The 134,003-nt window shown below is 33.1% G+C and overlaps 1 protein-coding gene across 1 annotated transcript; it reads left to right on the top strand.

Moving 5' to 3' along the window:
* Positions 1–76,075: 76,075 nt before the first annotated feature.
* LOC128204601 (E3 ubiquitin-protein ligase rnf213-alpha-like) lies at positions 76,076–133,117 on the top strand. The gene is made up of 56 exons (XM_052906005.1): positions 76,076–76,152; positions 76,626–76,816; positions 76,991–77,280; positions 81,419–81,645; positions 82,169–82,382; positions 84,261–84,319; positions 85,687–85,882; positions 88,270–88,359; positions 89,127–89,234; positions 89,634–89,832; positions 92,805–92,924; positions 93,221–93,503; positions 93,684–93,954; positions 94,924–95,071; positions 96,255–96,472; positions 96,647–96,796; positions 97,502–97,669; positions 98,499–98,745; positions 99,047–99,277; positions 100,080–100,224; positions 100,789–100,931; positions 102,438–102,512; positions 102,918–103,024; positions 105,981–106,125; positions 106,260–106,452; positions 106,752–106,995; positions 107,959–108,030; positions 108,899–109,004; positions 110,764–110,914; positions 111,037–111,205; positions 111,414–111,514; positions 112,064–112,261; positions 112,787–112,909; positions 113,152–113,272; positions 113,739–113,977; positions 114,524–114,629; positions 114,784–114,894; positions 115,380–115,472; positions 115,895–116,056; positions 116,353–116,519; positions 116,758–116,980; positions 118,445–118,615; positions 120,394–120,456; positions 121,919–122,028; positions 122,326–122,469; positions 122,735–122,897; positions 123,238–123,314; positions 123,615–123,756; positions 124,491–124,684; positions 125,222–125,398; positions 127,527–127,644; positions 127,987–128,160; positions 130,140–130,282; positions 131,619–131,832; positions 131,928–132,094; positions 133,039–133,117. The coding sequence occupies exons 1-56, from the start codon at positions 76,076–76,078 to the stop codon at positions 133,115–133,117; spliced, it is 8,817 nt and encodes a 2,938-aa protein (XP_052761965.1).
* The last annotated feature ends 886 nt before the right edge of the window (positions 133,118–134,003 follow it).

Below are 134,003 nucleotides of genomic sequence, written 5' to 3'. Positions count from 1 at the left end.
TCGTAATCAACTGTCAGTGTGCACTTTTAGTGTTTACTTATTTTAAACGTATATTCATGAAAAAACCGAGTTTCCAACTATTAATCGACAATGTAGAAATTCCATTATTGACCTATGAATAGCGGGAAAATACCTTCTGGTTCTAAAAATAGCAACATCCGGATATGTGTGGTGTTCTAAAAATAAAACAACTCGGGGGCAATCGTAATACAATTTTACTAATGTCACCTTCAACACATTAAAAAATAAAGTTAGGTGAACATTTAATCCAATATCGATCAAATTAAAGAAAACAGCTTACCTCATTGTTTATTAATGCAGTAAACATAACAAAACAACATAAAACATAATTATTCCCATTCACATAATTACCGGTCCACACATTTTACATTTCATTCGGAACTCCTCCGAATATTTACATTTCCGGCACATGATATTACAGTTAACCAATCGGAAAACGTAAACGAAGCGGGAACAGTTATTAAACTTATTTGTCGTTCTTCAAATATAATGTTTTGAAGATAAATTGAAGACCACAAATAGCATTTTTAACACCCATGCAATCGCCATCCATTTGCATTTTTTAATCATAATAAAATAACAGTAAAATCCAACTGTCAATCAACTTAAAAATCGCTCCTACCACTAACTAAAATAAATTCCCATTCCCATGCTATTCCCCGGACCTGTGAGGGCTGTGGTTACTATTGACTGGTACATCAGCATAAGTTTATAGGATCCAGTCTTGATATCTCTTAAGCCGAGAACATATAATCAGAAGAATATCAATAATTGACTAAAAGTGATCCAATTGGGGTAAAACTATCATTTTCCATACATTGAAATGGAACCAGTTTTGCTAAATCAAAAATATACCAGTAGTCATATTACATAAGCCAATTGATTTAAAGGAATCCAATTTTGGTTAATTGCTTGAAAGAACACGACAATTACAAGATCCATTTGTTATGACACAAACATGCCATATCCCTCTGTCGGGGAATTTTTTATCAATCCCGTGGTCCCCGGATTTATATAATTATTCACAATAAATATCCATGAGATGAAATATTTTTAATGCAAGCGAATCATTGACATATACTTATTTAAGTGTCTCATAGAAAAATATATGCTTTGAAATATACATTTCACTTCAGTTTTCATGATTCAGTTTTGGTTAATATAATTTTCAGGTAAAAATATATAGTACTGACATACTGACAAACAACTTGATATAAGAGGTTTGAAATTTATATATTGTAATTGCAGGAGCGGGTCGTGTCCTTTTGTAATGGCTGTACATTGTTTATTCATGTCACATTATATATAATTTATCAAATTTAAACAGGTATTGGGATTAATATTGTTCAATAGCTGTGGATTGGATGCTTTACACAACCAAACAAATGTGTGAGGACTTTTAAGGTTGAAGAACTTCCAAGCGGCAGTTTTAACAGTTTCTGCTTATATTGGAAGTTTGATGTTTGAAAAAACTGTTATGATATATATATTAATGAAGTGGAATTAATTGTTGATTGCTTTTGCTAAATTAATTGAGTTAAAACCACATTATTGTGTACAAATAGGAACAAGATACTTGTGTAATAATATGTGTATTATAAATTGAATTCCGGTACTTTTACATCTACAAATAACTTGATGTATAAGAGGTTTGGAATTTAAACAGGATTACTGATTGCGGACGGCAGTTTTTACAGTTTCTGCTTAGATCAGGAGTTAGAAGATGAAAAAACTGATATGTACCAATGAAGTCAAAGCTGTTGTTGATTGCTTTTGCTAATTGAGTTAAAAAAAACTTTTTGAGTATACAAATAGGAACATAAAACGTGTGTTATATGTATTATAAATTGAAATGTTGTACTTTTGTTGACAAACAACTTGATTGTTATAAAAGATTTCAAATTTGCATAGTGATTTAGTGACTTAGTGATTATGGATGGCAGTTTTAATAGTTTCTGCTTATATTTGGAGTTGATAGTTTGAAAAAACTTTTCTGTATCAATGAAGTGGAAGTTGTTAATTATAACTTTTGCTAATTGAGTTAAACCCCATTATTGAGTACAAATAGGAACATAATAGTAATACTTGTGTTATGTGTTTTATAAATTGAATTGTGGTACTTATACTGAAAAACAACTTGATATATAAGAGATTTGGAAGTTACATAGTGATTACTGATTGCGGACTGCAGTTTTTATAGTTTTTGCTGATAATGGGAAGATTAAAAAAACTGTTACATATCAATGAAGTGGAAGTTGTTGATTAATAACTTGATTTGGGGTACTTATACTGACAGACAACTTGATGGTTCTAAGAGGTTAGGAATTAACATAGTGATTTTGTGACTTAGTGATTACGGACTGAAGTTTTAATAGTTTCTGCTGATATTGGGAGTTGATAGTTTGAAAAAACTATTCTGTATCAAAGAAGTAACTGTTGAAGTTGTTGATGAATAAATTGATTTGTGGTAGTTTACTAACAAACAACTTGATGTATAAGAGGTTTGGCATTTATATAGGATTACTGATTGGGGACAGCAGTTTTTATAGTTTCTGCTGATTTGGGGAGTTGAGGTTTGAAAAAACTTTTCTGTATCAATGAAGTGGCAGTTGTTGATTGCTTTTGCTAATTGAGTTAAAAAAAACTTTTTGAGTATACAAATAGGAACATAAAACGTGTGTTATATGTATTATAAATTGAAATGTGGTACTTTTGTTGACAAACAACTTGATTTTTATAAAAGATTTCAAATTAACATAGTGATTTAGTGACTTAGTGATTATGGATGGCAGTTTTAATAGTTTCTGCTTATATTGGGAGTTTATAGTTTGAAAAAACTGTTCTGTATCAATGAAGTGGAAGTTGTTAATTATAACTTTTGCTAATTGAGTTAAACCCCATTATTGAGTACAAATAGGAACATAATAGTAATACTTGTGTTATGTGTTTTATAAATTGAATTGTGGTACTTATACTGAAAAACAACTTGATATATAAGAGATTTGGAAGTTACATAGTGATTACTGATTGCGGACGGCAGTTTTTATAGTTTCTGCTGATAATGGGAAGATTAAAAAAACTGTTACATATCAATGAAGTGGAAGTTGTTGATTAATAACTTGATTTGGGGTACTTAAACTGACAGACAACTTGATGGTTATTAGAGGTTAGGAATTAACATAGTGATTTTGTGACTTAGTGATTATGGACGCAAGTTTTAATAGTTTCTGCTGATATTGGGAGTTGATAGTTTGAAAAAACTATTCTGTATCAATGAAGTAACTGTTGAAGTTGTTGATGAATAAATTGATTTGTGGTACTTATACTGACAAACAACTTGATGTATAAGAGGTTTGGAATTTAAATAGGATAACTGATTGCGAACGGCAGTTTTTATAGTTTCTGCTGATATTGGGAGTTGGAGGTTTGAAAAAAAAACTGTTCTGTATAAAGAAAGTTGAAGTTGTTGATTTCTTTTGCTAATTGAGTTAAAAAAAACTTTTGAATACAAATAGGAACATAATACTTGTTTTATGTGTCTTATAAATGGAATTGTGGTTCTTATGCTGACAAACAACTTGATTTTTATGAAAGATTTGGAATTAACCAAATGATTTAGTGACTAAGTGATTATGGACGGCAGTTTTAATAGTTTCTGCCTATATTGCAAGTTGGAGATTTGAAAAAACTGTTCTGTATCAATGAAGAGGACGTTGTTGATCAATAAATTGATTTTTGGTACTTATACTGACAAACAACTTGATGTATAAGAGGTTTGGAATTTACAAAGTGATTCAGTGATTGCAGACCACAGTTTTAATAGTTTCTGCTTGTATTGTAAAAATGTATTGTTATGTTTATAGAGTGTGCTTTGGCCCGGGTTTTGTTGTTTAGTGTTGTTCACTTTTAACCATGTATTGTTATGTTTACAGAATGTGCCTTGGCCAGGTTTTTGTTGTTTAGTGTAGTTCACTTTTAACCATGAATTGTTATGTTTATAGAATGTGTGTTGTTCACTTTTACCCATGTATTGTTATGTTTACAGAAAATGCCTGGGCCAGAGTTTTGTTACTTAGTGTTGTTCACTTTTAACCATGTAATGTTATGTTTACAGAATGTGCCTGGGCCAGAATTTTGTTGCTTAGTATTGTTCACTTTTAACCATGTATTGTTATGTTTACAGAATGTGCCTGGGCCAGAATTTTGTTGCTTAGTGTTGTTCACTTTTAACCATGTATTGTTATTTTTACAGAATGTGCCTGGCCAAGGCTTTTGTTGTTAGTGTTGTTCACTTTTAACCATGTAGTGTTATGTTTATAGAATGTGCCTGGGCTTGGTTTTTGTCGTTTAGTTTTGTTCACTTTTAACCATGTATTGTTATGTTTACAGAATGTGCCGTCCCCGGGATTTTATGGTTTAGTGTTGTTCACTTTTAACCATGTATTGTACTTTTAACCATGTATTGTTATGTTTACAGATTGTGCCCTCGCTGGGATTTTTGTGCCCTTGTCGGGATTTTATTGTTTAGTGCTGTTTACTTTAAACCATGCATTGTTATGTTTACAGAATGTGCCCTTGCCGGGATTTTATTGTTTAGTGTTGTTCACTTTTAACCATGTATTGTTATGTTTACAGATTGTGCCCTTGCCTGGATTTTATTTTTAAGTTTTGTTCACTTTTAACAATGTATTGTTATGTTTACAGTATGTGCCCTCGCCGGGATTATATTTTTAAGTGTTGTTCACTTTTAACCATGTATTGTTTTGTTTACAGAATTGCCCTTGCCGGGATTTTATTGTTTTGTGTTGTTTATTTTTAACCATGTATTGTTTTGTTCACAGTATGTGCCCTGGCTGGGATTTTATTGTTAAGTGTTGTTCACTTTTAATCATGTATTGTTATGTTTACAGAATGTACCCTGGCCGGGATTTTATAGTTTAGTGTTGTTCACTTTTAACCTTGTATTGTTATGTTTACAGTATGTGCCCTCGCCGGGATTTTAATGTTTAGTGTTGTTTACTTTTAACCATATATTGTTCACTTTTTAACCTTGTATTGTTATGTTTACAGTATGTGCCCTCGCAGGGATTTTATTGTTTAGTGTTGTTCACTTTAAACCATGTATTGTTATGTTTACAGATTGTGCCCTTGTCGGGATTTTACTTTTAAGTGTTGTTCACTTTTAATCATGTATTGTTGTGTTTTTTTACAGAATGTGCCCTTGCCGGGATTTTATTTTTTAGTGTTGTTTACTTTTAACCGTGTATTTTTTGTTTACAGTATGTGCCCTGGCCGGGATTTTATTGTTAAGTGTTGTTCACCTTAAACCTTGTATTGTTACGTTTACAGTATGTGCCCTGGCCGGGATTTTATTGTTTAGTGTTCTTCACTTTTAACCTTATATTTTTATGTTTATAGTATGTATGTGCCCTCGCCTAGATTTTATTGTTAAGTTTTGTTTACTTTTAACCATATATTGTTCACTTTTTAACCTTGTATTGTTATGTTTACAGTAGTGTTTACTTTTAACCATGTATTGTTTTGTTAACAGAATGTGCCGTGGCCGGGATTTTATTTTTTAGTGTTGTTTACTTTTAACCATGTATTGTTATGTTTACAGAATGTGCCCTTGCCGGGATTTTATTGTTTAGTGTTGTTCACTTTTAACCTTGTATTGTTATGTTTACAGTATGTGCCCTTGCCGGGATTTTATTTTTAAGTGTTGTTCACTTTTAACCTTGTATTGTTATGTTTACAGTATGTGCCCTGGCTGGGATTTTATTGTTTAGTGTTGTTCACTTTTAACCATGTATTGTTTTGTTGACAGTATGTGCATTCGCTGGGATTTTATTGTTTAGTGTTGTTCACTTGTAATCATGTATTGTTTTGTTTACAGTATGTGCCCATTCTGGGGTTTTATTTTTTAGTATTGTTCACTTTTAACCATGTATTGTTTTGTTTACAGTATGTGCCCTTGCCAGGATTTTATTTTTAAGTGTTGTTTACTTTTAACCATGTATTGTTTTGTTTACAGTATGTGCCCTCGCTGGGATTTTATTGTTTAGTGTTGTTCACTTTTAATCCTGTATTGTTTTGTTTGCAGTTTGTGCCCTTGCTGGGATTTTATTTTTAAGTGTTGTTTACTTTTTACCATGTATTGTTTTGTTTACAGTATGTGCCCTGGCCGGGATTTTATTGTTTAGTGTTGTTCACTTTTAATCCTGTATTGTTTTGTTTGCAGTTTGTGCCCTTGCTGGGATTTTATTTTTAAGTGTTGTTTACTTTTTACCATGTATTGTTTTGTTTACAGTATGTGCCCTGGCCGGGATTTTATTGTTTAGTGTTGTTCACTTTTAATCATGTATTGTTATGTTTACAGAATGTGCCCTGGCCGGGATTTTATTGTTTAGTGTTGTTCACTTTTAATCATGTATTGTTATGTTTACAATATGTGCCCTTGCTGGGATTTTATTGTTTAGTGTTGTTCACATTTAACCATGTATTGTTTTGTTTACAGTATGTGCCCTTGCCGGGATTTTATTGTTTAGTGTTGTTTACTTTTAATCATGTATTTTTATGTTTACAGAATGTGTCCTGGCCGGGATTTTATGGTTTAGTATTGTTCACTTTTAGCCATGTATTTTACTTTTAATCATGTATTGTTATGTTTACAGTATGTGCCCTCGCCATGATTTTATTGTTTAGTGTTGTTTACTTTTAACCATATATTGTTATGTTTACAGTATGTGCCCTGGCCGGGACTTTATTGTTAAGTGTTGTTTACTTTTAAGCATGTATTATTTTGTTAATAGTATGCGCCCTTGCCGGGATTTTATTTTTAAGTGTTGTTTACTTTAACCATGTATTGTTATGTTTACAGAATGTGCCCTTGCCGGGTTTTTATTGTTTAGTGTTGTTTACTTTAAACCATGTATTGTTATGTTTACAGATTGTGCCCTTGTCGGGATTTTACTTTTAAGTGTTGTTCACTTTTAACCATGTATTGTTGTGTTTTTTTACAGAATGTGCCCTTGCCGGGATTTTATTTTTTAGTGTTGTTTACTTTTAACCGTGTATTTTTTTGTTTACAGTATGTGCCCTGGCCGGGATTTTATTGTTAAGTGTTGTTCACCTTAAACCTTGTATTGTTACGTTTACAGTATGTGCCCTGGCCGGGATTTTATTGTATAGTGTTCTTCACTTTTAACCTTGTATTTTTATGTTTATAGTATGTGCCCTCGCCTAGATTTTATTGTTAAGTTTTGTTTACTTTTAACCATATATTGTTCACTTTTTAACCTTGTATTGTTATGTTTACAGTATTGTTTACTTTTAACCATGTATTGTTATGTTAACAGAATGTGCCCTTGCCGGGATTTTATTGTTTAGTGTTGTTTACTTTTAATCATGTATTGTTATGTTTACAGAATATGTCCTGGCCGGGATTTTATGGTTTAGTATTGTTCACTTTTAGCCATGTATTTTACTTTTAATCATGTATTGTTATGTTTACAGTATGTGCCCTCGCCATGATTTTATTGTTTAGTGTTGTTTACTTTTAACCATATATTGTTATGTTTACAGTATGTGCCCTGGCCGGGACTTTATTGTTAAGTGTTGTTTACTTTTAAGCATGTATTATTTTGTTTATAGTATTCGCCCTTGCCGGGATTATATTTTTAAGTGTTGTTCACTTTTAACCTTGTATTGTTATGTTTACAGTATGTGCCCTGGCCGGGATTTTATTGTTTAGAGTTGTTCACTTTTAACCTTGTATTGTTATGTTTACAGTATGTGCCCTGGCCGGGATTTTATTGTTTAGTGTTGTATGTGCCCTGGCTGGGATTTTATTGTTTAGTGTTGTTCACTTTTAACCATGTATTGTTATGTTTACAGAATGTGCCCTCGCCGGGATTTTATTGTTTAGTGTTGTTCACTTTTAACCTTGTATTGTTATGTTTACAGTATGTGCCCTCGCTGGGATTTTATTGTTTAGTGTTGTTTACTTTTAACCTTGTATTGTTATGTTTACGGTATTTGCCCTGGCTGGGATTTTATTGTTTAGTGTTGTTGACTTTTAACTATGTATTGTTATGTTTACAGAATGTGCCCTGGCCGGGATTTTATTGTTTAGTGTTGTTCACTTTTAACCATGTATTGTTTTGTTTACAGTATGTGCCCTCGCCGAGATTTTATCGTTTACTGTTGTTCACTTTTAACCATGTATTGTTATGTTTACAGTATGTGCCCTTGCTGGGTTTTTATCGTTTAGTGTTGTTTACTTTTAACCATGTATTTTTATGTTCACAGAATGTGCCCTGGCCGTGATTTTATTTTTAAGTGTTCTTTACTTTTAACCATATATTGTACTTTTAACCATGTATTGTTATGTTTACAGTCTGTGCCCTCGCTGGGATTTTATTGTTTAGTGTTGTTCACTTTTAACCATATATTGTTTTTATTTACAGTGAGTGCCCAGGCCGGGATTTTATTGTTTAGTGGTGTTCACTTTTAATCATGTATTGTTATGTTTACAGAATGTGCTCTGGCTGGGATTTTATAGTTTAGTGTTGTTCACTTTTAACTTTGTATTGTGATGTTTACGGTATGTGCCATGGCGGGATTTTGTTGTTTAGTGTTGTTTACTTTTAATCATGTATTGTTATGTTTACAGTATGTGCCCTCGCCGGGATTTTATTGTTAAGTGTTGTTCACTTTTAACCTTATATTGTTATGTTTACAGAATGTGCACTCGCCCGGATTTTATTATTTAGTGTTGTTTACTTTTAATCATGTATTGTTATGTTTACAGTATGTGCCCTCGCCGGGTTTTTATTGATTAGTGTTGTTCACTTTTAGCCATGTATTGTTATGTTTACAGAATGTGCCCTCGCCGGGATTTTATTGATTAGTGTTGTTTACTTTTAACCTTGTATTGTTATGTTTACAGAATGTGCCCTAGCCGGGATTTTATTGTTTAGTGTTGTTCACTTTTAACCATGTATTGTTATGTTTACAGAATTGCCCTTGCCGGTATTTTATTGTTTGGTGTTGTTTATTTTTAACCATGTATTCTTTTGTTCACAGTATGTGCCCTGGCTGGGATTTTATTGTTAAGTGTTGTTCACTTTTAATCATGAATTGTTATGTTTACAGAATGTACCCTGGCCGGGATTTTATAGTTTAGTGTTGTTCACTTTTAACCTTGTATTGTTATGTTTACAGTATGTGCCCTCGCCGGGATTTTAATGTTTAGTGTTGTTTACTTTTAACCATATATTGTTCACTTTTTAACCTTGTATTGTTATGTTTACAGTATGTGCCCTCGCAGGGATTTTATTGTTTAGTGTTGTTCACTTTAAACCATGTATTGTTATGTTTACAGATTGTGCCCTTGTCGGGATTTTACTTTTAAGTGTTGTTCACTTTTAACCATGTATTGTTTTTCTTTTTAAGAATGTGACCTTGCCGGGATTTTATTTTTTAGTGTTGTTTACTTTTAACCTTGTATTTTTTTGTTTACAGTATGTGCCCTGGCCGGGATTTTATTGTTTAGTGTTCTTCACTTTTAACCTTGTATTTTTATGTTGATAGTATGTGCCCTCAAATAGATTTTATTGTTAAGTTTTGTTTACTTTTAACCATATATTGTTCACTTTTTAACCTTGTATTGTTATGTTTACAGTATTGTTTACTTTTAACCATGTATTGTTTTGTTTACAGAATGTGCCGTGGCCGGGATTTTATTTTTTAGTGTTGTTTACTTTTAACCATGTATTGTTATGTTAACAGAATGTGCCCTTGCCGGGATTTTATTGTTTAGTGTTGTTCACTTTAACCTTGTATTGTTATGTTTACAGAATGTGCCCTTGCCGGGATTTTATTGTTTAGTGTTGTTCACTTTTAACCATGTATTGTTATGTTTACAGTATGTGCCCTGGCTGGGATTTTATTGTTTAGTGTTGTTTACTTTTAACCATGTATTGTTATGTTTACAGAATGTGCCCTGACTGGGATTTTATTGTTTAGTGTTGTTCACTTTTAACCATGTATTGTTATGTTTACAGAATGTGCCCTTGCCGGTATTTTATTGTTTTGTGTTGTTTATTTTTAACCATGTATTTTTTTGTTCATAGTATGTGCCCTGGCTGGGATTTTATTGTTAAGTGTTGTTCACATTTAATCATGTATTGTTATGTTTACAGAATGTACCCTGGCCGGGATTTTATTGTTTAGTGTTGTTCACTTTTAACCTTGTATTGTTATGTTTACAGTATGTGCCCTGGCTGGGATTTTATTGTTTAGTGTTGTTCACTTTTAACCATGTATTGTTATGTTTACAGAATGTGCCTTCGCCGGGATTTTATTGATTAATGTTGTTCACTTTTTACCTTCTATTGTTATGTTTACAGTATGTGCCCTGGCTGGGATTTTATTGTTTAGTGTTGTTTACTTTTAACCTTGTATTGTTATGTTTACGGTATGTGCCCTGGCTGGGATTTTATTGTTTAGTGTTGTTTACTTTTAACCATGTATTGTTATGTTTACTCTATGTGCCCTCTCCTGGATTTTATTGTTTAGTGTTGTTCACTTTTAACTATGTATTGTTATGTTTACAGTATGTGCCCTCGCCGGGATTTTATTGATTAGTGTTGTTTACTTTTAGCCATGTATTGTTATGTTTACAGAATGTGCCCTGGCCGGTATTTTATTTATTATTGTTGTTTACTTTTAGCCATGTATTGTTATGTTTACAGAATGTGCCCTAGCCGGGATTTTATTGTTTAGTGTTGTTCACTTTTAACCTTGTATTGTTATGTATACAGTATGTGTCTTTGCAGGGATTTTATTGTTAAGTGTTGTTTACTTTTAACCATGTATTGTTTTGTTTACAGAATGTGCCCTCGCCGGGATTTTATTGTTTATTGTTGTTCACTTTTAAGCTTGTATTGTTATGTTTACAGTATGTGCCCTGACTGGGATTTTATTGTTTAGTGTTGTTCACTTTTAACCTTGTAATATTATGTTTACAGTACGTGCCTTTTCTAGGATTTTATTGTTTAGTTTTGTTCTCTTTTAACCTTGTACTGTTATGGCTACAGTATGTTCCCTCGCCGGGATTTTATTGTTTAGTGTTGTTCACTTTTAACTTTGTAATGTTATGTTTACAGTATGTGCCCTCACTGGGATTTTATTGTTAAGTGTTGTTTACTTTTAACCTTGTATTGTTATGTTTACAGTATGTGCCCTCACTGGGATTTTATTGTTTAATGTTGTTCACTTTTCACCTTGTATTGTTATGTTTACAGTATGTGCCCTTGCCGGTATTTTATTGTTTTGTGTTGTTTATTTTTAACCATGTATTTTTTTGTTCATAGTATGTGCCCTGGCTGGGATTTTATTGTTAAGTGTTGTTCACATTTAATCATGTATTGTTATGTTTACAGAATGTACCCTGGCCGGGATTTTATAGTTTAGTGTTGTTCACTTTTAACCTTGTATTGTTATGTTTACAGTATGTGCCCTGGCTGGGATTTTATTGTTTAGTGTTGTTCACTTTTAACCATGTATTGTTATGTTTACAGAATGTGCCCTCGCCGGGATTTTATTGATTAATGTTGTTCACTTTTTACCTTCTATTGTTATGTTTACAGTATGTGCCCTGGCTGGGATTTTATTGTTTAGTGTTGTTTACTTTTAACCTTGTATTGTTATGTTTACAGTATGTGCCCTGGCTGGGATTTTATTGTTTAGTGTTGTTTACTTTTAACCATGTATTGTTATGTTTACTGTATGTGCCCTCTCCTGGATTTTATTGTTTAGTGTTGTTCACTTTTAACTATGTATTGTTATGTTTACAGTATGTGCCCTCGCCGGGATTTTATTGATTAGTGTTGTTCACTTTTAGCCATGTATTGTTATGTTTACAGAATGTGCCCTGGCCGGTATTTTATTTATTATTGTTGTTTACTTTTAGCCATGTATTGTTATGTTTACAGAATGTGCCCTAGCCGGGATTTTATTGTTTAGTGTTGTTCACTTTTAACCTTGTATTGTTATGTATACAGTATGTGTCTTTGCAGGGATTTTATTGTTAAGTGTTGTTTACTTTTAACCATGTATTGTTTTGTTTACAGAATGTGCCCTCGCCGGGATTTTATTGTTTATTGTTGTTCACTTTTAAGCTTGTATTGTTATGTTTACAGTATGTGCCCTGACTGGGATTTTATTGTTTAGTGTTGTTCACTTTTAACCTTGTAATATTATGTTTACAGTACGTGCCTTTTCTAGGATTTTATTGTTTAGTTTTGTTCTCTTTTAACCTTGTACTGTTATGGCTACAGTATGTTCCCTCGCCGGGATTTTATTGTTTAGTGTTGTTCACTTTTAACTTTGTAATGTTATGTTTACAGTATGTGCCCTCACTGGGATTTTATTGTTAAGTGTTGTTTACTTTTAACCTTGTATTGTTATGTTTACAGTATGTGCCCTCACTGGGATTTTATTGTTTAATGTTGTTCACTTTTCACCTTGTATTGTTATGTTTACAGTATGTGCCCTTGCCGGGATTTTATAGTTTATTGTTGTTCACTTTTAACCTTGTATTGTTATGTTTACAGTATGTGTCCTTTCTGGGATTTTATTATTTAATGTTGTTTACTTTTAACCATGTATTGTTATGTATACAGTATGTGCCCTTGCCTGGATTTTATAGTTAAGTGTTGTTGACTTTTAACCTTGTATTGTTATGTTTACAGTATGTGCCCTCGCTGGGATTTTATTGTTTAGTTTTATTCTCTTTTAGCCATGTATTATTATGTTAACAGAATGTTTCCTCGCCGGGATTTTATTGTTTTGTGTTGTTCTCTTTTAACCATATATTGTTATGTTAACAGAATGTGCCCTGGCCGGGATTTTATTTTTAAGTGTTGTTTACTTTTAACCATGAATTGTTATATTAACAGAATGTGCCCTGGCCGGGATTTTATTGTTAAGTGTTGTTCACTTTTACCATGTATGGTTATGTTTACAGTATGTGCTCTCGCCTGGATTTTATTGTTTAGTGTTGTTCACTTTTAACCATGTATTGTTTTGTTTACAGAATGTGCCCTTGCTGGGATTTTATTGTTTACTGTTGTTCACTTTTAACCATGTATTGTTATTTTTACAGAATATGCCCATCCTCGATTTTATTGTTTTGTGTTGTTCACTTTTAACCATGTATTCTTATGTTTACAGTATGTGCCCTGTCAGGGATTTTATTGTTTAATGTTGTTCACTTTTAACCATCAATTGTTATGTTTGCAGAATGTTCCTGGGCGGGAGTATTGTTATTTTGTGTTGTTCACTTTTAACCATGTTTTGTTATGTTTACTGAATGTACCTGGGCAGAGGTTTTGCTGCTTATTTTTGTTCGCTTAACCATGTCTTGTTTTTGCTAACATAATATGTTAATGGTTGTGTTTTTGTTTACATAATATGCTTGGGTTATTATGTATACAAAAACACAGCCTTTTGTTTTCTAACTGTTGTTTATTTATAATCATGTCTTGTTGGTGGTGGGTGTTGCTTATGGTTGTGTTTTTGTTTACATAATTTGCTTGGGTTATTATGTAAATAAGAACACAGCCTTTTGTTTTCTAACTGTTGTTTATTTATAATCATGTCTTGTTAGTGGCGGGTGTTGTTTACTTTTGACCATGTATTGTTTTGTTTACAGTATATGTTACCGGGATTTTATTGTTTAGTGTTGTTCACTTTTAATCATGTATTGTTATGTTTACAGAATGTGCCCTCTCCGGGATTTTATTGTTTAGTGTTGTTCACTTTTAACCTTGTATTGTTATGTTTACAGTATGTGCCCTTGCCGGGATTTTATTGTTTAGTGTTGTTCTATTTTAACCATGCATTGTTTTGTTTACAGATTGTGCCCTTGCTGGGATTTTATTGTTTATTGTTGTTTACTTTTAACCATGTATTGTTATTTTTACAGAATGTGCCCATGCAGGGATTTTATTTTGTTAAGTGTTGTTCACTTTTAACCATGTATTGTTATGTTCACAGTATGTGCCCCGGCTGGGATTTTATTGGTTAGTGTTGTTCACTTTTAACCATGTACTGTTATGTTTGCAGAATGTTCCTGGGCGGTCGTATTGTTATTTTGTGTTGTTCACTTATAACATGTTTTGTTATGTTTACAGAATATACCTGGGCAGAGGTTTTGCTGCTTATTTTTGTTCACTTTACCATGTCTTGTTTTTGTTAACATAATATGTTAATGGTTGCGTTTTTGTTTACAAAATATGCTTGGGTTATTATGTAAACAAGAACACAGCCTTTTGTTTTCTAACTATTGTTTATTTATAATCATGTCTTGTTGGTGGCGGGTGTTGTTTATGGTTGTGTTTTTGTTTACGTAATTTGCTTTGGTTATTATGTAAACAAGAACACAGCCTTTTGTTTTCTAATTGTTGTTTATTTATAGTCATGTCTTGTTGGTGGCTGGTATTGTTTATGGTTGTGTTTTTGTTTACGTAATTTGCTTGGGTTATTATGTAAACAAGAACACAGCCTTTTGTTTCCTAACTGTTGTTTATTTATAATCATGTCTTGTTAGTGGCGGTTGTTGTTTATGGTTGTGTTTTTGTTTACATAATTTGCTTGGGTTATTATGTAAACAAGAACACAGCCTTTTATTTTCTAACTGTTGTTTATTTATAATCATGTCTTGTTAGTAGCGGGTGTTGTTTACTTTTAACCATGTATTGTTTTGTTTACAGTATATGTTTTCGGGATTTTATTGTTTAGTGTTGTTCACTTTTAATCATGTATTGTTATGTTTACAGAATGTGCCCTGGCCGGGATTTTATAGTTTAGTGTTGTTGAATTTTAACCTTGTATTGTTATGTTTACAGTATGTGCCCTTGCCGGGATTTTATTGTTTAGTGTTGTTCACTTTAACTATGTATTGTTTTGTTTACAGTTTGTGCCCTCGCCAGGATTTTATTGTTTACTGTTGTTCACTTTTAACCATGTATTGTTATGTTTACAGAATGTGCCCTCGCCGGGATTTTATAGTTAAGTGTTGTTCACTTTTAACCTTGTATTGTTATGTTTACAGAATGTGCCCTTGCCGGGATTTTATTGTTTAGTGTTGTTCACTTTAACTATGTATTGTTTTGTTAACAGTTTGTGCCCTCGCCAGGATTTTATTGTTAACTGTTGTTCAATTTTAACCATGTATTGTTATGTTTACAGAATGTGCCCTGGCCGGGATTTTATTGTTTAGTGTTGTTCACTTTTAACCTTGTATTGTTATGTTTACAGTATGTGCCCTCGCCAGGATTTTATTTTTTAGTGTTGTTCACTTTTAACCATGTATTGTTTTGTTTACTGTATGTGCCATGGCGGGATTTTATTGTTTAGTGTTGTTCACTTTTAATCATGTATTGTTATGTTTACAGAATGTGCCCTGGCCGGGATTTTATAGTTTAGTGTTGTTGACTTTTAACCTTGTATTGTTATGTTTACAGTATGTGCCCTTGCCGGGATTTTATTGTTTAGTGTTGTTCACTTTAACTATGTATTGTTTTGTTAACAGTTTGTGCCCTCGCCAGGATTTTATTGTTAACTGTTGTTCAATTTTAACCATGTATTGTTATGTTTACAGATTGTTCCCTGGCCGGGATTTTATTGTTTAGTGTTGTTCACTTTTTACCATGTATTGTTATGTTTACAGTTTGTGCTCTCGCCAGAATTTTATTGATTAGTGTTGTTCACTTTTAACTTTGTATTGTTATGTTTACAGAATGTGCCGTTGGGATTTTATTTTTAAGTGTTGTTTACTTTTAACCATGTATTGTTTGTTTTACAGTATGTGCCCTCGCCTGGATTTTATTGTTTAGTTTTGTTCTCTTTTAACCATGTATTATTATGTTAACAGAATGTTTCCTCGCCGGGATTTTATTGTTTAGTGTTGTTCTCTTTTAACCATATATTGTTATGTTTACAGAATGTGCCCTGGCCGGGATTTTATTTTTAAGTTTTGTTTACTTTTAACAATGAATTGTTATATTAACAGAATGTGCCATGGCCGGGATTTTATTGTTAAGTGTTGGTCACTTTTACAATGTATGGCTATGTTTACAGTATGTGCTCTCGCCTGGATTTTATTGTTTAGTGTTGTTCACTTTTAACCATGTATTGTTTTGTTTACAGAATGTGCCCTTGCTGGGATTTTATTGTTTAGTGTTGTTCACTTTTAACCATGTATTGTTATTTTTACAGAATGTGCCCATGCAGGGATTTTATGGTTTAGTGTTGTTCGCTTTTAACCATGTATTGTTATTTTTACAGAATGTGCCCATGCAGGGATTTTATTTTGTTGAGTGTTGTTCACTTTTAACCATGTATTGTTATGTTCACAGTATGTGCCCCGGCTGGGATTTTATTGGTTAGTGTTGTTCACTTTTAACCATGTACTGTTATGTTTGCAGAATGTTCCTGGGCGGTCGTATTGTTATTTTGTGTTGTTCACTTATAACATGTTTTGTTATGTTTACAGAATATACCTGGGCAGAGGTTTTGCTGCTTATTTTTGTTCACTTTACCATGTCTTGTTTTTGTTAACATAATATGTTAATGGTTGCGTTTTTGTTTACAAAATATGCTTGGGTTATTATGTAAACAAGAACACAGCCTTTTGTTTTCTAACTATTGTTTATTTATAATCATGTCTTGTTGGTGGCGGGTGTTGTTTATGGTTTTGTTTTTGTTTACGTAATTTGCTTGGGTTATTATGTAAACAAGAACACAGCCTTTTGTTTTCTAATTGTTGTTTATTTATAATCATGTCTTGTTGGTGGCTGGTATTGTTTATGGTTGTGTTTTTGTTTACGTAATTTGCTTGGGTAATTATGTAAACAAGAACACAGCCTTTTGTTTCCTAACTGTTGTTTATTTATAATCATGTCTTGTTGGTGGCGGGTGTTGTTTATGGTTGTGTTTTTGTTTACATAATTTGCTTGGGTTATTATGTAAACAAGAACACAGCCTTTTGTTTTCTAACTGTTGTTTATTTATAATCATGTCTTGTTAGTAGCGGGTGTTGTTTACTTTTAACCATGTATTGTTTTGTTTACAGTATATGTTTTCGGGATTTTATTCTTTAGTGTTGTTCACTTTTAATCATGTATTGTTATGTTTACAGAATGTGCCCTGGCCGGGATTTTATAGTTTAGTGTTGTTCACTTTTAACCTTGTATTGTTATGTTTACAGATTGTGCCCTTGCCGGGATTTTATTGTTTAGTGTTGTTCACTTTAACCATGTATTGTTTTGTTTACAGTTTGTGCCCTCGCCAGGACTTTATTGTTTATTGTTGTTCACTTTTAACCATGTATTGTTATGTTTACAGAATGTGCCCTTGCCGGGATTTTATAGTTTAGTGTTGTTCTCTTTTAACCTTGTATTGTTATGTTTACAGTATGTGCCCTTGCCGGGATTTTATTGTTTAGTGTTGTTCACTTTAACTATGTATTGTTTTGTTAACAGTATGAGCCCTCGCCAGGATTTTATTGTTAAGTGTTGTTCAATTTTAACCATGTATTGTTATGTTTACAGAATGTGCCCTGGCCGGGATTTTATTGTTTAGTGTTGTTCACTTTTAACCTTGTATTGTTATGTTTACAGTATGTGCCCTCGCCAGGATTTTATTGTTTAGTGTTGTTCACTTTTAACCATGTATTGTTTTGTTTACTGTATGTGCCATGGCGGGATTTTGTTGTTTAGTGTTGTTCACTTTTAATCATGTATTGTTATGTTTACAGAATGTGCCCTGGCCGGGATTTTATTGTTTAGTGTTGTTCACTTTTAACCTTGTATTGTTATGTTTACAGTATGTGCCCTTGCCGGGATTTTATTGTTTAGTGTTGTTCACTTTAACTATGTATTGTTTTGTTAACAGTTTGTGCCCTCGCCAGGATTTTATTGTTAACTGTTGTTCAATTTTAACCATGTATTGTTATGTTTACAGAATGTTCCCTGGCCGGGATTTTATTGTTTAGTGTTGTTCACTTTTAACCTTGTATTGTTATGTTTACAGTATGTGCTTTCGCCAGAATTTTATTGTTTAGTGTTGTTCACTTTTAACTTTGTATTGTTATGTTTACAGAATGTGCCGTTGGGATTTTATTTTTAAGTGTTGTTTACTTTTAACCATGTATTGTTTGTTTTACAGTATGTGCCCTCGCCTGGATTTTATTGTTTAGTTTTGTTCTCTTTTAACCATGTATTATTATGTTAACAGAATGTTTCCTCGCCGGGATTTTATTGTTTAGTGTTGTTCTCTTTTAACCATATATTGTTATGTTTACGGAATGTGCCCTGGCCGGAAATTTATTTTTAAGTTTTGTTTACTTTTAACAATGAATTGTTATATTAACAGAATGTGCCATGGCCGGGATTTTATTGTTAAGTGTTGTTCACTTTTACAATGTATGGCTATGTTTACAGTATGTGCTCTCGCCTGGATTTTATTGTTTAGTGTTGTTCACTTTTAACCATGTATTGTTTTGTTTACAGAATGTGCCCTTGCTGGGATTTTATTGTTTACTGTTGTTTACTTTTAATCATGTATTGTTATTTTTACAGAATGTGCCCATGCAAGGATTTTATTGTTTAGTGTTGTTCACTTTTAACCATGTATTGTTATGTTTACAGTATGTGCCCTGGCCGGGATTTTATTGTTTAGTGTTGTTCACTTTTAACCATGTATTGTTTTGTTTGCAAAATGTTCCTGGGCGGGAGTATTGTTATTTTGTATTGTTCACTTTTAACCATGTTTTGTTATGTTTACAGAATGTACCTGGGCAGAGGTTTTGCTGCTTATTTTTGTTTACTTTACAATGTCTTGTTTTTGTTAACATAATATGCTAATGGATGTGTTTTTGTTTACATAATATTCTTGGGTTATTATGTAAACAAGAACATAGCTTTTTGTTTTCTAACTATTGTTTATTTATAATCATGTCTTGTTGGTGGCGGGTGTTGTTTATGGTTTTGTTTTTGTTTACGTAATTTGCTTGGGTTAATATGTTAACAAGAACACAGCCTTTTGTTTTCTAACTGTTGTTTATTTATAATCATGTCTTGTTAGTGGCGGGTATTGTTTATGGTTTTGTTTTTGTTTACATAATTTGCTTGGGTTATTATGTAAACAAGAACACAGCCTTTTGTTTTCTAACTGTTGTTTATTTATAATCATGTCTCGTTAGTGGCGGGTGTTGTTTACTTTTAACCATGTATTGTTTTGTTTACAGTATATGTTTCCGGGATTTTATTGTTTAGTGTTGTTCACTTTTAATCATGTATTATTATGTTTACAGTATGTGCCCTGGCCGGGATTTTATAGTTTAGTGTTGTTGACTTTTAACCTTGTATTGTTATGTTTACAGTATGTGCCCTTGCCGGGATTTTATTGTTTAGTGTTGTTCACTTTTAACCATGAATTGTTTTGTTCACAATATGTGCCCTCGCCAGGATTTTATTGTTTACTGTTGTTCACTTTTAACCATGTATTGTTATGTTTACAGAATGTGCCCTCGCCGGGATTTTATAGTTAAGTGTTGTTCACTTTTAATCTTGTATTGTTATGTTTACAGTATGTGCCCTCGCTTGGATTTTATTGTTTAGTTTTGTTCTCTTTTAACCATGTATTATTATGTTTACAGAATGTGCCCTCGCCGGGATTTTATTGTTTAGTGTTGTTCACTTTTAACCTTGTATTGTTATGTTTACAGTATGTGCCCTGGCTGGGATTTTATTGTTTAGTGTTGTTCACTTTTAACTTTGTATTATTATGTTTACAGTACGTGCCTTGGCTGGGATTTTATTGTTTAGTGTTGTTCTCTTTTAACCATGTATTGTTATGTTTACAGTATGTGCCCTCGCCGGGATTTTATTATTTAGTGTTGTTCACTTTTATTCTTGTATTGTTATGTTTACAGTATGTGCCCTCACTGGGATTTTATTGTTTAGTGTTGTTCACTTTTAACCTTGTATTGTAATGTTTACAGTATGTGCCCTGGCCGGATTTTATTTTTTAGTGTTGTTTACTTTTAACCATGTATTGTTATGTTTACAGAATGTAACCTGCTCGGGATTTTATAGTTTAGTGTTGTTCACTTTTAACCTTGTATTGTTATGTTTACAGTATGTGCCCTTTCTGGGATTTTATTATTTAGTGTTGTTTTCTTTTAACAATTTATTGTTATGTTTACAGAATGTGCCCTTGCCATGAGTTTATTGTTTAGTGTTGTTCACTTTTAACCATATATTGTTATGTTTACAGTATGTGCCCTGGCCGGGATTTAATTTTTAGTGTTGTTCACTTTTAACCATGTATTATTTTGTTTAATGTATGTGCCCTGGCCGGATTTTATTGTTTAGTGTTGTTCACTTTTAATCATGTATTGTTATGTTTACAGAATGTGCCCTCGCCGGGATTTTATTGTTTAGTGTTGTTCTCTTTTAACCATGTATTGTTATGTTTACAGAATGTGCCCTGGCCGGGATTTTATTGTTTAGTGTTGTTTACTTTTAACCATGTATTGTTATGTTTACAGAATGTACCCTGGCCGGGATTTTATAGTTTAGTGTTGTTCACTTTTAACCTTGTATTGTTATGTTTACAGTGTGTGCCCTTTCTGGGATTTTATTATTTAGTGTTGTTTTCTTTTAACAATTTATTGTTATGTTTACAGAATGTGCCCTTGCCATGAGTTTATTGTTTAGTGTTGTTCACTTTTAACCATATATTGTTATGTTTACAGTATGTGCCCTGGCCGGGATTTTATTTTTAGTGTTGTTTACTTTTAACCATGTATTGTTTTGTTTAATGTATGTGCCCTCGCCGGAATTTTATTGTTTAGTGTTGTTCACTTTTAACCATGTATTGTTATGTTTACAGAATGTGCCCTCGCCGGGATTTTATTGTTTAGTGTTGTTCACTTTTAACCATGTATTGTTATGTTTACAGAATGTGCCCTGGCCGGGATTTTATTTTTATGTGTTGTTTACTTTTAACCATGAATTGTTATTTTAACAGAATGTGCCCTGGCCGGGATTTTATTGTTAAGTGTTGTTCACTTTTAACCTTGTATTGTTATGTTTACAGTATGTGCCCTGGCCGGATTTTATTGTTTAGTGTTGTTCACTTTTAACCATGTATTGTTTTGTTTGCAAAATGTTCCTGGGCGGGAGTATTGTTATTTTGTATTGTTCATTTTAACCCTGTTTTGTTATGTTTACAGAATGTACCTTGGCAGAGGTTTTGCTGCTTATTTTTGTTTGCTTTACCATGTCTTGTTTTTGTTAACATAATATGTTAATGGTTGTGTTTTTGTTTACATAATATGCTTGGGTTATTATGTAAACAAGAACACAGCCTTTTGTTTTCTAACTGTTGTTTATTTATAATCATGTCTTGTTGGTGGCGGGTGTTGTTTATGGTTGTGTTTTTGTTTACATAATATGCTTGGGTTATTATGTAAACAAGAACACAGCCTTTTGTTTTCTAACTGTTGTTTATTTATAATCATGTCTTGTTAGTGGCGGGTGTTGTTTATGGTTGTGTTTTTGTTTACATAATTTGCTTGGGTTATTATGTAAACATGAACACAGCCTTTTGTTTTCTAACTGTTGTTTATTTATAATCATGTCTTGTTGGTGGCGGGTGTTGTTTATGGTTGTGTTTTTGTTTACATAATATGCTTGGGTTATTATGTAAACAAGAACACAACCTTTTGTTTTCTAACTGTTGTTTATTTATAATCATGTCTTGTTGGTGGCGGGTGTTGTTTATGGTTGTGTTTTTGTTTACATAATATGCTTGGGTTATTATGTAAACAAGAACACAACCTTTTGTTTTCTAACTGTTGTTTATTTATAATCATGTCTTGTTAGTGGCGGGTGTTGTTTATGGTTGTGTTTTTGTTTACATAATTTGCTTGGGTTATTATGTAAACATGAACACAGCCTTTTGTTTTCTAACTGTTGTTTATTTATAATCATGTCTTGTTAGTGGCGGGTGTTGTTTATGGTTGTGTTTTTGTTTACATAATATGCTTGGGTTATTATATAAACAAGAACACAGCCTTTTGTTTTCTTACTGTTGTTTATTTATAATCATGTCCTGTTGGTGGCGGGTGTTGTTTATGGTTGTGTTTTTGTTTACATAATTTGCTTGGGTTATTATGTAAACAGGAACACAGCCTTTTGTTTTCTAACTGTTGTTTATTTATAATCATGTCTTGTTGGTGGCGGGTATTGTTTATGGTTGTGTTTTTGTTTACATAATTTGCTTGGGTTATTATGTAAACAGGAACACAGCCTTTTGTTTTCTAACTGTTGTTTATTTATAATCATGTCTTGTTGGTGGCGGGTGTTTTATTTATGATCGTTTTTTTTTCCATACTTTGCAGAGCTTGTGGTGCAGCCTTTTAAATATGGATCGGAAATATGGTGTGTGTTTCAACTTGTGAGAGTTTTGTAAAGAGGTTCCTGTTGTGTCCTCTTTGTACAATTGCATAGGCTCTCAAACTTTAACTTTAGGCAGGACTTGTTCAGTCTTTACTATTAAGCTCAGTATATCACTGACAGGTATTTAGATTTCAACCTTTGGTCAAACATTTCAGAAAAGTCTTAAATGTTATTGTAATGTTTAACTTTTATGTGCACCTCCATTTCATGAATTTCAGAAAAGTCAACACTGCCTGAATCTGCGGGATGCAAGTCCAGATAACCCATCTTAAGGGTCCAGGCCATAGGCTGATGCAGAGGAAACATAGATAACTGGTACATCTGATGGTAGCTTTGATTGTTACAAATGTAAGTAGCCAAAATGTTTAAAGTCTCATGCCAGAGAGTCTTTAGCCATTCCCTTTTCCACCAAGCTTTTCTGTTGTTTGTTTTGAAGAAAGCTCAGGTTGGTTAAAGATCTATTTGGTGACATCACTGTAGTGAAAGACTTTAGAAACAAGATTGTCTACAGATTTCCACAGAATTGAGTTGCTCTTAGAACCCCCCCCCCCCCAAAAAAAAAATGTAAAAAAAAACAAAACTTTTTTCGTTTGACTGGTAGCCTTCTGTTGTTTCTTTAGTGTTGACACACCAATTTGATCCGAATTTGAAACCAGGAGAGCCCTCAAAAGGGCCTTGTGATCAAAATGGAATAAATTGAAAGACATTACATTCCCAATAGTTTGTTTATTCTTTGCATTGCACTCTTTATGACAAATATTGAAGTTTGTAAACAGTTGTTCATATATCCTATTTCCTTGTGCAGATATTGGATATGGGATGGAAGCGGACATTGTAGAGGTGTTGTTGCGTCGATGGCGGCCTGTAATTATTGAGGACATCCTCGTGAAAGTGTTCCAGGTACATATATGAAGAAAGGCAGATATCAATGTGAATATAGAAAACAAGCATTAAAGTACAATTTTTATAATCTGATTTTTTTTTATTTTATCACTTTTCACAAATTCTATAATCATTTAACTTTTGGAATTTACTGTTGAAGGAGCGGGAAGACCCAGAAGTGGACAATGTTATCTGAGAGGTGGGACCAGGCTGATGGACATTAGCTTTTCCATCTATGGAAAAGTAGGTTAATGAAGATACTAACATAATAATTTATAATATTTCCATAACACCTTTGCTTAAGATTTTTACCAAAAGTATTTACCCAAATTGATGGAAATCTCTAGTTGTCCAGCATGTGAATTACAAGTATTTGGGGGACATGGCACTGTTCAGTAAATATGTTCCATTGCATTGAAGATTATACCACCAGGACTCACCATATCAATCGCACAAATGTTTTTCGCACAGCAATACAACCGGCTGTGCAGGGGCAACATTAACATGAATCATCACGCCACAGGCTTGTAAAACTAGGAGGGAAACGATGGAGGAGCGGGATGTGGACCAGCTTATCCGAGGGAAGGAACAAGCCGGATGGACCACTCACCTAGTGAGATATGATTTTTAGGTCTGTAATAGCACCTCTTTGAAAATACATCATATGTGGCAATGCCTGATGATGATGCTGCTGATGATGATGCTGATGCCGATGATGATGATGATGATGATGATGATGAAAATGATGGTCTACCATTTTCTGTAGTATGTTTTATGTCTGACCTCGACCGTTGCCTTTAAAGACTGATTCTTTTTAAGAATATCATAATGCATCATCAGTTGCCTGTGAATATGGAATATGTAAATTTTTAATGTATTATTCATTTTTAAATTCCACACACTCCATTACAGTTTGGGACTTGACCCAGCAGTTCTTTTTCCCCCATCATGCCCAGCAGACTGGTCCAACATTTTTCAAGCTCAAAAGAAATGTGCTGCCTGGAAATTGGCTGCCTTTTGGAGTATGTGCATAAAGCTCAGGTACATTGTAGATCTTAAAAACTGAGTTCATGTATTATACAACTGTGTAAATAGACATGTTTTTTTCAACTTTTCATTTACTTTGAGTCAATTTTTTACTTTCTTCCTGTTGTTCCTAAATTGAGATGAAATACATGTGCGCAGTGCAGTTCAAAAGATTTATGTCGTAATGTTAACATACTTTTAAACATTTTATTCACTGTATAGTACCATAGGTCAATGTCATTATCTTAATGTAGTAACATTTTAATAACTTTGTTCTTATTTACATGCGCATGTATCTGTTGTAGGACTACATATGCGGATTGAGATATCTAGGATAGCCATTAGGAGCTCCTTGGCCATTTTTCATCGAAAACAATCTCAGATGTTCATGGACGGTTTACAAGGTTAGATATCTTTACATTTAACTATCCTGCAATAAGATCACACAGTAATTTAAATTTTCAATTAAGCAGTTAAATTTTATGATGTTTCTTACGGGAATCATAATTCTTAATGTAATATTTTTATGCACTTATTTAATCAATTTAAACGTAGATGTACAAAATACACATTAAAACACTACAATCCATTTAAACTATTATGTAATTTGTTTACAAACTTCTTCTACAGATGAATGGCAAACATCAAGGTTATTTTCAATTGAAAATGGCCGAGAAGTTCCAAATGCAATGATAGCAGGAAATACAAAGTTCCACCTGGATATTCACTGGGTCACTGCATTCCATAGTAGGTTAATAGTAATATTTACTGAATAATTCCCTAAATGACTTTAGCTTAAGATTTTGGAAAGTATTAACTTTTGTTTTAGCCTTGGTGTTATTGTTATTAGTGTCATGTAGAAAACTAACCTTGGCCATAACTTAAATACTGTTGAAATTATTTGAACACTATTTTGTTGACATGTTGCCAGAGGAATTACGTAGATGTGTAGCAAGAATCGTAATTGTGTTTTAAGTAATTTTTGTGTTAGTTTAATTCTTGAAATGAACAAAATAAGCAAACCCTCCTATGACTTCAGATGGAAAATCAAATGCTGAGATGATACAAGAAGTGGCTGTGATTGTGACCAGCTCATCAAGGTGTGGCCATAACATTCTCCAACTTGTAGCTGATGCCTGAAAACCAGTCGAGCTCTTCCATCGGAAACACTACCTACAACTGTTCTTCAAGCCCTTGAAAAACATCTCGAAGTAACACCATTTTGTACTTGAAGGTATGATAACATAAATGACATGATATGTCATATCACCATTTCTTTAAGCATACATTTATAAGATGATTTCATATTAGATTTTAATTTCCCAAGAAAGTTTCAAGTGACTGTACACCAGATTGGCACCAAAAAAGCTTTTTTCGGTAACAAATCTCAGGACAATTATTATTTAATAAAATGTTTACTCTTTAGTATCATAATTGTAAAAAAAATAGCAAAATGTAAATAAAAAAACCAAGTCTTGAGACCGGGTTCAAAACCGATGTCGCCAAAATTGCAGTCCAGCCTCGTAACCACTTGGGAAACGAAGGCTTACCCTAAACAGATGGAATATTTAAGCTATCGGTATATACCTAACTTGGTAATGTCACGTAATAACATTGACTAGCCAATCACGTTTAAGGAATAAATTATAATAGGTAGACATACCTAGTAATCTTTTTTAATGGAAAAATACAAAAAAACTACGAAAAATAAATTATTTGTAAACTATAAGGTACTTCAGTTATTAAGTTTCAATGTATTGTACAAAAAGATACCAAGTTTTTCGCTATTTCATCATACGGACCCTTTAAATGAAAATACTCTGTTTAACATCATTTTATTATAACTAGTTAAGTCATTCTCCACCTGGTCAAAAATACTTGCATGATAATTGTTTTATTACCGGTACCTGATTCAGTATATAAATACAAATAAGTAATATTTTGCTGTTTTACATAAAAATGATCACTTGTCTTGAATTGGACTCTTCCTAAATCAACAGTATGAACCATTTTTCTCTCGCACTAAGACGTCATTTGACCTTCCAAATCTTATTTCAAAACAGCATCTCATTTATGTTTAACACTTTTTAATAAGATTTTGATCAGCTTGTAAAACAGTTAATATCTGCTTTTTTTTGATAAACTTTTTACGAAGTATTAAGACTTACCGATATTTCATGGTAGTTTGGTGTTGGGGAAGACATTCAGCCTATCGGCTTTAGGCAACAGTTCAGATGTCATCCACTTCACCTCGGAACAATAGTTTTGACAGTTACCCAAATAAACGTGAAATTACTGTAAACTGAACACTAGTTTTTGTTATTCTTCTGTGGGTATTTTTTCGGTTTTAAATATGTTTTATCAATCAATGATTTCAGCAGATGGACCCAGATTAGTGCAGTGCAGAGAGATTGCTGAATCAGATGCTGTGGAATACAACTAATGCTTCATTGCTGAAAATTGGAGGAGTTGTCTTCCCTGAACTCCCATGTGAAATCTGCACCAAGGGCGTGGACTTTGATAACAGTGATATTTACGTGAGAAGATAAGGAAATACTTCAGAATTGACATTAATAGAGACAAATTAGCTTACCCTAGACCATCTCACCCAAAGCAGTGAACTCACTATAACCTTTTCTTCTTACAATTTGTTTAATATATCTGTCATACAACTGATGTATGGTAGGGTGAAATATGTTTTCAACTATAATATGTGTTCTCTATTGAAGGTTGTCTAATGTAATCAACAATTGACATTCGTTGTATTATTCGCCTGTGATTTTTTACATATTTCCCTTGATAGCTTTACTTTAAAGATGCTCTCTTACTTCCAAATAAGATGTACCACAATTAATACAAATGTTTTTATATACCATACAGGAAAAATACATGTCTAAAACAATAGTTATTATGAAGGAATACACAGTTAAATTTTAAGGAAACGTGCAGAAAACACGCTTTATACATTATGAGTGGATAGTAGATCACAATCTTTTAGCCTTCACCAGTAATTAGGAATTTTTGCTTTTTCAGCTATTAAAGGGACTGTACACCAGATTGGCACCAAAAAAAGTTTTTTTTCTGTACGAATCTCAGGACAATTATTTAATAGAATGTGTTACGCTTATTGATATCACAATTTAAAAAAAGTACCAAAATGTAAAAAATAAATGTGTCGGAGACCGGGTTCGAACCCACGTGTCCAAATTTGCAGTCCAGTGTTGTATCCACTGTGCTACGAAGGCTAACTCCAAACGAGTGGTATATTTAAGCTATATACCTCACTTGGTAATATCACGTGATAACATTGACTTTCATAGCCAATCACGCACAAGGAATGAATTCTACCTGGTAGACGTAGCCAGTAATCTTTTTTAGTGGAAAAAAAGAAATAACTGCTAAACTTAAATAATTTATGAACGATGTGGTACTTCAGTTAGTAAGTTTCAATGCATTGTACACATTAATACCAAGTTTATGACAGTTTTCAACAACTTTCTTTTTTTCTTGCAAATTGATCATCTGGTGCACAGTTGCTTTAATACATGGGTATAATAATGTTGTCAGTAATTATTATTTTCCATTAATGCATTTTGTAGTATAAAGTACTTAAAATTTACATAATTATTATGATATTCATGTGTATGAATAGAATTTTAATAAGAGTGTATTTTTAAAGTAATTTCTGTTAACTTTTTATGTCTGTCTGAATCATCAATTTAAAATCCAATGTTTGATCAGGTTTATAAGAATGCTGAACTGCAATGTCAAAACAAAACATGTAGTATATATTTAAATGTGTATTTAGTTTTGTCATGGTAATATTTCAGTTTGTTTTCGTTATCAAAATTATTATTTACTATAATTTTGTATCTTAGTAAAATAGGTACGTAACAAAAGAACACAGTTTATTATAAGCTTTCCTGTAGTTGATAGAGATTTATCAGTGAAATAAAATTACCATCTTTATCATTTAATTAATATGATTTTCTTTTGTCTTTAAAATGGTTGAAATTTGAGAACTGACTAATTCGGAAAGGTGTTAAGTGTATTGTTATTTTACTAAGTTTGGTAAAAAAATAAATATTGTGTATAATGAGTATAGCTACAAAATGCATAGTTACCAGAATAAACCTGTTAATTGTATTACAATTTCTGATTATTTTGAATGTAGTTTTTTGTACAACAATGGTCCACTCCTGACATAATTGAACACATGTATGTTATTGAAGCGTTTTATGTCATGTGAGGTATGGTCAATCGAGGGGAAAGGCGGGAATATGCACAGGTTTTAATTATATTGGTCATTTCTATGCTTGACTGAAGCGGTTAACTTGATTTTATTCAAATTTGAGTCGTTTAATATAGGCATAAAGATGTTTTATCATTTAATGTTATTATTCTAATCGGAAAATTGTTTAGTTAATTGGGAACATTTATATGATCATGTAAATCATTAATTAGATTTTTTTTATTTAGGTCATGAAATTGAAATGTTTCAAAAAGTATTGATGAATACTGAAGGAAATATGTATACATTTTGATCTCATGAATTTTGAAGCATTATGGTATTCTGAGGTACAGTTTTCCAGAGTTATTTTACAAACAGTTGAAGTTTTGATCTCTGGTTTTTACCCTGTCTTGGAATATCATAATTTATACAACATTGTATTATTTGAACATTGTATATAGATGTTGTATGGTAAAAATTTTCTGTAAATATGTATATTGTAATTTATAGTCTGCTCGAGAAAATAAAATTGACTGCAAGTCTTATGCTCAAAGCAACAAAAGTGTTTGTGTATTGTTGTGTTAAGACATAACCATAACAATATAAGTATTATTACACATGCTCTTACCTTTTAGAAGGTATTTCTGAAATGGCTGCCTATACTTTCGTAACTTGAGGGATTTTTTAATGCCTATTCTTTTGTAATTTGAGTGTTCTTTAAATGCCATTACCTTTGTCTTTTGAGTAGATTTTAGTGGCTATACTCGAGAAATCTGAGTAGTTTTTAATGCCTAGCTAGTCCCAATGTCTTGAAACTTCTTAAGCATAAAAGACTTGAGTAGACTTATTTCAGTTAGCCAAAATGCATACCTCAATTGGATTTTGATACATGAAAAATGGTTTATTGTAATTGACAATTCCTATATAAAGTATAACGAGGTAACTATAATGCAAATTATTGAAAAACAAAAAGAGTGAGCTTAAGATAGTCCTGCTGTAAGGGACTAAATAAGAAGTTTCGAGAAATTGGGGCGATCATGTTTGTAATTCATTTTTTTAATGCCTTTATTTTTGTTGATTAGTTTTTTAAAAACCTCTAGTTTGATCCCTAATGTGTTGCATATTGTACTGTAATTTATTGTCGTTGCCAAGGTAACATTTTTAATACAATGAAAGTATTGCAATGGTAACATTGTTAATATCAATGAAAGTATTATCATGATATTTCCCCCTTTAGATTATGTTATTTTATGTATGATATAATTATTTAACTACAAAATATATAAAGACATGAAAAAACACGTTTTCTTGGATTATTATCTCTAAAATTCACCACATATGTATAACAAACTTTACATTATTTGTCACAAAGATTGTGCCATTATCGTGCCTTCCATCAGCAAGGTTTCCATGTCCAAAACATTTGGCCAAATCTGGACTCTATCGTGTAAGGCGTAATGATTCATGTTGTCGGCAGGTTTATCTAATGGACTAGAGTAGTGTACAAAAACTCATGTTTCGGAAAACTCCAGGTTTTATGATAAGGTATGATGATCTTGGCCTTCGTATGTTTGCATCTTCGTTCTCGCCTCCATCCATCCATAATTACCCAGCACATATGTTGTGCACTCAAGATAACATGCCATTTTAGTAAGCAGAATAAATGAAAACGTATTGACGCTAAAAAAGAGGTGTTACACAAATTCAAACTGACATGTGAAGTGACAGCAGCTGTTTTTGGGACAATTTTTAAGATGACAACTCTTGAAAAATAACAGCATTGTTTATGTTAGTTTATCAAGGTCAGTTTTGAGGTCTGTCTGCACCCGCTGGCTGCATTATGGCTTGACCCTACTTTGATGCCATAACGACTTAAATGGTTTTTAAATGCCATATGTTACATGAAATAGAAGTGACAACTATTTGCAGTCAAATCCAGTCATTGGAAGTCTAGAAGAAACAGAGTGAGATACGAGAGATCAGAGTGCAATATCCTTAATCTTTGCAGAAACATCTTGGTTCTTTACTATGCTCGTTGTAAAGCACCAATTCACTTGATAAAACTTTCCTTGGTTGAACCAAAATGCAGAGCGCTAGGAAAGGTAGCTACTGCTACCATATTTTGACCTCTTGCGGTTCTATATGGCCAGGGTTTCAGCCCCTGACCTTCCACACCCAAAGCGAACACTACCAATGAGCTATCTGGGCAGTAAAAATAACAGAGCTTAAGTGGTGTTAAAGTATTATAATTATACATGCAATTGCAAAACCCATTCATTAATAGCTAAAATAGCATTGTGAGTCATTTCAGTTTCTTTGGACCATGATGCACAGACAATGGTAACACTCAGCCATTTCCGCCAATCCTCAATTCTGTTTTATACTGGCTGAGGTGCTTCGATTGAGTGCGCAGCCAGAATGTTGTCCTGGTTAGAACTACCCTGATTCTGTAATGTGCACCAATGTATAGCACTGTTATAGGGGACCACCATTTAACGTTCCTCCTGGAGGATGACAAGTGTGTATAAGCATTGTGCAGTGAGATGAACCTTGGACTACTGGATTGACAGTCAAGTGTGTTACCACTTAGACCACAGATCCACCACCCCACGGGTGCTCGTCACATGGCCTGGATAAAGTAATTTAATATTTTTGTTATTTTTAAATTATTCCACAATTTTTCATGAAAGAAAATAAGTATATTTTACTTATATTCTTTCATTAAAAGTTGTGAAATAATTTTAAAAAGAAATAAAAAAAAATCATGAACAATTGTGCAATATTTTTTTCAAATGAAATATATTCACCATCTCGACCCCCCCCCCCCCCAAAAAAAAAAAAAATAATAAAAAAAAATAAAATATATATATATATATATATATATATATATATATATATATATATATATATATATATATATATATATTTAAAAATAAAATATTGAAATATTAAAAAAAAAATGTATTACTGAATCCATACAATGTGACGAGCACCTGTGCTCCCAATATACTGAGCAGTCCAAACTCCCGGCTTTTTACTTGGCTTGACGTCACAATCAAGATCATTAGATGCTTGTAATGCGCCTATGCGATACAGACTGAGAAACTGAGGGTTATAACGAAGTATAATAACAGCGATTAATACGGACTAATTATCATTCCAGGTTTGTTATAATTTATTTATTTTTATTAGATTTGTCATTTTAATGAGTTTATATTACATTATTGTGATATTATTTGAATGTCATGAGCTATAAATCGCTTGACTGTTTACCTGGACAGTTAGTTCTGGTGGGTGGTGTAGATGGTTCAGAAAAGACTGCGGTTACTATTCTTATTGGAGTATTATTAACAACAAATAATTATCATCTATTCTTAAACATTTGTTTTGAAAATTAACACAAATAATATATTAGCAAAAATTTGGCATATAGTGGTGTTTAGACTGTCTATAAACACATGATCACTAAATGTCTTTTGTTAAACTGAACAGTTCTGTTACCTTTGTATATAAGTGGACCAGAAAAGCAAACTTTTGACAAGTTGAAGCATTTCAGTTTGGCTCTATGTTACTTTTTTATATAAAACACTAAGCCGATGAAGTGGAAAAACCTTATTTTGCTAAGAAAAAAATCTTAAAAGAGTAGGCATGCCATTTTTTTGTGGTCTGTTCTATAGACACTATTTAAAGCCACAAGGAAAACTTTACTTTGTCAAATTATTCCAATGCATAAGGAAATAATGGCTCTTCAAAGGTTTGCGGCTTACCATTTGAGGGAAATGGCTGTTTCTGCTTTTGTATGAAAATACCACAGGTGCTAATACTCTCATCCATTTAGTTTTTGTGTCGCCTGAAAAGACGACATATAGGGGTTACTTTTGTCGGCGGCGGCGGCGTCGGTGGCCGCGGCGGTGGCGGCGGCGGTGGCGGCGGCGTCCGCGTCCCATTTTCGCTTGTCCGGGGTATATCTCCTAAACTATTAGTGGTATCAACTTGAAATTTCATATGTAGATAGATCTAATTGAGGGCAAGTGCAGTGCACAAGAACTGTTGCTCTTGCTTCAATATTTTTAGAGTTATTGCCTTTTGTTATTTTTCATGCTTAAAGTTTTGTCCGGGGCATATCTTGTACAACATAAGAGTTATCAACTTGAAACTTCATATGTAGATAGATCTCATGGAGGGCAAGTGCAGTGCACTATAACAGTAACTCTTGCTGCCATATTTTTAGAGTTATTGCCCTTTGTTACTTTTCATGATTAAAGTTTTGTCCGGGGCATATCCTGAAGAATATAAGAGGTATCAACTTGAAACTTCATAGCTAGATAGATCTCACTGAGGGCAAGTGCAGTGCACAAGAACCGTAACTCTTGCTTTCTTAGTTTTAAAGTTATTTCCCTTTGTTAATTTTCATGCTTAAAGTTTTGTCCGGGGCATATCTTGACATATATAAGAGGTATCAACTTGAAACTTCATAGCTAGATAGATCTTATTGAGGGCAAGTGCAGTGCACAAGAACCGTAACTCTTGTTTTCTTAGTTTTAAAGTTATTGCCCTTTGTTAATTTTCATGCTTAAAGTTTTGTCCGTGGCATATCTTGAAGAATATAAGAGGTATCAACTTGAAACTTCATAGCTAGATAGATCTCATTGAGGGCAAGTGCAGTGCACAAGAGCCGTAACTCTTGCTTTCTTTGTTTTAAAGTTATTGCCCTTTGTTAATTTTCATGCTTAAAGTTTTGTCCGGGGCATATCTTGAAGAATATAAGAGGTATCAACTTGAAACTTCATAGCTAGATAGATCTTATTGAGGGCAAGTGCAGTGCACAAGAACCGTAACTCTTGCTGCCATATTTTTAGAGTTATTGCCCTTTGTTAATTTTTTTGCTTAAAGTTTTGTCCGGGGCATATCTTGAAGAATATAAGATAGCTAGATAGATCTCATTGAGGGCAAGTGCAGTGCACAAGAACCGTAACTCTTGCTTTCTTAGTTTTAAAGTTATTGCCCTTTGTTAATTTTCATGCTTAAAGTTTTGTCCGGGGCATATCTTGAAGAATATAAGAGGTATCAACTTGAAACTTCATAGCTAGATAGATCTCATTGAGGGCAAGTGCAGTGCACAAGAACCGTAACTCTTGCTACCATATTTTTTTAGAGTTATTGCCCTTTGTTAATTTTCTTGCTTAGGTTTTGTCCGTGGCATACCTCGTAAACTATAAGAGGTATCAACCTGAAACTTCTTCCGTAGGTATATCTGATTGAGGGAAAGTGCAGTGCACAAACACCGTGACTCTTGCATCTATATGTTTAGAGTTATTGCCCTTTGTTAATTTTCATGCTTAAAGTTTTGTCTGGGGCATACCTTAAAGAATGAAGCTTCCTTGGGTGACCCTCTACAAAAATACAACAAGGGGTCATGATTGATCAACAACAACAGCAACAACAACAAAATGGCTGACTTCCTGTTTTGCTTAAAAAAAACCCCATCTCCTCTGAAACTACCACTCCAAATTCAATGAAACTTTACAGGAAGCTTCCTTGGGTGACCCTCTACAAAAATACAACAAGGGGTCTCGATTAATCAACAACAACAACAAAATGGCCAACTTCCTGTTTTGCTTTAAAAAAAAACATCTCATTGCATGACCCTTTACAAATATAAAACAAGGCATCGTCATCAGTAAAGATAAGTTAAATGGCAACATCATTTTCTATAAATGAATGAAATGCCAATCTAACAGCTATAATGTCGACAGTAAATAATTCGTCAGGCGACACATCCGACTCGCGGAGTTTTAGTTAATATAGCATTGCCAAACTTTCAGTATGTGTTGCATATAGCCATATATTAAACTATAGGAATTTTGAAGTCTGTTTCTGAAAAAAATGTTGCTTAAATAGGCTCAAAACCACAGTTATCTGCCCCCCGTTGACCAAGATTTTATTAAAGTTGAATGAAAGAGAAGAAACAGGTGGCATTTTTGCATAGAGCTTAACATAATTTGACACTGTATTACAAAAACTGATAGTTTTCAGTGTATAAATTGGAAAAAATCATTGCCTGTGGATCTTTGTAAATTGGTTGTTTGTAGCCTTATTCCGTCTTGACCTCAGGGTCATGTCTTACTACTCAATTTTGTGAGAAAACGCAATACTCCACCCTATGTTTTCTTGTTATTAAATTTTGTGTCTTGGATTGTTCTACAGCAGCCAGTTACTTGTTTTTCAATTGGGACTGTTTAAAAGTAAGAAGCCATGTTAGTGTCTAAATGAAACATATATTAGAAATAACTGTGGTCTCACGCCACATAGCATGCGCTTCTAAAAATAGGCATTTTTTGGTTTCCCCAAGTATGAGGTGGTAAGCTGATAAAAAGAAAATTGTCGAAAACTGACATAAACTTGGCATTGATGTTGACAATGCATTGAAACTTACTAACTGAAGTACCACATAGTTTACAATTTATTTAAGTTTAGCAGTTATTTCGTATTTTTCCATTAAAAAGGATTACTGGGTATGTCTACCAGGTAAAATGTATTCCTTATGCGTGATTGGCTCTTCGGTGTTATCACGTGATATTACCGAGGTAGGTGTATAGCTTAATTATGTCACCCATTTAGAGTAAGCTGTCGTAGCTCAGTTAATCCGACGCTAGACTGCAATTTTGGCGACACGGGTTCGAACCTGGTCTCCGACACATTTTTTTTTACATTTTGGTACTTTTTTAACAATTATGATACCAAAGCGTAGCACATTCTATTAGATAATTGTCCTGAGAATCGTTTCAGAAAAAAAAAACTTTTTTGGTGCCAATCTGGTTTACAGTCCCTTTAAGTGCAACGCAACTTGATCATTAATTGATCGGCAATTTTCAAATAATATTTGGCATTGAACATTTTATTATTCAAAACCTGAATATCTAAACCGAGACTGACCTATTGCCTATTTTCACTTGATTGCAAACTTTAAAACTCTTTTTAACATGGGTGTACGGAAAAGAGTACATTTCAGTATAGCCATCGTGTATGGAAAATTTTACTTTTCCGTACACTCAGCGTGTACGAGAACGTGTATATGTCCGTACATCCATACATATTAATAATATCTGTCATGTGTTCCCGTTCCGGATAGAAAAATCCGACCCGAGGGCACCTGCGTTGTCAGGTAACGAGGCTTGCCGAGTTACCGGCTACGCAACGTGCCCGATGGTCAGATTTTTCCATCCGGAACGGACACACATGATATATATTTTTTCTAGCATACTTTAAATAACATTTTTTTGTGAAGAAAATACATAAGAAAGCGCGTTTTTGTACATTTCACCAAAAAGCGCGTGCGATGATGTTTACTGACGTCATGACGCGCAGTAATTTGTATTCACTGCATACGTCAATAAGTTCCTTCGCTATCGCGTCTTTTAAGGGTTATTTTGTTTTGTTTTTAAGGAATATTTTTGTAAAGTTAATGTTGATGGGACTCATCTATTGAAATCGCATAACTATGGTTACATTTAGTGTTTAATAATATAAATTGGAAGTATTACGTCACAGCGCGTGACTCATCTGGCATGGGGGGATGCCAGATAGAGTTTTCCAGCACGGCTAAAATCACCGGAAATGCCTATCTGGTGTGCTAGAAACGGGAATATTACACGCCCGTTTATTCACCGTTATGGTATAATCCCGTACTCTCAAAGTGTACGGAAGAGCACAAATTCCCGTACACTCAACATGTACGGAGACCGTACATGCCCGTTCACTCAAGATATACGGAGATGTACGGTGCCGTACTTTCAATAAAATGTTTTTGTTCTAATTGTAAATCAACACACCCAGCATTGTCGAATTTATTGATTTATCTTATTTAAGACCTCTTTTTATTTTCATTAAAAACTGTCAAAACCTATTGAAGCATTAACTTCTCTAAAAAGGAGGTTTTTACTATCACCTTCTTTTTTTCTACGTAACAGTGATTTTTTAAGTCAATGGTATAAATGTTGTTCATATCATATATGCTATAAAATTAAACACCAACAGACCTGACTTGGCAACTTAATTCATTTTTTATGTTAACATTAGTGTACGGGTTAGTCCACGCCCGTACATAGGATCCCATATACTCAGAATGTACGAGTAAAATAAATAAACGGGGTCGGACACACCCGTATATTCAACATCCCGTACACTTACCATACACGTTGGATGTACATGTTTCAGTACATTCCCGTATATTAAACCATTGTCCACAGTGTCAACTCCTGCATGGAGTTCGGGCTAAGAACCCAAATTCATCTACGTGTAAGCTGTGGGTTGGAGACTCAACATTTATCATTTTAATATATTTCTCAACTTGCTTTTTATGAGCATTGGTGTTCAATTAACTTTTTTTTCAAATCACTTTGAATCTAGGAATAACTGGTGAAAAATTACCCGCATGTTTGTAAGATTGTGTGGTAGCTAAAATTGACTTAAATGACTTGAATTTTAAAAGTCGGTTCGAGACGTTAGTTGTAGTATGGTCATATGTACTACATTATAAATTAAGCAAAAAGCAAACATACTAGATGTTGTGAGATTGCACAATGTAGGGTTGTTTTGTCTTTAATAAGGGTGCATATACATATTTCAATGTGCCCTATCATGCCTTTTCAATATTATCACACCCATCTCCGACGTTGTCAGTTTGGTAAATAAACATGTCAAATATTAATGTGATTTATATTTAACCAGCCGTCATTTTTTAAACACTTCAACATGCATCAATATTTGAATAAATATATCACTTATGTTAGCATATTATATTTTCATATTGATAAATTGTAAATAACTGTTGATACGGATCAATAAACCAGTTTTACTTCGTTGAAATGATTTGCTTAACAGTTCTTAATAATGCATTGAATATGTGCTACAATAAATGCAAGTGGATATATCATATTTACACTTTTTTGCAGAATGAATTTCAGTTTAAATCAAGTTACAACAGTCAAATAGAGAATGCATACCTGAAGGGTAATAGAAAGCTTAACATACTTAGATTGTATGACTAAAACTGATAATCGATAAAAAAATATCTCGAAACAAATGTTTCGCATGTAGCTTTGAAATAGCATTCGATTCAAATTTCTTTGCCATAAATCGCCAATGAATCTTGGAAATTTACTATTTAAGGAATAAATTGCGTGATTGTTGTCATATTCGGGGTATGAACTCAGTTGGACTGGTTAAAGTTCGTGGTGTCCAAAGGAACGTGAACTATAACCAGCCCAGCTGCATTCCCGAGAATGACATAAATCACGCAATAATAATTTTTCATTACTTATATTTAAGCTAACAGTTCATATTTCTTTCCACAATACTTAATTTCATTTAAGAAACTAATTCTTTCTCACCCATCCTGTAAATAGAACGCCTCGCGCGTAACCGGGTGCAGTTTATCATATTACGTCACAATAACGCGGGAAAAATTTAATCACTACAAAACACTTTTTAACGTTAAATTAAAACGCTAATGGAAACAATTTATTTAACAAACCATATATTAACACTTTCAACATGTCCATTAAAGTGTTTTTCTGACCTACTAAAATAACAATAGCAATATAAACAATTTTCAATTTATATTAAACCCGATGATTCGCGATTCGCACATATCCGACGATGGTGCGTTCATATCAAATGATTTTCAATTGCCGAAACCCCATTCATTTAAGCAAAGGAAGCTGAGTTGTCATTATTATCCTGTTAACCATTTGTCGTATATTATTAGCATCCTAATCCATTTATCACATTTACTATGTTTTATTGTCAAATAGCATTTGGTTTAATCCCGAGCCTCAGCACTAACACAAATTTTGTTCGTGGTGACGTTTACAGGGGTACCCTGGGAGAGCGCAATACACTCGCGCACGTTAACGATTCAGAGTACCTCTAACCAGGGATCATACAATATGTGCCATGTGGCCAAAACGCTTAAAAAATAATGTTCACACTGTGTCCGACGGAGAGTGATGTTTTGTTTCCGATGGCGCCATAAAATAAATGTACACTCCATTTACATTTTAAAATCTGGCGCAAGATATCACCGAGGGCTAGCCGTCAATCCCACCGCTGCGACCTTTTTGGCATGTACAATGATGTAATCGAATGTTAATATAAAATAATGATCGGGTACTAGCGTAAGCAAATGCAAAATGATTTCGGTGACATGTTTTGAGTTCTTCGACAAAAATTCTTAGCCGCCGTAGACGTAGTTGCTGGGACTCCAACGGCTACCATTCAAAGCAGATCCCCGAGGCTGGTTACAGATTGTTGGTAGTTGAAGAAGTCGGAACCTACAGACGTGCATACCACAGTAGACAAAACACTACTCAGAATTGAAAAAAAAAACATGTTTAGTATGTCAACATTTAATCACACGTCATTTCTTTAACGCTGTGTCATGATACTTCTTATGACAATTACCAGTGATAATTTTGATTCAAAAGCATGCCATGGACAATTCGTAGCTATCTAGATTTCTCTTGTGGTGCTATTTGTCGGAGAATCAAACAGCTTCGCATATAGTTGTGTTTGGAAAGCATATGAACACTAGATCTCTTTTTATATATTGTTTAACTGATCGGATATGTTTATTTAAATATAAAAAAGCGACATGTATTAGCTAATCTTTACTTCCAAATGATATGAAAATGTAATATATTTAAAGAAAATGAAGTCACATGCCCAAACACTCCGAGTCAGCCAAAAACGAGTTCGCCAAATACGGGTTTAAAGATAACATGAATTACCAAACTTTTCATAAAATCAAAGGACTGAAAGCTTATGGAAGGATGCTATATTCAACCCTATATTTTGTTTAAAGTATTCATCTTCAAAAACTAGAAGGCAAGTGCTCTTCAAAATATTGACTTTATATTCACGGTTTAAATAAAATCAAAGTAATACATTCAGTCTATCTGGCCAACTACCTGCTGGAAACATTTTAATTTTACGAATTTTCTTTAAAACATCACCATAAAAATCGGGATGAGCAATACTATTAGCAATCAGCGATTTAAGACTACTATTGTACTTTGATTTAAGATTATAATAACCATTGACAAATTTTGAGAAAGTTTTCCTTAATTTATTATTATCTGAAACCCTGTTTGAGAAGTTTTTTCGTCATAAGTATATTGCGAGAGCTGATTTTTTTACATTTGTACATATTCTAGCAAATCTTATCAAATGTGCAATAAAAACAACATATGAAGGTGATAACCAACAGTAGCATAATTACAAACTAGGGAGATAACCAACAGACATATGAAGTACAAACTGGGGAGATAACCAACAATAATATGAATTACAAACTAAGGAGATAAACAACATTCACGTGAAGTACAAACTAAGGATATAAGCAACAGAAATATGAATTACAAACTAAGAAGATAAGCAACAGTAACATGAAGTACAAATTAAGGAGAAACCAACAGTAATATGAAGTACAAACTAAGGAGATAAACAACATTAACATGAAGTACAAACCAGGGAGATAACAAACAGTAGCCTGAAGAACAAACTAGGGAGATAAATAACAGTAACATGAAGTTCAAACTAAGGTGATTAACAACAGTAACATGAAGGGATAACCAACAGTAACATGAAGTTCAAACTAGACGATAACCAACAGTAACTTAAAGTACAAACTAAGGAGATTAACAACAGTTACATGAAGTACACACTAGGGAGATAACCAACAGTAATATGAAGTAATATTAGATAAGGCACTGCCTTAGACGGGCTCTAGTTATGCTATCAACTACAGAAACTGCTATGCTGTACAAGTTTTCCAAGGTAAACAAGTGTAAAAGGCACAAATGATTCTTTTGGACGTACCATGACTATGACTATGACCAATTCGATCATTTAAGTGCATCACAAGTAAGGTAAGAGCAATGCAAAAGATATTGAATATTTTAATGGTTGAGAAAAACTCATTTGATACAAACACAAAAAATATACTTATTTGCCCAATGCTGAATATCACAAGCACGCAATAGTACAAAATAAGGATTCCTATTTTAAACACAACAAGGTAAATAAAACAGATTGAGTTTACTTGAAATTAATTATCACATACTCTACACTTATCTGACAATCAACCAGTACTTTACTATTTTAATATGTAAAATAGCATTGTGTATATTTTAGATTTTTAGGCTTCTGCAAATAACCCGGAAAAATAGATTGAACCCCTCATCAGTTTGAAATGAATATAAATTCCCTGTAGTTGACGTTGTTAGCACCATTCTTTCATTGAATATAACAATATATGCAAAAAGTATGAACAAATTTAAATATTTAAAGTATGAGACTTTAAACTGAATTATAAACATTGAACAACAATACATCTATAACATTTAAAAACAAATACGCACATAGATTAATTAATGAAACATTAGTTATTGGACGGAGAAATACAATTCAAAGCACCTAATGCAAAAACTGTTCAAATATACTATTCAGTTCTTGTTTGAAACCGATAACATCATACACAGTCTGCCTTATAAAATAAAAGGTTAAAACTGTGTGATCATAGAGTTTCACAATAAAAAGCATCATTGTACTAAAACTGGGAACAAATAAGGAAAATATTATTTAAAAAAGCGACATGTATTAGCTAATCTTTACTTCCAAATGATATTATTTATATAATATTTAAATAGACCAGCACAGACATGAGAAATGGAAGCATTTCAGTTGACTCTTTGTCCTTTTTATGTTAAAAATATAAGCCGATTTAATAAATGGATATTTATTTTTGCTTTTACTATTATAACTATCATTATTACATTTATTTTAATGCAGCATTGAAAGTTACACCAAACTCTTCATCGTGATGTTAAATTCAGGAACAAATAAAGAAAACAATACAATCAAGTACAGGAACTCATATGATACAATCAGACTGTATTTTTTAAAGCCTAAAGTGGTTGGAACAATCAAAGATAAAAACAATAACAACATAACAATACAAATTGTTGAATGTGTGTTTTGTTTCCATTGTTTATAAATGATAACCGCCAATACACTCTTTCTCTACTTACATGCATCTTTACTTTGGCATACATAAGGATTTTACGAGCTGTGATTATTACATATGGCGTTCATGAACTTTTTGCGGATAGTAAAGCGATTGTGATTCAAATCAATATAAATAAAATTAGATATTAACCCTTCTTTAAATGGAGATGTTCCTAGTTCACCATCATATTTTATCATTTTTACTGCACAGTTGATAATATTCGCTATAACAATTACAGATGCCACAAATTTCAGCTCTCGCAGTATTCTTATGGCGAAAAACTTCTCAAACAGTGTTTCAGATATCATAAATTAAGAAAAACTTCATCGAAATTTATTAATTTTGGTCGTTATAATAGTTTATCAAAGTACAGTAGTAGTCTTAAATCGCTGATTGCTAATAGTATTACTCATCCCGATATTTATGGTTGATGTTTTAATGACAATTCAAAAAATTAATTTCCAGCGGTTAACTTACTTGAATTTTATTAAAACAGTGGATATAACGGCACTACTCTGAAGAGTACTTGCCCTCCGGCTTATGATATTTAATTCCTTATACAAAATATAAGGTTACATAACTAAACTTTCAGTCCTTTGATTTTCTGAAATATTTTCGCATTAAAAAATCTTTTAAACCGTCTTTGGCTGGCTAGGAATATTCTAGCATGCGACGCCTCTTTCTTTATAAAGGTAATCATTTGAAAGAAAAGTTTACGTAACACATGTCGTTTTTATTTTTATTTATGTTTTTCTCCCTAGTTGTAAACCAATGATGCTTTTTATAACAAAAGTCTATGATCACCCAGTCTTAAACCTTTTATTTTCTAATGCAGACTGTGTATGATGCTCATAGTTTCAAGCAATAACTGCACTGTATCTTAGAAGAGTATTGCATTAGTTATTCTAAATTGTATTTCCTCGTCTACAGAGTTGGTATCCCTAATCACTGAAATTCTTGAGGTTTACACATTAGTTTATTATTATTGTGCTGTTGCTCCATGTTTCTTGTTCTGTTTGTTTGTGTTTTTTTTGTGTTCGATGTGTTTAGCGTTTACCCTGTGCCATTAAATCGGGTTTATGTTTAAACCTTTGGCTTATTAAGTTGTTTCTGTAGATTTTTTTTTTTAAATAAATGTTACTAGTACTTTTAATTATCCTTCTGAACATTAGTTTGAACACGAACGAGACAACCTGTCTTACATAAACTATGAAGCGTTTACATTTATTATAATTATTTGGAAATATGCTTAATGCTGGTAAACATACTACTGTAACGTTCTTTGAAATATATTGTTAAAACAACTATGCAAGCCAGAGATAGACTTTTGTTAAACTAAGCAATATATGCTTAAATGGTAAATTCACTCTTTAAGTTTACAGAATCTGTTTGCGTTTAGTGTTGAACTCGGGCTGCTAGTGTTTTCAAGACTTCATTCAATCGGTATAATATAGCCCATTTTACACAAAGTATTTTGTTAAATTTAAGTAAAGGATTTAACATTAAAATTGTACATTTATTTTCAGGTTTCGATGCTGTAATACTGGAACGGAAAATGATTGTTATATTCATCAGTCACATTTAACATTGTTTAGCAAACGATGTTACTTCTATTGTGTTGTTGATGCCAGATTGTATGACGCCATGCGCTGCAGCATTGGAAATGAAAAAGTTAAAACATCTTCATCATGATTGAACTATATTAAATCCTAAGGAAACACTCCTATTAACTAAAAGTATGTACATTTTCCTCTGTGAATATTTTCAATTACTAGCTTTATATTTTAAACAATCCTTAAAAGTATGCATATACACTTTTATCACAGGGTTTGCGGCACCTTACTGTTCGGAAAAATGCGAGAGCTTCCTGACAGATAAGTGTCGATTTCACCTTTCTACGACCAACTCCTGCGTTGACGGATGTAAGGACGATTATTGGCAACCACCTTGTATGTGGCCTAGTCCAGATAGTTGTAAGAGTTGTGATCGATTAAACGGTAATTGTATATCCTGTAAGCCCAAGTAAACACCCTTCTTGCGATGATAACTGTATTTGACAGCAATCTGTGTGCGTTTCATGATAAACTGGGTTTTATGATTTAGCAGCCAATAAAATACCGTGTGCACTATCGCTTACATTGATAATATTTGTCAAAACGACGGAAAATCTTCTTGTTTCGAAATCTCTGAGGGCGAAAAATGTGAACTTGCATTGCTGGAAATTACGGCATTAATAATTGCAGCCAAATATGTTCGTCATGATGTGCCAATGGAACTTTCAATCGCAATGGGTTATGTGAGGGCAAGGCGAACTATTATGGAGAAAAATGTGATTAAATGTGATGCCATTTCTACGGAAAGGGCTGCGAAAACAAACGAAGTATCGGTTCAACAACAAACTAGGATAGAATATTGTGGCTCAGCCTATTCGGGCGATGCGTGTTTCAAAATATATTGTTAGTCATTTTAAATATCCTGTGTACAAATGTCAGGATAAACTTTGCCAGGAACAGGACGCAATTTAATAAACGCAAACCAAAAATTGGTAAAAAAGGATGTCCGATGCAAAAATAGAATGATTGTTATAAATGAAATTCCTTACTGATGATATCACACGTGTAAGCCCTAAACCAATACGTTACCAGATCTGCAAAGCTAAGTTAATACGTCATTCGGCAGTTAAGTGCTACCAGATGGTCTAAGTTTAACAAACACACTATCGTGCGGTTGGGATTCACACAGACGACAATAGACAGACTGAATTTTACATTGGCACTAGCAGACGCTTTGATTTTTACATTTATACTTTCAAATGGTCTGAAATTACATTGAAAGTAGTAACGCACGATCTTAGTTTGACAAAAACACAATCAGACGTTCTACATTTGACATAGAAACTTTCAGACAGTCTGCCATTTTAAGGAGGTCAGATAATGACATAGACACAATAATACGTTTTGAGTTAAACAAGATATTTGTGTATGGTATGAGTTTGATTATTGACAGTATATGCTTGTCATCGGTTGACATAGATGATAACGGACGGACTGACGTTGCAGTTGACACTATTCGAATGCCTGAGGTTGATATTAACACTATCAGATGGTCTGAGTTTTGAATAGATTCTATCAGACTGTCTTAGGCTGACATTGACTCTTATAGATGGCTTGAATTTGAGAAATATATTATAAGCTGAGTTTGACAGAGACACTACAAGATGGTTTCAACTTCACATTAAAACTATCATACAGTCTAAACTTGACAAAGACACTAGTATATGACTGCCCGTGTTTCACAATGACACGATCAGGTCGTCGGAATATGCTATATACAGAAACAATGAATATAGTACGGTCTGATTTTGATTTGTAACACAATCGGACGGTCTGAGGTTGATAATGGCACTAATCAGAAACTATCAGGCGGTGTTAGATTGACATATACTCTTCTAGTCGTTCTTACGTTTATATCGACACCGTCAGACGGTATGAGATTGACATTGAAAAATTAGTTTGAAATGGCTGGTGTTTTTAGATCGATATTGCCACTATCTGATGTTTTGTGATCGATATTGACATCTACCAGATGTTCTGAAATCGACAATGGCACTTCCAGATGTTTGACACAGACACAATCAGACGGTCTGTGTTTGCCTCTATGGGACGGTCTAAATTTGAATTAGACATTTTCAGACGGTCTTAAATTGATAAAGACATAATCCAATTATACGTTTTTGGCTTGCCCTAAACACCCTGGACGGTTTAAAATTGACATTGACACTATTCGCCGGTAAAACATTGACATGTACACAATATGATTGGCATAGATTGACAATGGCACTATAAACCGTCAAAACTTTACAGTACGAGGTTTACGAGGTACGAGGTTTACACTGACAACAACTGATGGTTTGAGATCGACATTGCAACTTTCACATTAATTTGGATTTGAGACTTACCAGACTGTCTGATGTTAAATTGAGCACTATCTAAGGCACTGAGGTTGACATTAAAGCCAATTGACGATCTCATTTTCACACACACCCTAAGACGATGTGAATTTAATATTTATACTATAATACACTTTGACTTGGACACAATTAAACGGTCTGAGCTTGACAAAGACACAACCAGATGGTTTCAGTTTGACACAGACACTAAACGACTGTCTGAGTTTGACATAGACACTAAAACATGGACAGAATCTGCACTTACTACCATAAAATGAGCTCGGTGACCAAAACATATTTATGTCCAATACCGAGAAATGAAGATAACATAGATAAAGACAAAGTTTGAAAAGCGAAATACGTGACTTAAATTAACCTTCTCAAAGGATTCAGGCCATTTTCACTTACAGATAAAAAACTAAAGAGATATAAGCCTGTGATGGCATATACCAGAACAACGTTATGGCAAATTCGCCAGCTACATATAAGCGACTTATATGCTTATCGATCTCAAGTCATTATGGTTACGATGCATATCCCAGAACATGGTAATGGCAAATTCGCCATCTACATATAAGTGGCTTATAAGCACGTCATTATGGTTACAATGCATATATTAATGATGTCATTATTTACTCATACGCATGGTAGTTGTATTATAATAATAGCCTATCTAATTAAAAAAAAATAATTTGTAAACCGTTTGTAAATAAATTTTATTGTTGATGAAGAGATGTTATTGGTTTCTCATTCTCTGTCGTTATTCAGTCAACAATCAATCAAAAACGCAGCATGCGTGCATCCTGTATGGTCGTTAGGCAAACATTCAGATGTATTTAAACACTTAATCACCACAATGAAGCTCTTAAGAAACTCGTTGAGCTTTCTCGATAAGAAAAGAGATATAACACACTTAATTCAATAGCGCACACTCCTTCCAGCTTGTTTATCAACGAGGAGTTGAGTTAAAGATTATCTCTCCCACACGCGCCACTTATAGGCAACATTCTACTTTATTGATAAAGGGTATACAAATATTGTCACATAAGCTGACCTTTAACATTTGATGTGTTTGTTGGCCCTTGGTTTGTCGTGTGGATAATATTCTAATGAGATAAAAAAAACACACAATATTTCCGTTATGGTTTAGGCACACGATGAATCGACAACAGAAGTAATAATTGTCTCACAAGTACAATTCGAATACCGAAAATCTACAGCATACAGTTGTTCTTGACAGTTGCACAACTTGCTTCATAAAAAAACAGGTGAATTAACTCAGTTTTTCATCAACAAATGGTACGATAATCATGACAGTTACCTACGATCAAAATAACCTGGATGTCGGTCACTTACTACGCGAGTATTTATTTCTTTAATCAACAAACTATTTTATGCTGATTTAGCCCCAGTAGATAACTTCAAAAAAGAATAATAATAGCGTGCGAGTTGTGTTGTTTGTGATCTAAATATTCCGCTTATACTTTTGGGTGAATCTTTCCTACGGCTAAACAGCATAATAAATCATACAAACTTTGAAACTAGAGTTTACAGGAAAAACAGCATTGAATGACAAATGTTCGAAAACAAGTACTTGATGTAATTGAAGAAATATCTATAGTCCAATGGGTATTTACTACACAGAGACATAACATATCATTTCGATATATTGCAGCATATTGTTGACAATAATAACGCAACTGGGCACCACAGTTTGGTGAGTATAACAAAAAGTTAAGTCAACAAACAAACTGAAGCTGATCCATTTGCCTAGATGTATATACGAGTGACGTGTTTAAAATAATGACAGTAATATAATTTTCTACGTTTGAGTAAAACGAATTAGAAGAAAATTATTTTCCCTTGGATTGTAATGCAATAATCGCTAGGTGGCATTGTATGTATGCAGGAAATGTTCGTGTGATAAGTTATTGAAGTCATTCAGCTTTGGGGAATCGATGCGGTCAGTTCGACTAAATTGATTATTTGCTTTATACGTGTACTTATGCAATAGTTATTTCTGACCACGAGGACGATGGAAATTTATCATTGAAGGATTTGTTTAATGAAATTTAAAAGCAGCGTAGTAGACGTACAGACATTACGAGACGAGGTAAGAGAAGCCAACGATAGTTTTGCAAGTGAGGTTAAAAAACTGAAAAAAAGCTCAAGAAATTAAATGGAAATTTGAGGGAAACAAAATTCAATTTGAATTTAATGAAAAAATTGGTGACATTGCAAAGCAATTGAGTTGGTCTGTTTAGCATGGAAAACTATACTATTCTAACGAACTTTGTGCTGAAATCACTGATTTAGTGGAGAAAAGAAATAAGTTGATTAGAATAGCTGATTCTTCCACTGGCGGATGGCAAACTGTTCGACAGTATGAAACCAATCCTGTTGCTAGCGACTCGGATGATGAGAGTAAAATCCAGAAGGCTGAGAACAGGGCGCTCAAACGGAAGCGTCCAAGCGGTCGAGGCTGGGATTCGAGCTCTTTGCCTTCTTCTAGTGGGGGTATCGGTGGTAACAGTTAGGCGTGGGTGCAGGTGTGGCACCTAGACCATGGTTGCAGCCGTCATTTGGGCGCAAAGTCTTTTCGTGGCCCCCACAGCAACGGTAACTTCAGCTACGCCCCAACAACGGTTTCGGTGTGATGGCAGCGCTAGGCCCATGTTTCGGATGTGGAGAGTTCAGTCACTTCCGGCGGAACTGTCCCAATGTTGCACGGCCCGCAACCGTCACCGGAAGTCAACCAGATGGGAAGAAGTAGCAGTGGGTCCTCATCAGCGGAGAGTAACAGAGAGTTTTTGAAAGATGAGTATGATTTTGACAGGTTCACACATAATTATTTTGAGTATGAGCAAGGGCAGAAAATATCATTGTTAGGGGAAGACTAAAAGAAAATCTAATTTTTTGGAAAGCAATTAATGCAAGTGATTTTGTTATTGATATGATAGAAAATGGGTATAAAATTCAATTATATTCAAACCCTCCTAGATAATTTAGTAAGAATAACAAGTCTGCTATGTTAGAACCAGAATTTGTTTCTGAAGCAATACAGAATCTGTTAGACAGAAATTTGATTGAAAAATGTACTGAAATTCCTCATGTTGTTAATCCCTTGACTGTCTCTGTGCAAAGTTCCGGTAAGAAAAGACTAATTTTAGACTTAAGAAATGTAAACAAACATATTTGGAAACAGTCCGTCATGTATGATGATATAAAAATAGTTTTGTCTTATTTAAAAAAAAGGATTTTTCGATTTGACAAGCGCATATCATTTAATAGAAATTTATGAACCTCATACACAGTATTTGGGGTTTTCCTGGAAATCTCAGAACTATATATTCAAGGTTTTGGCATTTGGGCTCTCCTCAGCCTCTGCAGTTTTCTCAAAAGTATGCAGACCTTTAATAGCAAAATGGCGTAGTGAAGGAAAGCTAATTTCCATATTTTTAGACGATGGGTTTGGCTGTGCGTCAGAACATGCAATCAATTTAGGCTTACAAGTTAAATCTGATTTGTTATCATCGGGGTTCGTACCAAGTGCAAAGAAATCAGTCTGGGTACCAGTGCAAAATATGGAATATTTGGGTGTTATGCTTGATATTCTAATTAGTGTGATTTTTATACCAAATCGTAGATTAGAGAATGTGTTAGGTACTATTTCAGAAATTGTTCAATGTTTGAAACCGCACAGACGAGTTCCTATCAGGAAATTGGCCAGTTTGGTTGGACAGATCGTATCTATGTCCATAGTTCTGGGACATATTTCTCAAATAATAACATGTTATTTATCTATGGATATTATAGCAGCGTCGCATTGGGATGCCTATGTACATGTATCTGGAGAGAGCGTAGAGCAATTTGAATTTTGGAAATCCAGTTTAAAACTCATAAATAGCACTGATTTGGTTAAGCATGTTACATGCTCAAAAATAATGTTTTCTGACGCTAGCGATAGTGGTTACGGTGGCTAGGTTGAGGTTTCTACGATAAGTGGTGTGTCGCATGGGGAATAGAGATTTGATGAAGCTGTACAGTCATCAACTTGGCGCGAGCTCACCGCGGTGTATCGCGTGTTAATGTCACTTTGTCACGTGTTGGCAAATCAACGTGTCAAATAGTATTCAGATAATCAAGTTGTGCTTCTATTGTTAAAAAAGGGTCAATGAAAAGGGATCTCCAGGATATAGCTATTAGTATCTTCAAAGTTGTTATGAAAAATTCAATCTCGCTTGAGTTAGAATGGATACCGAGATCCCAAAATGAAAGGGCAGACTACTTATCTAGAATAGTGAATTATGATGATTGGGGTATCTCGTTTGAAACTTTGGACATAATTTTTCAGAGGTTTGGCATATTGGTTGTAGACTGGTTTGCATCAGAACACAATGCTTAATTGCCAGTATTTTTCTCTAGGTGTTGGAATCTGTCTTCAACAGGGACGGACGCCTTTTCTGAGTCATGGTTCGGAAGTTTGGGCTTACTTTTTAGAGTCATACGCAAACTAGAAATTGATCGCGAAAAGGGAGTTTTGGTAGTTCCCTATTGGAAGTCAGCAATGTTTTGGCCATTATTGTGTCCAAATGGGATATTCATTTCAAATATTGTTGATATGATTGATTTGCCAACACAACGATATTTGTATGTAGCATGTCAGAACGGAAAGGGCATTTTTGGGAATGCAGATCTTAAATTTAGAATGTTAGCTTTGTTGATCGATTTTCAGGGAGAGTATTCTGTAGATGAAAACTAATATGGATTGTTATAACCTCCCTTTGCATAAATGTACAAAAGCGGCTTCGCTGAGCTAAGGCGGCTTCGCCTTGAGAGACATTCATAGGTGGCTTCGCCAGAAATGAATGAATTATAGTACACGGTGGCTTCACCAGTACAGTTATATTATATTGAAACATGTTGTTATCCAGCATTTCAATGATGTTAATATATGTTTACAATGTTTGTTTTCGAAGAGCCTTTTTACTTAAATTTGTTAATATTTGCATACCATCTGGGAACAATATTAATGTTATTTTCCTCCCAGATACCATTCATTATTGAAACTTTAATTCTTTTTTCTTATACCTTTATGTTTGCAGACACACAAAGATGACATAGATGCTTTACCGGAAGTCTTGGTGGGAAATGTGGATCTTTTCCCGGAATTGCTGCTAAAGTCCAGGGCGCTGAATACCAGCCGTAAATACGAAAACAGTTTTATACGTTGGTAAAAGGCTTTAACTAACGGTTTAGGAAGACGGAATATTTTGCCTGCTAAGGCTTTCAATGTTGCAATATATTTGTGTTCTTTGATTCAAAGTGCTAAAAGTGCAAGTCCAGTCTTGTCTGCTTTTTATGCTTTAAAATGGTATCACGATTTGTATGATTTGGAGTCTCCAACAAATTCAAAATTGGTAACAAATGTTTAGAAGCAGGTAAGCGTATTTTGACAAAGCCAACTGTTAAAAAGAGCCGAATACCTCGGTCATTCTTCTTTCTATGTATAAAAGAATCTACGAGTATCGCAATTTAAAAAGTCAAAGGATCATTTGCGCGTGTTTATTGGCATTTGCTGGCTTCATGCGTAGTTCAGAACTTCTTAACATTAAATTATCCGATATTCAAATTTATGAAACTTTTATGACAATTTTCATAGAAAGCAGTTAGACATACAGATATAGAGATGGTTCTTGGATAACCATTGATAGAACTGGTTCTTGTGTATGTCCTGTGTCTAATGTTGAACAGTTTATTTAGTGGGGTGAATTCAGTGAATATTTTCCAATTTGTGTAAGACTAAGAATTGATACAAAGTGAGGAAAGCTAACAAGGCGATGTCCTATACGAACTTAAGGGATGAATTTATTCGAACACTTGCTCCTCATGTTGACACTCTTTGAGATCTGGGGGAGCTACATGTGCCTCCAATAATGGCATCAACGACAGACTTTTCAAGAGACAAGGACGTTGGTTAAGTGAGTCTGCGAAAGATGGATATGTAAAAGATTCTTTAAAAGATAGATTAGCTGTGTCATTATCATTAGGATTGTAAATTGCTTATCACTCTGTTATACAATTTCGTTTATTCGTGTGTTCAAGCATGTCTATATTTCATTAATTCTAGAATATTGAAAAATTTATTCAATTAGCGTGTTTGCCCGTTCTTTGAAGTTCATCGGTTCTTCCAAGTGCTTTCTCTACAGTGAGATTTCCAAATTACAAATTTTAAATGTTGTTATGTGTTATCATTTATATGTAAGTGTTATGGAATTCTATGCGTGGAGTGAATGTGGCATTTCGATATATTTACTGCAATAATTTATCAATGACCTATAATTAACAGTTTCAAAAAGTCGGTTAAAATGACAAATGCTGAAAAAGTTTAATTGATTTCCTTTAAAAGAGGAATGGGCGTGGAAAAACCAAGGTAATTAGTGTCTTGAAAACGTATTCCATCGTAATATAACGCTTGTACTTCGAGCGATGAAACAAAATAATCAATAAAGATTCAATATTGTATATTGTCTTCAAGATACATTCCCAAAAATAAACCGTAGCATTCGCGTTGTTGAACTGTCAAGCATAAGCATCGGAATGGAGGACGGTGCAAATTTAAGATACTTATATAACATTTGTGTAACATAAATAGTATGTAATAAGTAAAAACGGCAAAGAGCAGATGTTGGAATACATGTTTTGATAAGTATTCTATCCGCTGTTAAGACACAATGAAATTGATGGAATTGATACCTTTATAACAAACACAAATAGCTATGATGCCATAATTTTACAAACATCTGCATTGTTGACTGACAATTTGTAAGAATAAAAAGGAAGAACTCTACATAAATACTTTTATAAAAAACACGAATAGCCATGATGCCTTACGTTTACAAAATTCTGCGTTGTTGACGTTACAATTTGTAAAAAATAAAGAACTCTACATTGTTCGTACTATACCCGAAACAGTTCGTAAATGATCTTCAAAAAAGCAGCAGATATTTTAGAACTGAATTATTTTGCGATACAATATATCTAATTATTTACTTCACCTGTATAGTATCGCAGAACAAGCACAGTATGAATCAGAGCGTGTAAATACAGAGGTACCTACTCATTCCATCAGTATGGCGTCAACAACCAAACTGCCAACACCAGTACATAGCTGAAAGACAACATATTTGGGAATGCAATCTATTATAATGTTACACAACACTAAAGAATCATTTTTTAAATGCAAAAAAATAAAAAATAAAAAAATATCACAGGTTTATAAAAATTAAAACAAAAAAGTCAAATTAGATCATTGTGTATGCCTTTTTCTGAAGCTTTATACGAGGTATAAAACACTGCGATTTGTTTTACCAAAAACTCAAGTTGGCGTTTTAGAAAGCACCTATAAATAAATTCGACCAACATCTCAAGTAACAAATTGAAGTCCTATCGAATTCAAAAGCAAGCCAATTTGATTCGTCAAATAACATTAATCTGAAAGGTTTGCAGCTCTATGAAAGACGAAAATGATTAACAGCGGATTGAACGAAAACACAATCATTATCATCAATTTCTGGAAACATATTTGTATATGTTTATGTATTTGTCGATACTGGTTTATTTATTGAAGAATAGCAATTTTTTTCAGCAAACATCGTCATATTACAATCAAAATAATCATATCAGAACAAATGCATGAGCTGTTAAGTAAACTCCCGATTACCTGTACGAAATTATCTCTTATCTAGAATATCTCAACAAGCCATTAAGTGGTATGCGTGTGTGAGCAAATAGAAGTAGAGGACTTCAACGCAAATGGAGATAACATAACATCATGTTCCCATTTGTTATTCTTACATCTAAGAAAGACGACCCTTCTAATCTTAAACAGAGTCCCTGCCATCTTTTGTAAAACAATGTTCTCCCCTTAGTCAATAAATATAACTATGTCCAGGTAGACCGCTATACAACTGTTGATATACGTTGGTGTGAAACTAGCACACGCAAAAAGGAAACACCGAAAATATGCTGCGAAACCCGCATTGCAACGAATAAATATGTTAAACGAGGAACTAGTAGGAATCGAATGCATATACACAGAAGTAAATAACGTTCAATTATCTTCCGCGGAATGGCGATGACTAACCCTAAATGTACAATTACTAATTCAACTCTTTAAACTAAAAATATAAGCATAATTTTACTTTATTGGCTACAGACACATCTCATGTACTACGTGGAGATTGAGAACGATACAAGGATATGCTAGTATATTTACAATGTTAGGATACATATAAAACATCCATTATTTAGTATTATTGCATAAAATGTGTGTTTTCGGTCCGTTATCGTGGTGTGTTAAAATGAAAAACCCCAGGCGTTATCGGTAGAATTTGTGCATTATTCAGTAAATTCAGGTGCCGTTAATAACCGGCGTTTTGTTTGACATGAGCGCTATCAGGGTCATCATTAAAACAATAGACACTGATCGACCTGGTTTCAAACCGAAAGAGGGTCAACGATGCAGATATTTGCACAAAAACGTATTTCAGCTTATATAGCTAAATACAAATATTAAAAAAATTAAATATGCCACATTTAACTTACATATTTTATTCTGAGTTTTCTGTTCCTGGCAAGTTGTGGTGTGTTTACTAGATAGTACATTTTGCAGTTGTTTCGATTATTTGTTTGCTTTAAAAGCACTAAATTATGTCTAAAACGTTTAACTCCTTCCAACTTGAGTTTTATCTGTCGTTTTTATTTAGAAAAAAACGACATATTTGGATATGATTCCATTTCCTCGTATGCAATGAAAAAAGAGTTTTCAAATATATTTTTTTTCTCTGATGCTGTTCATTTTATCCAGGATATTTTATCATTTTTTTCAGGTTTAAATTAGTTGCCAAAACATTTAAATGTTACAGTAGGAATAGATCGCTAACTAATTGATTACCCGATAGGTATTGTGTGTAAATATTCCAAGTAATCCAGTAAATTTCTAAAAAAACACAGTTTATAATCGACTGAAAACTGAAAAAAATGGCGTCAAAAAATAAAACTGTAGAGTTATGTTGCGGCCCTTATCGAACTTAATACAAATCTATTTCATTGACATCGCTCATGACGTCACTCAAGTACCTGTTATGGAGATTATTTGGAACTAATTGTTTTTGCATTTTCGTGACATTAAACAACTTTTTTAACACAAAAGTTACTCATGGTGTTTATTTTATGCTACGCATTCGGGCTGTAAACCATTTTTCGGGACTTTGCATATGGTAACGCCCTAAAAAGGTGTACTAACCCTATAATGAACGCAATAAATAATGATATGATGAAAGATATTTTTTTCTAATTTTGAAATAACCGCCAAAAATGTATAGTTTCATATCGAACAAAAACGGAACTGAAGTGAACGAGAGGATGTTGAATGAGATTCCGAGCGTAGTTGTGAAGAACATTACAAAAGACATATCCACCATGTATGTACTACGAACTGAATACCATTTAAAATGTATTATGTAAAGTATGTACTGTGATAAACTCATCAAGATATGTATGCAGAGGGTGCATTTTGCGATTACCGTTACTGGCCGAATCAATAACCATACACAATTTGTCTTATGCAAACCATAAAATTGTTTCAATTTTTAATTGCACTTATGACTATCATTAACATTCAAATGCTGTATTATTTGTACGCAGCGTTTATATACCATATATAATTACTCTATAGTTATGTTGTCATTAACAATTCAAAAACGCCCCTGAGCAAAGCGATGATAAGTGCAACACTGTCAATGTCCCTTGGCACAGAGAAGATATGATCCCAAAAAAATATGGGGTCACAAGCCATCACATTAAGGGACACGCTCATTTGTTTTGACACCAATTTCGTTTTCTCGGTAATGCACCTAAGAACACTTATGCTATAACTATTTTACTCATTGATACCGAAATTGCAGAAAAATGCACCTAATGTATAAAGAGATATTCTTATTCTTGTTTCAGTGGGTGGTAAACACACGCCGGTAAAGTCAAGGATTCCTCTCCCACCCACCCCCTAAAATGACAACAAAATCAAACACCCACAATGACTCATACACAACCATATGGATAACTTAACCTTTAACCCTGTGGTTAAAAAAACATTACTAACGCTATTGAAAATCGTTGACTTCAAAGCCAATATTAGAGCATATATCAACATTTCTTGAAGGGTTCCAGCCGTCAGTATCTTAGTTTTAACACTCCTAATGAATGTCCACACTTTATATCGTTATACCAAATAGTGTATATTGCAAAAACATGAGCGAGTCCCTTAAAGTAAATATAAAAACTTTGAAAAATCTCTAAAATGACTTATTTAACTTTATTATGACTTTTTAGTCAGGCTTTATGTATTGATATCAATACCATATAGCTACTTATTTAGCCCACTGCATACTTAAGTTCAAATTGTAATACATACCTTAACGATTTAGTGTCTTTGTGGCTACGTGCAGGTGAATGCGTTTATCGACTGTGGGTAGATAGCAGACGACCTTGTGTTTTGTCCCGGGTTATATATAGCCTTATGTAATTATCATGAGGGAGTTTTGCCACAGTTGTAAACGTTATTGAATGTCATTTTGCAAAATGAGTAATTCAATATTCATTTGATGATACCAGCTTACATAAACATTGTAACACAACTGTAGTTATGGTTTAGTGGTATGACTGAGTAAACGCAAACGAATGTTCAGCCTCATGCCATAGCCAAAAGGATAGCCGTACATATTATAATTTAATAATTCAGAAGACAATCAAAATCCATTAAGCAGTTACAACCTCCAACTGGTTTTATTTATTGGGTTTATTAAAAGTTGGCTAGTATAGAGGCTTTTCGCGCTTAACACTAAGACATTAGCATTTATTTTTGGTCATTAAAAATTAAGTCGGCGCTGAACTTTAGTTAAGAAAACTAGCAATTTTGAATGTCAACAGGAAAAAAATGAAATCGTTTATAGGTATAGTAATATGGACTCTAACAAATATGTCATACTCATGTAGTTTAAGGTAAATATACCCAAATCATATATGGAGGAAACGGTCAGAGAATTTGAGACAATACAATTAGGCGGGTCTTGCTTATTTTTGCGTGCGTGTAACATTTTATTGGAAGTGGGTCTATCGTTGTTCTTGATGGAACTATGGGCATAACATAGCATGTTAGGCCAGAACTTAGAAAGTTATTGTCTAAATGTTCCCAAATTAAATTGTGTGTGCCAAGATGACATTGCCACAACCACAGTTAAAAAGCACACCACTGAAAGAAATGATACAACATGATTATCGATGCTTTGATATAAGCATAACATCAATATAATAAAACATTGCTGGATAGTGTGTGTTGACAATCAGACTTTAAAACAACAATGAAAAGATTAAGCATGGCCCTTATCACAGTGTTGATTATTGCAGCACTATCAACGCCACTTAGCACAGCGATGATAAGTGCAATACTGTCAACGCCTCTTAGCAGGGATGATATGTGCAGCACTGTCAATGCCCCTTAGCAAAACGATGATAAGTGCATCACTGTCAACGCCCCTTAGCAGGGATGATAAGTGCAGCCCTATCAACGTCCCTTATCACATTGATAATAAGTGCAGCACTGTCAACGTCCTTTAGCACATGGATGATAAGTGCAACACTGTGGATGGCCCTTAGCACAGCGATGATAAGTGCAACACTGTCAACGCCCATAAGCTAAGGGTGATAAGTGCAGCACTGTCAACGCATCATTTACACAGTGATGATAAGTGCAGCTCTGTCAACGCACCGTTAGCGGAGCGATGATAAGTGAAACACTGTAAACGCACCTTAGCACAGGAATGATAAGTGCAGCATTGTCAACGCCCCATTGGCACAGGGATGATAAGTTGAAACAATTTCAACGCCCCTTAGCAAGGAAATGATAAGTGTAACACTGTCAACGCCCCTTAGCACATACATGATAAGTGCAACACTGTAAACGCCGATTGGCACAGTAATGATAAGGGCAACACTATCAACCCCCCTTAGTATAGCGATGATTCAACTCTGTCAACATCACTTATTACAGAGATGATAAGTGCAACACTGTCAACGTCCTTTATCACATTGATAATAAGTGCAGAACTGTCAAGGTCCCTTAGCACATGAATGATAAGTGCAGCACTGTCAACGCACCCCTTAACACAGGAATGATAAGTGCACCACTGTCAAGGCCCCTAAGCACAGCGACGATAAGTGTAGCACTGTCAACGCAACCTTAGAACAGCGAAGACAAGTGCAACACTGTAAACAGCCCTAAGCCCGGGGATGATAAGTGCAGCACTGTCAACGCACCATTTACACAGTGATGATAAGTGCAACACTGTCAACGCCCCTAAGCATAGGGATGATATGAGCAGCACTGTCAACCACCGTTAGCAGAACGATGACATGTACAACACTGTCAACGCCCCTTAGCACAGGTATGATAAGTGCAACACTGCGAATGCCCCTTAGCACAGCTATGATAACTGCAACACTGTCAACACCCCTTAGCATAGCGATGATAAGTGCAACACTACAATCGCACCTTAGTACAGCGATGATAAGTGCAATACTGTTAACACCCCTTAGCACAGCGATGATCAGTGCAACACTCTCAACACCCCTCAGTATAACGATGATAAGTGCATCACTGTCAACGCTCTTTAGCACAGCGATGATAAGTGCAACACTGTCAACGCCCCTTATAATAGCGATGATAAGTGCAACACTGTCAACACCCATTATAAAAGCGAAGGTAAGTGCAACACTGTCAACGCCCCTTAGCATATGGATGATTAGTGCAACACTGTGAATGTCCCTTAGCATAGCGATGATAAGTGCAACACAGTCAACTCCCCATAGCACATGGATAATATGTGCAGCACTGTCAACATCCCTTAGCTCAGAGATGATAAGTGCAGCACTGTCAACGCCCCGAAGCACAGCGATGATAAGAGCAACACTGTCAACGCCCGTTATCACAGCGATGATCAGTGCAACACTGCGAATGCCCCTTAGCACAGCGATGATAACTGCAACACTGTCAACACCCCTTATCACCGCGACGATAAGTGCAACACTGTCAACGCCCCTTAGTATAACGATGATAAGTGCAACACTGTCAACACCACTTAGCACATGGATGATAAGTGCAACACTGTCAACACACCTTAGCACCGCGATGATAAGGGCAACACTGTCAACGGCCCTTAGTAAAGCGATGATAATTTCAATACTGTAATATATTGATGATAAGTGCAACTCTTTCAACGCCCCTTAGCACACGGACGATAAGTGCAACACTGTGAATGTCCCTTAGCACAGCGATGATAAGTACAATATAGTCAACGCCCCATAGCACATGGATAATATGTGCAGCACTGTCAACACCCCTTAGCACAGAAAGATAAGTGCAGAACTGTCAACGCCCTTAGCCTAGCGATGATAAGTGCAGCACTGTCAACGCCCCATAGCACAGCGATGATAAGAGCAACACTGTCAACGCCCATCAGTAGAGCGATAATAAGTGCAGCACTGTCAACGCCCCGGCAGCACAGTAATGATAAGTGCAGCACTGTCAACGCCCCTTAGAACAGCGATGATAAGTACAACACTGTCAACACCCCTTTGCACATGAATGATAAGTGCAACACTGCCAACGCCCCTTAACACAACGATGATAAGTGCAACACTATCAACACCCCTTAACACAGCGATGATAAGTGCAACACATTGACAGTTTCTAGATTTCCAACTGCTGATTACCAGGAATGTGTTAATTGCATTAATTATGACTCATCAATATTTTTTTCAGAATAATTTGCAATCAGTTCTGAATTATTAGTTTTGACAATTTTTATTTTATCTTAACACAATTAAAGAATGTTGGTTTTGTTTTTATAGGTATGCATTGCAATTAAGTAACACACGTGTAGTCATATTTTACAATAAGTATGCATTTCAAACAGAGTGAAACAAAATATTCATAATAAAAAACAGTGAAATCATATACTGCCAGTATACAGCAAGTACAAATTTTTGTGTGTTCAGGTAAGTTTGAGGTGCGAAAGATATTTGGTGATTAATTGTAGGTGTAAAAATAGGCGGTTGGGAGAGTGGCGACAAACCAATATGACTACCTTCCAAACACATTTCGCAAACATAATACACCAACAGCAGATCTAAGTAAAGCCTTCTTTAGTAAATTTATGCATGTTATCGACTGCATCGTTTTAAAGGGAGCTTAAATCCGGGATTGTAAGGTACCAATTAAGACTTTAACAACTCTCTCAATTGCATTTTTTTTACATTCATATTATTACACTTTCTAGTTTGATATTAAGTAAATTATATTTTAAGACTTTCAAGGGTGTTTTTTATATCACATTTAATCTAACAAAAGTTCAAGAAAGCAGTATATGTCCCAGATATTTATTTGTAATTACGTGCAGTTGGAAACGTTTATTGATATTGGCATTGGATACGAAGTGATTTGTCCCAGTTATAGCTCTACGTGGCTATACAATATGCATACTGTTCATAAACGACATTGCAAGATTGTTAAGGATAGCATCGCTTTTTAGATACAATACACCTGCTTTGTGCAAATACACTTTGCATGATAGCTTAAACCTATATTTAAATCTAATTTAACAAAGCTTTTAGATAAGGCACAGGTAAAATTTTCAGAAAATAATGGGACGAAGCTCATCTATCTATTCAGGGAATTCCAAAAAACAACAACCAACAGGTGACTCTTATCCATCAATCGGATCTCATTCGTTTGTCACGTGAGCCATTTAAACCAATGTATTTCTTTCTTCTTTTCTTTTCCGAAAACGTAATTGAAATCATCGTTGTGCAATTCATTTCGCCGTTGGACATTGGAGATAAACGGTGAACATGAAACATTGTTAATATATATATATATGCAGTGCAGGTAATAAACATATACATTATATACAATAATATATTTATTTACATTAGTAAATGTATGATTATATCAAACTGTATAAACATCTTGCATAAGTATCATGATACTGTGTGTAAATTACAATAAACATTGTGTATTATAATATTGAAATTACATACAATATTATATACGTATATGTATAGGTGTTTGTAAACTTGCATTTTTCTAAAAAGACGTTGTAATATTTATAACATTGGAAATACTACGCAACAAGTGGAAAGCGCATTTAATAAAGCAATTTATTATTAACTATACATATTCTGTTAAAAATACAGATTTGTTTAATTGATTATCACAAATGATCGGACTAAAAATCGCGTATTTCACACTTTCTCAGCTTTCTGCTTCCGTATTATACACTAAACCGGGACTACTTTTTTCGATCGTTCAAGGTCAGTAATTTTCTATTTTTAGATTGACCTGTTATACTTATAATATAAATGAAATGGTATTAAATTCAAGTGTATATGACAGCAATTCTTAATGAAGTAAAGACATGTTTAGCAATAGCATCCTATTTAAACCTTGTCTTTGTTAGTGTCACCACAGGAAAATAAACGTAGAGGGATTCGTGTAATCGATAGTGACAGTGATTGAGTGCCCTTAAAGATACTAGTTTCATTAATAAAACTCACATTTACCTGTTCAACAGTTCCACCGTTTAAATGTTTTAAATTGGCGGACGTTTACTTTCGTTTTAGTTAGTTTATAGATCACACCACACAAAGTCGCGTGAATTATTTATGGTCCGAAGATACGCCATTCATATGATGTATTGTACATGCATATTTGTTACTATTTGGTCTAGTTGCTTACGTGTTTGTGGGATCGATGAAATTAAAACGTTAACATAGTTTGCTGTTTTAATTCATATGTAATTTGAAAGGTATATAATAAACGTAAAATTATGTTATCGCGATACGGATTCTTCCAAAAGCAACATGAATTTATACAACACACGGATCAACCGACTTACTTAATATTTCCTATATATAGCAGAATGAAATGCACGAATTGTAACATTTCAATACAAAAGGAACGAACAGAAAGAAAAACTTCGTAAAAAAGGTAAATTATCAAAACCTGAACGTTTAATATTATTTTGTATAATCTACAGGACGCAATTTATCTTCCGTGATTTTATTATCGAAGTTCTCTGCATGTAAGTCACATTCGAATGATCGTATTATGTCTCATATTGTATGTGATGTGTGGATACCCAACAATATCACTTGTTGTACGTTTGGTTTCGAATTTACAATGAATAAATCATTTTATTTTATAGTCATTCAATGTAAGATTAAATAATTCTTGTCTTGACACTATTTCTTGCATGCAATGAGTTGGCAAATACAATGGTTATTCCAAAATATATCTGGTAACGTATGTAAGTTTTTTTGTGTACCAGAACTCGCTATAAATCTAGGTTCACTATGCATCTTTTCATTCCGATGATTTAAAGGTATTATTTAAAGATCATAGTTTGCATTAAGATAAAGGAGTTGACAAATTAGCTCAGGTGGTAAATTACCTTCCTCAGAAACCGGCATTTAGTGGTTCGACCCCACGCAGTGCACATTTGTTTTAAAGGTATAATACATGATTTGTGCTGCCATAAGTTATCCTATATTTTTTAAAATAATACTTATGTATCCTTTTGTCCGGATTATATCAACGGTGGTAAAACGACAACATGAATGCAATAAAGTTGTTTGAATAAACCGTATAAGTGTTAATAATTGATGTTTGAAATGTGCATTGCACCTTATCAAGGGCGACAAGTCTGTCAAATCCAAAATATATTCCTCATTTAAACACAAATAAACAATATCTCAAATGCTGGATCAAGATTAAGGATTGTTTGGTGTTTATTTGTTTGTTTCAACAGTTATTTTTGTGCCATATGTGTTTATTAAAAAAATAAAAGTTTAATCACCCAAAACACGAACATCTTAAAGGTTAGCTTTTAAGTATTTTTATTATTTAGGTTCTCATATTATTCCAAGTTTCCAAGTTTTATTTCAAACAACTCAGTTCATGTAACATGACAGCATGAGCATGTGAAAAAGAAATACATAATAACAACGAGGCTGTTGTAAAAAGTTAACATTCAAAGAGAAGTACAAAGCAAATAAAACGGGAGAGACATATGTTATACAATGCTTTATATGAATATGTCGAGAGTTATAGAGTATCGGATACATGTGTTATTGTACAGTACAAATATATTAACATTTAGAACAGTTTTACTATTTCCTTCACAAATTTACACAACTTTTTGTATTTCGACATTTGAGTGTTACACATACACATTAGAGATTTAAATTTGATGACATTTGGATTGATATAGTATTTTTTATCAATAAATCGCTTTCTGCTATTGGTTAAAGCTTTACATTCAAGTAGATAGTGATATTCGTCTCCAATGCTACTGTTTGCTTGACACAAAGGACAATTTCTCGATGACATATCAAGTCCAATCCAGCTTCCTGTCTCAATAGGAAGACGATGGTTTCTGGTTCGAAATTTAATCATAAACTTTAACAATTTGTAAGGTGAAGTTTTAAGATAGTTCTCAATTCCGCACTCGTTCTTAAACAATTTATAGTTGTTGCATTTACTGGAAGTGTTAACGATGCTATACCATTCATTTAAAAACAAATCTATGAGTTTCTGTTTAACATTGCAAGTCAACCATTTATGATTTGGAAATATATGTGAATCCCATATATTATTAAGACCACATTTTATGAATATTTTTTTGACAAAAGAAATCCATAAAAAAGTATTGCTACGTATGTTTACATCAAAGATATAATTACTTAACATTATCGTATACATGGTTGTTACTAATTTTGGGTACAATGGTGATACAAGTTTTGTCCAATATGAAATCATTCTAGTCTCTATGTCAATTGATAACGGTTTGACGCCTGTTTCACCGTATACTATGCAAGACGCGGTACTTGACTTAACACATAAAATATATTTCAAAAATTTAAGTTGAACTCTTTCTAAAATTTCATTATTGCCATATCTCCAGCATTCACAACCATATAGGAATATAGGTTTGATCATTTTATTGAACAGATCTATTTGCATATCAATCGGCAGAGCTAAATGCTTACATTTGCTTAGAAGGCAGTACATAGCTTTAAGTGCCTGCTTTGATATTTCAACCTTAGCTTTATAAAAAGAGCCACTGTTGCTAAATACTAATCCTAAATATTTAAAACTATCGACCACGTCCAATGGATTGCCTTTATACAGAAATTGATAATTACGTCTTCTGCCTTTCTGAATAACTAGAATTTTGGTTTTAGAAGTCTTGACAGTCAGTTTCCATAGGTCACAGTATTGTTCATAAAGGTCAATAGCATTTTGAAGATCATCAGCTGATTCGGATATGATGACAGTGTCATCTGCATACAAAAGTACAAATAATTTCAGATAGGCGACCAAATTATTATCTAATGGGTGAGTATTACTACTGACACCGTACAAAACTGTACTATTTCGAAAACATTCATGCAGATCATCTAGATAATAAGAAAACAATAATGGCGATAAATTCTCGCCCTGGCGTACACCAATGGAGCACGGAAAGTAGGTTGAATGATTTCCATTAACAGACACACACGATTTTGCATGATTATACATCGATTTCACAACATCCAAAAACAGGCCGTTGATATTGTATGACATTAGCTTGGACCATAGTAAAGATCTATTTATAGTATCAAATGCACCTTTGAGGTCTATAAAAGCACAGAATAATTTTTTTTTATGCTTTTGTAACAGTTCAATTATACAATTTAACACAAACATGTTATCAACAGTAGAATAATTATAATAATATTTAAGTACTATGTTCACCAATATCAAATTTTCAACAACTATTCTCCTCAAATAAATAAAGGATTTCAAAAATAGAAAAATAACAGCGTATGAGAACAAAACAGGTACCAGGATTTCGACATCAACGATCATTTTTAAATGTTTACTAAAACTGCAGAAACTGGTTTAAACCCAAAATATTTCTTTTTATTTGGCATTGTTAATAAAATCAAATATGTTTTAAAGAATACATATTCTTATCTTATATTTTTGACGGTGCATTTTAATTAGGTTATAGTTAACTGGATTATGCTGTCAGAAACAGAACGACGCACTCAACTCCATTACAAAACAAAACATACTTAAGCCTGAAATTTGTTATAGATAAGAGAGAGATAAATACTAAATATGGATAAACGTTTCGTCGGCATGTTGAGGTCCATTTTCTATGTTTAATGTTTTAGTTCGTTTGCTCAAAGAGATAACATTACTATAATCCACCCATATGGACTGATGTGTTTCTTAATAGTTGACTGGTTGAAGGGCTCCTTATTATGTTTATTTTATTCAAATGGTTGTTATACACCAATTATGATTTATAAGTTTCCTTCTGTGGTCTCAAACTTATAGTATATATATCTGTACATAGCAAATCAAAGTTCATATTACAGGAAATAAATCAATTTTACTAAGAACAACAAAAACAAATCAAAACACTGAAAGTGCTGATAGACTGACATAGTGGATATCGAGACTGATTTTCATGACGCAAAGCATTGAAGAGATGATTGCGAGATGCGGTTAACATCAGCTGAAATACATTTATTCGAAAACTCAACATTACTTATATATTCGAACTGTTGATGTTTATAATGTGGAAGAAGTGTGGGTTTGATGGAAATTTAGTATGCTAATGAATGAGATCGTTAGGAAAGATGTTTAAGAGATGGTTTGTCTATGGAATCCGCAAATTGTTAGTGATATGCAAAACAATTCGTTGTTACGGAGGAGAAGATGGCGTGCAAAGCGATGGATTACGTGGTTGGTCGCCTGTTTGTACTAGTGGATGATATATACATTAATGTTAATGGATGTTGCAAGTAGTCTCATCATAGTCTCTACATATACGATATAATTCACTATCACAATTTTCCTACCAAAACCACACTTCTTCCACATTATAAACATGAACAGTTCTAACACATACGTAATGTTTAGTATTCAAGTTATTTCTATTGGTGTTTACCTCATACCGCAATAACCTCTTCAATGCTTTGCGTCATTAAAATCAATCTCGGCATTCACTACATTATTCCTACGTCTCTCAGCACTTTTAATGGCCTGATTGTTTCGAGAACAGTGGCTATTATGAAGACAGCAAGAGTCGGTACTGACGGCATCGATTACGAAACCCGTCAATTTCAACAGCATTTATAGGAATTATTTAAATGTTATTGCAGTTCAATATTGTTCATCAAGCGCGTTTCTCTTCCGTTTAAAGATTAATAGGTATATTCCACTAGAACTCAATAACCAAGTCGTAAATGAGAAACAGCTTTGTTACAGATTGCGCACCTTCCTATCAAAATGTGATGGAGTTTTCATTTACCGAATTCAACTCCTGACAGTTGTGAATGTTAACCATATCAGACGAAATCGGGAAATTTCCTGTACAAAAAATGATCATACAAATCATATATTTAGAACCATTTTACTGAAAACTGATCATTCGATTATAACTCTCGACACCACACACTTACTTCAGATATTCCTGGTCATACCGAAAGACTGGGGATTACCTCCAGTCTAAAAATAACAATAGAAAGTACAAAAGTGACGGTATTCCTATTCGTTTTCAGATTAAATAAAATGTTAACAACCTTATATCGATACAGTGGTTCGAATTAAATTTGGACGTACATTCAAAGTCTGAATTATTTATTTTTATTTGTATTAAAATGCTTTGACCAAATCATACACAAAAGTCAATTGTCTAACTCCAAGTACCAAAATTGTTTAACACTTTTTGTTTTCATGAGTTTGTAAGATAAATTCCAATAGTAGTTTTATAAAAACGTCACCTGAGCGTATCGTGAACATCAAGCGCCAGCAGTTTAATCTTTAAAGCCACACCCTCTGCTTTCTTTAGTACTATGTTATATTTATGAACGAAGAAACACAATACAGGTTGTATTATGCCTCCTTAACCCATTTAAGTAATCTTTCTCCCAAACGCGAAATAATGACAAAATATATCATTGCTCATAAGTATGTTCACTTGAACTGTAAAGATAAACATAATCATTTGAATGTTGACATCTTTCGATTCAATTATAAATAGTTCTGATGTTAGACAGACAGAGATTATAGTCTTAAATGAAATTGGGTCGATTGTTTAAGTTATCAACGTTGTTAATCGGATCGTTGTGAACTTTCAAATATTGACTACCCTAAATGTGTTGTCATGTATACAATAGTCATATGCAATCTGCAATACTTTTCACAAATATTGAGACAACCGATTCAACTATGCTTGTTCTATTGAAACAAATCAGCACATAATAAACTATTTCAATTTTCAACATGTCAACAACGATGAACAACGTTAATAACAAAGTTCTAAACACTCGACCCAATGTTTTATTAAGATAACTCAGTGCGCCAGCGGTAATGACCTTGTCTGTCAGTCCAAAAGGTACCGGGACGAATCCTGAAGCCTATCAAAACTTAAACCTTATTTTTAATCTTACTTTGTTATTTCTTTTAGAATTCATGTTATTGCATACTGAATGTATTTCAACATGTTCGGAAGCGTTTTATATTTCAATACCGAAGCTAATATGCGCATCTATATATTATCGCTCGAGCTCATGCATACTAAATATCCAATGTAGTCTGCCAAGACCATGACATTTTCCCGATGTAAATAAAACTTATATGTAAGATCTCAGGTCGAATGCTGCGGTAAAAAAGGAGATACATTTTAATAGGTTTCAAAGTATTTTGTAACAAATATTTAATTTATTCAACATATTAACAAGTATAATTAAGCGAAACATTTGAAGTATTTATATAAATTGTGTCTTCTGTATGCATATTCATTTTGTTATCTGATAAAAAATACGAGGTTTTTGGTAATTTAAACTGGTAGGGTGCAACGAGTTTATATTTATTCAGGGACACTGGTTTTGTCCACATGCAATTTGCATAGATTACGTTTATATAACAAACAACTGTGAATATAATTTATTTTTACTCTGATTTTGCATGTGTTATGTCATAGTTGATTGGCTACATAGAGTTTAATAAACATTAAAAATTAACTTAACGCATCGAATTTAAGGGTTAGGGGTCTTTTTGTTTAATTCATATTAGTGATTGAGAGAATGTTTCGACATCATTGTCCTTCATACTTAAAGGGATTTTTTATCCCCTGCCAAAAGTAGAAACGGATAAAAAATGGTACGAGAATGAGGGTTATGTCCACAGCATATTGTCAGGCATTGCACTTTGTTCATTTTGTCTATTGACTTCATACGTTATATACAGATAAATCATATTGTGGAGAAGTGCAGAGCACAGGAAGCATAACTATGTTCATGTTCATACTTAGTTTTTGTCCGGAGCATAACTCCAAAACCTTTTGAGGTATTTGAGTGAAACATCAAAAACAGACATGTTATATATGTTTGAGTCTTTGAGGTATTGAATCAAATTTCATATTCATATATATGTTATTGACAAGAAGCGCACAAGAACAAACTATACACAGACATGAACACTTATATTATTTTAGCGAATATATAAGTAATACACTATCATTGAACCTGTTTGTGTACATATTCACTAAATTTTGTAAACAGTGGTAAATTACTTTCAAGTTACATTAACATAGAAGAAACCCTTCCCTTTCACTCCTGGTATATCTCACTGGACGTTATTAGTTCAAACGATCTTTACCGTTCTCGGTAATGATGCTTTAAGCGTGTAGAAGCAGCGTTTTAGTTTATATTAGTAACATAAATAAAATGTAGTTGGCAACGTGAACGGTTTCATTGATTTGGTTATGTGTCGAGTTGTCGAACTGACAGCAGGTAGCCAATCAAATTGTCAAACAATCATCACGTGCTAGATCCAGCCAATAAATATCATTCAACATTGTTTTTTTTGTCTTCGGCGGATGAACATCGTGTGAACCCAATAATTCCAGAATGAGAATTTCGAGAATGTTGTTACTATAAATTATTGATTGATGGTGCTTTCGTTTCCTACTTATATTTTGTGTGAGTACGTTCGTAATTTGGTTGCAAAGTGTGCAAAATCTTTGGAGAACGTTCCGTCTTTGACCTTCAGCGTTTAATCACGCATCGGTCAGAAATTTAGAGTTGTACTCTATTATTTGCTTGATCAGTATTATCTCTCATTTATGAATATGTACAACTTCACCAATCATATTTGATACATGCAATATTCATAAATATAAAAAGAGGTTTCAAAGATAAGGAAAAATTAATACTTACGTATAAAAACAGTTTGCGACATTTTATCCACTAGTTTTTTTTACAATTTTCTCCTCCAATATTTGACATTTTTCAAATAATAATATTAATTTGAACCCCATTCGAGGTTTAACAATATCCCTTGATATATTTGATATGTTTTAGAAATGATCGAAGCAGCACGTTGAAACATTTCCTGGATTTTTTAATACATTTTCAGAATTTGGAATGATTATGACTTAAAACTGTCTTTTTCTGCTGTATAAAAAAACAATGTTTTATGATATGTTTAGGAGATTTATTTATAACGTAAGAACAAATGTTGCAAAACACATTTAACTTTTGCACACAATACACACTAGTGTTCTTGTTCGGCGATGTAAATACATTCACAAAACGTATGTTTGACTTTACTATATCGCTAACAATATGTTGTAACTATCAACAGTATTAATCATAGTTTTAGATACACAACATACCAGTTATTTATTATATATAAACGTTTGTTTTGTATCACGTGATCAATAATTGCTCAAAATCGCTATGGTATTATTGTTTGTGTTTGATTTCGACGCATCTGCTTTCCCGATACAGTAAAGCTGAATTTAGTATAACAGAATCATTCCTTTGAAATGCTAAATAGATGTAGATTCTGGACGATTTTGCAATGTTGTATTTATGAACCTGAAACACGTCTTTGTTATTTTCTTCAGTTCAAGATAAGATATGCTACTCTAAACCATGAAGTGTACGAACTGCAGTTCATCACACGAGTCTGAACAATGCCCAGAAAACGACAACAATGCCGAACCCCAAAGACAATTAGTTTGCGATGGAGTGTTAAAGGAAGGCAGTAAGTGTAACGCACAACTCACCGACGATGACCAAGAATGTCCTCAGTGCAAAACGCCTGTAACCAGGAATATACCACCAGAAAGCAACAACTGCTCAAAATGTGGATCCATTTTGACTGAAACAAAGGAATGCCAAACATGCCACTGTAAAGATAAAGGTAAATAAAGTAGTCGTTGTCCCAAAATAAATAAGGACAATTCATGTCCCATATTGATTTATGTTTTATTCAAATGTCATTGCCCATGGCAGTCACATTTATTAAGAGAAATTCAATTTGATTTTACAAAGTACATTGAAAAATACTGACACAAGTGTAACGACATTTTAGACATTTTTAAATTCATTTTTGATATTTGGAAACCTTTGCTTTACGTTATTGGCTTGCACAATTGTCCATGTTCAAAAAAACAAAGAATCAAACAATGTTTAACAAAAATACGTAACAAACTGTCAAACACTTACAATGAAAGAAAAATATTGAAGAAAATTATATATTTTAATTAAATACAAAAATATGTGTGTATTACCAAAGGAACAACCGTAGGTGAAATTATTCCCCTGTGTTGTTAACACAGTGGAACGATTTCAGTACTTTATAACTACAATAGGCATTGTGTTCTAATGCAGAAAGTATTAGTATTCCTGACTTGTATTAGTTAAGATATATCTTTTTTCTAATTAGAAACGGAAGTAACAAATATTTCGTCAAAAGATGTTGAAAACGAACAGCGATTTAATGATTTACCTGAACTAGATAGGCAAGAATCACAAGAATCTAGTATTCAAGATCGAGAATCTAACTCCGACGATGACTTCCAAACACCACAAGGGTCTCAATCAGAGGACAGCAATGATTCATTCAGAACTGCAAGCTTATACGAATCCTCAAGTGAAGAAGACATTAGTGATCTGGAGGCAGCAACTATTACACAGGATGTCAGCTATGGGGAAACAGACGCCATCCACACAAATGCTTTTGAAACTGACGTCGACAACATACCTTCACATTTATACGACGAAAGCCAGCGTGTCGATAAGGCAAAGGACGAAATATCGTCGACAAAAAGAAGAAAAACGGTATTTTAATTTGTTTCTTTTCTGATAAGAGCGTTCAGTAGTTAGGAATCTAGTGTTGGTGGTATTCATGTTTAAATGGTTATAAGAGTTAGAAAGTTATTTTTGCATGTTTGGATTTACAACTGTGTTAATTGATTAGTTCTCAAATTCCATAATATCAAATATATAGGAAATGAAATTGAACGTAATAAACAAAATGACATGAAGTTATTGTAGCAAACCAAATGATATTTTTGCGCATCTCTGTCAAATTTAGCGAGTTACTTACGAAGAATGAATGCTCCGAGATGAAAATAAAACCTTCATATACAGGAATATTTTTTTTTATCTGAAAACATTTTGTTTTGCAAAAACAACGGAGAAATTTGAACAAAACACCGTCCGATTTCTGTCAAATTACTTCATTCTTGAATTAACTCCCTTGCAATTCAAAACAGATGAACAATAACCCATTAACATAATATAATCAGTGAATGTCAGCTCAATGAAACTTTATACAAATTATCATTACACTATGGCCTACTTTATCAGAAATCTTAAATAATTCTTAGTTATATTTCCTTCAACCTTTTGGGAAACCTAGGCAATTTCTAATGTTATTACATTGCTTGAAGCGTGAATCTTTTCAACTCTTGTTTTGACGTTTCAATAAGCTTCAATTATAACCAACACCACCACCACCAACAGCAACACCACCGCCTGTACCACAATCACCACCATCATCACTTTCACCAACACCACCACCACCACCACCAACAACAACAACAACAACAACAACAACAACTACAACTACTAACTCTACTACTACTACTACTACTACTACTAAAACAATGAGCTTTATTTGATATATGGGCGAACAGCCAAGAAACGAATAGATGTGCGGGATCTGAATGTTATTTAGGAATATTGTGATTTTCAACTCAATATATATATAACCAAGAACAGTCAGTACTGGAAGGAGAGTTATAAATGGTAGAATTTATGATTAACAGAACTGCTAACCGTGAATTTTAATAGTTGCAAAACTTTGTCATGTTTTATTTTGTTTTGGTTTTGGGGTGTTCGTTTTAAAATTATCAATTCTCTTATAGATTTAATAATACCTTTATAAAACTTCAGCACTATGATGGAAACGAATTACTTATACGAGCATGACTGATTTCTATTCAAGTTATTTAATTTTTCTTCGTTAGGTGATAGTTGTTCATTGCGTAACAAAATGAGTTTAAGGGCGAGAGTCTTAATTTGTTCTATTTCCTTTTTTCGTTACACGTCCGTTATGCATTTTCCGTTGTCAACAGTTTCGTCAGACTTGTCATTGAAAACTGTTAAGCCAATGTCTTTGAAACTGATAAGTTAGAGATTATCTACTGAGTTTGCCTCTAGTAGTTCCTGTACAGACTTTCCTACCCTCATATCAGAGGGAAATCCCTATAAAATATAATTGTTTATAGCCAGGATAATTCCACCTCATCAAACCCCTTTTTGAGCGATGCATGGCTTTAATGGTCCTCTACTTTACATGTCTTTGTATTCTAAAGATTGTTAAGAGTATTTTTAAATTTACAAGCAAAATGCTGATATTTAAATCAATTTAATCTTCCTGTTTGTTTTTATATAACTATTATAAACTGAAATATCCCTGAGATATATCTTAATCACATGGAACGTTGCTGATGATACATGAGTGCAAGTTAAGGATGTTGTTTACACTGGCATATTTTTTGTACTTTGACATGTCTTTGTTTTCATAAAAAAAAAGATTTTATTAACTTGCTTTGCAAAACTGTATTTCGAGTTTTATATGTGAAAGGCTAGCATTTAATTACAATTTATACAAACTTACTCAACATACTGTACTCATTATAAAATAACGTGTTACTGCATACTTTTAAAGTAGAACATTTAATCTTTTAGCTTATTAAATCTTTTATTTCAGACTAAAATCCCTTCACCAAACAAGCACATCGTGAGGTAATGTATACTGTATGAAATGGTGGTGCGAGGTCGTTGTTGGGAAGCAGTCATGAATACGTTGTTACATTCAATCTGTAGGAGTTTTATATTGTTTATTATATTAGCTATCCGCTAACGAACCGCCATTTTATACAACTTACGGTTACATGATATTATTCGTAACAGCAAACTTCTCGTTTTTAATTAGTTCTAAAACTGAAACTTAGTATCTTGCAAATCAATTTTGACACTGGTTCTAAAAATCGAACTACTGTTTAGGCTCAATAACGTGAGTTCGGAATTTTGTTTACCTATGAAATTCGTATAAATCAGGATCATGTGGAGACGTTACTTGAATTTTCATTGAGGTATGTAAGGTCTGGATCATTGAATGTTAAAACAGAATACTCTTCACAAACATATTTGGTAGTTTGTACATACCTCAAAAGCATATACGTTTCATTTTACAATTATATTCTATTTCAAGTTTACCTCTGTCATTGTAGGAAGATTACTGACAAAATCACAGTTGTATTTCACGTTTTGTTATCTACAAAATTTCTCGGAAACAACAAAAATGACGCCTTTATACGTTTTTCATTAGAAGGAAGTGGAAAAGATCATTATGAAAGGATGCAGTATAAAAGGCAAGTATGTTTTGTAAAGTGTTATAATCCTTACCTTAGATTAGTCTCTCGTGAATTATATCTTTGTCAGTTTAGCTATATAAGCCGAAGTTATGATATCGGTTCGTTTCTGGTCAATAAATGCTCTGCATGGTTGCATTTCGAAATTATTTTGCATATGTCACCACTATATGAAAGATTTCAAATCGATCTTGTAGCAAATTAGAATTATTAACATTCATATACTATGATTTTTATTTCAAAATTTGCCCGAATCACTGATGACATCCTGTGTCAAGGCGGCGTGCGGGGGTAGTTATTATTTTTGTGATAGCTCTTTAAAAAAAACCTTCCAAAGTAATGATATTATCATGCAGTAATATAAAAATGAACCACAAAAGAATGCTGAAAACTGACATTATCAAGTGCTGGGAAATTTCTTTGCTAAGAAAAAATGGCGAGAGAAAGCAAGAAAAAGTTAATGCAGCCATGAGAAGGAAATACATTCGGTATTTAAAACTTCATTCATTTCCTACCTAAATTCGATATCCTAAAATTGTATAAAATCAAATTGAACACATTGTATACATCAATGAAAATAAAACACTGCGAAAGTTTTTGTGTCATAGAACCAGTGAGATACTTAAATGAGAAAAAAACACTATGAAATGAATGAAGATGTTTTATGAATACCGTTCCAGAAAAGAATACAAGTAATCAGTAATGTATATTTTCGACTCTACTTATAGTCTTTACATGTCAATAATATATGCAACTCGTCACAAACGGTTAAACTTGCAGAAGACATTGCCATTCATTAAACATTATGAAGTATTGTGTCACCGACCGCGTTAAACGGGAAGTCTGTGGTAAAATGATCTGCATTTTTTTAACAAGTTTTGTGTATGCTTAGTTGCGTTAATCACCAGTCGAAAAGTATTTTGAGGATATTCGATTCGTCTATCTATCACGATATTCATATAGTATTGTGTATCGTCATTGTATATTTAATAATCTGTACGAAAGTACAAATACTTGTATATTGTAGGTATGTGTGTCCGGCATTAATTTGGGGAATATCTTAATTGAAAAGTCGTCACATTGTCTTTTTTAGTTGATGAAATGGCTTTTTAAAGTTTTGATCGATTTCAAATTGTTTCCTTGGTTTAAAATGACGTGCTTTTCATTCCAAAACGAAAATTAATGATGTCGAAATTTACTCAATATTTTCCCTTTTGACGAGGTTTTGTTATTTGTATGTGACAAAAATAAGGATTAATAATATTTTGAACGTATATGACCCAGTCAAATACACAATAACTGTTCATTATTCTAAATTTAATTCCTTTTGATTTAGAATTTCAGTAAGTTAATCGAGTCCTCATTTTCTTAAGTAAACTGCGTATGAAAGGTTCTATATACGGTATTAATTTCTTAAGATAAATAAAAAGTATACCTTACATAAATGTGTCCAGTCTTTGTATTTATAAAGTCGATCGTATGGCGTAAGCGATCTATATACTATCTTTGACCGGTCCGGACGTCGCAACATATAAAATTTGGACCGCTGACGTCATGGACCGCTGGCGTCTTGCGATTTTCACAACGGCGAAACATTTTCGTAACTTAACATGCTTTCAAAAGTCATTTTATATATTGAATGGTAATAAAATTTTCGTTATAATTTAAAGAAATATTACACACCACTTCGGGCTATTTGAAATTATAAGGACCGACCAGTCAGCCCACGAAGGTGAATGGACCAAAGCGTGATATTTCTTAATTATTTAAGTACAGTACATTAGAAAGAAAAAAAAAACAACAGTTTCACCCCCGCACCTGGTTGCTTTTAAACATAAAACCTTATGATGTGACAAATGTTTATCCAGGTTCTTGTTTCTCTATCATCTTATCCAGTTATCACAGATTGAAATTTCAAGAAAATATATTGTGAAGTACTGATAATTTATACCAATACCAGGGTACATTTGAAATAAGTTTCTGTTTCATATTGAAGCGTTCCTGATGCACCCTTTTCAGGAAAAAAAAAACAATTACCATGCCCTTCTTTAATCCTAGATTATACACTATTGTACAAACTATTACTTAAATCTGCACTCCCACAGATTGTCAGTTTTGACACTTTTAAAAACTTTTGTCCTAGAATCAGCTGTTTTGGCACCGATGCCTTTAATTCAATCGTATGAGATAACTCACAATATGTCAGATATAAATTCTTTGATAAACTGCTGATATATCATATAGAGAACAACAGGTAAGTCTTGAAATGTTAACTGAATAGGAACTTATCGGTTTACCCAAATGCTATTAATAGTATTAACATGTCACATAAATGTTTTATTACACATGTACCTTTAGTGTAAATAAAAACACGTCGTATGTCTTTTTTAAAGTAATAGTAACCTCAGTCGTTGTAAAATATTAACTACAAAAATCAAAAATACTTCCAAAATGAATTGCAGAACTGGTCTAGTGATCAACAGACCTAAGAAAGCAGGGGCCATGATTACGAAAAGTCTCAAGTCCAAGTCTAGACCCAGACACAGAAAAGCATTTTCATGAAGGAACAATAAATCATATTTATTCCATTTCTTTAACAAAAATCTTGTAAATAATAGTAAAACATTTAATATGTAATACATTTCAGCAAATTCACCATCAATGCTCTGATAGAAGGAATATTACAATGAAATGAAATTTTGCCATATTAAGTCTTGGGTCTTAACTGAGGCTTGAGACTATTCGTAATCACTGCCCCTGATCTCAGCCGCTCATAGGAAAGTGTTCTAAGACTATTAGTTACCGGAAATAAAATAACATATTTCCTTTCGTCACTGAGTGTACTACAGTGTGAACCTATCCACTTTCTATTCGTTATGATTATAGTGCATTGTAAATACTGCTATAAGTATCGAAACACTATTTTATTCGAATTGTATGTAATTATTTCGAAACTGTATAGACATTGTGTGAAAACATACTTGTATTTTAATGTTTTCAGATCAGTGGACAAAAAGTATGTTGAATTTGAGTTTCAAAAGGAGATAGATAGAACAACTCTTTCAAACAATATAGTACGTTATAACTACTTTGTCAAGAACGGATGTGAGCCTGTTAAGGAAGATTACTATGTTGACGACCGAAAGGAAAATGAACGACGGATGCGATCATTACCTCCAACTGCAAAACAGGGTATGGTGAAAACAACGTCTTATATAAATACAATACAATAGCTTTTTTCTTTAAAATGTGAAAGTAAGATAAATAAGTTATCTGTATTATTTTATGATATTAACACTTTAGTGCCACTTGAAAATATGAATATGTTATATCGAAACCCTTGTCATTCATCTACCTTTTTTTTAGCCGTGTGGCACCAATTTGATGGTGTAGCCACAAAGGACCCAACATTATCATTTGCTAATTTATTTACATTCAAAAAGAAGAAATCTCTATCTGCAAAATTGCGTAAACACGCATACATGTTTGCAATGGAGTTTTGCCCATCTTGGTTGAAACAGATAGATTCTGATATCCCTTTCACCGAGTCGTTTGAGGAATCATCAAATAAAATGATTTCTCTCATCCATGGGCTGAATGCGGTTTATTGCAAAGACAACAGTGTCTGGAAAGACAGGGAATCTTTAGTAGCAGATGTGAGTACATATTGTTATAATATTACATTTTTAAATTTGTCAGAGTTGTCCAAAGTTTGTACATAAAGGATCTGTCACGAATCGTCATATAATAAACATTTTTATTCAACGAGTTCAAGAAATAAGTTCGTTAGCGAGCATTGGAGAGATTACTAGCATATTTTCTGGACGAGCTGAATGTAATTGTGTATTATATGATGACGAGTATTGGATTCTTTTTATCAGATGCTTTTTTCCGATAAAGAATAACCAAACACACCTTCCTGTTTTACCTGCGCTGATAATGAGCCGAATACCTCAAACTGACAAAGCCATGCCATTTCCCGCACTTCATGCTTTGCAGAAATGTTGTATTTGAAATATCCTAAAATATAATATATATACGATATAATTTCGTTGATAAGAAAAATGAATACTGTGCTGATATATAGTGAGAATCAAAACATAAACACTATATCTTTCACGTTTTCCTCGTATGATTTAAATGAAAAATGAACAACTTTTTTTCATAAAAACAAAATGGGAAATAAACGTTGCTGGACTTGCTAGATTAATATCAATTACGCAATCATTGTTTTCACCTAATTTGTTTAAAACATGCGGAATGGTATTGTGACATTATTCATATGTAAGATACGTGCTGGCTATTAAACTTGAAACAAGATGTAGCATGTGATCAAGCTATCAATATGGATGGAAGGGTACTTAGATTTCTTAAAATCGGAGAAAAAAACGAAACCTGAAAGTAAGAGGTCTTTAGTGAGGTGTGTTTAATCATGCTTCAAGATTCAGGGTCTGACCCATTTCCTCATTTAATTAAATAAAGCAAAATATAATAATAGTGGCTTACATGGGATTAGGTATATCATCATTTTAATTCAACAATGTTGTTAAACTGGTCAAAGGGTCTGGCTTACGTTACTTTGTTTTCTACTTGAATGATTTGAAAATGTCCCAGTGTAAAAAATGATTCAAGGACAAATGATGTGCCTCCTTAGCAATATCTAGGATTATTATAAAGATTAATGTATTTTAAGTCTAAAAATAATTCTGTGAAAGCCATTTTTCAAGAATGTCCTTGAAAATATGGAACATTGTTCAAACGAATTGATCTCTACTTACCTGCAATTGCTCGCTTGGATGTTTTAATGATAACTCCGAGTAAGTCTGTTTATGTAGACGAATAAAATGATTAACTACTTAGAAAATAACGACATATCAGACATTTTGTCTGAACACTGTGTAGTTGAGATGACGACTTTCGAATTATTCGACCAATTACGTTTAGATCATGCCTCTCTCATTATACGGAATACAATACAATACTATATTTATAACAACATGCACCTTTGTTTGTTAATATTTAAGCCCTTTTGGAACAAAATATATCACAAGAAATTTGATAATAGCTATAAGTAATTTAAAAGATGAGTTTTAAATGAAATATAATCTGTTGGAAGTCAACATTATGAAAAAACAAAAACAAAAAAACTGGTATACAAGGTAATTATTGTTTATAATCGAAATAATAATAAAGTGGTTGCGAAGCACTACTGGTTATGACCGTGTGTGCTTCTTTTTGTGCAATTCGTCCATCGTACACATTCAGAATGACATATACGATGGCACGAGGAAAGTGTTGTATGCTAATATAAGCAAGCCTACAAGTTCTAAGATAAATTTTGCAATCGTCCTTTGTTTGAAATTACACACATAAGAGCAAGTACATCGAACCTGGTAATATTTTTTATCGATTGATTCTGTTCAAATCTAAAACGTGGGCTTCTTTCAGTATTAACGCCAAGTAAAGGTTTTCTTTAGATGAAAGTGCAAGAATCATATGCGTATAAACTGCAACTTCCATGCCTTCGGAAGAACAACCGAAATTAGTATCATAATTATATATAAGATACTAATTATCTTATATTCCCCGTTTACACTCTTTTCTTTTCTTAATATTTCAGAATATAATTCAAGATTAAATGAACATTTGACATGAACATACAATATTAATATTCCATCAATTTTCCTTACTGCCATTGTTGCAAAATACATAACAAATGAAACAAATACAAACTGTTCCGTTAAAATGAATAACATTTACATTGTATTTTACTAAAATATATTAAAGTTTGATACATAGATAACGGTTCATTTACACATGACTTTAGATTCAGTTTTATGTTTTTATCTGCATAAATACTATTTAAATCCATATAAACGAAATCGTTTACGTTTGAAATCGTTGAATTACTGTCAAAATATGTTTGTTTCTTTTCTTTTATTATAATTCATTTATTTATATTAAAATCAGTATTTAGATGTTTTGATCGAAAAATAGCAATTATCAAAATTGTAAAACTTTCCTAAACATAGCACATTACATAATTAAAACGAGTCTATAACTAGGCGAGGTAATCAATAGAAAATTGCTGTCGAGAGCGATTCACCGCTGAGCATGATAGCAAATATTTTATCAGAGAAATATATTGATCTAGACAGGGCAAACATTTCATACAAGTAGAAGTAAATGAAAACTCTGGATTTTACTTTTGAACATTTGTTTAGGAATTTTGATAACTACGTTTTTTTACAAATTGGTTGACTTATTAGTATAATGCACTGCCATATCAGTTGATTTCACTGGTAAGGTTTGGCATATGGGAGTTTTCTAAAAATAAGCGTTCACTATAAATGTTATCAAATGATGTTTGGATCAGGATTTTAACATCATTCAATATATGTCTTAACGATAAGTTTCTACATCATCAGCCAAATTATTTATTACTGGAAATGTCTAATAGCAGCTATAGAAAACCTACTGATCATGAAAATGACGTCATATAAGAACTTTGCAGTGATTTGTTTTTATTAATTGGTGACAGTTTTACAGCAAAGTTATATAAAATAATCCCTTACAAATGACTCAATATAACTTAATTCTTCAAGCCTCCGACACATTTCATTTGAAGAACTATAAATGCTCTTGGACCGAAGTGTTTGAATTATACAATTTCTTTAAGCCAATATAAAAAGAAAAAAAAAAACATTTCGAATAATCGTTTAAGCATTTTTTATGAACCTTAGTTCGAGGACCTTCTTAGTTATTGAGCCAAGTTTATGACTTTTTTAAGATCTTCAACTTGGGCCCAGAAAATATTTAAGGTCTTGAATCAATTCATGTAGTAGGAAGTTTTTCAAATACTAGTTCTTCAAAATTTGAAATCTTTCTAAGACTGATTTTTAGATTTTTGGACTTCTTGCAGTGTTCGTGCGATATACACTCAATTTATGTGTTAAGTGTTTAGACAAATGTTTCATGTATCTATTCTCAGAAAAATAAAACGATATTTGCTATTTACTCATACCAACTAATTAAATGTGTAAATTTATCATCTATGCGATACAATTTTAATCAACACGCGTGCTAATATTAGACCGGAAATAAATTAAGCAATAGGTATGGGAACTACCAGTATAAAGGTCGGCGACAAATACCAGAGATGGTGTCTGATATTGAGCACTGTTGTTTGAGCTTAAAATTGACAGTCTCTGATTGGCAAAGACTGTCATCGACGAAGCAAAATTTATATTGAAATTACTGGAGTTTCTCATAATCCTGATCTAAATATAGATTGTTATTATATTTATAATTTCAATTTTTTTCCTGTTAAGTTCTTAGTTGTTAATGTTTTAATTACTTTGTGGTTATCTTTTGGGCAATTAAAGATATGTTAGAAACATCAGTTATTGCCTATTTAACATTTTTTCTTGTAAACGATATGAACTTCAGATATTGACCAAGGCGCATTTAATATCAAACCATTTTTTTAAAGCCCATCATACCGGCAAATAATGGTAGTAGTTCAATATATGCATGTATAGTAGACGGACGGGAAATTCCCTGGCTTCGCTGGACTTCAAGCCCGTAGTTATGATAAAGATCTATTTGTGCAATTTATAATGACAGTTACATTAAAGTTATATCAAATGACAAGGTGTTTATAACATCCGTTTACATTGAAAAATATGAAATGGGATAAAAAAAATTGAATCGCGGTTCAATCTTTATTGAACATATTCAAACATAAAGTTTGTAGATTTTGGTACAGAGTATAAGTTCTTCTTCTTCATCTAGATATGTTGCAAGCTGCTTGAACCTGCTATGGAGAGCCTGGGGAAAACGAAACAAAATGACGATGGCCAGAGTAATAATCAATTGATAGCCCTTGCAATACTAGACGCGTGCATCAACTTAGATGCCACTTTGAGTAGTGACGAGAGAAAATTGATATGCCAATGCCTTCTTCCTGATCCGAATGACCGAAATGCATTGGAAGACATATTTGATCTCTTTCAAGAACGGTATTCAAGAAACATGCTATTGTCGTATATATAGGCGATCATGCGTTCCATGTATACCATGGACTATATTATCTATTGCATTTCGTATTGTCTTATTCTAAAAATATTTTTGTCGGTGGCCAAAATGTTAGAGGACCAGCCTCCATTAATTAATGCCATGATATTTTCCGTTTCAGAGAAGGATATTTACGTGCCCAATTTGTTGCATACATCAACAGGTATTCAAGTTTGGGTAAGGATCCCTCATGGTTGTACCTTCTGCCATTGCTGCATTTTAGCAGCAACTTGTGTGCACCAAATGAAATACCAAAACTAGATTTGACCCACAAGCACGATGGTCTAAAATGGTGGGGTACCGCTTCAATAGACTGTACAGTCCAAGGTTTCAAAATGTCAAAGGATGCCTGGTGTATGTAAGTAAGATTCAATTCCTTGTGTGAAATAACACGAATTAATTACCGACTATTAAATTAATACATTCAGCTAAGCTATTATGTTTTTTAACTTGTCCATGGCATTACAGACCAATGGGTGAAGTATTTTCGAAAATGAAGCCATATTTCAAAATGGACTACTATCTGCCACGAAGCTTTGTTGCCTGTTTGACACCCCTAGAGCTGCAACATGTTGTTGGCGAAGATTGGCTGTCACTGGAAGCCTGCTGTGCCTCCCTTTATTTCTGGACTTGCAAAACAAAAACCTCAGACTTTAGTCAGTCAGTCACCGAAAATGAGCTGGTAACTCACATTCCTAACAAATAAATATATTGACTTATAATAAATTTGAACAGGCCTTGCACTATTTTCAAAGCAATTAATTTCAATGCAAGGTGGTGTTTATTTAATTTAATATTGTTGAAATGAACAATTGAGTTAATTAGAGAGGTATTATAAAGTGTAATTATATATGTGCAAGTTTAATAGTCAGATCAACTGTTTTCACATCATAAAAAAGTTAAACGTTTGAACAGTTGGTTTATCGATGGTGGCTTATTTCTGCTTGCTCGCTTACACGCCAGAATGACAAAGTAAGGGCACCAATACTGTTTTTCATACATACCAGATTTTAGCACTTAAGTTTATTATTATAGGTCCTTATAAATGGCGTGTTGGCGCTTTATGTTGTCGTTCTCTCGTACATTGTGGCACTTACACACCAGATTGAGATGCCAGATATGAGCAACCATATGTATTGCTTGTTTTAACAATACCATTGTTGCATATTATACCTGATGAAAACAAAGGATGGCATTTTTTGTATATATGAAATCAAAGAGAATGTCTGAAACAAAAACATTTAAGCCATTGTTAGAGATGATATATGGCGGAGCATGTATGATGCATCCGAGGGTCACACAAAGGCCGTATACGTAGTTTTGACGCTCTGAATACGAGGGACAATTATCACGCTATATTCTGGCTTAGCCATGTGTTTATTGCTTAAAACACTATTGAAACTTCATAATCTGTGTAATAGTTTTCTTGACATGATTAGTGTGTGTTTTGGCCTTGACTACGAAGTCATAAAGCATGACCTTAGTTTATTCTTAGCCTACTGGGTTTTGCCCTGTGTTTCTTTGTCCTTTTTAGCTCACCTTAGCCGAAAGCTGAGGGTGAGCTATTAGGATCGATGAATGGCCGTCGTCCGTCGTCTGTCGTCTGTCGTCGTCGGACGTCCGCACTTAGTTTGTAAACACCATATATAGTGGTCACAAATTTGCCTCAATTGTCACGAAACTTGTTCAGGATGTTTGTCCCAGTAATTACTCGGACGAGTTCGAATATGAATCATCTGTGGTCAAAAACAAGGTCCCATGACCCAAAGATATAAAAATATTGTTAACACTCTAGAGGCTAAATTTTCAGCCGAAATATCTTAAAATATTGTCAGAAATGTTGTTCAGTTGATTTCTAGCTCAAGTTCGAATATGGGTCACATGGGTCAAAAACTAGGTCACAGAGCCCAAATATAGTAAAAGCTTGTTAACATTCTAGAGGTAGCATTTTCAGCCAAAACTTGTTTTGATATTTTTTAAGTCAAGTTCGAATATGGGCCATCTGTTTTTTATTGTTATTTTATTGTTTCTAATTCATTGAAGTTACCAACTTCAAACTTCATGAACTTATTCACAGTGAATCGTGATTTTTTTGTGACGAGTTATATAAATCCAACCTAAATATTGTAAGAGTTATTGTCCTTGATATTTTTTTAAACAAATACATATTTGTCATGTTTTTACACGCCTGTTTTTAAAAAAAACCTGGACATATAGTAGTTCCACTTATGGTGTATGGAAGAGCAGACAGAATGTGAATGGGCATAAGAGAAGCCAAATCCCTGTTATTGCCCTTTAATTATCAACAAGTCTATATCACAAAGGTTTACTCAGGTGAGCGATATCGGGCCATCTTGGCCGTCTTACTTCATAATCTCTTTAATAATTTTGTCTTCTTTGTTTGTTAGTTTACTTACTTGTTAATTTCAAACCAAGTTGTATTCCTATCGTTGTGACGACAACGATACTGTACATGAACCTTTGGTGAAGGTGAATACAGATTATACCCGAAGTAACTCCATATATGTACTATATATTTGTAACACATTCTTACTTTTAGGCGCTATACAACGCTTTGGACAGAGTGCGAAGCCGGCTTTCCTCAGAATTGAAAGATGTGTAAGTAATATTAAAATGTTATTAGTTAGGTGATTTCATATTGGTCCAGTTATTTGTCCAAGGTTAGCTGTATTTGCCTGAGCCCGAAGGGCGAAGGAAAATAATTCTAACTAAGGACAAATAAATCGGTCAATATGAAATCAACAAATAAGTATTTTATTAATGAACTATAACGTAAGGTTTTACATTTTGGTTAAAAACATAATTACCTTAAGTTAATATCGTCGTCCATTTTGTCGGTGAACAAAGACATAATAGCCGTAAAATTCACCAAAAGATTAAATACAACTATAATTTCAAAAATACCAAGTACTTAATAGGCTTGTCATTCCAAATAGATTTAAACGAAGCACAACAGTTTCAAACAGTCGGAAAAACGAAAAAACAAAACAAAAAGGATATCTTTTAAAATAATTTCCAGCATATTTCTCATATTAGACGAGTTTTGACAGCAAATGAAAATGGTCCATTTCCCAAATCCTATATTTGGTGAGATGTGTAGCCAATAAAAACGGCGAAAACTCATAATTGCCGAGTTTGGTCGATATTGGCCGAGTTTTGGCATATATTGTCGTCAATTATCTGGTATTGGTACCGCGATTGTTCACATATCGCGTAAAATACGTAATAGTTGATTAATAATAGAGTATGTTATTTTGTACAAAAACACCTAAGATTGTCTATCGTAATGAAATACAACAACAACGATGGGACAACAACAACAAAACAGGTACGAATATACCACTGAATTACCACTGAAGAAAGGAAATAACATATTTTATACGAATGTAGTATGCATTATTTCAAATATCTTACAGGAGATTGCAACCTGAGTTTTAAGTGTTCTTTAGATAAAAATGTTAACCAACTAGAACTAATTAGTGAAAGGGTTAAGAGTAAAAGGCATTATTGGGCATTGTAATGCCAGATCCCTGCTTTCTGTATTGATATTGAAGACTTGAATAATGCATTTTTGAAAGTTAAGTGCTCGTTTAAAATATAATGATAGGGATTCCGTGAACACAGAAACTTAAAAAAATATTTTACGCATTATAATGGTACTTTTATGTACAATTCGGCCTAGTTTAAGATACTAGTCACTTATTCTAAGCTATATTTACGTATATATAATTGAACTGATTAAAGGGGTCGTTTGACCGTCCCTGTCTTGTTCCACTAGTAATTTGCAGGTATGATCTCAGAGAAATCAAGCCATAATTATTGTTAACTTTTTTCACGTATATGCAACTCAATTTTCATTGATTTCGAACATACTCTGTATTATATCGTATACATGTAAGTGTGTTAGTCATTGCAGCACATATTTGCTCATACAGTTAATTACATCTTTTTTTACTATATTTTAGTTCGTCCTCCTCATGGGAAATGACCTACAAAATAGCTATAGATGGCGTGAACTATGCGTGTCAATTGAACAGTTTAGAAAGCCTTGTGAACTGGGTGCACATATTCCTGACTTCAGCCGGGGGATGCTCACTGACGTACACAGAAAAAAACAAAAACAAATTAAACAACGCAGATGTGAATGATGTTCAAAGCCAGGTGATCGGCTGGATTCGAAAACATTTTTCAGTATCACGGTCAATGCAGAATTATCTAAAGGTACGCAAAAAAAGTTTATCGAATGCTCATATTATATAATATGGGTATACAATTCCTTTCTGAGATCATTTGAATTCAATGTACTTAATAATAGGAAAGATATAACCTTTAAGATATAAGCTATTTTACAAGTTACAATGAAATCTTCCCTTCCAATAAACATTGTACTTGTTGAATTTGTATCCATTGAAGTATAAAAAACGTCATTATCAAATGTATTTACAATTCAAAACAAAACCTGTTAAACAGATGTGAAAAATACAAGATCTGAATAATTAAGAAGGGCGGAGCGAGCGAAGTATTCATTTCAATGATTAATACATATTGATAATACAATGGGAGGATGTGTTAATTATCAAAAACTGAATTATGTTCTGGGGTGATAAATTACCGGTCCTTAGTCCAGCTTAAGTAAGGAACGGAGTAAAATTACCTAACTAAGTATTTCATAAGGTTTTCTTAAGATTGCAATGCACAGGGGTGCGTTGTTTTACCCCATTCCTATGGTCACACCCCATCCCTCATCAATTTCCAAAAAAGGCAAAAATAGTATCAGGCTTATAAATGGTGATGGTAGAAATGTAACTATTACTAAATTATAAAAATTATATTTGTTTACTTATATGCTATAATATTTGTAAAAGGAGATGACTTGCCATATCTTTGCCGCGATGACAATGTTCTAGGGGTCTCTTTGGAAAACAAAAGCGGAAATGACAAGTATGCAAGTGCGTGGTCACATATACCACATGGTAAAGATTAAAATACTGTATGTGTGACACGAAATACTGAAAACCGTTTTGATGGTTAAAATAACGAACAGTTTACGTGATCAGTAAAGTTATTTTAACGTCTACAACGAAGTTATATGTCAAAATTTGAAATGATCCTTATCCGGCCTGAATCTTGACCATGCTTTATAGGATTTAAAAAAAACAACATTGTCATGAATGTTCACCCTGATGAGGTGCCGCGTCGAGCACAAGACTCAGGTCTGCACCTGGTTTGGTCTAATTGTCGGAAAAAAACGTATTAGAACAAGAAATGTTGTGTCCTCAACCGTTTTTCTACAAGTTTTTTGACCTTATAAAAACAATTAACGCACCAAACATGGCTATGAAATTAAGAAATAAAAACAAAAACAAACAAACAATGAATTATCAAAATTTTATTCACTTTATATTTACAATATACGCAGGGTTCAAACAGAAACATTACTGAACATTTTCGGAAAAACTATGTTCTCGACCTCATTACGCTTAGGGTTACACCGGTAACAAAATCTCGCTAAACAACTTGAGAGAAAGGTCGCTTGTGTATTTTTTGTAGCCGTCGAAAACATGAGACTATCGAAAACATAAGGCACTTAAGCAATTAGATATCATACAATCATTTTCTGAGCCATTTAATATGATCTGATATGCAATGGCTCAGTAGTAAACAAGTGTTTTATTATGTGACAATTTATTTTCAAGATACCAACGCTTACAGCCTCGTGTTTTATCTAATTTGTTTAAAATATGTTGTATGCTGGCTTAATTATCATTTAATTTTTAACCTTTCTTACTTATATTACTTACATTGTCTAAACTTTGACAGAAAGCAAACAATTTGATTCCGGAAATTTATTTAGATTGGTTCTTGTTTAAATTTGAAAACTTATAAGATGGTGATGAAAAGAGTAGGAACAAAAGTAAAAAAAATAAATACATTTTTTGTTTTGTTTTATACGCAAATCAATAAGAATTATCAGAGAAACTAAGAGCCAAACCGAAAAAAAAACCATTAAATTTATAAATATAATGAAATCATATATTAAGATCAGAATAATGAAAAAATCTAACAGTAAAAATGATATATATCTTGCTTCTACGATGGCTTTCTGGACCTATGAGAGACTGTCAATTTATAAGTCATTTACTAAAAGTGTATACAGATATGCAGAGATTGAAAACCTTCAACATGTAAAGAACAACATTCATCATTTCATATAATTATTATTATTATTATTATTATTATTATTATTATTATTATTATTATTATTATTATTATTATTACTTCTACTACTTTTAATGCACTTATAATAACTTCATCAATGTTTGGAATTTTGAAAATTGGGATTTATTTGTTTTTAGGCCCATTGATTATTTCATTGCTAATCCAAGTAGTACTATATAACAATGTTATAATTTGAGGGAATTGTTTGAAATTTTAATCATTTTACCATTAACGTAAAATCATGTTTAATCATAACACTAAAATATTGTACGCAGATTATGTATTTTTATTTTGTTTTATGTTTTCACAAATAATAAATACATTTTCAGAATGTCGATGCCTTTATATGTCAGACTAATTTGCATGGAGACCTGGATAAAGTTTGGAACAAAGCAATCGAAACCGAGGTTGTCACAGAGGTATGTCTTTTATTAAAAAAACGAAAGAATAACTAACGATGTTACTCTTACTTGACTTATGGTTCGTACCAGTGTACATGTGTTCGACATTACAAGAGCAAACTCGGTTGACAATAAACGTTTTGGTTGAAATAGGATTCAGACTTGAATTTTAGACATACATGTAAGTCCTGCCTGTAACATCTAAAATGTAGTACATCGATGTGGAAGGTTGCAGATGAACTAAAAAACTGCTAAAGGACGCTTTTTCTCTTACATGAATACACATGATATAAATAGGTGATTGGTCACAAATCGTCATATATTACACAATTGTATTTCACGAGCTCAAGAAATATGTTAATGTTAAATACCGCAAGTTGACAAATCAATGCTATTTCCTGCGGTACTTGCATTGCAAAAATGAAGTATCCGAATAATTCCAAACAATATATATATATATATATATATATATATATATATATATATATATATATATATATATATATATATATATATATATATGAATGAATGAGAATGAATACCGACATCATATCCAGTAAAAATTAAAGCATAAACGCTATTCCTTTACCTTAAATGGTGACGTCACACCAAGGTAGAGAACTTCATATTTTGTAATACGTTCCTGAAATCTATTTTCATGTTTTAATACAGGAAATGAGAGAGCTTTTAATAATGCTTTCATGAAATCAAGAGTAAATATCACCTTTCTCTCATGATTTGAAGTTATAAAATATATTTGAATTTAATGTAAACATTTGTTTCAGGTCAAAAAGGTTCACGGTTACGAAAAGTCTTTGCTGGAAATATTTTGCAGCGAAATTGAGACTTACAGTCACCAACTTCAAACAACTTTGACAGAAATTACATGTCAGGTTTGTCACAAATAAATAAACTTGTATGTTATCATAATGAAATCAAATAGAGTTAGGCTAGTTTATTATTTTGTATTTTATTTCCATTTTAAGAATTATAGATCGAATTAAATGCCTCACAACCGTCTGCACATTTTTTTTAAAGACCCAAATTATCAAACACAGAACTTATTAGAAATATTTGTTGTTATAAAAGTATCAACTTGCTACATTTTTTTCTTAATTTGTTTTTGCATTTGATACATCTGATCAAGCGACAACCTAGTATCCAACCCGACTAGACAAGGGTTACGCACCCAAATATGGTTTAATGTTGTTTGCATAAAATTTTGACGACTGTCAAATAAACTTTACATTAATCAATATCAATCAATTATATTTGTCTTGTTATAATTACAGGCCGCTCTGATAGGACGATTAACAGATGTCAAAGAGTTCCAGACGAAGCAAGCAAATCAAGTCCAACAAACCTTGTCAGACCATTTTGAACGCGAGTGGAGTAAAAGCATTGAGAATGACGAAAACTCTGACAGACAAACGAAGATATTGCAGCATGTGCTCGAATGGCCTGCCATGAAATTGTTCTACAAAAGTCTTGGTATAACTGTGGGAAGGCTAAATTAGTATTGCTGTAATTTTTAAGAATATTGTTTGCGTGCCTGTCTTTAACAAATGTCAAAGAAAATGATAATGGATTACAATAGCATTTACATTTATTTAAAAAAGAAAGGTTGTTTTAATTGGTTTGCTCTAATATTCATTGTAAGACCAAAAATAAAATAAATATCTGTCCTTAATTGTTCAATTTGGATAGTTCACGGGAACAAAAAAAACTATTTAATTTCGGACATATCTTCAAACTATGTTTAGGATATTTACGTGAGCTTTTAGCATATTTTAAGTGTGGAAATGTATTACCAATTTAATTGGTTCTTATTATTGTCGAGTTATACTCCTTGATGGCTAGAAAGAAAACATGAAAAAATCTAATATTGGGCTTAACTCAAAAACTGTTTAGAGTAGGCACTTTCCTAGTGACAACATAAACAAGAGAAGCAATATTATACTAGTTTTTCACAATTGATTTATCGGATAATGACAGTGACATTGATGACATTTTGACAGTGCAATTTCATTTTGAGTAAGAAGGCCAAATATAAGGGTCGCTGTAACAAATACTTATGAACAAGAGTTAGAAAAACCTTATACTGTTAGAACGTGGTTAATACCTAGACAATGTAAAGACGTACCTTTAAACTGTATCTGGGGTAACTGGGATCAAGTTCCAAGATCACTATTACTATACGTGAGAAAAGCTAAAATACTCAATAGATGTTTTACATAAGGTCTTTTCCTAAAAATGCAAAATAATTTTTTCCCAATAACTATAGATATAATTGATATGAACGATTTTCTGTATGACGTAGCTTGGGTTTATGGAGTCAAATTTGCTGTGTGGATGCTAAAGTAGAACATTGAATTTCACTTAATAATTTAAATTAACTTTAGGCCGAAACATATTTGTTTTATAAAACTCAATACAAGTAAGAAATAGTGTTCAATAAAATTGCCCTTTAATCTATTTGAATGCAGTTTAGAACTGAACCTAAATTGGACATTGGGAAAATGTCCGAATACATACTATTTATTCATCCGTTTTTAGTACACATATTATATGGAAAGACCAAATTTTAATATAATGAAAACATTTTTTTCGTTTGACGATCATTCATAATAAAAAATCACGCTGCTTTTAGGAAAAAAAATGAAATGACTTTTATAAATCTTACTGAATCACTTTAACATCATTTGCAACTGTATTTAGACATTTATAAGGATTGATTGGATGTTTAAAAAATGATGTTTTACACTGCCATCTTTAAACATGAGACTTTATATACATTTTTATTTCTTGACTTAATTTGTTTGATTATCAGAGTAAATGCAATGGGATGTGCTTATCGAAATGAAAAACAAAACAAAAACAATATGTTCATAGCACTTTTATGGTCAGTGAGATGTTTTTATAATCACGGATTATGCTGTAAAAGAAATATGAAATAAAGGTGATAAACTTAGGTTAGGCTGACCTTTTTTGGTCTATCTGGCCCAGTGTTAGTATCGCTATTTGTGAAAACATATTGTCAGAATTTGATCAAAAATGACTTTGATACATTATTTTGGACCAAACAATGAATCATGTTCCTGTTAAGTGAAACTGTTTTTTAAAGCATCGACGTCATAATGTCAAATTCTGGTCACTTGTATTATGATTTGAATCAAGTAATACTTAATTGAGTCATTGTTTATCATTCCGATTTCCATCCAAAAAGAATCACTAATAACTAGTCCAACTGAATTGCCGTCAAAGAGTTTTTTGACGTTTTTTTACTATGACAGACCCGAGACGTCGTTACAGGTATACATTAGAAATGTGAAAATAATAAAAAAGTACTATCCCTGATCGCTCATTATTGTAGCTACATTAATATGGCTACCAGTATATGATACACATGTTTAATTGCATAATAATTGATTCAATTAATGATCCTTTAGTGCATGAGACGATTAGCAATGACTTCCAGCATGGTCAAAATATATTTGTTGCAAAGATAAGATTAATTTTTCAAAATTTGAGTCACTGTGTTTATACCGGAAGCCACCATTTTGATTGAATTGATCGAAACAAATGCTTAGCCGATCGAAATACAGTAAAAACACCACGCATCGGTTACTTCTGTTTACAAAAATATTTAAACTAGCATAGAAAAAATAAAGATGATTATGTAATAGCCTTTAAAAAAGATATTACTACAAAAAATCTGGTTGGCGATAAAAATATAGGAGCGGGCGCACAAAAAATAAATATATTTTTTATAAAAAAAAATAGTAGCGGTGAATCAAAACAGAACAGAGGAATGAAACATCAATTGGTGTGGCCTTAATAACATAACATTTGGAGTTACCATTTGGTATTTCAGACTCTTGTGCAAAACACGTACCATTGTTGATGGATTTAGCGGTTAGCCTGTCAATTATGTTGTTACTAAATTACAATAAAACGGTTTTGGCTTAACCAGACTAAGGAATAAGAAACAAAGCATTAATCATGGAATATAGCTAGCTCGTGTTAAGTGGATCTAGGTAATAGTGTGAATGTTAATGCCACTTTTACTACAAATCAAAAATGGTTAATTATTAGCGTCTTGAGTAAGGAACTGTGTATCGTGTTGTATTGTCTTATTTAGCGAGCTCAGATTAAGATGTGGGTTTCGATTAAATAAAAGGTTTTTATTTATTATGATATTTTTTTCTAAAATTCAATATATGAATCTTATCGTTACTTTACCTCTCAATGCACAGTTTGACATTATCTCGTATTATTTATTCTATTGCATTTTATTGAAAGGACAGGTTACCAACTTGAAAATGAATTTAGATTTAGCTATATATATTAGCTATGTTATTTATTTCGCGCTATATCATAACTACCATATTACCTTGCATATCATTTTCATATGGCAAAACGTTTAGTTTTATAAAAAGAATACTTTTTTAATGCTTACTCAGGAGCTGGCGCCCTTTTGATCGGCGAGGACAATAAAAACCACTTATCCGAGTCAGTTTCAACAGTGAAGGAAATGTGGGAAAACTTGAAGAACGGACACGTACGTATAAGGACGCTGAGAAGTATGCACAAAAATCAACAATCACTTGTTGAAGTAATTTCGCTTGTCTGCGAAACAGATAGTGCATCTGTCGAGTTCATACTGGTTACACGAATGCAGGAATTGAATGCATGCAACGCTCAGCGAGACAGAGTGGCGATTTTTTACCGCCATTGCAAACGCGTCGAAGGTACATTGTTGACATTTAACTTAATATTTGGTAATGAGTATGTCAATAGAAATAGCGCGTATTATGTATATACTTTATAACGTAGTAAATGAACTGTTTTAATACGCAAAAGTGTGCGTTTCTTTCAGAAACTGTTAAGGACATATACAAAATGCTTCAACAGTACAGTGAAGAGCTTTTCTTGGATGATGTGTGTAGGCCGTCTACAGAAGAGAGCGAAAGGGTTTTGGACCCAAACGTTACATACTTCGCATCAGATCAGCGATTGCTAGATGTTTTACCCCAGATGGCAAAACATTCTGAAAGAGAACTATTTGAATCATTGTGGTATTCCAAATGTGATGAAGTGTGTGCCAGCATAAAATCTACCAATGATATTTTGGATTGCATATGGAGACCTGTTTACGATAGGTACTGTTGTTTAGTATGCATCCTGCAGTATTGGATCTAAATTGTTTATAAAAACTTAAACCGTATCGTACCATACCGGTACTTGTTCATTCCTTTTTAGCATATTATATATTATGCTTTATGGCGGTATGCCCATGGTTGATGGACACTAATTAATAAATTTTGTTTCTATTGCTTCAGATACTTTCAACTGAAATCTGCAATCGAATCAGGGGAGGTCGAATTTGCAGATTTTGAGGAATACATCAGGCCACTGAAAAACAATAAAGAGTTGATAAGGAAAGAACTTTTAATGTGTAACATTCCAAAGCAGATAGTTGACAAGAGAATTCAGGAACTTGATGAAAAAACTCAGATGGATACATGCAGCAGTGCTGCACGAATCATCATTAAAATCAGTCAACATGACCATCTTAAAGGAGATTTCAAACCATTGGAAGACCTTATTGGGGTCAGTATAGTTTATGATAAAATAATGTACATTAAATACCACATTTTGTAAGGTTAATAAAATGTATACAAGAGATCAAGTGCAACATAAGTTGTAATTTATTTGTTAATGTGAACAAAGAAACTGACCAAAACCAAGAGTGTGACGTACATTAACTCAAAAACAGGTATGGCTTGTGTTTAAATGTTTTTTTTTCAATAATATTTTTTATATATGATCATAAATTTCAAAACAGTTTGATTTAAAGCACCGCCATACAATACTCTATACTACAACAAAGTTGCGCGTTGTCACCGGTATGTTAATGATGCTATACGTCACCACAAAATGAGAATTATATATACAATATAGTTGAATGCGTATATAATAAATAAAAGAAATAATACAGATATCATTTACTTATTTCAACATTTTAAAGTGTCCTAGTAGCTGTATTAAAACCTTTAATTATTCGACATCGGTGGTCTCCCCGCAAGTCGCATTGTTGCAACCACGACGTCAAGAGGAATAAGTTGTATGATACCGACTATTACATGCTTTGAAGATAAAAAAAGTTTTGTCACATGAATTGAAACATTTACTTAATTAATTATATACTTGTTTGTAATATAGTATTATGTCATATTCACCAATTGCTTCGCCTTTGTCTTCCTCTTATCGATATCACCTTTTTACCAACAATTAAAATGTCCATCACTGTATAATATCGATAGTGCACACAGAGCAGAACATAAGATGTGTTATGTTACGTTTGTTTCTTTTCTCATTATTGACTGAATTCAAGTCAGTATCATTAAAACTGTACCTTAAACAAAAAAAGTTATATTTTTTTCAGCAATTCGTTTCACCTCATGAACACAAATAAGCATCTGTTGTGGATTATTCCAATTAATGTACACTCGATTACATAAATAATGCACTTCGCTGGTTGAGTTTAAAACTGTCTAATAATACTATATTCTCTTTTAGAATTACTCAAAGTTGCAAATGAAAAATTGGCGAAAACCAGACAAGCTAAAGTTTCTTGAGTCATTTGATGATACTAAAACAGAATGCTTGCAGACATTTATTGAATGCAACACAGCTGTGCAATGGATTCGCTCAACTATGGGAGAAGGTAAAAAGTAAAAACTATGTTTTTTATGGCCCCTTTTGCAAACAAATATGCATAAAGGTTGGCAAATGTCGGACTCCTATCGATGTGTCTGTCTGCCAGTCGGAAGACCATGTCTTGTCCGCATAATAACCCCAAACCATTTTGACCTGTGACCAATACTATTTTTGCTTGTAAATGTTTGTCTATCGGATGGTCTGTCTGTCAATCGGTAGACCATGTCTTGTCCGCATATAACTCTAGAACGGTTGTACTTGTGGTCTACACGATTCAGTGGTAGATTGTCCTGGACCAGTAAATGACCACTTTAAAGTTTTTGGTCAGTAGGTCAAATGACAAGGTCGAACACATTATTTTGATATTGTCCAGTAGAAAACGAATTGTCATAAGACCATGACATGCACACGATAAGTTTCCTTTAAACAGTAGACGACTCTATTGTGTTATACACTTAACCGTGTCTGAGCAATGATATGAGAAAGATTTGACCTAGGACTATGAAATGTTAGTGGTAGGTTGCCCTTGATAAATAGTAGACTCGCTTCGTAAACGCGGTAATAAGGGAAAATGTTACGATAACGGACACAGTCCATGAACATTTTGTCTGTGCAATCCACTTAAGAATGGTAAAATGTAGGACCATGAAACAACATTGGTTTGTTGTCCTGGAGCAGTAAATTGATCAAGCTCACAGTCGAATTAATTTTGTCAATGCAATCATAAGGATATGTTGAACTAGGACGATGCGGTTGGTCCTTGACAATTAAATTACAGCTTTTCTTGTAGGAGGGGGTGGTCAGTAGTTAAAAGGACAGAGTCATGTTAACAGTCTTATAACAATAAGGTCGAAATGGTTGCCTTCATTGTTATAAAAGAGTATCTCTTCTTGTAACGCCTTTTTTAAAATTTCCACATGTTTCTGACAAAGCGGCGCTCTGTGGCATAATGTTTAATAAAACATATATTGTTCTAGACAGCATGAAAATAATCCATACACACATAAAAACGACGGTCAGCTTTGATGCTTTGATTATACGTATGCCTTCAAACCCCGTTGTTAGTTAGTCTCGCATTAACCTCCATATTTTTTTGAGAATTCGTGTTAACAAAACCTTATTGCTTAACAACAATTACGAGATTAAAATACGTATATGTCAGTTACTTATGACTTTTTAAAAAAAAATAGGTGGAAAAGACTTAAATGTCTTTGTCGATCTAGCAATGATGTCGGCCGGTGAGGAGCCAATAAACATAACAAAGGTTCAATGTTTGCATTCTTCTGCCACTGGGTATGCTCCATTGTTGTTTCAATTGCAAGACAATTTTGGCTACACGGAACTTTTAGAAAAGTGTGAAGATGTTTGGAAGAACATTGCTAAGAATCCAAAGATGCCGAAGCAATTGGTAACTGTTTATTTTAACTATTATATCACCTCGGTCAACTTAAATTGTTTTACTGTTTTACAGCAACGTTGTACAAGTATAGCTGCACTATGTAGTGTCTACAAACTACAGGTAATACACATATGTACATACATACCATGTAATTGTTTGTATTATAAATGGTTTACCGTTTAGCGGGATACATCCCGCCAACAACACTGGCTTGAAGAGATTCACAAAACTCATGGAGCTGTAGAAACGACGTCGCTTATGCAAGCCGAAGCTATTAACAAGTATGGCACATACTTTTTGGAAGGCGGCGCACTACATGGACTTTTTCATCAGGTATTTCAGATACATATATGTCAGCTTTGCGACTTTGAACAAAAGAACAATAGCGTAACAATAATGGAATTCTTTACTCAAGTCAATATCTCAAGCGATATAAGCATTATATTGAACATCTAGAATTAACAATTACAGTGACAAGGAGCCATATTCGTAATTTATAAAGCATTTGCATCTTTGATATTCAGGATAGATGGATGTTTTATAATAAGCAAATAGTGACGAAATAATCGGATGTACGCGAATCAACCGATTTAGATTCATGAATTTGTTGTACGGACTAACTGAACTGATTCTGCTGACCACTGTTGTTTTTCAACCGAGAAATGTTGTATGCTGATATTCATTAACATTATAAGATAATTCAAGTGAAACAGTATTCTTTTTAGAAGTTAAATTTAAAAACAAAAACAATATGTAGCATTAACATGCATGTAAATGCATCGGTATAAGTCAGGTATGGTGAATATATATCTGGTATAGCTATTTCCATATTTGATATGATATATATATATATATATATATATGCCTGCATGTAGCACCTTGATAAATCGTGTACTCATTAATTTATATCATCATACAGACAGGAACGCAAGTCCGAATTAAAATATCTCTGACGTATACATACATGAATCTCAGTGCTCGGTAATGCATCCGTTGGTGAAAATTACAGCATACAATTGTTTTGTATTTATTTGGCAGATTACAGTCGAAAGCGTCCTTAATCTGAGAGTCGTGGACAAAGATGTGAAGGAAGGGAGCAGAGTAAAGGACTATTCGTATTCTGATGTTAAAGACCTCCAAAGCAGACTTATGCTCGTAATGGGGAAAACGGAAGCAGGAAACATTGATGTTGACAAATTTGTAGACGTAAGGCTTTTGGTAGTTCACGCTATCATGCAACTTTCCTGTTCTTTTGATATTTGTTAAATTTCCATTGCTGTGTTAATCACATTACTTGAAATTTACTTAATAAATTTAATTCTCAAACCTGCCCATATCTTTGCATGTCTTTTTAACCCCTGAATAATTACGGTACAACCGTACAAATTCTACCAGCACATTCTTTTACCGTTTCTGCGTTTTTATAGAAAAGTGGCGGTTTGGAGCATCTATCGCCTTCAGCGATACTGTTGTTTAAATTGTACTCATTTTTAAAATTCTGTTCCTGACCAATGTATGTTGGTGAACAACATAAGTCTATTTCATTAACAGAAATACAATAATATTACTCTCCTCATGTAAACGAAAATATAGTACTAAACGTCTTGCGATTAAAATATTGTTTTATAGATTCTGAACAGCCTTGTACGTCTTGGAAACGTGTTCATCAAATTGTGCTCTGCCGGATGTGTTCTTTACAACGACTTGCAGGCAACATTTCGTTGTAACAAATTAAAAAAAGTCTGTTTGACATTGCGTTTCGGACGACAAAATGACCTTTCTATGCTAAAGGTAGTTTACTTTCATGTGTGGTATATTTTATGTCAATGAATTTATGATGTTAAACACCAACTAGTTTCATTGTATTGCATTAATGGATTACATCAAATCATTGATTAATATATGATTAAGTGATTTTCTGCTACGGATCGCTGGATTCACACAAAGATAATCATTTAAGAAGGGATAATGTCATACACTAAATTATAAGCATAAAATGGAATAAATTGACACATTGTTTACCATTGAATTTTAGGGACGTCAAAACGACGAAGACAATTTGGACAAAATGGTACCTGCAGTGGCGGAGTTTATGGAGAATTGCCTTGAGCAATGGCATAAATACATCAAAGAAACCCGAAAGAAGTATTTTCATTTGAACTTTTTCACAATTGACCAGTTGGTGATTCTTCAAAAAGAGCTGATACAAATTTCGTCAACGGATAAGCCGATGTCAGCAATATATCATTTGCTTTCCACTGTTAAGTCAAACAGTTGTCTAGGTATGTTAATTATGTTCCCTATGCATGTTTTTTATTTTTATTTTTAAATTACGATTTGTAATTGTGGTTAACTTAACTTAATACTTAAGACGCAAAGGAATCGTGAATATGTGGCAGAAATAAGACAAAAAAAATATATAACATTAGATTTATCTTAAACAGCTATACAATAGAGAACGGAGAACTTGCCATTGTAATTACCTTTGGCATAATTAAAATATAGTTTTGTTTATTTTGATAAAGGACATTTGATTGAAGTCAAATGCTCTTTCTATACTTGACATTTTCCCCATTAATTTAGCTGATATTGTGAAAGCCATGGATCTAGCAAAGCAAGATATACAAACAATGGAAAAAGTGAAAGAGCGTAACCTAGGGAAGACAGGTGAAACAACAGAAGAAGATGAATTAGATTTGCAAAGAAGAGAGGAATTTGTAAAGAATCTTGTGGATAAGGCTGGATTAAGTGAAGACATTGTGAGGCGATATGTAGACGAACAGAAAGATATAACTGCATGTTCACTTGATGACGGTATTTTTTGTTTCAAATTAATTGATATTTTCGAACACAGAATAACGTACATAAAAAATGATGTTGAATTAAAAGCTATTTTTTAACCGCGCTGTTTTTAAAAGAGGTGAAATAAATAGCCTTTTGGTTTGCTTAATTGCATTACCATTACGTGGAAGCGATTGGTAATTAATATTATTGAGCAAAGGTACAACTATCAACACATCAACTTCCATTCCTTAATTAACTACCTTTCGGCATTTGCGAATGTTTTGGATGAACGTAACATCTTCGGATATGTTCGGATTGCGAATGATCGCGTATTAATATACACGTACATATTAAATGCAATTTGTTTATCTTATAATTGTTTTTGTTGCGTAAGCAGTCAACGGAAAACTTTAATCAACATGTTACAAAGTGTTCATTTTTGATATTTTAAATGTATTGTTGTCATAAGCGTTTCAAGCTTACGTTTGAAAGTGAATAATCGTATCAACTATGATATAACTAATTATTTCCCGCGTTATTGTGACTTAATATGATAAACTGTTTCCGGTTACGGTCGGGTCTTTTTATTTACAGAATGGGTGGAAAATAATAATTTAAGGTTTCTTAAATGAAGTGAAGTATTTAACATTTCTTGAAATAAATATTGAACTATTGGTGTAAATATTAGTAATGAATTGCATGCCTGAAGTCATGATCACGGATATAAACGCACTTTTTAACTAGCCCAACTGCCTTCATACCATGACATCAATTATGCATCCTTAAATAAACCAACATGACTCATGTCAGAGCGAACCTTTATATATTTCAGGGATCTACTGGTGCATGGAGAACCAGAACGAGGAAGCGGAGATAACACCAGCTGCTGAAGAGATAACATTTTCAAAATGGTGCTCAGAAGGACAAACGTTGTCATCCATTTGGAATGAAAAGATAAAAGACTATGATTCTTCTAGGTGATTTTAATTCATCACGACATAAAGACAGCAGAAACAGCTTTTTAATATTTGATATTATCTAAGTGATGTTTGATTTATACAAAGATATAGTTATTAACTCTTGTAGTTTTTGTATTTTAAGTGAAACCTCTTCTTTTCAAAGTAGTATTTTCAACGGCTAAGTCTTTCCGCAAGATCCTTTTTTATTACTTAATGTAAGTTTATTTATGTTAGGAACAGACAAACTTGGCAAAATCTTCAAATGTTTTTTTTAATTATGGGCATAAGTATGAAAATGACTGTATAAAATCAATACAAACGAACGATTAAGAACTTCAGGATAACATTCACATATAAATGTCGCATTTAGAATCATCCATTTCATAAACGGTAATGTAAGGAGCAACGCTAGGAAAAATACTTCATTTCAATGGTAATATCAAGAGTGCTACAAATAGAGAAAAAAGGAAATAAGGATATGGTATGCATTGTGGTAAATATAGAGAAGGTCAATTTTGTGGTCAATTCATTTTTGAAAAAAAAATAGCTTAAACACTATCGGTTGAAATTGATTTTTTTCAGTAAATCTGGTGTACGTGCTTTGATTGAAGGATTACAGGACCTATGGGGATCTTTCCTTACCTCGATAACTGATTCAACAGGGACCAGCGATTACCTTAACCTTGAGCACCTAGGGATCATCCTGAAACATTTAGATGCACGAAGTAAGTGTTGTCGTAAAGATAGACCAATACATTCTGGTAGGGAGATTCTTTGAATGCAGAAACATCCAAAATTCAAAAAATGGCAGATCCGTTTGAATTGAAACTATGATGAAGTCTTTATAGATATTTAAATGACTTCTTACTAAAATCACAGGCGAATGAATATCCTTCCGTCTGTTTTTTGCCGATAAGTATGTTTTAATGACCGACAATGACGTTCACAATTTGATAACACCGTGTGTGGATTTTATTCTTTATCATAGATATAATACAATTATTCAGTAACGAGCGATATCATAAAAAACATATTGACATATTGGCGCAGTCTATGTCATTTTGACTTTCATCCAGTAAATATCAGATAGATTCAATGGCTCACTATTTAACAAATGTTCAATTATATGAAAAATTACTTTTATGGTGTAAACTTTTACAGCCTCTTGTTTTATCCCATTGGCATATATAATTAACTTTAAATTATCTATAAAATTAAACGATTTCATTAAGTCGACAAAAAAAGTTAAACTATATTAGTCAGAAATAACTATCGTTTTCTTTTTAATCGTTAATAAGATAAACACAATTGTGAACACATAACTGAACTGTCAATAGATTGGTTCCCGTTCAGAAACAAGATGCTGATGATAAAACTTGGAACCTAACCGGAAAATCTTTTAATTGGTTGGTTCCGTTTTTATTCGCAAACCTATATATGATTCTGAAGAGACAATCAAGAACAAACCGAAAACAAAATTGAATATTGGAATGACATTCTATATTCAGATAAGGAATATGAGAAAACCCCATTGGATATGATATATGTTTCTTCGTCGATAGCTATCTTGACCAACGAGATACTGTCTGTTAATAGGTCAGATAATAAAGGTAGAAACACCGTTTGAATAAATATTCTTTTTGGTTTATGCACTGATTATGGAATGTTGAATGTACATGGGGTGATAACATTCATCGACATTTTTATTCGTTTTTTAATGTTGTCTAAGAAATTTGAATATAATTCATCTGAAAACCATACATACTGGCAAACAGAGTGCGCTAAATACTCACCCGATTGAAATTTTATACTCGCGATATGTTATTGTTATTACAATTTGTTTAGTTTATTGCATGTTTATATTTAAACAAATACTCTTTCCACATTTGAACAGTAATTATCATATGCAAACTTTGGACATACATATTAAAATTAACAACTTTCAAGACAAAATGTTGTTTACAATTGAAACTTTTCCATTCCTGGAACAAAGTTAAAATACCTTCACTGAGTACGGGGAAAGGAAAGCATTTATGCACATGTTACATGATAAAAGAGAACGTTTAACTGACACGTTTAATTATTGTACATGTGCTGGTTATGTATCAAACTGAAATTGGGAAATGAGCTAGTTCAGAAATAGTGTAAATTGTTTAATTTATAATAGGTTTCAATGTATATAAATTAACTGTTTAATCTTTATACTGTATTTTGATGTTGCGTGGTTTCAGACGAACTCAATGTAAAGAGGGAGCTGCCTTCAAACAGTATTGACAACGAACCTAATGTGATCCTCTGTAAATCTGGTACGTAATATACAATGTATGCCATTAACCCAATAATACATGCAGCTAGTCTGGGGATTAATCAAATATGCATTTTTGCAGTTCATGTTCTCTACCAAAACTCGCGTTATATCTAAACTGTGCAACGACAACCGTTTCATTTTCTTCCTCGAATTGCAAGACTCTTGCGAATAGTAAAACTGTTATTTTTTTGGAAGTCATATAATCTTATGCTACGTCGAAAATCATATACCACATGCTTAGAGAAGGATGACGCTACCCTGGGGATTGAGCCGTGTAGATCAACTGATTCTACCAGCATGGATAACTCTCTAATTATTGAATGATATCTAACTAAAATATAGACTTCGTTTTTAGTATTAAACTACTAATACCGATAAAGTGATTAGTTATATGTTATTCTAGATGAAACCATAACTACAGCGTTGTCGATGTACATGCAGAGTAAAGAACAACCACTGCCATCTTCTGACGAAGTATTGCTATGTACACCCAAGACACACAGTGAAGAGGTATTGTTTGTTATATAGAAAAACAAAAATGTAGTGCGGGATTAATAACAACATTATTCGCTTTTATAATAAAATGAATGCAGCTGGCTAAGCTATAGATCGTGTCTGACGCAGATGGTTATGTCCTATACTTCGTTTCCGGTTTAATCAAGCAGGTATGTTACAAAGGTCGCCAAAAGCTGGCTTGCTTACATATTTTCTTAACTAGTTGAATAAAATATATGATATGAAGAATCGTGAAAATCCTATTTATACCGAAATAAAAAATTAAAAGTAATGGACAGGTAGATGAAACCTCCTAATAGTTAGCGCAGCAGGTCAAAGATCAAGGTCGTGGTGACGTTGAGCTAATAATCCGTTTAACGATAAAAGGCTGAAGAATCCTGAGACCCAGGGACCTCAGATTCATTGGCAGATTGGTCATTGCCAGTAGATTAACCTTATGGATATTGAGTTTGTGTGTCAAAGGTCAAGGGTATCGTGACTTTGAACTGAAAATCCGTTCTCGATCTGAATATTAATCTGCTCCAGGGACCATAACCTTGACTTGCAGGTTGAGCACGACCAGCATTTGAACTTAAACGATTTAAAGGTAGGTGGCTCAAGGGCAAGATCGTGGTTACCTTGAACAGATAATCTGTTCCCTTTCAATAATTTAAGATCACTCGTGTACAGGGACCTAAAGATATATTTTAAAACTTGAGTTCAGTTTAAAAAAGGCAGATTTATTGCCCTTATTTTTGAAGCTACAACAATATAATCTGGACCATATGTACATTTTTGAAAACAATTGCTTTTTCCTCTGGTTCCCTTACTTTTGAAACCTACAGCAATAAAATTTGACCGATTTGTACAGTTTTGCAATAAAGTATCAATATATGTTGTCGACATTGATTATGACCTTTTGACTTCCTTAACATTTTAGTAGCTTCAGCAATGAAACTTGGAACAAGAATACAATTTGAAAACAAATATGATTCTTAAGCATGAATGGTTTATGACATTATTTCTTATTTTTGAAGCTTCTGCATTAAAATTTGGACCATATTTACAGTTTCGAAAACAAAATATTAATATTGACATTGACAGATAACATTTTGACCTTCTGTCTTATTTTTAAATCTACAGCAATAAATTTTGAACATGTGTACAGTTTTGCAAACAAGTATCAGTCTTGGCATCGAATGAATCGACTGTGACCTTTTGACATATTTACTTATTTTTTAAGCTACTGCGACAACATTTGGACCGTACGTACAGTTTTAAAAACAAATAACAATGTTGTGCTTGGATGACCTTAACTGTGATATTTTGACCTACTTTCTTATATTTAAAGCCACTGCATTGAAATTTGAATCGTATGTGCAGTTTCAAATAAATATCAATATTTATATTGACAGGTGACATTTTGACTTACTTTCTTATTTTTTAACTTAGAGCAATTTAATTAGGACCATGTAAGCAGTTTTTAAAACAAGCACAATTTTGTCTTTGGGTGAACTTGTTTATTTCATTTTGACATACGTTCTTATTTTTGAAATAACTTTATTTAAATTTGGACCATTTTTTAAAATTTTACAAACAATATCGATATTGACATAGACTGGTGACCCCGTCTTATTTTTTAAGCTACAGCTATGACATTTGAATCATGTGTACAGTTTTGAGAACAAACATCAAGCTTTGATATGTTGTGTGTAGCATTGTCTTATGGTCCTCTACTATGATTGTTCAAATTAAACCCATCAGTTCAACATGGGTCCGCCATGTGTTAAAAATGTGTTACATAAAGATACAAAGGGAAACCTCTTCTTGTCTTGAACCGAAATTTCTATAGCTAAGCTATTTGGTGTTAAAGCTGCACTCTCACAGATATACTATTTTTTATAACTTTTTTTGGTCTTGGAAAGTGCAACTATTTGCGTTAATATCTGCAAACCAATGATATAAGATTATTGACATAAAATCAGATCGTAGATTTTTATATTTCCGTTCGAAAATTAATGTTTTATGGCTTAAACCGTTACTAACGGCTTAAAAAATATGCATAAAACATCATTTTTAAACTTAAATAAAAAAACATGCGACTTAAATTTTTGTCAGCAGTCTTGCATATCTAGTTTCCATAGGTTTTCCCAAAAATTGGCTCGTTCCACTCATTACACATTGAGTAATCATGTTTCCACTGAAAAAAAGTTGTTAAAACGTTCAATGTGAGAGTGCAGCTTTAAACAAAGTTTTAAAACCTGATATTGTATCTCAATCAAACACATACCGCAGTTCAGTTTTCATGAGAGCTCTGTTCCCTTTGAAAACCAGAGACTTGTTGAATAATGCCCAACCATCTCATTTAGGTGTATAGAAGACAATTGTAAGGTTGTGGCCATACTAACTAGTTTAAGCCTCCAGTAGACTCGAGCTCTAGTGAACTATTGTTTCACAGACCGTGTTTTGTATTGTGTACGCGCTGTAAGGTTGTTTTGGTCGGTTGTATTTGTGTACGTGATGGTAATATGTTTGTGTCTAAGCTCATTATCGTTTGGGCCCTTGCAATTTGCCCCTAAACATGGAATATTTTTTATTTGTTTCGACTAATAGGAATGCCCTGTATTTGTCATTGTAATTTTGAATTGATATCAACTCACTTTTGTAGTGACGTATGATATTCGTGTTTTCTCTTTCCAATTTGTCTGTCCAATATACTCCATTGGAATGTGGAAAAGGATGTCATAAACATATGTTAGATACTTAAGGTCACCTGTACATACTAGTTAAAAACTAATGTATATCCATTAAACGAGCTCATTCGGGGGCATTGTCACGTTCCCATGGCAGCCATATTTTTTAAATTGAAAGCAAAGGTTTGATCCTCTTTTACAAAGAAAACAGAAAAACAATCACATGACCCAACATATTTTCTGTTATTTTGTACAGAAATATTGGCTTTGTAATTCAGGTTGAAATCTTCATAAGAAGATCGATGTTTGGGGAAAGGGGGAAATTGCACTGTCTTGTAAACGCAGACCTACTCGATTTTGATGTTAGTGAAGCTGCTGGTCACTTCATTGAGGAATGCATCCAAGAAAAGTATTATCAAAAAGGTATGTAATTAATATATTTTATGTAAAAATAAGAAGAAAATGATCGGTTCAAAAGGATGATGTACACACTTCTCAATATTAAAGTATATCGATATGGGAATTTGATCAGTTAATAAAATGTGTTGTCATTGTAGAGAACAAGTACAAGCTGTTTATAATCTGCTGTCGCGAAAACGAAAATAGGTCCCCTTTAGTGTCTTCTCTGCAAAAATACATGCGACCTGCCATACCTTTTGAGACAGAGGAACTGTCACAGTATCTATTGTCAAAATTCACGGCTAAAAACGGATCGGATCAGACGCTGGCTTCAGATGTGGATTTGGAAAAGTAAGCAATTTTAGTGTTCTAATGAAAAAAGGCCAACACACATCCGCTGATGTATAAAACATTATAGAATATAATTAAAATGGGCAAGCACGGAAAACAAATCGTGATTAAGTGGCGGAAGGTCATAACAGGTACTAAACGAGATTCACACTTACAAATGCTTTATAAATAAAGCAATGTAAGGGATTGTAATAACTGCATTGGCAGCGATATGCAATAATAGGCAAACTGTGAGCATATTTCCACATCAGTAATACTTCGAAATAACACCACGTCATTAGTATGTATTTATTCAATAGGTCAAATACCAGAGTTGTTTTGTCAGAAAGGGCAGGTGTTGGGAAGAGTTTGTTTGCGAAAAGAGTTGAAGAAGCATTGTATTCGCACATTGAAAAGCAAGGTCTTATTGTGTTTGAGAGAGTTACAGTACCGCTTCAGGAAAGGTCTGTGCAGGTGGAATATGTAACTCAGAGTCTACTTAAACATGCAACCGAACCAGAGGTTAAAACAGCCCGATTGTTTCATATCGATATATCACACGAGGTATGTACATGCAATATTACTGTGAAACCATTTCAATCCGTTTGATTTATTTTATTACAGTTTCTTCAATCTTAAGTTAAAGAAGAAAACAGAATATTTATTTACAAAAAGATCACAGACCCGTGTGGCCGAATTTCATTCAAAATGGTGACAAGTACAAAACATGTGCACATGTTCATATATACATAAACGCAATTTCATACACAACATATACCATATAAATATTAACATATTTGAATTATATATTAATTGCTTATTTCATTTTATTAGTTTTCGAAAATAAATGTCCATTTAATATGATTCAAGGAAATCCTTGTATACATTTACCTGACTTGATTACTGAGATAAAATATATTAAACGTTTAAAAACTTATTTCTTTACATACAATTCGTCATAAATCCACATGATGTATATATACATAATTATTCACATCACAGTCATACAAGCGCTTGCTAACAAACAGATTAAACACATCAAGTTAAAGATCAAATGTCTATAATTACGTTGGATATAATGTAATATTTCTAATTTTAAGCCCAGTTTATAAGCACTGTACGACTTTTTTTTATAAAAGTTTCATTTACTGCATTGAAAAACAAATTCACGCATACTGGGATGTTGTCGATAATACCTAGGTCACTCTCTCTCTCTCTCTCTCTCTCTCTCTCTCTCTCTCTCTCTCTCTCTCTCTCTCTCTGTTAGTTAATTATACAATATGCATTTTAGAAGAAAGTGGTATGAAACTTCTAGGCATGTTCAAACAGTACATATACGAACATTTTAGAGATTTGATTGCGGACTATTACATCGACAGTTTCACTTCTTAATTTATGTGAAGATTTTGCAGTTTTGACACCGACACGCTAAATGAAGTACCAGACATGTCGAATCGGCTATTCCAATTGTGTAGCAAATTATCGTTTAACCTTTGTTTCTCTTAAAACAAATATAACATTTTACAGGTACAAGAAGGAATCGACTATCTACTGTTCAATCTTCTTGTCCTCAACTCATTGAAGGATGAGTCGGGACTGGTGTGGAAACGTTCAACGTCCGATATATACCTAATCGAACACATGCCTAGGATGTCAACTTCAGGAAATGTCAGTTTAAACTAATTATAAAGTAAACTGAGTTGGCGTTCGCAATATGTGTTGCCACATGCATTGTTGTAGTATATTAATTGCATTATTATAAATGATATCTATTCTTAAAAAATAAACTTTTATATGGTTGCCGACAACTCCTCCATCAGACATACTTGTTGGGGGAATTGATGATTTCATTCTCACAAAATTAATCGTTTCCTTTTAAAGTGACACTCTTATTTAAAATCAGGACATACACATGTATAACAAACATCAATTTTGACTAATAAACCTTTAACTACTTACTAAATAATGCATTGATGGAAAGTATTCATTAATGATAACAAGTTTGTAACCGTGTATTTAATAGCAGACGCGCAAACATATTAAAAGATTGGTGAATGCTAAAAGATTTACTGTGGTCTACTATAGCTTCATAAGGTAGAAACAACGCGTTTTATGCTCATTTCATTCAAATTAAACTCGATATCCTTCATAAGGACCATTGTGTTCGACATTTATTCATCCTTTTTGGAATATTTAAACAATATTATTAATTGTGGTAAATCTTATTTTGGAGTAAATGCCTTATTTAAAATTAATTTACGTACCGTTCGTTAACGGATCTGCGTCTAAGAATTAGCAATACTTCATAATTTGTCAATTAACCTGTAATTATTGTCTTCTGGCGCTGCTGTGTCTCCGCTTGAGTGTCTTATAAACTGTCTGTCTGTTTGTTTTAATAGCATTAGTTCAAGTTGACTTTAAAACTTTAAAAAATAAGTTAAATTAATTCCTTTATATCTTTATCAAGGACGATGATTTACCAAAGGCTGATATGATGTTTCGCATTTTGCCTCAAGTTACATGCTCATCCCCACAAGAGTGTCTCATCAAGAATGAAATAGATGGGAAAAACGGTATAACTTTTGCTTTACATTCCTTTTTGTCGTAGCCTTTACTAATTGTGTTGTATTGTTAAACGCAACTGACAACAAACTGCCTTTAAGTAGAGTTCAATTACTAATCAGTTGGATCATTATGAGGTTAACAATTGGTTCCTGCTCGCCCAAAGATGTCCATAATGGCCTGAAAGATGTAGGCAAGTGTCGCCTAATGGCGAGAAACAACCAAACATAAACTTTCATTCATGTTGTCTTATTTTATTTATAATGTTTAATGAAAATGTACAGAAAAGGTAAGTTACCTGTTCGTGGGATCTGGGAGTTATTTCCAGAACTAAAAGGTGTGCAATTAAGCTGTGTCATTAAGATTTTTTTCAAAAAATAATATTTCATTACAATTACTCCTTAAATATGTTTTTAACTTGTCGTGTTCAATGTCCGAATAATCCAATATGTATTTCAAACCCGTCGATTTAATGGTTGAAACTCAATTTATGTTTATCTTATTTTTAAAATATAACTTTTTTTAATCGGAAAATATTACCGTGGGCACTTTTTTGTAATCGAAGACGTCGTTTGCAGGTAAGAGTAAAGTATTCTGGAAGAAAACATCATCTGTAATTAATTGGGCCCCGTCACTCCATTTTTCCAAATATGACATAAAACAACACAGTATAGAAATAGTTTGCTTTCTACCATGGTTGTTTCCTTTGAATGTTATTTCGATTCTGACGTCGATAGTACATTTCACTCATCTCTTGTGCTAAAAAATCAAATCCCTTTCCGAGTGAACTGCTTAATATAAATAACACACAATAAATAAAGAGGCGATTATTTACTTACGGTTCTGTCTTGATCGCGTGGAATTGCTCAATTATGTCGAGCTTGCACCGGCCGAAATCGCATAGAGCGCAAAAACCATTTTGTTACTCTATATAGTAGCATAGGTATTAGTATATTATACAGTGGGTTAACATAATTCATAAATAATTTGGCATTAATGTATCTATAGTATGCTATTTACTTATATCAATGACTTATGAAGAATCACTAAATCACGTTATTTTTTAAGCGTTTATAACTAAACGTTCGGTGTTACGCATTATTAGTAGATAAAACTATTCATATATCGGTAATGACGCCAACGTCATACACCATTTAAATGACGATAGGTCGATAAGCGGTAAAACAATATGCATCATCCACTTATTGCATATTTAAAACACTTCAGCTTGGCTAGTAAGCGCATTGGTTAACACACACGCTTTCCACCTAGGCGTCCTGAAAAAGATTTCCGGCCTGAATGCATGTGAGTTTGGTTTGTGGTCACCAAGCCAGACACGTGGGCTTCCTCCGGGTGCTTGTTTCACAATCGTTGTAAACTAAATAAGTTTCATCTAACACAATCAGAATCAATATATATATATATATATATATATATATATGTATATATATGAGAACTCATAAATACCTTATAAAATGAACACTGTAATTTGCGTATAAATAACATACTCCGATTTTTAATCATTGTTTTGCATTGGAAGCATCTGCGAAAGCTAATAGTGTGTGAATGTGAACTACGACGTTACTCTGCGCTGTGAAGTAAAGTAGTTTGTTTGAACATATAATGAGCAATTATAATACATACAATTAGTTAATAATGTATTCTTTGGTTTAATTGTGTCCGTATTAATATATGACAATTTATATACACTAGCCAACGTTAAATGTTAATTTCCAAAGTCTTATGAAAAAAATGGTTTATCTTTTGCAGTTCAACGTTTTGATGAACAAGAATTCAACAGTGACGTGTTCCAAAGGCCATATCACTATCTCAAACGATTAGATAGTAAATTGAACTTCAAGAAGTTTGAACCCTCAACCCCAAAAGGAAACCAGGCTGAATGTCTTGAGATTATTTTAAGGTGATGAAAATTGAATATTGAACCTTGAAACAATAATGTATTAAAATATTCACGACAATCATACATTGATTCATATTTGTCGCTGTTTTAATATTTTAACTGAGATTGTTCTCTTTGTATAGACATTGTGGAATTCCAAACCCATCTTGGGCAGAACTTCATCACTTTGTATGGTTCCTTAACACACAACTAATTGGGTTTGAGAATAATATATTTGTCGGTGAAGCTGCGGCCAAAGATCTACCTGGATTCGGACAATTTGTGTTAAGGTTTCTCATCCAGATGTCAAAGGTATAGTTAATACTTTAATATACATTAATGATTATTGTGGTGATATTAAATGCAACACACAATGTTTTGTAGGGTAACTTATTTTTACAACAAGCACGATTCAGTCATGTCTATTATCATTTAAATTAAACATAATATGTCAACGATTTTTATCACATTTGCTATGATAAGGAATTAAATACTAAAAAATAGCTCTTACATATGCCAGGACTTCTCGAATCGTTCATTGAATATTGGTGACGAATCATACGCTGATGACCAAGGAACCGATTTAGAAAAGTATGAGTTCAGAAGAAAGTGGGAAAGCAGGTTTGTGTTTTATGTGTTTTAAAAGTATTCATGACAACCGCATCAATATTTCAATGTTACCAATGTATGCATACTGCATTAGGTATGTTATGTTGATATTACTGTAAACATAATTAACCATATGCATATTTAAGATTGTACTAGATCTACGAGTTTATACAAAAAAAAATCAAAGTACCGAGTGCACCTTGGTATTTATTGCGTTGAAACACATGTGTTTATACATATGAATGAAAATCCGATATTTAACGTCGACACTACGCATCCGTAGTATATGTGTTACACATCGTCATTTTAAAACGGAAACCATATTTCATTTGTTTTGCAAAGAATATCGTATTTCGGTTAGTATCGTCATCTGATTTTATTTCTAAAATCGCAATTTTTCAGCAATCACAATGACACATACCTAATATGCCTTGTATAAATGCTTTCTTAAAAAATCATGTAAAATTAAACGCGATATGTAGGCAAATGGCATTGCCGAAATTAGAAAATTAAATAACTGATATTGATTTAATGTAAACACGTGATAATTTATTATTTCAGTCCACATCCATATCTGTTTTTCAACAGTGATGGGGTTTCATTCACTTTTCTTGGATTCAATGTTGATCCAGCTAGCGGAAATCTCATTGATCAACAAAGTGAGCTTGTCTTGGAGGAACACATAATGGATAAGAACTTATATCATGCTCTCATTCGAAATCAAGTAAATCTCCGTGAAAATTTTGATACACTACCAAGGTAAAACATATTTAAACTTGCCCACATTGCTTTTTAAAATCCTGCTTTTAATCATTATTTGTGCGCAAGAACATTATTGAACAAAGGATAGTTCTAAACCCTGCCTGTTTGCCCGTGAACTTGTGCTTTAATACTTATGCTTAGTTAATTTCACTACAGGCCCCATAATTGAGTATATTCTTTATTTCATCAAATTATAAAGTTCATATAGTATATACTTAGTAAGCACTATGGGAAGTTTATGGAATTCTGTTTTGTGAAGTATATAGTAAGTAAGTATATAATAATTGATGTGGCGTTAGAAAATATCACGACACCCGGAATCCGTTCAAGCTTAGGTCTTAAGTGAAACGTAATCAATCGTTTTTTCTTTCTTTTATATTTCTATAATTTTTCAACATTGGTTGCCCACACTTGTGTAAATTATTTTACTGATATATATATATATGAACTAAATACGTGCACGTGGTAATATATTTGCGAGAATACACCCGTGGGAAGAAATAAAACACCTTTTTATTTTAGGAGTCAACGAATTGAAAAACTCGCAAACGTTATGGGTGGTTTTAGGACAAAAGATCCAGATCCGACCTATGAGCTTACCACAGACAACACGAAGAAAATACTTGCAATCTTCATGCGTTTCAAGTATGTACCAATAACAAACAACTAGTATTAACGAATTAAACACAGTACAACATTAAAAAGTCATATAACAACAATAAAACCGTTTCATACCTTTTCGAAAATAAAGTGCATTGTTTTTATAATCATAATCGGAGGAAGACTTTTAGAAAAAAGACATGAATAATTGAATAGCGCAATTTTGAAGCATAGTAAACATCAAATTAAGACAATTACATTTTCAGTTGTATTATCCTTTATTTCAGGTGTGACATTCCTGTCATTGTTATGGGAGAAACTGGTTGCGGAAAAACCCGGTTAATCAAGTTCATGTGTTCGTTGCAAGTTCCGGAAGATCGACAGCTGCAGAATACAGTTGTCATGAAGGTATTTTCCGCATAATTTTACTATGATATAACGGTTATTTATATATATTCCCATGCACTTTGTTATGTATAATGGTTATGTCTATAGCATAGAAAATGAGAACATTAATTGATAACTTAAACTACAGTTAATTGTTTTAATTACTGTGGTTTTCCCCTTATCAAAACATCGAACAGATTGGTGCAATAAAATGTGTTAAACCCTGTCTACCATGACAACTTTAGTCCAATTCAATTTACTATATATATATATATATATATATATAAATATATATATATATATATATATATATATATATATATATATATATATATATATATATATATATATATATATATATATATATATATATAGTAAATTGAATTGGACTAAAGTTGTCATGGTAGACAGGGTTTAACACATTTTATATATATATATATATATATATATATATATATATATATTACTTTTTGGTAATTATTTGTAGGTTCATGGAGGTACAACATACGCTGATATTGAAAGGAAAGTAAACGAAGCAGACAATCTAGCTAGAGAAAATTCGAAACACGGACTGAATATCTACACTGTGCTGTTTTTCGACGAGGCAAACACAACCGAGGCGATAGGTCTTTTAAAGGAGATTATGTTTGATAGAACTTTACGTGGACACAGGCTTAATCTTTGTCCGAATTTGAAAATGGTAGCTGCGTGCAATCCATATCGAAGGTATAAGTACGCCTTTGTAATATAATAACGTGGAGAGGACAGTATGTAAACTTTCACTATGTTGAAGGTTACCTTTTATACACTGTTTATGAAATCATCCATTTTAATCACGTGGATGTTGAAAAATTAGTGTTGAGCCAATACCGTTCGGTGTTCCGGTTTCTAAAACGCTCGAATAATCAACCCATCTGTTAAGTACTTCTAAGCGATTTTAGTATATTATTACGCTATTCGACAAGAACAAGTTTAGTAGTTTAACGTTAGACTTAATTCGTGAACAAATTTACGTATAAATGTTGAGCAGATTTGTTTCCTTATGTTAAACCAAAACTGGTTTCACATGTTACTATTATAAAATACTATTACCTTGCTTGTACATTATTTTGATAGGACATCCCGACGGAATGTGCGGGTTTATCTAGTCGATTTTTCAATTGGCGTGGCGTAACAATGCATTCGTATTTTTTTAAAATGCAATTATTTTGATAAAAGGCCTGTGACTATGTATCCACTGTATTTATGCATTCATAATTTATTCACATATAGGCATTCACAGAAGCTTGTTGAAAAACTAGAACAAGCTGGCCTTGGATACCATGTAAACGCCGAGGAAACAAGAGACACATTCGGACAAATTCCTTTGAGAAGGCTTGTAAGTGTTCAGTGCTGATTACATACGTATTATAAGCACACTTGCAATATACTTAAATATATTTTTCATGTAGACATTATTTATAAGTCAAGTCAAACGACAAGCGGTAGTACACGTACTTAATCGTTAAAACAATGAAAATATTTCCCCGTAGGTTTACAGAGTACACCCGTTACCCCAGAGTCTTAGGCCGTTAGTCTGGGATTTTGGGCAGTTGACGAAAGACGTTGAGGAATTGTACATTCATCAAATGGTCAAGCGTTATGTGAGTATTACTGTGTTTTCTGGAACTTATCAATATGAGGTTGATTGTGATATCCGAGGTTTCACATGTCATTACTGCATTTAAAACCAGTTCTAAACAGCATTTAAACACAACATATGTTAACAAAGTCACGACAACATTGTATCGTACATGAACTTCATGAAGTTTCATAAATAATTGCATCAGTAATTTTCATTAGTAATTGCAACATTGTATCATTCATAGCATTAGATGATTTTAACTGAGATGTGCAATTGTATATTTTACCATCATATTAATTGACAAAACAGCAGATAAGCAAAAAAGGACTTCACAGGAAGTTGCACCTAGACATGAAACTATGAATTGATACATAATGAAATAATGACGAATGGACGAATAAAAAATCGGAATAGTATGAAATAAAATTCTTTCTCGTGTGTTGAACATTAATTTTTTCTATGTTCTGAAGCATGCTGAAGCATCATGTACATATTTGTATTCAGGTAAGTGAAGAAAAGCTGCCTACAACGTTCAACCTGACCCCAGTTTTAAGTAAAATTTTGACGGAATCCCAGACGTTCATGCGCAAACAGGAGGTATGTTTAATCCAAATCTAATGTAATATATTAAGGTTTTATTAGATATATAATCGTACACAAACGAAAATGCGCATGCTACAATTTTATGAAGATCTGTGTACACATTTGAGATTTAGTAGTGTAAAAATCCCAGTTGATGCTATTTATATATGAAAAGTGAACCGCATCGACCGGGAATCAAACCCGACTCGCTGGATTGCCGGTCTATTGCAATAGCCATAAGAACTCTGCGACGGAGTCATTTTCAATACTAAATTTCTTAAATGTGTTTGTGTCATAGATTAAACCGTCCTGGTACTAGAAGTTTAATGATACATTATTATCTATTATAATTTTATTATTTTACTTCGGTAGGCAGTAAACGTAATTCCTGTTATACTCATAACATATGAATATATGTAATAATTGTATTTTGATAGGATGAATGCAGCTTCGTGTCGTTGAGAGACGTGGAGAGGACATTGTTTGTCATGTCATGGTTCTTCTCAAAAGGAAGCGAATTTTTGTATCAAATAATGAACATGCGAAACAAAGTTAATGATACACCAACAAAAGACACTGAAAATGAGGCAGGATCAGGAGTACGCAAATACCTAAATATTTTGTATTAAATATCTGCATAAAATAACCGAATATGTTCAATTTGTAACACATGTAACTCAACGTACTATATAAGTCTAAAAAACTAATTTAGTTTTCATCAGATTAAGAATCATCGTCATCGTCATGTTCTATATCCGGTAGAAACACTTCAATGAATAAGCACCATAATTGCGGTTAAAGACCGCTTTGACGAGCTATAGACTGTTTCTATCCAGAAAACCGACCGATGCAGCCTGTAAAATATATATTTGAAATAAGCTTTGTATAATTTCAGAACCTTACAGACCTTACCAGGTCTTTGATACTTGCACTTGGTGTTTGCTATCATGCTTGCTTGAAATCCAGGAAAATGTACCGACAGGCCATCGAAAAGCATTTTAAAGCACCATTTTGTTTAAGAGAAAATGATGGCGCTGATCAAATACTGGAAGAAATTGAAAAGTAGGTTTTTAGATATCACAATTATCAGGGTGAAACTTTATGTTATGAGTATATGCTCTATGGGATGGGGCCGTAACTGATGATAATAAAACTCGTTGCCCAATTCCCTTGACTGTTTGAGTAAAGAAACTGTGTTTTAAACTTTGTGTTAAACCTTGCCCTGATATTATGATGGTAAGTTTTGTTTCCAAGCAGTAAACAATTATTAAAGTATGTTAATGTCATGAAATGCTTGCAGCTGTCAACATGCAATTTTGGACAACGTGAATCTGACAAAAAATATTGCGCGCAATGCTGCGTTGAAGGAAAACGTCTTTATGATGGTTATTTGCATTGAACTGAGAGTTCCACTCTTCCTTGTCGGAAAGCCCGGAAGTTCAAAATCTCTTGCAAAAACAATCGTATCTGACGCAATGCAAGGGAATAGTTCGTATAGCAATCTTTTCAAGAGTCTCAAACAGGTAAGTTGAATTTTACAAACACCCTTATTGTACAACCAAATAAAAACGTGCTCCTGATGTGTCTATTGTATCAATAGCGATATTACGAACAGGATATCCACTTATGTTTGTTCCTTTCCGTTGCCTTAAAACTCAAACTACCGATCCGATTCACGAGTGTAAATGAAATATAGAAGAGGATGACTTATTGGTTAGGGTCAGTTAAGTATTTAAAGCTCAATAATATGAACAAACATAACCCATATCTCAGCGAGTAACTTATTGTATATTAAAACAGATTATATAACAATTTAACAACTTTTTCTTCTTTTGAAATTATGACAATGTGAAAAGGAAGGAAATGTGTGATGTAAAAGTTATAATGTTATTTTGCAAATGGCAATATAAATCATGTTGGTATACATTCTTAAATACCAGAATTTTAAGTTTTTAAGTTTTATTGGATTTTCTTTTTATATAAGGCACAGCTATGATTTTGTTTTAAATTTCAAGGAATCCAATCAGTCCTTTTTGAAGAATTTGGATTTTACATTAAACTAACAAGTTCAACTGAGAGATTGGGCTTACAATCATAATTATTATTATATCAAAATAAACATGCCAGTCATTAATTTCTTGAAATGTAATCAAATCATTTTGCCACAATGAACGAAATTAGTTTTATCGTAACCACTTTTGAATGAAAACATTTTGTGTTTTTCAAAACCCTTGACACTGCCTGTTATCAATTGTATAATCACTAAGTTCAGTTTTCCCATCAGATTCCGTCTATGATTAACAAGAACAACATGATATTGGCTCTTGCTTGAGGAATAGTGATTTAATTCCGATCGATGTAGTGTTTTATATATAAAGTTCACTATTTTAGTAACGATGCTTTTAAACATTTTGTCCGATATGCAACTTTAGTATTACATTTCGGGATCTTAAATGATTGGCATTGTTCTTGTTCATCGGGGATTACAATTCTGGTCGATATCGTGTCCATGATAACTCGAGACTAATTCATGCTACATTAAACTAATGTCTTACTTTAAACACGAACGCCCTCCAGTCGCATGTCAAAGTCATTACGATGTTATGTTTACTAGGGCTCACCATATGTGCACAGCGTTTAACGCCACAACTATTATGTTGCAGTTTAGTTGTTGGTTGGGTGTGTTTTGTGTGTTCGTCTTACCATTTTTGACCTTTGACTGTTTAGTGCTTAAGGGGTTGAACGAGATAAGCTTCGTTTGATGATTGGAATTGAGAAACGTGGCTGTACTGCATCAGGATGATTATTTTAAGACAATGGCAATGCCCTAAACATATTTAAAAACAAAGAGAGTAGGTACATTTATGTCAATACAACCAATCAATTTGATCAAAAATAAAGGAAGTAGGTACATTTCATTAAATTGAACGAATTGACTTCAGTAAGGTTAAATAGTCACTATGCATACACCGTTATGATTTACACAGACGCAGATGGTTTCCTTCCAATGCAGTCCTCTAGCGACTCCAGATGGAATAGTGGCAACATTCCGACAATGTGCACATTTCCAAAAAGACCGGAACTTGTCCACGTTTGTGTCCACGGTGGTTCTTGACGAGGTTGGACTAGCTGAGGATAGTCCGCGTATGCCTCTAAAGGTAATGTTAAAACGATAGCAACCAGTTAAATAGTTACATAGTGTTATAAAATGTTGTTTTCATAATCCACACATTTATCATTTTACCATAATTTGTACATTAAATGTGATTTTCGTGAAGGTTGGAAAAGCAGTTCAACAAGGATCATTTTACTCAAGTAAAAGTATTGTTCAGGAGCAAACACATCCATCAACTATCAATACATATATATATTTCCTTGGTCGATCAGCAGGTAACATAATTGTTCCCTGGATCTGACATTTTTAAAACCGGCATACACAGACGAGACATGCTAGTTGGCTACTCAGGTACTTTGATCTTTGATGTTTCTTGTCTTTTGTAATTTGTTAAGCTAAACTGAATTATTTATACTTTATTTTTACCAACCTAATATCCTGTCATTGCATACAAATCGATCCAATAACAAGGTGCCGTGTAAATTTTAGTTTATTAGGATAGTTGACCACGTTGTTTATCTACAGTCAGTTGGCCATGTGGCCGCGAACACGGAATTCTTTTCTATTCTTGAATATCAGAGGAAAAGTACAAATTATGATTTAGACTCTTATTAATAGTCCGCAAACAACAAACTATCCCGGAAAGTTTAATCACTTTGCAAGATAATGACATTGGCAACCCAAAAGGTTTAAAAATATACATGTGAACTTACTCAACCGGCAAATGCTGAAGATGTGCCGCATTCAACGATAGTTACGTCCATTTCTGCCGGGAATGACAAAATCTCACTTACAACAGAAATAAATGATTTCTTTGCCGGTGCAGTTCTGAACATCCAACACTTTATTTTTTAATATCAACATGAATTAAATCTTTTGAACAGGTTGCGATTGTTTGTAAACACTCGTGATCTTGAACCATGATTTGTGTAGTCTGTGTTTTGCGACATAATTGTAGTATAATAAGATAATATTTGGTGACTGATCCACGTTTATGCACTTTTAAAAGCTTTTATGTTTTGAATTTATATTGACGGATTTAAATGTAATTACATCGTATATAAACATAATAAATAAAATGAAAAGTTTTGAGAACTATTTTTTGGCACATTAAAATACGGGTTTCTTGCATGCCGATCTTAACATAGGATAAAACAGTTGTCTCTATCTTTTGAAAAGGTATTTGATAACTTTAAGAAAATTGATGTTAATTTATTTAACAAATAAATTATCACCCGATAAATTCCTCCGCCTTGCCAGATACACTTCCTCGACCCACGGTACTTACCTAGTATTCTCTATAATTTTCAGTTCTAGGCATCAACATATAGTGTACACTTGCACACGTTCAAACAAACAAACTCAGTTATCATGTTCTGTAATTCACAAGTTAATGGTTAAGTCGATGCTTTGGAAAGCATAGAAAGCAGCGTTAAATGTTTTATAGTTTAAACTAAACTTTATTTTAACTAAACGTATTTTTTTTACAACGGTTGTGAAGAAAGTTAGATAAACATACCCTTAGACACTCTGGTGCGAGAAATTCTTGTCTTATGTTGTGGAGGAAACCGAGGTAAATTCGTACAAAAACCTAACGTGTCTTGCTTGTTGACCACAAATCCATCTTACAATAGCCCAGCCCGGGTCGCCTGGGTGAGAGTAGTGTGCACTAAGCACTGCGATAATCGTGGACAAAGGTAAAAAATAAAGAAATAAAAATTAGTCCACTATATCATTATTTCATTTCACGCACACATGTAAAAGATAAGCAATCGTAATAATTTGGTTTGATGCTTATAGATGCGCATTTGTATGTTACAGACTTTGCACCCACTCCTTGAGGATGGCTGCCAAGGTGATGAAACCCCCGAAGAATACATGAAGGTTAATACCTGGGTGTGCTATAATCATAGCTACACTTCCTTGCTAATGTCATATAATTGTGCAAAGTTTACATTCTCGGAACAAATGATAATGCCCAACTGACCACCAGCAACCAATAGTATCATCTTTTTTTGTGTGACTATTAGTTTTTTTTACAACTGATTATTGTAAGAACGTAAGGTTCAGTCGTTTTATGTAGTCCTATACCATTGACACACAAACATTCCCAAACACAGGGAGAGTATACATAAGGACCGAAGTCCGGGGAAACGGTTCAAGATTTCAATGAACCCCATCTAACAGGAAAAATACTAAAAAGAGTTCATGCTAAAGAATACTATTTATGTACGTTGAACCACAACAAAATATCGTGCATGAGAAACTTGACGATAACTTAAGTTGTAAAAGAATACTTATATTACTAATATTGGTAGAGGTACACTACAGAGGCTTTGTGACAACAGTCAGTAAATAGTATTCCTCTACCTTCGGTAGTTTTTACTTAATGAAAAAATGAATCAAATGACAAGAAGTTCCGGTCCGGTGTAAGCAAGGATCATCCTATTTTCAGCTTATAACATTACAGTGTGAATTCATTTAGTCAAAATCAAATTTGCCCACTAGCATCGGCTTAAAGAGTATCGTGTTTCGAATAAAACAGTTTAAACGACAGGGACAAGTCCAAAGGCCAACAACTAGAATAAACAACAAGCTTATAATAATTGAGAGACACACAGCGTCACAAAATAGAAGCAATATCACTTATATAAAAAATATCGATGTTCGTACGATTTACATATTCGTAATAACCGCATACTAAAGGTAAACATTTAAATGAGTATTAAATATTATGTGTGTATTATACTGCGTGTATACCGTTTGTTTATAACTTTAAAAAGGTATAGTTGCTTAGTTTGACCATCATCAATCAATTGTATAAAACCTTTATAAGTTGTCCACAGGTTATCTTTTGGCTAAACTATTTGACCGGTCTATAGTAATAATTGGATAGCTATTGACCAATCAATAAACATTTTGGTTTATTTTTACAAAACCAATTTTATTAATGCAAGTCATATGAAATTCAAAATTAAGGTTTTGTGTTTAATCCTGATTGCTGAATGTTCAATTAGTTTCAAAAAGAAAAGAAGATATTCATAATTGCATCCCTTTTTAAGTCATGGTAAAGTAGACTGCAAGTTATTAAATTTATTTTTTAACAAAAAACGTACAAGCTAAACAGATTTGTATTTTATTCGTTATATCGCATTTTAGCCAAAGAAAAATAATTGTCACAAATACTACGGGTATCAATCAAATCGTTACATAATTACAAAACATATACTTCATTTATGTTGAATGTACATGTAGAAGGAGACTAATATATTATATGGTTTATCTTTATATGCGTTAGTAGTGCATTCATGACAGCAGTACATAAAAAATAATGCATTGTTTACAGGTTTCTTTTGTTGGTCTCTCAAATTGGGCGTTGGATCCAGCCAAAATGAATCGTGGAATATTTGTTCAACGTGATGTCCCAGACGAACGGGAATTAATTGAGACAGCGAGGTACGAGTATTGTTTTGTAATTGCTGTGTGTTGTTTAGATATATTTACTTTTTGTCCTATTTGACATGTTAATCATTGTTATTATCAGCACAACTTGAGAAATGTATGGAAATCGAAACGCACAGAAACAAACAGCATACTAAAGGCCATGGGTAACTTAAACATCATATTCTCAAGAAGTATATACACCTTCGCAAATCGGCCCTATAAAAATGATTTGTGTCTTCGTAGTAATTATACATGGTTCTTCATATATTTTTTGATAAAGTTCAATTGTGTTATCCTTTCATATTATAGAGGGATATGCGCGTCGTCCAATGAAAAGGAACTTCAACGAATAATCGAGCCTTTGATAAAACCGCTTGCCGAGTCATACCTTGAAGTGTTTAATGATGCAACCAATGAACTTCGGGAATTCTTTGGACTGCGGGACTTCTATAGGTATTTATTTAGAGATTGAATCATTTAAAACATACGAAGAAACTGAAACTTAACATGATAGAGCCTGTATAGATATAATTCTTTCCTGGAATCCATGTGATTGGAATATGTTGAGACACATGCCATACTTTCTGGCAACGTATATATTTATATTATGCATGGAATCGTAAAACAAGTCAAATATACATGACAGGGTTTATACTATATTTGCACATGCATAACCGTATGTTTATAAATTTACATAGTATGCATACATTTGTGATAGCTTGATTAAGATGGTATTTGCCTTCATCGAGCGGTCACGAAGTCAGCCAACGTGGCTTGAATTAGAGCACTGCATCAAACGAAATTTTGACGGACTACAACAGGTGGATCCAGTCAAACGTTTTAGAGAACTTTTAAGACCACATATACAGATAAGTGAAACGGTAATAACACAGTTTTGATAAGCTGAATAATTGTAAATTAAGCTTTTTAGTGGGTGTTTTTGTTTAGAATTAACCAGATTTATGTCTTTCTTGGTAAAATACTAAGCTACTGGCTGTGTTTCTTGTTGTTCAAATTGAAATATTATTATTATTAATATTTCATCTTGACTGATTTACATGTAATGCTTACTCGGTAAATGCGTGGTCTGAACATTTTTCGTATCTTAGGCAAAGACAATATGTCAATATATGTTAACTTCTTATTCCAGTATTTTGCATAGATCTTTTACTGAGTATACATATACTTATATAAATGCATATTAATAAATTTATTTTGCAGCCCAAGGAATCAGATCCAGACTGCAGCCATTCCGGACTCATAAATGCTTGCATTTTTGACCGGTTCGATACTTATGGGTACGTAACAATATATTATATTACGGAGTTCTGCTAGTAGTGTACGTTTTTTTAACCCATTTACATAAATGTGTTAGTATGGTGTTATGGTAATAATTTCTACATAAATTTTACACATATGTTTGCTACTTATCTACTAATATTCAGTCTTAGTTATATCCCTGCAAAAAAACATATCGTGTTGAACATTTCAAGATACAGCAACTCAAATATTCCAGGATGTATATTATTTAATCACTACAGTTTTGCTTCATTACTGCTAGTATCAGATGTGTAAGTGTTTTGTCTATCAACATGCAGAGAAAATCGATACCCGCTTTTGTTGGCTGACAATTTTGGCGCCGTTTCCCTGATGCAGAAACAGATCTTAAGTATCGAAAAAGGAGTGCGGCCATTCTATATATTTGGAAGCAGTTTTAGGGGCGACCAGGAATACACACAGGTATCTAAATTATTGGATACTCTTTAAAGTTTTATATAGATATGTATTTGATTATTCTTAATCCTTGCTTTACAGTAATGCAAGATAAACCATATATTTTGTTGAACAACCTCATTGCCCGGTTTTATATTTCAAAATTATCAAGTATATCAGTTATGTATTCCAATTGTAAGCAGTTATTGGCAGATAATGATATGTATACCACGTTTTATTCAAAGTGATATACCGCCTCATATAGTACTTGAAATATGCATTCACCGACATAGTCAGTCAATTTGCCATTTATTGTATGTTTTAAGGAATCATACCCTCAAATAAGCTTATTCTTTGATATCTTCATTTAGCATAATGTTACATTTTAATTTAACCGAATACACATGTTGTTGCTTACTGATTATTAAAAATGTAAAATTATTTGACATACATCATACATAAAGTGTTAATAGTTTGTATTTTTAACTTTTTTTTTACTGAATTCGGACGTAAATGATTATTTTGCAACCTTCGAAGGTGACAAAAAACTTGTTTGAATTGATATTTTTTCTTAAAAAAAAACACACACGTATTTCACACAAGACCTTTTATAATGATACCAACATAAACTGATCTCTTTCCATGGTTTGTCACGGATAATGTTTTAATTTTATGGTGTTGCATTAAATTTAGCACGTTGATAACATGTTTTTACTGATCAATTACATGCTCATTCGTGTCGCTGTCCGTTCCATCTTTAGATCTGCAGAAACATTAACAAGATAAAGGTGTGCATGGAAACTGGAAACACGGTAGTGTTGCTGAATCTGGAGAATCTGTATGTCAGTCTCTACGACACCTTAAATCAGTACTATGTGTACTTTGGTGGCCAGCGATTTGTTGACCTTGGACTCGGAACTCATCGGGTGAAATGTCAGGTTCATCCGCTTTTCAGGTATTTGCATCAGCTTAAAGATTTTTAAGATAATATATGCATGTTTAAACTTCGTAGTTATCTATTTCTGTCAAACAATAAACACCATAATAAATCATTTCTGTCAAACAAATATATTTAAAACAATCAACCGCTTCAAAGCAAATAGTATTTCTATTATATGAGCTGCCAAAAGAGATCAAAACCTATTCGTCATTTGTGTACATTTTGGTAAACAAGTGCACATATAATTGGCAGGCTATACACGACACGATGTCCTTATTGTATATAAAGTTTGTCATAACAAGCAGATTATTACTTATAGCTTAATTTCATAATAGTGCATTTGTAGTCCAAAGGATACTTGTAGTGGAGGTGTGACATAATGGATGATTGACTGTATAAATGAATGGAAATTAATAATTCCTGATTTTAACTAAAGCGATATGAATGTTAACATTTCCAAAAGGTAAATGGTTTAATCGTTTGCAAAGAGAACATTTTGCAAGACAATTAATTTATGTTTCGATTGAGTAACACTTACTCACTGTATTCCAGGCTGATTGTAGTAGCTGAAAAAAATATGGTCTACACACGGTTTCCAATTCCACTCATCAATCGGCTGGAAAAACACTTTCTTACAAGTGACTGCTTGCTTAATTCTAAACAAAAACAGTTAGCTAACGTGCTAAAGGAATGGGCAAAACATTACGTGAAAGTCTTTTCCACAGCAAGGTGATTTGTTGTCTTAACCACTTAGCCCGAAACAGAGCTTTATGTAAAAATATTTTTTAATATAAATACTGCTAGCATATAATTTGCCAGCGTTTCGTTTAATGTAGTTTAGTTTTTTTCATTTTCTTTGTTTTTATATTGATCTATTTTGTCTAAAAGAAGCATGAACACACGGTGACCCTCTTATTAACGATAGTTTCGTACGTAAATCTTTTCGAACCAGTAACACTGAGTCGCAAGCTATATAATTCGAAACAAAGTTTAGAAATAAAGTCGTAAGAAAACATATGTTTCAATTTGCAAGTAAAACTTTCATTAGTATGTATGCTTATACCTGAATATCAAACCGAAATTCTTGATCTAACGCTATTGTGTCGTACGTTGATAACATGGTCACGCAGACCATAATTTTGTCAATTGCTTTCTGTTTGACTAATTGCAAGGTTTAACCGTTCAAAATATTGCGCTTTAAGCAAAATAACACTTTCAATTAAGAAATCAATCTAATGAAAACAAGAAAATATTCAATATTAATATTAACTTTAAATATTTTCCTTCAAAATACATTTGTTACATGCGTTACCTTACTCGCAAGATAAATTAAAAAAGCAATGTGTATTTGCATTTGTTATGACAAGTATAAATATAAAAAAAAAAATTCGCTGTGAAATAATATGCAAAGCATTGTGAGAAAAAACACGTAATAACAATTTCCCATGCGGTTCAATTTGAATAGTTTTAAACCGCAAGACCAAGACTTTTGATAATATACAAAAGCAATTTTCCTCATTTCTTACATGTCCACTTTAGCAACCGATGACATCCTTTGCAACCAAAGTTTTCCTTAGCAATTAATCACATCCCTGGCAACAATTGACTTACTTAGCTACTGCTTACCTTCTTAGCAACCTTTGACCTCCATCGCAGCATCTACTATTTTCTTAATAATATTGATTTCCTGAGCAAACAAAACATTCCTTATCAAACACTTACTTTTTAGCAACTACCTACATTCATAGCAACCAATGAATACCTTAGCAGCCTAATACTGCCATATCAGCCAATGACATCCTTAGCATCGGTTTCTCCCTTCAACCAAAGTCTTCATAAACAAACATTGACTTCCTTACCAATGACCTTAAACCATAGCGATCTTAACTAAAACAACCAATGTCTTTCATTTTGACCAATGATTTCCTTTGCAACTATTGACTTCCTTACCAACCAATTGCTTACTTAAAACAGTTATTACCTGAGCCACCAATGTATTCCTTATCAATCTATTATTTCCTTAAATTATAAACTTCATTTCACTTTTGCTAGTATTTCAGTTCATCTCTGTTTGACAAATATGGGTTGTGAACGTTCTAGCACGAATTTTAAAATAGTAACGAATTTTCGATGAAATATATGCCATATCCTTGAAGACATAAACATAAAAGATAATTGCTCGTATGTTCACCTTTCCTCTCACATACAATTCGTCCGGTATAAGTTAAATTTCCCGTTGAATTCTGAACAAAATATCATGTATGAAAACACTTCCATTGTTGACATATTGTGGTGACTTCATATTCGTGATTTCATTTCCAAATAATTAGTTCATATTTTTATAGATTTATCCACACTATTTGGAAAACGTATTTTGTTTATGAAAATGTAATTCAAATTCAACATTCCAATGGGAAGCGTACTTTCCTTTTTGTTGGTTTTATAACGACATCGTATTCATTTAATCCGCCATTGCAAATCGGCCAAATACTGTTGCGCATTTAAGGAAAAGTGCATCATTGAATTTCACAAATGTATGAAACAAGTGCGACAGTATGGAGACAACCACACTATAGTTTTAAAAGTTGCGACAATTTATACAAGTTTGAATTGCCTTTAATATGTTTAACGATTCAGGCTAACGCAATATCCAATATAAATATTTGCGACTGGCATTTAACATCGCAAATATAGTCGCCAACACAATTATTCGAATACAACATACATTGGGTGTTTATTCACCTGCTTCTATCAGTTTATATGAGTTCTCAGTAACTAATTATGTCAGAGGTAATGTTTTAATGCTGATGTTTGAAATATAATGTTAAAACATATATTGTGTTTTATTTATATATAGGTCAGGAAGCAGCGGATGTTCAAACATTGAAGATGGATTTATTGGCTATAATGAAGATTCATGTTCAGGAATCATTTTGAACATATCTGTTGAGAATCAAGATGCAACAGATGAGGAAGTCAGTTAAATGGATATTTTATGTTTTATATCTCATTAGAAACAGTCTGAGACGAATATCAATTCATAATCGTCGAAGCAGATTCTCCAAATAGCATATAATATTTTAACCGTAAATTATTATAACGAATTAATGCACGTATTACTATACATAGTAACAGTTAAAATGTCAAGGATGTAAACAGGCTTAATTAATCGTATTTACTAATTGAAAAGTCATATGAATACGAATAACTATTCTTTTTATTTAACTCTAAATAAACAAGTGAAAAATCAGTTAAATAGTTATATTATAGTTCTAATCTCTATGTATAAGTATAAAAATGGTTGTGGTTGTTACCAGATCATTGAGAAATCCAGACTACTTCTTCTATCCTCTGCAACACCTGAATGCGTTATCCGTAAAGAAAACGAAGAAAAACAACTTGCTGAACATTATTTTGACAGTCAGAAGCACGACAGTCTGGTTGGATTTCTTGTTGCCAAACTTCAAACAAACAAAGCTATTCTAGCTCAGGTAAAACAAACATTTCAATAAATCTGGTATGATCGAGTGATGATATATTTTCCATTTTATATAGAATAATACAGAACAAAGCATATATAGACCTTCATTATTCATAGTTTCTCGTCATTAGTTAAACATATGTTATAAAATATAAACACATATTTCCAAATACATTTTATGTCAAGTGTGCGAGATATAATGCAATGAATGTGAAATAAATACTGTGAATGATTAGAAATTATTACCTTTATAGTCAACAGTTTATACATTTGTAGGAATATATGAAACAAACCAAAAGTCTGTCGAATGTTAATTTATACGTCATTTCTTGTGATATCTGTTTTTACTATATATTGTGCAATATTAAACAGTTCAGCAGCACTATACATGCTAAGGAATTATAACAGTTTAATTGCTCTAGGATTAACGCGACGGTGTATCTTTACTAGTCTTCTCCGTAAATCAGTCAAAATGGAGTAAAATCTTCTACCTCGTGTCGTTTACACGTCTGACACAGTCGCCGATTCGCCCATATATGTCTGTTTCGATTCTCAATGCGCACACCCCATTTTCTGCGTGAATTAACGTCTATCGTTGGAACTTATTTTTTCAAATAGTATTTATATTCAAAGTTAGGTTTTTAATAGTTATATACAAGTAAAAGAGTAAAATTTATATATTTAGCTCTAGGCCACAACTAAATGAAATTGTTAGCCACAGTCTGTTAAAAACAACTACAAATATGTCACTATTAACAGCATAAGGGTAGTACTTTATAAATTCGTCACTTACACCAATACTGCCTAAGGTCAATTTTACATTTTAAAACGAATTATCATTTTCATCAACACAGCCTTTAACAAGATTCTGATGAATAGTAATATTTCACTTATCCCATCATAATACTTTAAACCATTACTTAATCAATCATGATTATTTGTTAGCTTGAAAGGGCATCTGGGCAACTCTCAATGAACTTAAGCATGAAAATATTACCACTAATGCAAGACATTTAAGGATCATGCGTTCTTTTGCTTCAGTTTAATTTTTCCAGAAGAGTAATTTGGTATCAATGTCGAAAAAGCACCACGACAGTTCTCAATATACCTATATTTTTTGTTAAACTTCATTTACCAAGGATAATAAAGTTTTATCAGGCTTCGCAACAGAAGTGTTTAGAATGTAGATTGTTGAAACAATATAATTAAATGGGTCGCCAGTAGCAATATAGTTTGGCTTTGCACCAAACACTGCAAGTGTACCAATTGTTATAAAGTGCATAGTGTCCATTTCCAAAAATCGAAAAATATTGATGCAGTCGACTACATTGTAAGGCGAGTTTATTTACCCATTTAGTTTTGTACGCATCTTTGTTTTAAGCCGGACGAACATTGTATCCAGTTTAAATCAGGCTAATGTTTGTATTTAAAGAGTATTACTTTAAAAATCGCATGTTCATAAAATAAACATTTTTTGTTATTTTTCAAACCTTGCTCTATTAATGTAAAGTTAAGGTTAAGGTTAATTAAAGAACACCATGTACAAATGGTTGGCGGACAGTTAGACAATTCTATGTGTGTTATATTCCATAATATTGAAAAACAAAATTTGAGTCCTAAGCGCCTGTTTTTGAAAACGAACATAATAAATATGTAAATGAGATCTCAAGTGATTTCAAAGAACAGACGAACATTTTGCAGACCCTGCATATATTCAAGGAGTTTCGAAGATAATTTGGCTGTAATAACTATTTTGAAAAGGGAAACTATTCTGGGATTGACAAAAATAATGCTACAATTATTTCTGTTGAAAATAAAATGCGTTCTTGTTATAATGATGGTTGTAATGGTAGGTAAAACTATTGACAATTTCTTCAAAATTAAGTGCGCAGTTTAACTTGCTTCTCTTACATTATATAAGAGTATTGCTATGATCATGCAAAGATAGACGGAACAAACTTTATGTACTTCTATGATAATTCTGTTCAGGTAACCACACATTCGAAACTTTTGTCCGGGATACATCACAAAGAGGCGATAAGAGATGCAACAAGGATAGGGCTTGAAAACATTTTGTTCATCGAAGCATTGTCCTCGCTGGAAACGGAACAGCAATTCACGAACAGAATTCAGTATGTCGCCTTTCTATTTTAACATGTTGCATACAAAACTTATTTTTGACGAATATGTACTAAGCAGGTAGGTTGTGGACGCCAGAAGGGGTTTATTCACCCGTGCATGTATCTTGATCAAAATGTGTAGATATTTTTAGTGAGATTATTTAAGTCTACCCTTTGGTTCTAACTTCGGAACATGTAACTGCTTCACCATAACTTCGAAATGCTTAATGTTCAGGTTTCCATCCTAAATGCTTTTAAATCCATTGTCTTATCATAGGCGGTATTTTGAAGTTTATGTTAATTGCCTGTGATATATATAGTGTGTCCTGACCTTTTCTGCTTGTCAATTGATGTAAATCTTAAAAACAGCTTTAATTACAATACACGGATGATCAATCAATCCTGATACAAGTCAACATGGTTAAAGAAAGCAACATGTAGCAAAGTTTTAAGATAAAACCAACTTTCGGAATCAACATTTACCTTTAGTTAGTTTCAAAATCATTACGACATAAGAAATTATGGTGATTTTTTGGCGGTATTCCGGATGCCGAGTTTAGGTACGGAAAATTATATTTGGTTCGTATACAATTAACAAAAACAACAGAACACACACTAGGGAAATATAAAAAACAGCATCAGATGGACTGCACCAAACCGGAGGTATTATACTTATTATTTTGCGTACAAAAAAATTCATTGTCCGACTTCTCCGAACTGTTTGACCACCGACGACAAATCCAGTAAACGCCACTGGCCACGTTTATTTAGTATATCAGTGAAGTGATGTTTTATTGAAATAGATATACATACTGCAAGTTATCGTTCATGTTATACAATGCATATAAGTGTACGTATGTATACACATCTCCTAAAGAGGAAAACAAGGAAAACGACAGCGGAATATAACTTATAGTGCTTCAATGTTCAAATCTCTGACCACTTTGGTGAAGTTATATGTTGCATTTAATGGTATGTATGCCCAAACAAGTCTTAAAGCACAAATAATCTTTGACTGAAGTGCATACTAACTATAATCATAATGCAAAGCGTTACATTATTATAGTTTATGGTACGATAGGCACAAACTTTAGATCATGATCTATGTTTCCATTTCAATATATTCGCGCTCACAAATAAGCAGGATTTGAACTTTTATTCAATATTCCGGTAAATGATATTCACTATTACACTTCGAACTAAGCGGAATTTCTGAAACCAGTCCTAATATAAGCGGTAGCTATACATTGACCCACCATATGTATAAATGTTACTTACAGGAAAGGAATCATGGAAACTTAAATCATATATTTATAGTTTTTTCGAAATATACTTTTGTTTTATTTAGACAACACTTGTTAAAACAAGTCAAACAACCAAGCTTGATCTTGATCCAATGTGCGGCCGGTGACGAAAACGCCAATCTTATTGACTGCGCAAGATTTGGCGTCCTTGGTGAAATGGACAAAATGTACGAAAAAATGAAAAACAAAGGCACTGCCCATTGTGTTATCATCGTTCAGCTTCCAAGAAAAGCCGGTGGCTGCTTCAAAGGTTTTCAGGTAAAAGCACTTTTATTTCTTATATAATTTTGATGTTGTTTAAAATTCATACGAAGTTCGTACTTCAAATTATTTCCCCTTTACATTTATTTAAGTCTGGCACGTGGGAGTCTGTTCACATAGATAACTTGCATTCCGAAGATATAGAAATGCCTCAACTTCATGAAATGCGTGGAAAATCCGTCAGCATGATCTTCAAGGCATCACTACTACCAGGATATTTCCCAATCGAAGACAGAGCGATTGGAAAAATGCATGAAAGGTTTTTTTTTACTTTTTAAACGTTCAAAATATTAGGTCAGCTGAAAAAGATACCAACACACGATCTCCTTTTATTAAAGTCTCTTCTGACGTCGTTATTTCAAACATATTTAAGGGTTGATCAAAACATACAATCGCAAGAACAGTATACACGAGCATGCTCAGCTAAAGCAGGGCATGCTCGAAGACACTGCCAAGTTCTTTACATTGACAATTCGTATAATTTCTTTTCAACACGATCTGTAAAGCGTATTACAGAAAATTGACAAACTTAAGATAAACTGCATAATACTAAGAATAACTTCATAGTTTTCTATACTTTAACATACTTAGGTTATATAATGTCGTATTACGGGATTTCAGCACTTTGAAACGGGTAAAATTGTACACATTGGTGTTTAGAAAGGAATGCTTGGGGAGAACAAAAGGTTTGTTGTCCTATCAGTGCTACAGAAAGAAGCAACGTTGTTGTTTTTTTTTAAAATGCCAATGGTAATTTTAAAAAGCATTCGGAGTTTAATAAAAAAAAGGGGGACAAACTGCTTGTAGAGATTAAAAGTTTAAAAATAGAGATTTCTATATTGATAATGATAACGTCAAAGAGTTAATAGACATGAAATGTGTAATGCTCGATCTCACTGTCAAAAGTTTTGCACACAATATATAAATTTGAGGTGATAATGACAGATCGTGAGTACACACGTATTGACATCTACATGAATCGTGGTTAGTCGATAGTCGGACGGGAAGAACTTTTCAAAACAATTACTGTGTTGCTACAATATGTTTTCAAAACGTGATCAATAAGCATGTGTGCATGGTTTTTGACGAATACCTGTTACAGGCCATGTTGCTTGTATTGAAATATTAAGATGAAAACTGTATTCTTTCAGTGAAAACGAAGATAGTGTTCAAACTCATCCACGGCTTTCTTTAATGACACAGCATAGTCGAGGAGCTGACCAGGAAAAAGACGAAAGTGAAAACAGGTCAAGCGATGGTTTGGAAGTTGAAGACAGATTAAAAACTAAATCGAGTTTGAAGGACAGTGAAATTAATAAAATAGAATCAGGCCAATCAATAGATAATGAAAAATCTACACATGTGGAATATGTTGAAGGCGAAGAGGACGAAGAGGATCACATCGAGAAGTCATCTGAGATTGCTCCGAGAATAAGAGTGAAGGGAATTGTTGTCCAGTGTGTGCAATCGTCAGCTGCATCAGTGAAAGACATTTTAGACACGTCACGTGGTGCGCGAAGAGTTGACATATTATTGCAAAATATCAACAAATCAACTGGGAATGGTAATGTGTTGCACCTCAAGTTATTCCAGATAATTATGATTACGATTGATGATGATTTCCTAATCTTATATAAATTATTTTGTATTTTCATTGATTTAAGATTTGATTATCGTCAATAACGTACTGTACGCCTCTTATTTTCTTCTTAAAAGACACGTTCGATTTTCTTCACGGAGTGCAAATAATGCTTGCAAGACTTCTGACCGAAAAGGAACAGTCAACTGGAATTGAAAGTATTGCAAAATCATGGATGGCAAAGGAAGCTGCGGCGACTGGAAAAATAAATAAAGCCGGCACATTCAGGTTGTGTATTTATGAGTAAATTTCTTAAACATTGATATTGTACACATGAAAGGTCGATTGAGTAATTTTCCAGTAATTGACTCTAATTTTTTTATTTAGTATGATAAACTGTTTTGCATTAATTGTGACCCTTGGTAATTGTTTAGTGTGTCTATTGTTTTCATAAGCTAACCTAAGCAGGAAATGCTCAATAGTGATCTATTGTGGTAGTATGTCCGGTCGTTCTAGATGTCGTCAACAACTTCTTTGGTTACATCATGCCCCATGGGTGAAGATTGGCCCCGCCTTGAGGGTCACTTGT

This window comes from Mya arenaria, chromosome 10 (genome assembly GCF_026914265.1).
Source record: "Mya arenaria isolate MELC-2E11 chromosome 10, ASM2691426v1".
NCBI classification, from domain to species: Eukaryota; Metazoa; Mollusca; class Bivalvia; order Myida; family Myidae; genus Mya; species Mya arenaria.
This window is presented reverse-complemented; position numbering and strand designations above follow the sequence as displayed.

Coding starts and splice junctions, on each gene's coding strand:
- LOC128204601 (XM_052906005.1), top strand. CDS start 76,076: ATGAATTGCAGAACTGGTCTAGTGATCAACAGACCTAAGAAAGCAGGG. Junction 98,746..99,046: donor TAAGTCAAACAGTTGTCTAG/GTATGTTAATTA, acceptor CCATTAATTTAG/CTGATATTGTGAAAGCCATG. Junction 115,473..115,894: donor CGTTCATGCGCAAACAGGAG/GTATGTTTAATC, acceptor GTATTTTGATAG/GATGAATGCAGCTTCGTGTC.